The sequence below is a fragment of the Eleutherodactylus coqui genome, chromosome 3, assembly GCF_035609145.1.
Source record: "Eleutherodactylus coqui strain aEleCoq1 chromosome 3, aEleCoq1.hap1, whole genome shotgun sequence".
NCBI lineage: Eukaryota > Metazoa > Chordata > Amphibia > Anura > Eleutherodactylidae > Eleutherodactylus > Eleutherodactylus coqui.
The window spans coordinates 204,598,639-204,720,534 of NC_089839.1; the positions used below are offsets into that span (position 1 = coordinate 204,598,639).

General features: G+C 45.4%; 4 protein-coding genes across 6 annotated transcripts in view; all 4 read right to left on the bottom strand.

Moving 5' to 3' along the window:
- LOC136619675 (natural cytotoxicity triggering receptor 3-like) overlaps positions 1-4,252 on the bottom strand; it is a 4,732-nt gene extending 480 nt beyond the window's left edge. The window contains exons 1-3 of the mRNA XM_066594439.1: positions 4,189-4,252; positions 2,671-2,979; positions 1,378-1,734 (exon numbers count right to left, since the gene is read on the bottom strand). Coding sequence (XP_066450536.1) covers positions 1,378-1,734; positions 2,671-2,979; positions 4,189-4,252 — 730 coding nt within the window. The remainder of the gene's footprint in view (positions 1-1,377; positions 1,735-2,670; positions 2,980-4,188) is intronic.
- A 9,930-nt stretch (positions 4,253-14,182) lies between these two features.
- LOC136619947 (natural cytotoxicity triggering receptor 3-like) lies at positions 14,183-34,039 on the bottom strand. The gene is made up of 6 exons (XM_066594663.1): positions 33,981-34,039; positions 28,204-28,358; positions 26,936-27,292; positions 25,504-25,605; positions 18,160-18,200; positions 14,183-14,870 (listed from the first exon to the last, which is right to left on the bottom strand). Exons 2-6 carry the CDS (start codon positions 28,250-28,252, stop codon positions 14,847-14,849), a joined length of 573 nt encoding a protein of 190 aa, XP_066450760.1. The 5' UTR covers positions 28,253-28,358; positions 33,981-34,039; the 3' UTR covers positions 14,183-14,846.
- Positions 34,040-43,571: 9,532 nt separating this feature from the next.
- LOC136621367 (natural cytotoxicity triggering receptor 3-like) lies at positions 43,572-105,438 on the bottom strand. 3 transcript variants are annotated; one of them, XM_066596826.1, is made up of 7 exons: positions 105,317-105,438; positions 99,428-99,784; positions 98,517-98,633; positions 98,361-98,382; positions 98,067-98,101; positions 97,001-97,041; positions 43,572-44,292 (listed from the first exon to the last, which is right to left on the bottom strand). In XM_066596826.1, exons 1-7 carry the CDS (start codon positions 105,399-105,401, stop codon positions 44,074-44,076), a joined length of 876 nt encoding a protein of 291 aa, XP_066452923.1. In that variant the 5' UTR covers positions 105,402-105,438; the 3' UTR covers positions 43,572-44,073. The 3 variants fall into 3 exon arrangements, with proteins under 3 accessions (XP_066452923.1, XP_066452924.1, XP_066452922.1); XM_066596825.1 differs by lacking the exon at positions 43,572-44,292 and adding an exon at positions 95,431-96,791; XM_066596827.1 differs by lacking the exons at positions 97,001-97,041; positions 98,067-98,101; positions 98,361-98,382; ... (1 more) ...; positions 99,428-99,784; positions 105,317-105,438 and adding exons at positions 45,677-45,717; positions 48,955-49,074; positions 50,204-50,560; positions 53,143-53,273.
- On the bottom strand, positions 69,458-78,364 carry LOC136619948 (natural cytotoxicity triggering receptor 3-like). The gene is made up of 3 exons (XM_066594664.1): positions 78,255-78,364; positions 77,222-77,578; positions 69,458-72,251 (listed from the first exon to the last, which is right to left on the bottom strand). Exons 1-3 carry the CDS (start codon positions 78,301-78,303, stop codon positions 72,055-72,057), a joined length of 603 nt encoding a protein of 200 aa, XP_066450761.1. The 5' UTR covers positions 78,304-78,364; the 3' UTR covers positions 69,458-72,054.
- Positions 105,439-121,896: the final 16,458 nt, after the last annotated feature.

Here is a 121,896-nt window from a genome sequence, read left to right on the forward strand (position 1 = left end):
TTCTATTAGACAGTGATCCCTTATGTCAGCAGGGTGCTCTCCTGTAGAGTGTTAGCTCTTGTGGTCAGTGGGGTCTTCATGGTCGACAAGAACAAGGTCCTTTCCTCGAGTTGCTTTCTCCTGTAGAGTGTGAGCTCTTATGGTCAGTGTAAGCTCTTGTGATCAGTGGGTCCTCTCTCTATTCCATAGAGTGTGAGCGTCAGTGGTTTATATTAATGCGTAGTATATATGTGTTTGTCACCCAATCCCGGGACAGGCTGCACCGCCGCAACCCTCAATTATGCCTCTACTGACTGTTCACCAATCCTCAGGTACAACTCTGTTCATCATCTCACCTGTCACATTGAGCAGCATTACAGCATCATGTAGAGAGAGATATGAGAGAGAGAGATGAAGATATAAGAGAGATTAGATAGATTAAAGAAGAGCAATAAGAAATATGAGATAGATAGATAGATATGAGATAGATAGATAGATAGATAGATATGAGATAGATAGATAGATAGATATGAGATAGATAGATAGATATGAGATAGATAGATAGATAGATAGATAGATAGATAGATAGATAGATAGGGGATAGATAGATAGATAGATAGATAGATAGATAGATAGATAGATAGATAGATAGATATGGGATAGATAGATAGATAGATAGATAGATAGATAGATAGATAGATAGATAGATATGAGATAGATAGATAGTTAGATAGATAGATATGAGATAGATAGATAGATAGATAGATAGATAGATAGATAGATAGATAGATAGATAGATAGATAGATATGAGATAGATAGATAGATAGATAGATAGATATGGGATAGATAGATAGATAGATAGATAGATAGATAGATAGATAGATAGATATGAGATAGATAGATAGTTAGATAGATAGATATGAGATAGATAGATAGATATGAGATAGATAGATAGATAGATAGATAGATAGATAGATAGATAGATAGATAGATAGGGGATAGATAGATAGATAGATATGGGATAGATAGATAGATAGATAGATAGATAGATAGATAGATAGATAGATAGATAGATAGATAGATATGAGATAGATAGATAGTTAGATAGATAGATAGATAGATAGATAGATAGATGATAGATAGATATGCAGCGTCCGAGGAGCGGGCCAACACCGGTAACAACTTACATTTTCCCAGATATTAACTCTTTCATACCTGCAAACATCTAATACACATATCTTGATGCACTCAACAAACAAGACACTGACAAGACATTGACACGAGACAGGCATAGAACATTCTGGAGGAGCCCCACTAACTCTGTGCCACGATAGATAGATAGATAGATAGATAGATAGATAGATAGATAGATAGATAGATAGATAGATAATTCCCACCTGTCACATTGAGCAGGGTCCCAGGCCCGTGTCCAGTTATTTCTCCACCATGTACAAGAGTGACTTCACAGTAATAAGTGGCGGTGTCTGCGGGAATCACGTTGTGTATGGTGATCTGGGCCGATCTGGTGTTGATGAACTGGTCTGTATTCAGCCTTGAGATTCGGCCGGTGAAATCCTTATTACTATTAGACACCTCCAGCTCTTTCTTCACCAGATGTCTGTACCACTTGTAAGAACCTACAGTCGCCTCCTCTGCTCCAGAGATGCTGTAGGTACACGGTAAGATGGCATCACTGTTTGGGGTGGCATGTACCTCGGGGACCTGAAACACCTGGATCTCCAGGGAGAGAAATCCTGACAGACGGATGGGGAAATTTCTCATCAGGGCACTTTTCGACACCAATTTTTTAGCAGCTTAACATATAACATATGCATGTATATATCCATATATAACACATCTTATTTTCATTTATGTACAAATATATATCCACATATAAGATGTAAGGTCTCATTCACACTGGCGAGAAAATCAGGCGAGAGTGAGTGAAAACACATGATTATGAAAGCAATGAATTTCAATGGTTTCACTTTCATTTGCGATGTTTTCACTCCTGCGATGCAGCTTGAAAAAAAATCGCAGCATGTTCTTTCTTTTTGCGATATTGGCCATTGTTTCCAATGGGGTTGGCGGCAGCAGCGCGGGTCCCGTTGAAAGCGATGAGACAATATTGTGATCCCCTGTGGCAGCTGCAGCAGCGGATTCCTTCAGGCAAATTCAGAGGTTTTACTTTGTTCTTACTGGGCTAACGGCAGCACCGCTGGCCCATTGAAAGCAAAGGGAAAAGATCATGATCTTCTGCCGCTGCTGTGACAGCAACAAGGGATTCCTTTATCCCCACAGGGAGTCCCCTCATCACTGAACACTGTTACAGCAGCAGCAGGGTGTACAGTGATGAGGCGACTCCCTGCAGGGATGACGGAATCCCCTGTCATAGCAGTGTCAGAGAATCGCAATCTTCTCCCATTGCTTTCAATGGGGCCGGCACGGGGATGAAGGGATTCCCGCAGTGACGCAAGGCTGTTTTCACATGATGGGTTTCCCATGGATTGCAAGGGAGATATCTGGACTTGAATCATGGTGTGCAGGAGCCCTAACACATATACCACATATCTATATATATATAACGTGTTACTGAACATCAGCCACATATCACATTTGCTTTCAACCTGTCCATGGATGGAATTACTGCACATCACTGACACCCATGTCTAAAGCTGAACTGTCCTTACCTTGTAGAGGTCCCAAGATAAGGATGAGTGCTGCCAGTCTTATCATCATCTTACTGCACAGAACAGAGAAGGAAACGAAGGAGAAAAGTGGACGGTGGAAATGAAGGAGCAGAGTGGACAGTGGAGATGAAGGAGCAGAGTGGACGGTAGAGATGAAGGAGAAGAGTGGACGGTGGAGATGAAGGAGAAGAGTGGACGGTAGAGATGAAGGATATGAGTGGACGGTGGAGATGAAGGAGAAGAGTGGACGATGGAGATGACTCTTTTCAGCACCCTCAGATTCTGCTATAGACCATAAGGAGAAAGAAACTGGAAGAGAATGAGAACACAAAACAGAAGAGGATCTGAGTACCAAACCCACAGATCAACCTCTCCGCTGGTTTGTTATAAAAACAACTCTGCCCTCGTGTGGATGTGTTACATAACTACATGTGCAACGTCCTGCAGTGACTGAGACAGGAGGCACATGCTTAGGAGAGGGCGGGGTAGAGATGACACTTGTCATCAAATAAGAAAGTCCACACAGTTGAATTTGGAAACTTCAATCACTGGAAACGGGCAGTGATTGGAACTTTACTTGTCCACTTGAAAACAACTTTATACACCAGTGCAGGAAGAACAGTTCAACGAGGTCAGGGAGGAGGACACAGGATGACGGCAGGCCTACAGTCTGAGTTATCTGTAGGACTCCGCTCCTGAACACACACACTGGAGGAGGACACAACATTCCGCTAACACTCACTTGCAGGTGGACACTTGAACACTGCACGGCCGCTCCTTCTCTCACTCTCACTCAAGGTAGGGGTCCTGGAGTTGGAACATCAGGGTACCTCTCCTCTGTTTCCATTCTTCACCACATGAGGGTTGAAGATACCCCCATGTGGCCGGCACTCTCCCTCCACACTCTACCATTGAAGAACTGGAACTCTGAACAACTCTTGCACACACTGCACTCCTATTTATATCTTACATACCCACGTGACATGACAATTGGCTACAATTTACAGACATATTCCAGACATTCACAGACATTAACCTCTTACATGCTGCAGCTGTGCAATACACATAACTAAAGACAATACAATTTGCACAGTGCATCCACACTGAAGACATGACATGCATGACAGTTATGGGGGGGCCAGATAAATAGTCTTCGGGACAGATAAATAGTCTTCGGGCTGCTACACATGCTGTGTTTCACTCCCACTCATCATCACCATATCACCTACAGGGTGGCCATGGAAAATTAGGCCGGCACCACACACTTATGAAAGTTGTGTAACAGAAAATCTGTCTTTGATGCCCACAGCAACCAATCACAGAGCAGTTTTCATTTTACCTCAGCTGTATAAGAAATAACAACCAATCACAGCGCAGCTTTCATTTTACCTTAGCAATATAAGACTTTTTACGCATAGCAACCAATCACAGTGCAGCTTTCATTTCTTATACTGCTGAGGTAAAGAGAAAGCTGCGCTGTAATTGGTTGCTATGGGCAACAAAGATTTTTTTTCAAACCGCTTCCATAACAGTCTGGTGTCGGACTATTTTTCTCGTGGCCACCCTGTATAACAAGCTTCATGTCTCACAATATCTATATCCACATAAGCGTCCCAAAGCTATCTCTCTCAATGAAACACACAAGCCTACATGGTAAAATGTACACGGTTTCATCAGTCTTCAGGCTTATTCACACCCCCGTATATTGGCCGGCTTTTCATGCTCGTACCATATACAGTGTCCCTTTCTGCATCGGGAGGAGGGGGCCGTGAGAAGTGCACTGAGCTCCCACCCCGTCTCCACTGTTTGCAATGGGAGGGGCGGGTGGGGGAGGTGCTAAGTTTCGCTCATCCCACCCCTTCCATTGCAAATAGTGGTGAGGGGTGGAGAGGGGGCGGGAGCTTAGTGCAGTTCTTCCGGCCTGCTCCTTCCGATGCAGAAAGGGACAGCATATATCGGCTGGGTGTGAAAACCCAGCTGATATACGGACATGTGAATAAGCCCTCCTGCTGAGGTTCCACAAAGTGGTAAAACCCTCATTTAACAAATTCCAAACTTACGTCCTGTGAAATCATAATATGTCCTCGAATATAAACCAGCGAAGCGGAGCTGTGAGCTGCGCAAGCAGAGAGACTGGGGCAAAGAAGAGACCTCCATGTTGGTTTGCTCTAGGTATGCAAAATAGCTGATGCCTCCGCTCTATAACTATTAGGGTGAACACCCACTTGCGTTTTTTTAATGCTGCGATATCGCTGCATTTTTTTAACTCGATTGTCAATGGGACTTTGTAATGTTAAAAAAAAATTGCAAAGCACAAACTTGCGATGTGTTTTTAACATTAGAAAGTCCCATTGACAATTGCATTAAAAAAACGCAGCAATATCGCAGCGTTAATAAAAAGTAAATGGGTGTGAGCCCTTAGGCCACTTTCACACGGATGACAAAATCGTGTGATTTTTTTGAAATGTAAGCCCTCCCCTGAAAATAAGCCCTAGCAAATTGAAAAAAAAATAACCCCTTCCCCCCCAAAAATAAGATACTTTGCCTCTTTCGGGGCAAAAATTAATATAAGACAGTGTCTTATTTTTGGTGAAACATGGTAGTACAGTTATTGCAAGGAGGAGGGATTAAAGAGATTACCTCTAGAAGAGTTATAACAGGGAAGGAAAATTTAGGGGTCGCTGCTATAAGATTTATTTTAGGGAGGAAAGGTTAAAGAGGTTGCTACTATATAAGGCTAGGTGAACACTACTGTATTCGGGGCAGTGTTAATCCACGGACAGCACATGGCCCCATTATAACCCGATGATATTATGCACATCTCACGTATGCGCAGGAAGCTTGTGGACCGACGCATGTGCAGATCCTTTGTACCCATCTGCATGAGCCGGTCTGTGAACTTCCAGCACATGCATGAGATTTCATATTGTGTATAATAGAGATTGGCGGTTTATGGCGAAGCCTCCAGCCAGAAGAGATGGTCCGGCCCACGCCCCAAACCCTGCATGCTGTATATTAGTATGCAGCACTGGAAATTTTATAACAAGTTTTCTGCAGGTATGCTTTCTATTGGAAATGGTGTTTGCATATCTCAGTGGTGGGCATCTCTTGGCGTCCTCTGCTGTTGTTCACCATGGAACTATCTTTTTTTGCACAGTATCAGGTTTTTCTGTAAATATCATTTATCTCATCAAGTGCTGTACTCCGGCCATACACAACACCACACGATAGAAGGTCCGGATGCTGTCAGCAAGTGACAGTCGCTATGCATCCACATTTGACCTTCTGGTTTTCGTTTCTGCTTTGCAGTCCCGCTATCCGGCTGCAGCTGTGACCAGAGGGGATGTTGGTCACTGGTCATATGGGTAATGTGGCTTCCTGCGAACACGTTTCACGCTCAGACGCTGCTCAAAGTACTGCCAAAACCATCGCGAATAGATGAGCTGTGGCTGCTCACCCCCATCAACAGTATCATATCCATCGTTATTATCAGCACTGTTCTCAGGACCGCAGCTTCAGTCTGCTGAAGGCTTGTACAACATGACAGCTTCCTACAAAGACCATACCAATCCTGTCCATGTGTCGGGTATTCGAGTGCATGACTGCACTACCAGATGCAGAACAAGAGGTGTCACTGGGAAATAAAGAGCACTCTTTAATCCTGGACAATCCCCTTAAATGGGTTGTCCAGTTGTAATCTATGGATAGCCTATCCCAAGGGCAGGCCATAAATAGTAGATTAGCGGGGGTCTACCATGCACCCCTGCAGATCAGCTGTTTGCCATCCAGTGAGGTCATGCTGATTTGTGCAGGAAGCAGACAGCTCCATTCCTACTGTCATGGGCAGGTGTGTTTTTTTGGTTTTTTTTTAAGTATGAAAAGTTAACATGATTGGTGAGGGACAAGTGAGCGTGCAGATTCCTATTAGGAAGTTCCTGCCCAAAGTCCTGCTGGGCTGATGATACACTTTTAGTGACAGTTTTCATGTAGGTTTTTAAGACAAGTACAGAAGTGGAACCAACAGGAAGAAGAAATAGTAGAAGAGCAGAAGTAGCTGTAGTGAGAGGGAAAAGAAGAAGCACGACCAGCACTCTATTCAGTCTCCTCTTCACTCCTGGGGGGTGCAGTAAGCCTAAAATGAGGAGGATAGGACTTGTGACCATTGTTCTCAGCTTCGGTGGGGGTCTCAGCAGTCGGACCGCCACCAAGCAGCAACTTATTACCTATTCTGTGCATAGGTAATAGCTTGTGATTCTGGTACAACGTCTCTACAGCAAAGAAATGGAATATTCCTCAGTGGCCTAAGACAAAGCTGAAAGAGCAATAAACAAGGTGCAACTGTAGGCGGCTGGAGTAAAGTCAAAGCATCTCCATGAGTAAATTCAGCACCTGGTAACATCCATACTGTAGACTTCAGTCACTGACTGTACAATATCTGCATGCAGGTGTTATTAATAATTAGAGATGAGCGAGCGTACTCACTAAGGCAAACAACTCGAGCGAACCACTCAGGTGCCAGCGGGGGGCGGGGAGCGTCGGGGGAGAGCGGGGAGGAACGGGGGGAAATCTCTCTCTCACTCTCTCCCCCCCTGCTCACTCCCGCAACTCACCACTCTTCCCCACCGGCACCCGAATCTTTTGAGACGAGCGGGCAGGTACTCGCATGAGGCACTACTCGCTCGAGTAGTTTGCCTTAGCGAGTACGCACGCTCACCTCTATTAATAATCCTTATGTTTATGGAAGTTTGTCCAAATACTTCTGAGTCTGTGACAATGGAGGATGACATAAAAAATGTCAGAAATTCCTAACGTTTAATGCAACCCTTGTGTTCAAGCCCTTGAGTTAAAGTTGAAAGTCTCCACTTCAGTCACATCCATTGTGGTGGTGTATGGAGTCGACATTTACTGTTCAAATACTTCTGGACCCGACTATATATCTTATATAACACAAAATATATAACATATACCACATATAACAAAGTATATATATACCCATATATAACATAACATTTTTTAAATGCAGTATACACTATTGACAAAAATATTGGGATACCCACCAATCCTGCACTGTCAGGCAAAGAGGATAATTCAAATTGGATTTGTGAGCATTAGGTATCCCAGTACAGAAACCACCAGGATGCTACCAGGTGTTGAGTTGACAGACTTCTAATGGTTCCGGTGGTGGGATATCACCTGAGCAACCAATTGTAGCACTTTTAGACCTTTTAGAGTCCACTGTTGGCCATGTTATTGGGAGATGGAAGCCATCGGGTGTGTGCGGTGCAGCCACGTTTAAGGAGAACTTGTAGATTGACAGAACGTGGACCACGAAGCCATGTACCAGGTGTGAAGGCATCCCACACATCGTCTGCCCTGGTCAGGAGGTCTGACAGGTCATTGGAACATCCATTAGCACCAGAACCATTCGTAGGGAACTGCGTGCGAAGGGTTACTGTGCACGAGTGACTGCATTCAAGCCCAACATCACAGCAGTTCATACACTGAAATGCCTGCAATGGTGCTTGGAATGTTGTTCCTGGACTGTAAATGAGTGGAAGCAAGTGTTGTGGACGGCTGAATCACACTACACAATCTTCCGATCGGATGGCCGCACTTGGGTGTGGTGGTTGCCTGGAAAGCGGTTTCTAGGTGACTGCATTGTCCCAACAGTGAAGTTTAGAGGAGGCTGTGTTATGGAGTTCGGTTGTTTCTGCTGGGAAGAACTAGGGCCATTGGTTATAGTGATGTCCACCCTCAATCCCAACAGGTGCAGTACGACAATACTCTGGTACAGCTCTGTGTCTCTGCCAACATGATGAGCGCTATGTCATAAAGCACGCAGTGTTGAGTCTCAGTTTTAGGAGCAGAACATCTACAAACGTCATTGGCCAACCCAAAGTCTGGATCTCAATCCCATTGAGCATCTTTGGGATGAAATGTAGTATCTATGTACCCGCAACACGCCCATCATCCCACGCATCATTATCTGAAACTCTCTTCAAGGAGTGGAAGCAAATTGCTTTACGCAACTATCAGAATTTAGTGGACAGTGTGCATAGGAGGTTACAACAGTCACTGAAGGCAGAGGCAGCCTGTATTGAGAAAATCAAATTTCATCACACGCGTGTCCCAATACTTTTGTCAACATAGTGTATATCATGTACCACATATAACATATTCATACATAGGCAATTCAATAAAATGACAGGACATCATAATAAATCATGTTAAGGTAGATATTATCTATTACCTATAACCTACATCCAATAGTCACAAACAGTCCCTCCTTAGAAATAGGCTTTCAAATATATATATATATATATATATATATATATACCCTGCATATCTAGATTAGGCCACTTTCACACGATGCGACACTGCTCCATATTGCATGTATGTGAAACTCATGCTTTCCAATGTGTTCCTTCACATTAACGATGTTTAGTAGGCTGCTACATTGTGAGAAAAAAAATTGTGCCATGCTTCCTCTCTCAAATGAATTAAAATAGAGGCCTTATTACGAACTCTTGCAAAACAAGACTGACATTCTCTATGCAGACCAGGCAGACCTTCCAATAATAACAGACTGGAGAAGCAACTGTATTTGTTCACATAAGAGACCAACAGTAGAGCTGTATATCTACCCTCTAATTTGTGGTCTCTCTTTTTGGGAAATTCTAAATCCCGGAACGTTAACAGTCTAAAACATATTGCTCTAAATATATGTCTATAATATATGGCTCTTTAAACTCCTGACGATGCGCTGCTACCTGGCGGTGAAACGCGTTGAGAAAGAAAGAGATTAACATATAACGGGCGTACGGTTGCCTAAAATATCTGAGCGTTATTATAGAAGTAATCTTGGAGAGAAAGAAGGAGATAAACATACAAATGGGCGTACGATTGCCTAAAGATATCTGAGCTTTATTATAGAAGAAAACTTGAATGAAACACATAACATTTGATTTTTATTATAAAGAGTCTTCCTAAAAACCATAGGGAGAAATAATATATAACAAAAAGTGCTCACTATCGCGTCAAATATCGAGACGCGCTGGGACTTTTGTTTCAATTCCCAAATACCAACACTATTTGTTGCACCTTGAGTATATGAATTTGGTTTGTTTCCTTTTTTTTTTTTTTTTGCCCATTATACTAACACAAAAAGGCATTTTGTGCATATATCTCTAATCTGAATGCACAGACTATCTTTACGCATCCTCAGTATGGATACATAGGTTGCCTATATGCAATCTAATTCCGACTTTTCATATTCAGACGAAATCAAATATGATTCTTATCTTCGGTGCATAACAGTTTAAGTTATCTACAAAATTTCTATGTGGGTTTGTCTTGTCTGTTTGTTAATCCTCTCGGGATATATCACTAACGTGTGTATTCAGAGGAATTGGTGGTGTGCCCTATATGTGCCCTACGGTGATATATCAATAAAATATTATATTTTAATTTTGTCTAAACTGTGAAGGGATATAAGATAGATAGATAATTCCCACCTGTCACATTGAGCAGGGTCCCAGCCCAGTGTCCAGATATTTTGCCACCATGATGTAGAAAGTTGACTTCACAGTAATAATAGCCGATGTCTAAGAGAATCACGCTGTGTATGGTGATCTGGGCCGATCTGGTGTTGATGAAAAGGTTTGTATTCACTCTGGAGATCCGTCCGGTGAAATCCTTATTACTATCTGACACCTCTGGTCCCTCCCTTACTAGATGTCTGTACCACTTGTAGGTACCGATAATGGCCTCTACTCCAGAGATGTTGTAGGTACACAGTAAGGTGGCATCGCAGCTTGGGGTGGCATATACCTCAGGGACCTGAAACACCTGGATCTCCTGAAATAGGAACCCTCAGACAGACGGGGGAAATTTTTCATCAGGGAACATTTTGACGACAGTTTCCTGGCAGCTTATGTGCATCTATATTTATATATAACACAACATTTTCATATATATACACATGTAATATATATATATATGACACATATCCATATATATTATGTTACTCAACACAGACACATATCACATTTGCTTCCAACCTGTCCATGGATGGTATGACTACTCATCACCAACACTCCTGTACCACACATGACCAAAGCCTGGACTGTCCTTACCTTGTAGAGATCCCAATATAAGGATGAGTGCTTCCAGTCTCCTCATCATCTTAATGTATAGCATAGAGATGAAGATGGAGGAGATGAAAGAGAAGAGTGAACAATGGAGATGAAGGAGAAGAGTGGATGGTGGAGATGAAGGAGAAGAGTGGACGATGGAGATGAAGGAGAAGAGTGGACGGTGGAGATGAAGGAGAAGAGTGAACGGTGGAGATAAGGGAGAAGAGTGGAAGGTGGAGATGAAGGAGAAGAGTGGACGGTGGAAATGACTGTTTTCAGCTGCCTCAGAATATGTTATAGAGAATTAGGAAATGGAACAAAGAAACCAGAAGTGAGAAACCGCAAAACAGAAAATGATCTGAGTACCAAACCCACAGATCACCGCCCGCCCCACTGAGTCTACATCTTGGCCTTCCATGTGCTCCTTGCCACAACAAATCCAGGTGCCGGGGCTCTACCACATGTCCTACACTCTGTCACTGTCCTTATGACCTCTGCTGATGGTGTTATCATTGGCTCAATAAGACCACCATGACTCCTGGAGAGCTCGGGGCCGGGATCACAGCAGTGATAGAGCCTGGATATAATCACTGATAAATCTTATTACCCCCTGACTGGAGGTTCCACCACATGACCCTGGATCTAGAGCGCAGTTAATATCTTACGCCTCCTCCTCATGTACCATTCCCATTACGCAATGCAAGTGGGATTCAGTGGAAGGTCCAACGGTGGAGTTCTCCTGGGTATCCTGAAGGAAGGAGAGCTGGAGAGGATCTGCTACGGTGCAGGAGCCAACTGTAGGTAGGGCTGTAGGAGGAAGCCCCACCAGGTGTGCGCAGGGTGAGCTCTGCTGGATGAGGATGCACAGTACAGAGCAAATACCATGCTACCACAGGAAAGATCGGGATGTCTCTGTTCTCTACAGTGAGTGGACAGAAAATTCCCTGACCAAGGAGAGAGTATATATCTGTATACAGTGAGCTCCCCCTAGTGGGGGCTGCAGGCAGCAAAACTTTATCATGTGAATCTCTAGCCATGCTAGGGATTAGCCACTCCATTAGCCATTGGTTAGCCCCATCATCCCCTAAACATCAGGAATGAGGGAGATTTATTAGCACATGTACCTTGCTTCTCCCATACACTCATATTGATAAAATACGGAAATACCGAGGCCCCTCCCACACTGTGATGAAGGTGGCATTTTCATGAGGGGGATTATCACTTTCTGTTCACATCCCCCACTATTCCTTCATTAGACTGAATTTCACAAAGAGTTACATTTCACATTTCTATGCAGGAGGAGTCTAAGCTTCTCTATGTTTTGTCTCCTGATTCCGCCTCCAGGGACATAATCAGGTTCTGCAGCCCTTAGTCACAGTATACAGGTAAAGGCCCATTTACACCAGCAGATGATCGCTCAAAAATCGCTCAAAAGACAGTTTGAGTGACAGCTTTGAGCAATCATATTGAATAAACTATTAAGTAGCTACTCAGCTACTTAAGTAGCAATCAAGTGTGCAATTGAAGCCTTCACTGAATGCAGTTACTAGCCCTAGGTCTATTATCTGCGCTCAGATCCTTTGTTCTCCACGGGGAACAATGCTATCAGCACTACCCGTGGAGAACTGCTGCTAAGACTGAACAACAATTTATAGGTTAGACTGAATTTAAGGATCAGTGCCCCAAAAAGCGCACGATGGGTACACATTTAGACGCACCGATTATCGCTAAAACAATTGCCGATTATCGTTTTTTTAGCGATCATCGGCTGGTCTAAATGTGCCTTTAGTATACACAGCCCACTCACTGACCAATCACAGAGGAGGGATCAGTCATGTCACTGAGGTGTGTCCACTGACAATCTTACTGAACACAAATTATACTCACCCCACTGTGTAATATCAGGTGTATCTGAGCCCATGAAAATGAGATACAGACGATACACAGACCAATAGTAGTAGTCGATCAATGAGCATCTATTTCAATATTTTTCCAGCATTTTAGGAGTCCAAGCAGTTCTACCTTGTGTTTCCCCCCTCCCCCCCGATCTCCTCATAGATTGTATGCTCGTGTCCCCTCTATTTCCTCGAAAATTGTTAGCTCGTGTGTTCCCTTATTTCCTATAGATTATAAGCTCTTGTGTCCCCCTATTGCCTTGTAGATTGTAAGTTCTTGTGTCTCCCCTATTTTCTCATAGACTGTAAGCTCTTGTGTCCCCCCTATTTCCTCATAGGTTGTAAGGACTGGGGGGACTCTACTAAACCTTCAACAAGCTTCCATCCCAATAAAAACGATTTGAAACGCTTTGCTGGCTTTAAAATGTGGGTAGGCCACAGCTTTATTAAAACTTTATGAACAAACTATTTTAATCATCCAGTTTTTTCCATGCTTCTTGAAAATCTGACTTGATGAAAACTTTGAAAAATGTAGAACCAAAAAACACCAAACAAGGCGTGAGAAAGCCCCAGAATGGGCCTGCAAAGCCACCTTCCACTCCATTGCTGGCATGAAAAGTCCCAAAATTACGCCAAACCTCCAACTGTGATGACTTCCTTCCTTGACGAGACTCCTGAGCTCCAACAAAACGCCCCCCCCCCCCATCCCCTCAGCTCAGAGAGTGGGAGGGCGTCTTCTTCTCTCTTCTTTCCAGTTAAAACTGACTTCTCCACTTCCTCCTGTTTGTCCCACCTACCTATCTCTGGTCGCTTACTATTCTAACCCCCCATCCCCCAGTCCCTAGAAGCTTTGATAGCTACTTTGCTGCTTTCTACTCTTGTGCCCCCCCTATTTCTCATGGATTGTAAGCTCTTGTGTCTCTCCTATTTCCTCATAGACTGTAAACTCTTGTGACCCCCTATTTTCTTATAGATTGTAAGCCTCGTGTTGTGTAGAGTGTTAAGGCAGCAGTATGCAGTCCTAAGCTCTCACTCACAACCTGAAGGTTGTGGGTTCAGGTAGTCGGCTCAAGGTTGACTCAGCCTTCCATCCTTCTGAGGTCAGTAAATGAGTATCCAGCTTGCTGGGGGGTAATAAACAAAAAAATTAACTAAAAGCACTGCGGAATAAGTTGGTGCTATACAAATAAGAAGTCCCTTCCCCTTTTGTGTGCCCCTATTTGCTCATAGAGTGTTAGCTCTTGTGTCCCCCCCACTTCCTCATAGATTGTAAGCTCTTGTGAGCAAGGACCTCACTCCTGTCGATTAGTTTATTTCTTTGTGACGTCTGATGTCTGTTTATGTTTCCTCTGATTTGTAAAGCCCTACGGAATATGTTGGCGCTATGTAAAGATTGTTATTGTGTCCTGCGGCTGCTGTTACTGGACATCTGGTGGTAGATCACATTTATAAGCCTTCTTCCCCGGGATCCCTGCAAGTAGGAGCCGCAGACCACCTGATATGTTATGGAGGGATTATAATCTGGAATGAAGTGATAGGACAGGACGTATGTCTCCAGTTTACACCTGTATCTTAGTGGCAGCCCGCACTCCAGATGGCAGTGCCATAGTGATCGCACCCCTTATAACAGTAAGATGTTGGCACTCTTATATGTTGTAGATCTCTCTAAACTTTATTATCAGCAATCCACAGACAATGTGACGTCTCCTTCTGATGCTCCAACCTTCCTCTAACAATCGGATTGTTTAGGAGGAAGATGAGCAGTATAACTATAAGTATCACCCGCCGTGTAGAAGTCATGGCCATCACTAATGTGAAGGCTCTGTATCAGTTCACACCTCTCAGTCATATAACTCTGATCCTCCTCTGTGATTGGCGGAGTCTTTGCTATGAAATGATACTGTAGAGATCCAGTAGAGCCCCGCCTTCTTTGAAATCATCTGGTACTGTGGGGGAGGAGTTTTCTCTATGGTATGATACTGTACAGAGCCATCCCCTGATAGGTGGAGGGCCCCGCCTTCTCTGACCTCATCTGGGTCTGTGGGGGAGGAGTTTTCTCTATGGTATGACACTGTACAGAGCCATCTCCTGATATCTGGAGGGCCCCAGTCTCCCGATGGGGCTTGTGCTGGCAGGAACATGTGTTCTATTGGTGAGAAGTCTGCACATTCTGGAAAGACACAATCAGAAGAAAGAGCCATCATTAGTCTGCACCGATCACAATGTGGGGAGAACATCCCAAGACCGTTCTTGCACACGGTTATTACAAATCATCATCTCGATTTGAACCACTCAGGTCTCCCGTTTAATGACACTCAGATACAGAAAATAGATACACATGGAAACAGAAACTCAAAAAGTTTTGTTGCACAACATTAAAAAGTTTTCCCCCTCAGAGGTGTCAGTGCGCCCCCTTTGTCACTGGACACACATGGAGCCTGTAGTCAAGTTCCTGCTGTACACTTTGTAGCGGATCACCACTGACTGATGCAATGGCTTCTGGGATGCCGCAGATTATGGTAAGTGGTAAGGGGGGCATGTAGACTCTAACACCCCCCAGGGACATAAATCACAAGGTGTAAGGTCCGGGGAACGTGAAGGCCAAGCAAGATGTTCACCATCGTCACCACCGGCACGGCCGATCCATCTGTGTGGTAGTCGCCGCTCACTTCTGACTTCATTGTGACAATGGGGAGGGGGCATCCTGTTGGGATTCCTGTTCCAGATTCTTGTGGCAGACGCCATATCTGTAGGATGTTCAGGTACGAAATCCCTGGGATTCTTTCCTCATGGAGAATAAAGGGGCCAGACACTTTCCTTCAGGTTATAGCGCAAAACACATTCAACTTGGGGCAGTCGCACATACGCTACATGTAGGCAGGTGGGTTTCCCCTCCCCCTCATTCTGAAATTTCAGTTGTTGTGGTGGAAGGCGGCTTCACCACTAAAGACTCGATGAAACCATCGCTGTCCATTAGTTTGCATTCTCTTGCAGAAAGAACGTCGCCGCACTTTGTTGTCCAGTTTTAGATCTCCCACTTTTTCCCTCAAAACTGGAGTACAACTTACAAATTATGTGCCGGCTGGGAGGAGCTTCACCAAACTTTGATTGAAAATGAGGTTGCACACTAATAACAGACCGGTAGACGTGAAAATCCCCGTAGTGACAACTATGGTGGAATAAAACTTTTGGGCCTCATTTAGCAAAACTGTCTAAAAGTATCCCATAGCAACCAATCACAGCGCAGGGTTCATTTTATCTCAACAGCTGGAGAAATGAAAACTGTGCTGTGATTGTTTGCTATGGGCAAGAAGGATGTCTTACTTTTAGACAGTTTTGCTAAAGGATTCTTTTTGAGTTCCTGTTTCCATTGATATCAAATATATGTATGTGAATTTCTGAGGACTTCATGTGACACTTATATGGACGCACTCCACTGTTTCCACGCTTACTGGTGGTCAGTTGGATGATTTTCACTTATAGATGCAACCTTTTCCCTTAAAGTTGCAGTACAATCTACAAATTATGCGCCCGCTAGGTGGATCTTCACCAAACTTTGATCAATAAGGAGGTTGCACACTAATAATAGAACGGTAGATGTGAAAATTCCCCTAGTGACAACTATGATGGAATAACGTTTTTTGGGCCTCATTTAGTAAAACTGTCCAACAGTAAGTCGTTCTTGTTGCCCATAGCAACCAATCACAGCACAGCGTTCGTTTTACCTCAGTAGCTGCAGAAATGAACACTGCGCTGTGATTGGCTGCTGTGGGCAACAAGAACGTCTTACTGTCAGACAGTTTTGCTAAATGAAACATTTTTAATTTTCTGTTTCCATTGATATAAAATTTATGTATCTGGGTGTTATTAACCCCTTCCCGCTCCAGGGCGTAAGTTTACGTCCTGGCAGCGGGGTACTGCCAGCAACAGGGAGTAAACTTACGCCCCCTGGGGAAAGCGAGAGATCATAAGCGATCTCGCGCAATCCGGCAGTGGGAGCCGGCTGTCAGTGATACCCGGCCCCCTTCTGCAACAGCGGGGGTGCATCGGAGATGCGCCCCCTGCTGTTAACCTCTTCCCTGCCGTGATCTATGTAGATCGCAGTATGGGAAGTGTTCTCAGAGGGAGCGCGCTACCTCTGTGATGTTGTCGGGTAATTGCGATATAATCACAGAGAGCCCGGCTGTTTGCCATAGCAACAGGATGCCAGATACAGACGTCCTGTATTGCCATTGCCTATGATCGCTGTAATAAGTGATAAGGCATTGTAGGAGAGAAGTCCTGCAATGCCTTATCACAGCGATCATCGGTGGTATGCTGTAAGTCCCCCAGGAGGACACAAATGGTGTACAAAAAAGATCAAAATAATGTACAAAAAATAAAAATGTAGAAAAAAAAAAGTAAAAAACATCCTTATTAGGTGCTTTTTCACATATTAGCATAAAAAAATGTAAAAAAAATTAAAATCCCACATATTTGGTATCGTCGTGTCCGTAACGACACGTACAATAAGTTACACATGCTTTTTATCCTGCACGGCAAAAAGCGGGAAAAACAAACGCTAAAATACAGGCAAAACGCTAATTTGTAGCATTTTGCCTCCCAAAAAATGCAATAAAAGTGATCAAAAAAGACCATGTACCCCAAAATGGTACCGATAAAAACTACAGCTTTTCTCACAAAAAAATAAGCCCTCACAGAGCTCTGTACATAGAAAAATAAAAAAGTTACAGGCCTTTGAATGCAGCGATTTAGAAAATAAAAAAGATTTCCAAAAAAAGGTTTTTATTGCAGAAAAGTGGAAAAACCTAAAAAAAATTTAAGAATTTAGGTATCGTTGTAATTGTACCGGCCCGCAGAAAAAATATATTATGTAATTTATGCTGCATAATTATCGCTGTAAAAAAAAAATGTATGGCAGAATTGATGCGTTTTCTCTCCCTATTATCATAAAAAAATAATAAAAGTTTTACAATATAGTCAATGTACTCAAAAATGCCACCCTCAAAAGCTACAGTTCGCCATACAAAAAACAAGCCATTATACGGCCACGTCGACAGAAAAGTAAAAAAGTTATTGCTTTTGAAAAATGGAGATAAAAATCCGCCAAAAATGGTTGCGTCCTTGAGCCCAAAATAGGCCATGTCCTTAAGGGGTTAAAGGTGAGTTATGAGGGGTCACATTTGGGAAGATCATGTGTAATAACCCAGTATTTACCGCCAGATTGTGGTCATGGGTCCTCAACTATAGGGCTTCATTGACAGCATTGGTTTACAATATTGGGAAGAAAGACTTAATGGGCCCCCTAGGGCTCCTAGGCCCATGTGTGATTACCCCCCTGCACCCCCTATACGTACGCCCCAGGATCAGATATAAAATACTTTCCCTCCTGACACGATTCATAAAATATAAAAGGTAGAGAATCCAAATATATGATACATATAATAAAGACAAGTCACCTGCAGCACCTCAGGGCCCCGGGGTGCGCTCTGTCTGCTACCTGGAAATTATAAAATATAAATATAAAATATATTAGCGATAACATTATATCACGTGTCTGACTGTAATACTACCATTATATCACCTCTGATTTTAAAATGATATCATGTATCTGACTGTAATAACATTATATTATGTGTCTGACTGTAATAACATTATATCATGTGTCTGACTATAATACTACCATTATATCACCTCTGATTATAACATGATATCATGTATCTGACTGTAATAACATTATACCACATATAACTTACTCTTCCACTGTACACCTTGGGGCTGAAGAGAAGAAGCTATTAGACATTGCCATGTACTCCCAAAATTTAGCAACCCCCCCATCGTATATTATATAACGTCTGTGCTACGTGGGCTGCTCTCCCCATTTTCCTGTTCTCTGCATGCAGCATTTAACACCCCAACAATAATCACCTTGTTTGGAGATTCTATAACATCCAAACACCAAAAGGACGACAACAACGATGACCCCAAGTACAGCTCTCACGATGATAATATAGAGGGTCTCATACAGGGACAGTCACTCCTGCCCCTCAAAAATCCTATCAAAAAAGCGCTACAAAGTCGCGCGACTTTGTAGCACCACAAAATCACAATATCACTATGAGAAAACGCAGCAATATCGCACAGAACACAGTTGTGCGATTTTCTTGCAGCGATATCGCTGTCGCCCGTGTGAAATAGGTCTTATTCCTAATTCTGCGGAATCATTTTCCTGAGCATGGATATTTATATATGTAGATCATAGTCGCCGTCCTGGGATGGGCTTTCTGCTAGTATTATATTATGTCTGACTGTAATAGTATTATAACATGTATTGGACTGTAATAACATATCATGTATCTAACTGTAATACTACTATTATATCACCTCTGATTATAAAATTCTATCATGTGTCTGACTGTAATAACATTATACAACATATAACTAGAGATGAGTGAGCAACAAAATGCTCGGGTGCTCGTTACTCGAGACGAACTTTTCGCGATGCTCGAGGGTTCGTTTCGAGTAACGAACCCCATTAAAGTCAATGGGCGACCCAAGCATTTTTGTATATCGCCGATGCTCGCTAAGGTTTTCGTTTGTGAAAATCTGGGCAATTCAAGAAAGTGATGGGAACGACACAGAAACGGATAGGGCAGGCGAGAGGCTACATGTTGGGCTGCATCTCAAGTTCCCAGGTCCCACTATTAAGCCACAATAGCGGCAAAAGTGCCCCCCCCCCCCCAACAACTTTTACTTCTGAAAAGCCCTCATTAGCAATGCATACCTTAGCTAAGCACCACACTACCTCCAACAAAGCACAATCACTGCCTGCATGACACTCCGCTGCCACTTCTCCTGGGTTACATGCTGCCCCCCCCCCCACGACCCAGTGTCCACAGCGCACACCAAACTGTCCCTGCCCAGCCTTCAGCTGCCCTCATGCCACGCCACACTCATGTCTATATATAAGTGCGTCTCCCATGAGGAGGAACCGCAGGCACACACTGCAGAGGGTTGGCACGGCTAGGCAGTGACCCTCTTTAAAAGGGGCGGGGCGATAGTCCACAATGCTGTACAGAAGCAATGAGAAATCCAATCCTGTGCCACCTCCATCAGGAGCTGCACACGTGGGCATAGCAATGGGGAACCTATGTGCCACACACTATTCATTCTGTCAAGGTGTCTGCATGCCCCAGTCAGACCGCGTTTTTTTATAAACAGTCACAGGCAGGTACAACTCCGCAATGGGAATTCCGTGTGCACCCACAGCATGGGTGGCTCCCTGGAACCCACCGGCTATACATTAATATATCCCATTGCAGTGCCCATCACAGCTGAGGTAACGTCCGATTAAATGCAGGTGGGCTTCAGCGCACACTGCATGCCCCAGTCAGACCGGGCTTTTTAATTCATAGACACAGGCAGGTACAACTCCCTATTGTGAAGTCCCTGTGGACCGACAGCATGGGTGGGTGCCAGGAACCCACCGGCGGTACATAAATATATTCCATTGCATTGCCCATCACAGCTGAGGTAATGTCATGTTTAATGCAGGTGGGCTTCGGCCCACACTGCATGCCCCAGTCAGACTGGGGTTCTTTAGAAGTGGACACATGCAGTTACAACTCCCTGTGGACCCACAGCATGGGTGGCTCCCTGGAAGCCACCGGCGGTACATAAATACATCCCATTGCAGTGCCCAACACAGCTGATGTAACGTCAGCTGTAATGCAGGTGGGCTAAAAATTAATTTGATTACACTGTAGGCGAGGGCCCCCAAAAATTGGTGTACCAACAGTACTAATGTACCTGAGAAAAATTGCCCATGCCCAACCAAGAGGGCAGGTGAAACCCATTAATCGCTTTGGTTAATGTGGCTTAATTGGTAACTAGGCCTGGAGGCAGCCCAGTTAAAATAAAAATTGGTTCAGGTGAAAGTTTCAACGCTTTAATGAGCATTGAAACGTCTAAAAATTGTTTACAAAAATTATATGCCTGAGCCTTGTGGGCCTAAGAAAAATTGCCCGTTCGGCGTGATTATGTGAGGTTTCAGGAGGAGGAGCAGGAGGAGGAGGAGGAATGTTATACACAGATTGATGAAGCAAAGAGGTCCCCGTTTTTGATGGGGATAGAGAACGATGCTTCAATCCGCGGGTGCAGCCGACGTATTGCTTAGGTATCGCTGCTGTCCGCTGGTAAAGAAGAGAAGTCTGGGGAAATCCAGGCTTTGTTCATCTTGATGAGTGTAAGCCTGTCGGCACTGTCGGTTGACAGGCGGGTACGCTTATCCGTGATGATTCCCCCAGCCGCACTAAACACCCTCTCTGACAAGACGCTAGCCGCAGGACAAGCAAGTACCTCCAGGGCATACAGCGCGAGTTCAGGCCACGTGTCCAGCTTCGACACCCAGTAGTTGTAGGGGGCAGAGGCGTCACCGAGGACGGTCGTGCGATCGGCTACGTACTCCCTCACCATCCTTTTACAGTGCTCCTGCCGACTCAGCCTTGACTGGGGAGCGGTGACACAGTCTTGCTGGGGAGCCATAAAGCTGTCAAGGGCCTTAGAGAGTATTGCCCTGCCTGTGCTGTACATGCTGCCTGATCTCCGCGCCTCCCCTGCTACCTGGCCCTCGGAACTGCGCCTTCGGCCACTAGCGCTGTCGGATGGGAATTTTACCATCAGTTTGTCCGCCAGGGTCCTGTGGTATAGCATCACTCTCGAACCCCTTTCCTCTTTGGGTATGAGAGTGGAAAGGTTCTCCTTATACCGTGGGTCAAGCAGTGTGTACACCCAGTAATCCGTAGTGGCCAGAATGCGTGTAACGCGAGGGTCACGAGAAAGGCATCCTAACATGAAGTCAGCCATGTGTGCCAGGGTACCTGTACGCAACACATGGCTGTCCTCACTAGGAAGATCACTTTCAGGATCCTCCTCCTCCTCCTCCTCAGGCCATAAACGCTGAAAGGATGACAGGCAAGCAGCATGGGTACCCTCAGCAGTGGGCCAAGCTGTCTCTTCCCCCTCCTCCTCATCTTCCTCCTCCTCCTCACCGCGCTGAGATATAGACAGGAGGGTGTTCTGACTATCCAGCGACATACTGTCTTCCCCCGGCTCTGTTTCCGAGCGCAAAGCGCCTGCCTTTATGCTTTGCAGGGAACTTCTCAAGAGGCATAGCAGAGGGATGCTGACGCTAATGATTGCAGCATCGCCGCTCACCACCTGGGTAGACTCCTCAAACTTTCCAAAGACCTGGCAGATGTCTGCCAACCAGGCCCACTCTTCTGAAAAGATTTGAGGAGGCTGACTCCCACTGCGCTGCCCATGTTGAAGTTGGTATTCCACTATAGCTCTACGCTGCTCATAGAGCCTGGCCAACATGTGGAGCGTAGAGTTCCACCGTGGGGGCACGTCGCAAAGCAGTCGGTGCACTGGCAGATGAAACCGATGTTGCAGGGTGCGCAGGGTGGCAGCGTCCGTGTGGGACTTGCGGAAATGTGCGCAGAGCTGGCGCACCTTTCCGAGCAGGTCTGACAAGCGTGGGTAGCTTTTCAGAAAGCGCTGAACCACCAAATTAAAGACGTGGGCCAGGCATGGCACGTGCGTGAGGCTGCCGAGCTGCAGAGCCGCCACCAGGTTACGGCCGTTGTCACACACGACCATGCCCGGTTGGAGGCTCAGCGGCGCAAGCGAGCGGTCGGTCTGCTCTGTCAGACCCTGCAGCAGTTCGTGGGCCATGTGCCTCTTATCTCCTAAGCTGAGTAGTTTAAGCACGGCCTGCTGACGCTTGCCCACCGCTGTGCTGCCATGCCGCGCGACACCGACTGCTGGCGACGTGCTGCTGCTGACACATCTTGATTGCGAGACAGAGGTTGCGTTGGAGGAGGGTGCTTTAGTGGAGGAAGCATACACCGCCGCAGATACCAGCACCGAGCTGGGGCCCGCAATTCTGGGGGTGGGTAGGACGTGAGCTGTCCCAGGCTCTGACTCGGTCCCAGCCTCCACTAAATTCACCCAATGTGCCGTCAGGGAGATATAGTGGCCCTGCCCGCCTGTGCTTGTCCACGTGTCTGTTGTTAAGTGGACCTTGGCAGTAACCGCGTTGGTGAGGGCGCGTACAATGTTGCGGGAGACGTGGTCGTGCAGGGCTGGGACAGCACATCGGGAAATGTAGTAGCGACTGGGAACTGAGTAGCGCGGGGCCGCCGCCGCCATCATACTTTTGAAGGACTCCGTTTCCACAACCCTATACGGCAGCATCTCCAGGCTGATCAATTTGGCTATGTGCACGTTTAACGCTTGAGCGTGCGGGTGCGTGGCGGCGTACTTGCGCTTGCGCTCAAACACTTGCGCAAGCGACGGCTGGACGGTGCGCTGACAGACATTGCTGGATGGGGCCGAGGACAGCGGAGGTGAGGGTGTGGGTGCAGGCCAGGAGACGGTAGTGCCTGTGTCCTCAGAGCGGGGTTGGATCTCAGTGACAGGTTGGTGCACAGGGGGAGAGGCAGCGGTGCAAACCGGAGGCAGTGAACGGCCTTCGTCCCACCTTGTGGGGTGCTTGGCCATCATATGTCTGCGCATGCTGGTGGTGGTGAGGCTGGTGGTGGTGGCTCCCCGGCTGATCTTGGTGCGACAAAGGTTGCACACCACTGTTCGTCGGTCGTCTGCACTCTCAGTGAAAAACTGCCAGACCTTTGAGCACCTCGGCCTCTGCAGGGTGGCATGGCGCGAGGGGGCGCTTTGGGAAACAGTTGGTGGATTATTCGGTCTGGCCCTGCCTCTACCCCTGGACACCGCACTGCCTCTTGCAACCTGCCCTGCTGCTGCCCTTGCCTCCCCCTCTGAAGACCTGTCCTCAGTAGGCGTAGCAAACCAGGTGGGGTCAGTCACCTCATTGTCCTGCTGCTCTTCCTCCGAATCCTCTGTGCGCTCCTCCCTCTGACTTACTGCCCTTACTACTACCTCACTGATAGACAACTGTGTCTCAACGTCATCGTCCTCCTCACCCACTGAAAGGTCTTGAGACAGTTGCCGGAAGTCCCCAGCCTCATCCCCCGGACCCCGGGAACTTTCCAATGGTTGGGCATCAGTCACGATAAACTCCTCTGGTGGGAGAGGAACCACTGCTGCCCAATCTGAGCAGGGGCCCGAGAACAGTTCCTGGGAGTCTGCCCGCTCCTCAGAATGTCTCATTGTAATGGAGTGAGGAGGCTGGGAGGAAGGAGGAGCAGCAGCCAGAGGATTCTGAGTTGCAGCAGTGGACGGCGCAGAACTGTGGGTGGACGATAGATTGCTGGAAGCACTTTCTGCCATTCATGACAGGACCTGCTCACACTGCTCATTTTCTAATAAAGGTCTACCGCGTGGACCCATTAATTATGCGATGAATGTGGGGACGCCAGAAACGTGCCTCTCTCCTAATCCCGCAGCAGTCGGCTGCGATACACCTGGATCAGGAGCTCGGCCTGTGCCCACACCCTGACTTGGGCCTCCACGTCCTCGGCCACGTCCACGTCCTCTAGGCCTACCCCTACCCCTCAGCATGCTGTATTGCCAGTAATGCAGAAACAGAACGCTGTAATTAAATGTGCCGCTTATTGGCCTGTGGTTGGAGGCTGACTTCGCTTATGGAACGCCAGGAAATAATTTTGCGCAAGCCTGCTGTAACACTTAGCTGGCTGCGTATGAATTTGGAGAACTACTACACCCAGCACAGACCCAGAACACTGAGGACAGTCACAGGCAGCCCAAATAGATTTTTTTCCCCAAATTTTTTTGCAAAGGCCCACTGCCTATATTCAATCAATAATCAATATGTCTTCTGTCCCTGCCTAAGCACTTCTGGCCCTGGAGTATGTCACAGAACTGCAGAGTGTTGCACTGTGCACTGCAATACAGCGGTGATTTCACAGCCCAGGCAGAGCCAGGAAATAATTTTGCGCAAGCCTGCTGTAACACTTAGCTGGCTGCGTATGAATTTGGAGAACTACTACACCCAGCACAGACCCAGAACACTGAGGACAGTCACAGGCAGCCCAAATAGATTTTTTTCCCAAATTTTTTTTGCAAAGGCCCACTGCCTATATTCAATTAATATGTCTTCTGTCCCTGCCTAAGCGCTTCTGGCCCTGGAGTATTACTGCAGGGCGCAATGCTCTGCACGGCCGATATACCAAAAAAAAAAATGTGCAACACTGCAAAAAGCAGCCTCCACAGTACTGCACACGGTTAGATGTGGCCCTAAGAAGGACCGTTGGGGTTCTTGAAGCCTAGAATACTCCTAACACTCTCCCTATAGCAGCTCCAACAAGATAGCACTTTCCCTCCTCTATGTCAGAACGCATCTGTGGCGAGCCGCGGGAGGGGCCGATTTTTATACTCGGGTGACACCTGATCTCGCCAGCCACTCACTGCAGGGGGGTGGTATAGGGCTTGAACGTCGCAGGGGGAAGTTGTAATGCCTTCCCTGTCTTTCAATTGGCCAGAAAAGCGCGCTAATGTCTCAGAGATGAAAGTGAAAGTAACCCGAACATCGCGTGGTACTCGTTACGGGTAACGAGCATCTCGAACACGCTAATACTCGAACGAGTATCAAGCTCGGCCGAGTACTTTCGCTCATCTCTACATATAACCTACTCTTCCAAAGTAGTCCTTGGGGCTAAAGAGAAGAAGCTATTAGAAATTGCCATGTCCCCTACATTTTGCACCTCCTCCTCCTGTATATTATATAATGTCTGTGCTATGTCAGCTGCTCTCCCTATTACCCCGTTCTCTGTACGCAGTATTTATCACCAGACAATATTCACCTTGTTTGAAGATTCTATAACATCCAAACACCAAGAGGATGACAACAACGATGACCCCGAGTACAGCTCTCACGATGATGATATAGGGGGACTCCAGCACATCTATAGAAGAGAGAATCAGTGGTCAGCAGATGGAGCAGGACTGGACCCGCACTACACGTGTCACCTGCTGCTCCTCATCGTCTCTTATTACATCCTCCTGCAGGACTTCTCCTGTGCTGCACCGATTCTATGGAACTCACTGCCGCAGACCATCAAAAGGTCTCTATGACAACTAGCTACCCACAATGCATCACTCTGCACTGTATATCCTTACTAGCTCAGATACTGGCTAGTGACATGCAGCTTCCTACACCTGTATATTACTTCTCCCATTCTATTAGACAGTGATCTCTTATGGTCAGCAGGGTTCTCTCCTGTAGAGTGTTAGCTCTTATGGTCCGTTGGGTCCTCATGGTCGACAAAAACAAAGTCCTTTCCTCTACTTGTTTTCTCCTGTAGAGTGTGAGCTCTTATGGTCAGTGTGTAAGCTCTTGTGGTCAGTGGGTCTTCTCTCTATTCCATAGAGTGTGAGCGTCAGTGGTTTATACTAATGCGTAGTACATATGTGTTTGTCACCCAATCCTGGGACAGGCTGCACCCGCCACAACCGTCAATCATGTCTCTGCTGACCGTGCACCAATCCTCAGGTACAACTCTGTTCACAATCTCAAATGTCACGTTGAGCAGCATCACAGCACCATGTAGAGAGAGAGATATGAGAGAGAGATGAAGATATAAGAGATATAAGATAGATTAAATAAGAGAGCTATAAGAAATATGAGATAGATAGATCGATAGATAGATAGATAGATAGATAGATAGATAGATAGATAGATAGATAGATAGATAGATAGATAGATAGATAGATATAGAGATATGCAGCGTCCGAGGAGACAGCGGGGAAGAGAAAGGCCTTGTCACGGGACTCTACCATCTCCTACCCTGGGGGTCGCTCGAGATCCGACCATATTACTGCTGAGGGGAGATCACAGTGGATAGTAACCGAAGGTTTCCTTAAGTCACTCGTGACGCCACTGTTCCTTCTCCAGGACTGGATCTTGCAAATTAATAAAGTAGTCCAACATCAGAAAAGTATATTTTGGAACAGAATCGGGAACAGTCGACCTTGTTCATTTACTTAAACGTTTGCATAAAGTCATTAACAATTGCAGAACAGTTGCTGAACAGTTGTAGAAATCACAGTTCACAAGTACAACATCATCACCACTAACTCTGGGCCACGATAGATAGATAGATAGATAGATAGATAGATAGATAGATAGATAGATAGATAGATAGATAGATAGATAGATAGATAGATAGATAGATAGATAGATAGATAGATAGATAGATAGATAGATAGATAGATAGATAGATAGATAATTCCCACCTGTCACATTGAGCAGGGTCCCGGACCCATGTTCAGTTGTTTCTTCACCATGTACAAGAGTGACTTCACAGTAATAAGTGGCGGCGTCTGAGGGAATCACGTTGTGTATGGTGATCTGGGCTGATCTGGTGTTGATGAACTGGTCTGTATTCACTCTGGAGATCCGGCCGGTGAAATCCTCGCTACTATTAGACACCTCTAGTTCGGTCTTCACTAGATGCCTGTACCACTTGTAAGAACCAGCAATCACCTCCTTTGCTTCAGAGACGTTGTAGGTACACGGTAAGGTGGCATCACTGCTTGTGGTGGCATGTACCTCGGGGACCTGAAACACCTGGATCTCCAGGGAGAGGAATCCTGACAGACAGACGGGGGAATTTCTCATCAGGGCACTTCTTGACACCACGTTTTTGGCAGCTTAACATATAACATATGCATGTATATATCCATATATAACACATCTTATTTTCATATATATACAAATATATATCCACATATAAGATGTAAGGGCTCATTCACACTGGCGAGAAAATCGGACAATTTTTTTGCAATGCGAGAGTGAGTGAAAACACATGATTATGAAACCAATGAATTTCAATAGTTTCACTCTCATTTGCGATGTTTTCACTCCTCTGATGCAGCTTGAAAGAAAAATCGCAGCATGTTTTTTCTTTTTGCGATATTGCCCATTGTTCACAATGGGGCTGGCAGCAGCAGTGCCGGCCACATTGAAAGCAATGGAGTTTTACCTTGTTCTCAATGGGGCCAGCGGCAGAAGCAGCACCCCGGCTCCATTGAAAAAAACGGAGAAGATCGTGATCTTCTGCCGCTGCTATGGCATCAGCGGGGGTTCCTTCATCACCGTGGGTAGTCCCTCCCCTCATCACTGAACACTGTGACAGCAGCAGTAGGGTGTACAGTGATGAGGGGACTCCCCGCGGGGATGAAGGAATCCCCTGCCACAGCTGTCACAGCAGTGGCAGAGGATCGCGATCTTCTCCCATTGTTTTCCATGGGGCAGGCACTGTGATGAAGGGATTCCAACAGTGATGCGAGGTTGTTTTCACGTGATGGGTTTCCCATGGATTGCCAGGGTGATATTGGGATGTGAATCACGATGTGCAGGAGCCCTAACACATATACTGCAAATCCATATATAAAACGTGTTACTGAACATCAGCTACATATCACATTTGCTTCTAGCCTGTCTATGGAAGGTATTACTGCGCATCACTGACACCCATGTCTAAAGCCTGAAATGTCCTTACCTTGTAAAGGTCCAAAGATAAGGATGAGTGCTGCCAGTCTTCTCATCATCTTACTGCACAGAGCAGAGGAGGAGATGAAGGAGAAGAGTGGACGGAGGAGATGAAGGAGAAGCACGGACGGTGGAGATGACTCTGTTTATCAGCCTCAGATTCTGCTATAGACAATAAGAAGAAAGAGCAAAAAAAACTGAAAGAGACTGAGAACACAAAACAGAAGATGATCTGAGTACCAAACCCACAGATCAACCACTCCACTGGTTTGTTATGAAACAAATCTGCCCTCATGTGGATGTGTTATGTAAGAACATGTGCAATGTCCTGCAGCGACAGAGGCACGAGGCACACGCTGAGGAGATGGCGGGATAGAGATGGCACTTGTCACAGTGGCTCACCAAACTCCTCCCCAGAGGGACACACGTAACCTCAGCCAAGGCACTGCTAGGCCTCTTCCAGGCAACGCTGTGACAGCAGTTACCTGAATAAGTACTGTGGTGGATCTGAAGAGTTGTCACCGGTGACGCCACCGTTCCTTTACTCCATTGGATGTCCGACAGGCAAATAAGAAAGTCTGCACACAGTTGAATTTGGAAACTTCAATCACTGGGAACGGGCAGTGACTGGAACTTTACTTATCCACTTGAAAACAACTTCACACACCAGTGCAGGAATAACAGTTCAAAGAAGTAAGGGATGAGGATACAGGATGAAAACAGACCTACAGTCTATGTTATCTGTATGACTCCACTCCTGGACGCAGACACTGGAGGAGGACACAACACTCCGCTGACACTCACTTGCAGGTGGACACTTGAACACTGCACAGCGGCTCCTTTTCACACTCTCACTCAAGGTAGGGGTCCTGGAGTTGGAACATCAGGACACTTCTCTGCTTCCATTCTTCACCACATGAGGGTTGAAGGTACCCCCATGTGGCCGGCACTCTCCCTCCCCACTCTACTGTTGAAGTGAAATACGATATGACATCTGATGCTTACCCAGGGACGTAGGAAATGAACAAAGATCTACTTAGTGTCGACACAAATGAGTCTAGGAGACACAAAGGCTCTCAAATCCAGACTGCCTTGTGACATCACAACAGAGCCTTTTATACCCAATAGGCAGTCTTATTAGAAGCTAATACTTATTAGTTCATCTTATCTTTTATACCAGTTACATATATAGAAAGTAGTGGTAGGCAGAGCTAGGGGGGAGCATGGGGGATGCTGCATCCCAACATCCAATTTACACTCCGCTCCTTAGCTTTCCATATAGGAGACTCGTTACATACAGAGAGGAGGGGTACAAAGTTGTGAGAGTGAATTCCTGTGCAGCCTCCTAGTACAGTGTTGCACTGTTTCCTTGACTACCAGCAAAAGATTATATACATGGTAAAACAGACTGCACACACAAACATTTACATTTATACTTAAGGGACTTAATAACAATATATACTTAATATGCTTTAGCCTATGGGCGGGTAAACAATAGTTTATAAGTCCTCGTACCACATTTTCCTCCTTTTGATAGCTATCACTCGTTTATAGCCTATCATCCTAATTTAGGGGTTTAAACCCCCATACACTTCAGTATAGCCTGTGTATCCCGTGCTGCATCAGTATCTATCCATGTTTCAGAAGGAGAGAATACTGGATTATAGCATATGTTCTGTGAACCTTGTTCACACTTGTAGTAGGTAGTCTTATTATATGTGTAACCCCCTACTTGTCTCCCCTTACCCGTGTAGTAAGTATGGCACACTAATGTTCCTGTGATGTGTGTACCCATTCTAGCTAGTTGCATACATTTATCACAATTATTGGCACAATTCCAAATTTACCTGCATAGAGTAATCCCCCCAACACAGTCTTTAGTAGGTTCTTCATTCTTCTCATTGTCTTGCAGCTGTAGCTCTCCCTTCTCCTTTGTGTTTGAGGGAAAAACAATGTCTCTTGTGCAAAAACCACTGTCTCTGTGAAGAAAACAGTGTCTCTGTGAAGAAAACACTGTCTCTGTAAAGAAAACACTGTCTCTGTAAAGAAAACACTGTCTCTGTAAAGAAAACACTGTCACTGATGATTCCTGAGCTTCCAGCGGGATGGGGGGGGGGGGGGGGGGCAAGGTCCCTGTCTGGTCTAAGGCACTTCTGGAGGTTTTTTAAGGTGAACTTCAGGGGATCCGTCGGGTGTGGTAAGCAGGCACGGTCACTGTAGGCCACTTTGACTCTGGTCTGGTGGATTCAAGGTCCCATCTCAGCAACTTTAACAACAGTCAGGGTAGATGGGATAACGGTGTATTGACCCTTCCACCTTGGTTTGCGAGGCCTCTGGTGCCAATCTTTCACCCAGACTTTTTCCCCTGGAAAAAAAAAGAAGTACACAGCAGTATCCAGACATATAGGTAACTTTTGCACAGCAATATTCAAGCAAGTAGGTAACCTTTCAGACAGTGGCAGCTTGCTTAGCCTCAGCATCTACTTCTCTGTTTCCCTGTGCAACAAATGAGTCTCCCTTCTGTCTTCCTTTACAGTGAATGGCCCACGCCTCTTCTGACAGTTCCAGAATGAGAGGAGCGTACTTCACTTCTTGACCCACTGAAGGGATCAGACTCTTTTCTTTTCCCAGGGTTCCATGAACATGGAGTGTGAGGAAGGCATACTTTGATTCAGTGAAGATATTGACTTTCACCCCAGCTGCCAGCTTTAGGGCTTCTGATAAGTGCAATAAGTTCTGCCTTTTGAGCTGAAGTTCTTTTTGGGCAGAAGTTCTGCTTTTGTAGTAGTCTGTAGGGTGACCACTGCATATTCAACATAGCGTATGCCTTCATCCATGAGGCTGCTATCATCTGTGTACTATTCTATATCTGGAGCTTCAAGCGGTGTGTTCCATTGGTCAGGATAGCTGCTAAAACTTTATTTATCACCTCACAGAGTTATAGTCAGGGGTTCCAGTTCTGGTAGACAACAGGGTTGCTTGATTTAGAGTAGTACACACTTCCAACTTCTGTCTTGGGTTTTCACATAGGAAGCCTTGATACTTTATTATGCAAGCATTTGTCAGCCAGTGGTGACCTTTGGCGTCCATCAGAGTTAGGATAGAAGGTGGCACTCATACTGTAAAATCTTGACCCAGGGTTAGCTTGTCAGCCTCCGTAACCAAGGTCACTGTTGCTGCCAGTCTTCTCAGGCAGGAAGGCCATCTCATGACCACATTATCAAGTTGCTTGGAGAAATAGGCAACAGGTTGATGTCATGATCCCATCATCTGGGTGAGAACACCAATCGCCAGTCCCTTCTTCCTATGAACTTACAGAATAAATGGCCTTTCCAGATTAGGCAAGGCCGGTGCCAATGCTTTTAGGAGGGCCTGCTTGAAGTTTTCCTAGGCCCTTGTATGTTCCTGCTTCTAGCAGTAGGGGGCATCTTCACCTCCCTTTGTGACTTAATAGAGGGGTTTGGCCATTTCAGCAAAGCCAGGTATCCATATTCTGCAGAATCTGGCAGCTCCAAGGAATTCTATGACTTTTGCTTCAGGTGGTTGGTACAGCGATATTGCAGATGGCCTACTTTCTTTCAACTCCCAGTTGTACCTTTCCGCTGAGATGTGAAATCCCAAGTATTTGACAGTTGCTTAGCAGATCTGTGGCTTCTTTCTTAAGACTTTATATCTAGTTTCATAGAGATGATGAAGCACTGTCTTAGTGTTCTGCAGACACCGCTCAGAGGTAGATTCAGTTATGAGGAGGTCATCCACATACTGTAGCAATACATTGCCTGGCTGGGAAGGGAGAGAGAATTTCCTTAGGTCAGTAGCAAGAGCTTCTCTGAAGAGTGTGGGTGAGTTCTTGAACACTTTTCTCCAGTTCTTGGGTCTTCCCATTGGAAGGCAAAGACAAGATGACTATCTTCTGTCAGCCTGGCGGTGAAGAAAGCGTGTTTCAAATTCAGCACAGTAAAGTGAGTTGCTTCCCCAGGTATTAGTCCAAGCAAAGTGTACGGGTTGGGTACTGTCTAATGCAAAGTAACCACAGCTTGATTCACTGCTCTGAGATCCTGGGCTGGGTGATACTCTGTTATTCCAGGTTTCTTTACAGGCAGGAGAGGGGGGTTCCAGGGTGATTGGCATCTCCTCAGGATACTGTACTTCAGAAATTTTTCCAGATGCAGTGTAAGCCCTGGCAGGTAGCAGATGGTTGGTGGTATTACCTGATGGACACCGGTTGTGCCCCTGGCTTCAGCTGTACCACGACTGGAGGTACATTCTTATTATGTATTCAAGTGTGGAACCACTGTGTCGTCCCTCTGGGCAGGAAAACCACTCTGTGAAACTTACAGCTGACCCAAAGACTGGATACTCACTCCTCAGCGCATAGCTTGGTACGAGGTGGAAACTAGGACTGAGCTAGCCCTGCACTGGTGAGAAATATGACATTCCTGCCTAACAGAGAGCAGGGTCATCCTCCTGACAAGGACGGCCCTGAGCTGGAACCTGGGCACTGACTAACCCTGTCACGACCCTAACACCAGAACGGGTCATACCAAGGAGGAACAGAGGTCGAGGGTGAGAGTAGGTAACAGAGAACCTGGAAGGTACACAAGTTGCAAATACAGTAGCTGTAGCAGACTGGAGATCAGTAGCAACAGAGATCACTGTAGAAGCAGCAGCCAGAAGCTGTAATACAATTCTGAGCTAGTCCTGGTGGATCATCTTCTGCCTATTCTCCTAGCAGCTTCATTACTAGGTCCGTGGTGGGACTTGAGTTATCTGACTCATGAATGACAGCAAACAATCTCCATTCTTCCTCCTGAAGCACTGTGAGTAAGAGGATGTTGTAAAGGCATCTATGCTTCCGGTTTAAAGGACACTTGGGCCTGTATTTTTCTCATCATATTCTGTCCCAATTTTGGTATTGGACAGTCCGGTGGATACAGGAATTGATGAGTGATTTCTTTGTCTCCCAAAGTGCATTGCAGTGGTACAATAAAGTGATGCTTCCCGCCTTGTCCAGTAGCTCTCACAATCTGGGCTGTTCTGCATTAAAGGGGTTCTAGTTGTCAGATTATAACTATGTTCAGCTCTGGTATCAACCATAGAATCCACAAAATGACCCCATATATTTATTCTAACCATAGGTTCCTGGGGGCCCAGCAGGTAGGAACCTGGTTATTCTCATTTAGCATTATCTTCTTACAGTGAACAATAGGAGCAAAACAAGATTGAGGTTGTGGTGGCAGGCTAGAATGGCTCTGCCATGTGCTTGTCTCTGATAGCGGACATTTTGGGCCTAGCCCCTTCCTCCTTCTCTTCCTGTATGAGCAGAAAAAGTGAGGGGGCAGTCTCTACTCCAGTGACCATGCTTCCTGCACCTTCTGCATTGGTCTCAAACAAGGGGGTGGTGTTGGGGCCCACCCTTCTGTATGTATGAAGGAGGTCTGTTGTTTTGAGCATTGTATGGTGGCTGCCTGCGACACAGACGATGAGTTAACCATATATTGTTTTCAGCTTGGGAGGGGGTATACATTCTATGTGCTTCACACAATGAGTGTTGATTTTCCAGTTCAAAAGATTGGAACTGGTATAAAGGGTATATGCAGCACACCAAAACATATGCATAACACACAGAAAAGAGCTTACTCATACTGCAAATATCCGGCCATCTGCCCTGAAGTCCAGAACAAATCACTATATTCTCTACTGGCTAACACGGTACCAACCCCCCCCCCCCCCTATTTTTTTTTTCATATCACAATTACACAGAAACACCATGACTAGAGCACATACCAGAGTGTCAGGTTACAGGCTTCATCTTGTTAGAGGTACAGATATATCCAGCTCAATTATTTCACACTTGTGGCATTTATTCATAGAACTACAAGTCCCAGCCCACAATCTAACCCCTACCCCTTTCTTTGTTCTACCTCTGGCCATAGAGACTACCGTAAAAGAAGGTAGTGGTTCCTCCTCGACTCTAAAGGAGACGCTATATTTTGGGTGCGGCTTTCTCACTATTCTCAATCATCTTTATGTGACATTCCTTTGCATATCTTAATACACAATGCTTTCATATTAACAATCTGTATCCATCAATTCAATGTACTGAAGCATATGCAGACTTTTCCAAGCAGTTCTAAATCAAGGCTGCCTTCTTGTGGCCAAGTTGATAATAGCTTCGGCCATTCTTTTTCACACAAAAATTTTAACCTTTTGTTTTCCTAACTTTACAATGCAGTTTATTGAAGTTTTGTAGCATGCATTCAAGCGGTGATTGTGAGATTGCCCTCTCCATACTTGGTTGGTACTGTTTTCCCTGTGCACTGAAAACAATTGCCGAGTTTTACACATTTTTTTTTTACTTTTCTGCTGGACTGTTAACCCTGGAATGACAAAGCGTCCTTCCTCCCAAAATCCGATGAAGGTACTAAAACTTGTCTAGGACATGATCAGCATCCCCTTCTACCCCTACGGGATAGGCCGTTTACCTGCGATTGTCTCAGACTAAATCGTTAACACTATTCGACAGGGTATATCATTTTACAATCACAAAGCATATTACTTCACAACTTCAGAATATATGTTAGAACCTGGGTCTTACCTTTTCAGCTGATTTCAAAACTTCCTCATATACCATTTAGTTCCATAGTCCCTTTTAGGGTTCTTTGTCTATTGCCTTGAAAGTTCAGACAATGCAGTCTCCTTGAGCAGTCCACTGATCCTATCAGATGTCTGGCGGCAGCATGTGAGCGGTTGCGTATAGGCGGCAGCGTGTGAGTGGTTGCGCATAGGCGGCAGCGTGTAAGCGGTTGCGCATAGGTGGCAGCGTGTGAGCGGTTGCGCATACGTGGCAGCGTGTGAGAGGTTGCCCATAGGCAGCAGTGTGTGAGCGGTTGCGCATAGGCAGCGGCGTGTGAGCAGTTGTGCATAGGCAACAGCGTGTGGGAGGTTGCGCATAGGTGGCAACATGTGGGCGGAGTGTGAGCAAGTCTATCTTCACTACTTCCACAAGTAAATTGTAGATCCCCATTAGGATGAGCTCCATGCTGCCAATGTCATCCAGTGTGCTACTTGTGCAATGTATACATTCCTTGATCAGCCGATCGAAGCTGCATACTGCTGCGCAAGATGCGTGCACATTGCACATTTAGAAGCCCAAATCCTGGATCTAAATGAGCAACTGGCAACACTGAGAGCCATTGACATCATGGAAAGGAATTTTCTACTCACTGAGCAGGCGCTCGCTGGGGTAGAGGTGGGGGCGGATGGTAGTACGGAAGAGCAGGGGGAGCATGCAGCTAGCTGGGTGACAGCTAGAAGGATGCATAGAGGCAAGAGAACCAGGAAGGCTAGTCCTGAACTGGTACAACCAAACAAGGCTGCAACTTTGGCAAATGAGCGGTATGCCATTACAGAGCCAGCACCACTGCAGCATGACTTGCCCTCTGAACGCCAGGGAGATGACTGCTCCAGTGAGACGGGGACGGGAAGCGCAGGGCAGGCTAGACAGGTCATAGTGGTGGGGGACTCAATTAGAAGGGGGACAGACCGGGCTAGTCCAACGGTGTATTGTCTTCCTGGTGCTCGAGTTCGACATATCGCGGATCGGATTGACATATTACTGGGAGGGGCTGGTGAGGATCCAGCGGTCATGGTGCCCGTTGGCATCAATAAACAAATTAGAGGTTAATGGAGGGCCCTCAAAAATGATTTCAGGGACTTAGGGTCCAAGCTTAGGGCACGGACCTCGGAAATACTACCTGCACCTAAGGCCACACTAAAAAGGCAGCAGGATCTTAGGGAGGTAAATAAGTGGCTCCGAAGTTGGTGTAAGAAGGAGGGATTTGGGTTCCTGGAGAACTGGGCTGACTTTGCTGTCGGCTACAGGCTCTAGCGTAGGGACGGGCTGCATCTTAATGGGGAGGGTGCAGCTGTGCTGGGGAAGAAGATGGCTAGAAGGCTGGAGGAGTGTTTAAACTAGGGACTGGGGGGGAGGGCAAAAAGAGAAATAGTGGGGTAGTCAGTGTAGCTAGTGACCTGGGTCTAAGCAATGGGAATGGGGGTTGAGCAGGAGGAGGAGTTAGTACAGTTAGAGTTGATAGATCAGACAATAGTACAAATAGCAACAAAATGAATTTAAAGGAGATGTCTCACGCCGAAACGGGTTTTTTTTTTTTTTTAATAGCCCCCCCGTTCGGCGCGAGACAAACCCGATGCAGACGTTTAAAAACAAAAACATATAGTACTTACCCGAATCCCCGCGGTCCGGCATCTTCATACTTACCTTGTGAAGATGGCCGCCGGGATCTTCACCCTCGGTGGACCGCAGGGCTTCTGTGCGGTCCATTGCCGATTCCAGCCTCCTGATTGGCTGGAATCGGCACGTGACGGGGCGGAGCTACACGGAAGCGCTCTCCTGCACGAGCGGCCCCATTGAGAAAAGAAGAAGACCGGACTGCGCAAGCGCGTCTAAAATCGCCAGAAGAGGCGATTTTAGACGGATCCATGGAGACCAGGACGCCAGCAACGGAACAGGTAAGTGAAATAACTTCTGTATGGCTCATAATTAATGCACGATGTATATTACAAAGTGCATTAATATGGCCATCCAGAAGTATATAACCCCACTTGCTTTCATGAGACATCTCCTTTAAAGAACAAAAAAAAATGTATAAATTGTATGACCACGAATGCACGAAGTCTGATCGGTAAAGTGGGTAAGCTTGAAGCCAGAATGGGTGATGAAAACTATGATATAGTCGGAATAACGAAAACATGGCTTGATGATAAGTGCGATTGGGCAGCGAATTTACAGGGTTACAGTCTCTTCAGAAAAGACAGTGGGAACCAGAAAGGGTGAGGGGTATGTCTGTACGTTAAATTGTACTTAAAGCCGAGACTACGGGAAGATATAGGAGTAGGAGATGAACAGGTGGAATCTCTGTGGGTAGAAATACAGGGAGAAAAAAATAACTAAATCCTGATAGTGGTTTTCTATAGACCACCAAAAGCAACAGAAGAAAGTGAAACCTTACTATTAAGGCAGATAGAAGAGGTGTCAAACCGCAATGAAGTAATTATCATGGGGGACTTTAATTATCCAGATGTAATATGGGAAAACGAAACCTGCAAATCTCACAAGGGTGATAAGTTCTTGAGATAAATTAAAGATAACTACCTTACCCAACTTGTGCGGGAACCAACGAGAGGGAGGGCCATTCTGGACTTAGTACTAACTAACAAACCGGACCAAATAAAGGGGGTACAGGTTGAGGGGCACTTGGGGAACAGTGACCAAAATATAATCAACTTTCAGCTGTCATTCAATAAGAAACCTTATCAGGGAGTGACAAATAAACTAAACTTTAGTAAAGCAAAATTTGATCAGCTTAGAACTACTATCAGTAACATTAATTGGGACAACGTCCTCAAAAATATCAGTACAGAGGACAAATGGGAAACGTTTAACAGGATCCTACTGACCTCATGGGAGCAGTTCATACCCTTTAAAAATAAAAGAACTTCAAGTAAAAGGAAACCAATGTGGCTCGACAAGACAGTAAGAGAGGCAATAAACGAAAAAAAAAAAGCGTTCTAACTACTAAAGCAAGAAGGCAGCGAAGAAGCACTAAAATCGTACAGAAAAAAACAAAATATGCAAAGATAAGATCAAAATTGTTAAGGAGGAGGCAGAAAGACTGATAGCCAAAGAGAGCAAAAACAACTCAAAACTATTTTTCAACTATATTAACAGCAAAAGGATTTGCACCGAGAGCACTGGCCCTTTAACAAATAATGCAGGAGAAATCATTGAAGATGATGGAGGGAAGGCAAATCTATTAAACAGTTTCTTTCCAAGCGTATTCACAAACGAAAAGGAAATGCCACACGGGATTCAGGGGAATAAAATGAACCCATCACAAAATTTCTCATACCTAACGCAGGAGGAAGTGCAGAACCAGTTAAAGAAGATTAAAATCGATATATCGCCAGGCCCAGATGGAATACACCCAAGGGTACTAAAGGAACTAAGTGATGTGATAGCTAGGCCGCTATATCTAATGTTTGTGGATACTATCAAGACCGGGGGTTGTACTATTGGATTGGCGCATTGCCAATGTGGTTCCAATTTACAAAAAGGGGACCAAAAGTGAGCCTGGTAACTACAGGCCGGTAAGTCTCACTTCAGTAACGGGAAAAATATTTGAGGGGTTTCTGAGAGACGCCATCGAAGAGTACCTCAAGAAGAACAACAGAATAACTCCTCACCAGCATGGGTTCATGAAGGGTTGATCATGTCAGACCAATCTGATCAGCTTCTACGATGAAGTAAGCTCTGGGCTGGACCTATGAGAGTCTATTGATCTCGTATATCTGGACTTCTCTAAGGCATTCAACACTGTGTCGCATAATAGGCTAATATATAAAATTAGACAGCTTGGATTGGGTGAAAACGTGTGTATCTGGGTAAAGAATTGGCTCAATGATAGAAAGCAGAGGGTGGTAATAAATAGTTTGAACTCTGATTGGGCCACCGTCGCTAGCGGGGTGTCACAGGGTTCAGTATTAGGCCCCATTCTGTTCAATATATTTATTAACGACCTGATAGAGGGGCTGGACAGTAAAATATCATTATTTGCAGATAACACAAAATTATACAATATAATCAATGCAACGGAGGACAAGGTACAGCTACTAATGGACCTAGATAAGCTGGGGGCTTGGGCAGAAAAATGGCAAATGAAGTTCAATGCTGAAAAATGTAAGGTTATGCACATGGGCATGAGAAACGGATGTCACCAATATACACTAAATGGGGTACTGCTAGGGAAAAGTGAGATGGAAAAAGACCTGGGGGTACTAGTGGATTGTAGACTAAACTGGAGTAACCAATGCCAGTCAGCTGCTGCAAAAGCTAATAAAGTCCTGGGGTGCACTAAAAGAGGTATAGGGGTGAGGGATAAGAACATTATTCTTCCACTATATAAGGCACTTGTGAGGCCTTACATAGAATACTGCGCACAGTTTTGGTCACCGGTGCTCAGGAAAGATGTTACAGTGCTGGAGGGGGTTCAAAGAAGGAATACCCAGAGAGGCTATCAAAATTGGGATTATTTACTCTAGAAAAAAAGACAGCTAAGGAGTGATCAAATAACTATGTATAAATACATGAGGGGACAATACAAGGATCTCTCCCATGATCTGTTTATACCCAGGACTGCGACGGTAATGAGAGGGCATCCGCTACGTCTAGAGGAAAGCAGGTTTCATCACCAACACAGAAAGGAGTTCTTTACTATTAGAGCAGTTAGACTGTGGAACTCTCTGCCTGAGGATGTGGTGATGGCAAAATTCATAGAGGAGTTTAAAAGGGGACTTGATGTCTTTCTGGAGCGGAAGGATATTACAGGATATAAATCTTAGGTTAACTGTTAATCCGGGTACACAGCAGGTAGGAAATATTAGGGGTTGATCCAGGGATTAGTCTGATTGCCATTAGGGAGTCGGGAAGGAATTTTTCCCCCAAAAGGGCTAATTGGCTTCTGCTCTTGTTTTTTTTGCCTCCCTCTGGATCAACAACACAGGAGGATAAACAGGCTGGACTAGATGGACATTGTCTTCATTCGGCCTTACAAACTATGTTATTATGTTACTATAACCCATCTTGGTCAGGTCAAGGCAACTGCTTGTCTTTACTTCCAAGGAATACCAGATGCAAAAATGCAATCCAATCCAGGACGAGACACCATATGAAATATGATGCTACATCTGATGCATACCCAGGGACGTTGGAAATTAACAAAGATTTATTCAGTGTCGACACGAATGAGTCTAGGAGACACAAAGGCTCTCAAATTCAGACTGCCTTGTGACATCACAACAGAGCCTTTTATACCCAATAGGCAGTCCTATTAGAAGCTAATACTTATTGATTCATCTTATCTCTTATACCAGTTACATATACAAAAAGTAGCAGTTGGCAGAGCTAGGGGGGAGCAAGGGGGATGCTGCATCCCAACATCCAATTTACACTCCGCTCCTTAGCTTCCCATATAGGAGATTCATTATGTACAGGGAGGAGGGGTACCGAGTTGTGAAAGTGAATTTCTGTGCACGCTCCTAGTACAGTGTTGCACTGTTTCCTTGACTACCAGCAAAAGATTCCATACATGGTCAAACAGATTGCATACATAAACATTTATGTTTATACTTATGGGACTTAAGTAGCTATATTTAATTTGTTAGATACTTATAATTATGTTTAAACTTATATAGTAAAAGAACAATATATATTTTATACGCTTCAGCCTACAGGCTGGCAACAGGGAAACAATAGCTTATAAATCCTCGTACCACAGAAGAACTGGAACTCTGATGAACTCTTGCACACACTGCAATCGTATTTATACCTTTCATACCCACGTAACATAACAATTGGTTACAATTTCCAGACATATTCCAGACATTCACAGACATTAACCTCTTACATGCTGCAGCTGTGCAATACACGTAACTAAAGACAAGACAATTTGCACAGTGCATCCACACTGAAGATATGACATGTATGACACCTATGGAGGGGCCAGATATATAGACTTCGGGCCACTACACATGCTATGCTTCACACTCACTCATCATCACCCTAGCACCTACAGGGTGGGCCACTGAAAATTAGGCCGGCACCACACTGTTATGAAAATTGTGTGACAGAAAATCTGTCTTTGTTCCACATAGCAACCAATCACATCGCAGTTTTCATTTTACCTCAGCTGTATAAGAAATAACAACCAATCACAGTGCAGCTTTCATTTTATCTTAGCAATATAAGAATTTTTACTAATAGCAACTAATCACAGTGCAGCTTTCATTTCTTATACTGCTGAGGTAAAAAGAAAGCTGCGCTGTGATTGGTTGCTATGGGTAACAAAGATTTTCTTTCAGACCGCTTCCATAACAGTCTGGTGTCGGCCTATTTTTCCGTGGCCACCCTGTATAACAACCTCCATGTCTCACATCATCTATATCCACACAAGCGGCGCAAAGCTTTCTCTCTCAATAAAGCACACAAGCCTACATGGTAAAGTGTACACATTTTCATCAGTCTTCTGCGGAGGTTCCACAAAATGGGAAAACCTTCATTTAACAAATTCCAAACTTACGTCCTGTGAAATCATAATATGTCCTCGAATATAAACCAGCGAAGAGGAGCAGTGAGCTGCGCAAGCAGAGAGACTGGGGCAAAGAAGGGACCTCCATGTTGGTTTGCTCTAGGTATTCAAAATAGTTGATGCCTTTATATTTATTAGGCCGCTTTCACACGGACAACAAAATCGTGTTTTTTTCTTGCCATTGACACTGCTACAAAACGCCTGTATGTGAAGCCCATGCTTACCAATGGATTCCTTCACATTACGATGTTTTGTAGGCTGCTCCATTGGGAGAAAAAAATTGTGGCATGCTGAATATTGCTATGATTTGCGATGTTTTGTAGCCCATGTTTCCCTATGGAGCCTTCCTTTGTGTTGCATCTCACAAAATCGCGGTTTTCGTCCGGTGCGATGGAACTTTTACAGTAGGAAGTCCTACTGTTTGTCCATAAAATAAGCTAGCTGCATAGCAAAAAACAATACATTACCTAACAGGTGCTGTCCGGTCTGCCACACTTCTCCTTTAGCAATTCGGCGACACTTGTTTATAGTCTTCAGTCAGTGCTTCCTGGTCACTACAATGCTCGATGAACCAATCACAGTCATTCAATGCGATTGTGATTGGTTCATCGAGTGCTGCAGTGATTGGCTGAGCCACGACGCTTGAGAACCAATCAGAGCCAGCACTTCCTGGAGGCAGGGTTTTTCAAATCCCTTATCAGGAAACGCTGGCAGAAGACTACAGATATGTGCCAGAGCTTTAGAAGGAGGCATGCGGCAGAGTGGTTAGCGCCTCTTAGGTGATAATTTTTCTTTTCTCACATAGCCAGGGCTAATTTTCGGTGTAGGACTTACATTTGAAGCCCGCTCCAAAAAATCACTGCAAAAAAGCACCACAAAGTTGCATGACAGAACACAGCTGCGATGTCGCTGCGATTTGACGCCGCCTGCAGTACATCACCTGGTTCTGCAGGGGAAGAGCCTTAGCTATAGCCAGCTCACCTAAATTTACCTTTCCATATAAATTCTGTGCAGCCCTTAGTCACAATATACAGGTAAGTATACACAGCCCAGTCACTGACCAATCACAGAGGAGGGATAAGAGTCATGTCACTGAGGCATGTGAACTGCAATCCTACCAAACACAAATCATACTCCCCCACTGTGTAATATCAGGTGTATCTTCAGGAACAGTGGGAGGGTTACCTGTAATATCCAGAGTGCCTCATGGTCAGGGGTTACAGCAGAGGTCTGTGCCACGTGGCAGTAGAAGAGTTACTAATTCACTGTCTGCACTACAAGGTGATGCCGCCATATGGGAGAAATGATTGACACCACAGAGCTCAGAGATATCTAAGGGGAAAGTCACGCGTTGTTTTAATTTACGTCCCGTGTTACATCTGAGCCCATGAAAATGAGATACAGAAACCCCAGAAATCTACTGCTGAAATTGAGACCAATAGGGTTAGACGAGCATCCATTTCAATATTTTTCCATTTCTTTCCAGCATTTTGGTAGACAAAACAGTTCTACCTTGTGTCCCCTATTTACTCATAGATTGTAAAGTCTTGTGTCCCCTCATGTCCTCATAGATTGTAAGCTATTGTATCACCCCTTTTGCCTCATTGATTTTAAGCTCTTATGTCCCCCGATCTCCTTATAAATTGTAAGCTCATGTCTTCCTGTTTCCTCATAGATTGTAAACTCTTGTGTCCCCCCTATTTCCCCAGATTGTAAGCTCTTGTGTCCCCATACTCCTCATAGAGCATATTCTCTTGTGACCCCCTATTTCCTCACAGACTGTAAGCTCTTGTGTCCCCATTCTGTCTCATAGAGCATAAACTCTTCTCTCCCCCTAATTCCTCTTAGACTGTAAACTCTTGGGCTCCCACAATCTCCTCATAAAATGTAAGCCCTTGTGCCTCATTCTATTTCCTCATAGATTGTAAGCTTTTGTGAGCAAGGACCTCACTCCTGTTGATTAGTTTGTTCCTCTGTGACGTCTGATGTCTGTTTATATTTCCTCTGATTTGTAAAGCGCTGTGGAATGTGTAGGCACTATGTAAAGATTATTATTGTGTTCTGCGGCTGCTGTTACCGGATATCTGGTGGTAGATCACATTTATAAGCGTTCTCCCCGGGACCCCTGCAAGTAGGAGCCGCAGACCACCTGATATGTTATGGAGGGATTATAATCTGGAGTATAGTGATAGGACAGGACGTATGTCTCCAGTTCACACCTGTATCTTAGAGGCTGCCCGCACTCCAGATGGCAGTGCCATAGTGATCGCACCCCTTATAACAGTAAGATGTTGGCACTCTTATATGTTGTAGATCTCTCTAAACTTTATTATCAGCAATCCACAGACAATGTGACGTCTCCTTCTGATGCTTCAACCTTCCTCTAACAGTCGGATTGTTTAGGAAGAAGATGAGCAGTATAACTATAAGTATCACCTGCACAGTGTAGACATCATGGCCATCACTAATGTGAAGGCTCTGTATCAGTTCACACCTCTCAGCCATATAACTCTGATCCTCCTCTGTGATTGGCGGAGTCTTTGCCATGATATGACACTGTAGAGATCCAGTAGGGCCCGGCCTTCTCTGACAACATATGGTTCTGTGGGGGAGGAGTCTCCTCTATGGTATGATATTGTACAGATTAATCTCCTGATAGGTAGTGGGCCCCGCCTTCTGTGACATCATCTGGTTCTGTGGGGGAGGAGTCTCCTCTATGGTATGATATTGTACAGATTAATCTCCTGATAGGTAGCGGGCCCCGCCTTCTGTGACATCATCTGGTTCTGTGTGGGAGATGTCTCCTCTATGGTATGATACTGTACAGATTCATTTCCTGATAACTGAAGCCCACGGCCTCTCTGGGGGGCCTGTACTGGCAGAAATATGTTGTATTCTTCATTTTCCATCACGTAGTTAGAAGTCTCCACATTCTGGAAAGACACAATCAGAAGAAAGAGCTAACTTTAGTCTGCACTAGAGATGAGCGAGCACCAAAATGCTCGGGTGCTCGTTACTCGAGTCGAACTTTCAGTGATGCTCGAGAGTTCGTTTCGTTGAAGTCAATGGGTGACTCGAGCATTTTTGTATATGACCGATGCTCGCTAAGGTTTTCATTTGTGAAAATCTGCAAAACCCAAGAAAGTGATGAAAACGACACAGAAATGGATAGGGCAGGCGAGGAGCTACATTTTGGGCTGCATCTCAAGCTCCCAGGTCCCACTATTAAGCCACAATAGTGGCAAGAGTGAGACCCCCCCGCACTGTCAGCATAAAGATCGTTCTCCTCTTCCACAGCTGTAACAGCTGTGGCAGAGAAGAACGATGTTAGCCCATTAAATTCAATGGAGCCGGCAATACAGCCGGCTCCATTGAGAGCAATGGGCTGCCAGCGATCGCGGGATGAATTGTCGGGAAGGGCTTAAATATATAAGCCCTTCCCTGCAATTCATCCAGAAATGTGTAAAAAAAAAATATATATATATACTCACCTGGTCCCGGCAGACGGAGTTCAGCGCGGCCAGCTGGCAGTTCTCCTGAACTGCTCTGAACAGCTGTGAGTAGTATTCAGCTGCCGGGGATTTAAAATCCCCGCCTGCTGAATGAGCTGCCTCTGATTGGTCACAGCCTGACCAATCAGCTCTCAGCTGTCCCTGCGCTGAGCCAATCAGAGGCAGCACTCACTCACCCATTCATGAATTCATGAATAAGGTGTGAGTGAGGGCTGCCTCTGATTGGTCAGGCTGTGACCAATCAGAGGCAGCTCATTCAGCAGGCGGGGATTTTAAATCCCTGGCAGCTGAATACTACTCACAGCTGTTCAGAGCAGTTCAGGAGGACTGCAGCCGGCCGCGCTGAACTCCGTCTACCGGGACCAGGTGAGTATATATTTTTTTTAAATTTTTACACATTTCTGGATGAATTGCAGGGAAGGGCTTATATATTTAAGCCCTTCCCGACAATTCATCTCGCAATCGCCGGCAGCCCATTGCTTTCAATGGTCAGTGCTCGTTTAATCGAGACAAGTACCGCGTGGTGCTCGTCTCGAGTAACGAGCATCTCGAGCACCCTAATACTCGAACGAGCTTCAAGCTCGGATGAGTATGCTCGCTCATCTCTAGTCTGCACCAATCACAATGTGGGGAGAACACCGTAAATCTGTTCTTGTATTTACACTGAATCCCCAAATTATGAGGTCATTAAATATAAAATACTGTCCCTCCTGACAGGATGCCCAAAATGTAAAACGTAAAGAATAGCCCCCCCCCCCCCCCCCCCCCCGCCAAATATATGATGCATATAATATAGACAAGTCACCTGCAGCACTTCAGGGCCTCGGGGTGCGCTCTGTCTGCTACCTGGAAATTATAAAGTAAATATGTTGACGATAATAACATTATATTATGTATCAGACTGTAATAACATGATATATATCTGACTATAATACTACCATTATATCACCTCTGCTTATAACATTATACAGTGTTTCAGACTGTAATAACATTATATCATGTTTCTGACTATATATCACCTCTGAATATAACATTATATAATGTATCAGTCTGTAATAACATTATATCATATATCTGACTATAATACTACCATTATATCCAGGTACACCCCTTCCACGAGTCTGCAGGCTGTGGACAGAGCGATTGCACTGCTTGTAGGGTTGCTGCCCGGCTGGAGGTCCAGTACGGGGGTCACTATTACTACTGGGGCCATTAAGTGATTGACCATGTTCCTCCATTGACTAAAGGGGGCGATCGACAGGCATTACTTAAAAAAAGGAATTAAAATGCATTAGAGATGAGCGAACGTGCTCGTCCACGCCCCTTTTTCGCCCAAATACCGCGATTTTCGAGTACTTCCGTACTCGGGCGAAAAAATTTGGGGGGCGCTGTGGGTGAGTGGGGGGCTGCAGCGGGGAGTGGGGGGGGAGAGGGAGAGAGAGAGGGCTCCCGCCTGTTCCCCACTGCTACCCCCCACTCACCCACGGCGCCCCCCGCCCCCCGACGCCCCCGAGTACTTTGCACCCGAGTACTGAAGTACTCGAAAATGGCGGTACTCGATCGAGTAATTACTCAAAACGAGTACGTTCGCTCATCTCTAAAATGCATCTATACTTTGGACACATTAAGCCCGAAGGGTCTTAATACAGATTACCACTATATGCTATTTATTTAGGAGGGTTCTTCTTTGCTGTTTTCTTTAGTACAATTTATTTCTTTACTATTCATTGCAAAAAAAAAAATTCTGTTTTTATAAATAAAAAAATATTTTTTTAGATGACGCAGAGCTCCGTGTTCCGGAATGTTTCATCTTTCCCATGACTTTGCAGCAACATAATATGCTATAGTGTTACATTTTTGTCATTTTTTTCTCTTTGTTTTTTTTCACATATAATTTGGTATAGATCCATAAATAAAAAAAACATTTAAACATTTTTTTAAATGAATTTACTAATAAAATTGTCTGTTTTTCTAAACTGATTATGGTCACTCTGTGTTTTTTCCATACAGTTCGGATATTTATATATATAGATGTATTTAGGATTTTTTTGGTTAGACACTCATATATATATGTGTGTGTGTGTGTGTGTGTGTATATATATATATATATATCTATATATATATATATATATATAGATATATATACACACACACAATCATAATGATTTAGTGTATTTTTTGTGACACTTGTACACATCTATGTATTATTATTTCATATATTATATATGTTTATATATTTATATAGGATCTAGTGTATCTTTTTTGCAATACTTTTTTTTATTGTTCAATATTACATCATTTAATATAACATATTCTTTACATATTTGTTTGACTAGATGAGTGACCTTGGTGTATATCAATTGATAATGAGACATGAGCGAGATACACTTGGCATAAACATGTTACCATGGCTGCCGATGCTTCCCGGAAATTGCGCATGCGCATTGGCTTTGTGACGCCCACTTGTAGTTGTCGAGTGTAGTGCATGCGCGCTGACGCAATATACGTCATGTATGACGTAAGCATGTCGGAAGTAAGATTGAGAGATGTGCAGAGTGAAAAGCTGCTGCATAAATGGAGGCTCTGGGGATGACGTGCGAAGCATGGACTGGCTGTTCTCATTGTCACACAGCGGTATGTATTGCACTATGATGACGCTGTTTGTTGTATATATGTTGTGTCTTTTAATGGGTGATGTTGTTGGTGTATATTACCTTATGACATTAGGCTTATTGTAATTTCAGGCTTGAGAAAGACCTATACGGTCGAAATGTTGCCTGATTATTTTATGACTATGGGACAATAAAACTTTGCTATAAATTTTACCATCTATGCTGCCACAACCTGATTTATTTTTCATTGGAGTTATTAAGGGGGTCACTATTACTACTGGAGCAATGAAGGGGGTCACTATTACTACTGGAGCAATGAAGGGGGGTCACTATTACTATTGGGGCCACTATGGGGGTCACTATTGATATTGGAGCAATTAAGGGGGGTCACTATTACTATTGGGGCCACTATTACTACTGGAGCAATTAAGGGGGGGGTCACTATTACTATTGGGGCCACTATTACTACTGGAGCAATTAAGGGGGGGTCACTATTACTATTGGGGCCACTATTCGGGTCACTATTGATATTGGAGCAATTAAGGGGGGTCACTATTACTATTGGGGCCACTATGGGGGTCACTATTGATATTGGAGCAATTAAGGGGGGTCACTACTACTATTGGGGCCACTATTACTACTGGAGCAATTAAGGGGGGGTCACTATTACTATTGGGGCCACTATTGGGGTCACTATTACTAATGGAGGCACTTTTACGCTGTCACTTCAGACGAGTCTTAATAAATAAAATATGTGTCAGGTATCTTGTAGATTGACATTTTCAAAATGAGTTGGGTTTTTTTTACCAGTGGTGGTGGGGTTATTCATTTCACACTTCGCCTCAGAGAACATGACGGCTTGAGCACCCCTGATTATATAATTTCTGATTATAGCATGTGACTGTCCATAATAACATTTTTTTTCATGCCTGGCCATATTAACATTATATCATGTGTCAAAGTATAAAATACCAAACGCAAAGTGATAATAATGATGATAAACCATTACCAGTAGTGGTAAATTCAGTGTAGATGATGGGACCCCTGACATGAGAAAACAATTGCAACATTATTATCCAATATCGTATGCTGTATGTGTGTATATATATATATATATATATATATATATATATATATATATATATACACACTACTACAAACAAAATACATAATATGTACTCTTACATACACTGTAAACACACAATACAGATCTAACTTACATTATACATACCAATATCCATATGTCACATACATGGTACATACAGTAATGTACTGTACAAACAAGTACAGGTATAACTTACTCTTCCACTGTAGTCCTTGGGGCTGAAGAGAAGAAGCTATTAGACATTGCCATGTCCCGTACATTTTGCACCTCCCCCTCCTGTATATTATATAACGTCTGTGCTACGTCGGCTGCTCTCCCCATTACCCCGTTCTCTGTACGCAGCATTTATCACCCGACAATAATCACCTTGTTTGGAGATTCTATAACATCCAACCACCAAGAGGATGACAACAACAACGACCCCGGATACAGATGCCGGAATGCTGATGTAGAGGGTCTGATTTGGGGACGGCGACTCCAGCACATCTGTAGAAAAGAGAATCAGTGGTCACCAGATGGAGCAGGACTGGGCCCTCACTACACGGTCACCTGCTGCTCCTCATCGTCTCTTATTACATCCTCCTGCAGGACTTCTCCTGCTCTTCACCGATTCTATGGAACTCACTGCCGCAGACCATCAGAAGGTTTCTGTCACAACTAGCTACCCACAATGCATCACTCTGCACTGTATATCCTTACTAGCTCATATACTGGTTAGTGACATGCAGCTTACTGCACCTGTATATTATGTCACTTCTCCCATTTTATTAGACAGTGATCTCCTATGGTCAGCAGGGTGCTCTCCTGTAGATTGTTAGCTCTTGTGGTCAGTTGGGTCCTCATAGTCAACAAGAACAAGGTCCTTTCCTTTGCTTGTTTTGTCCTGTAGAGTGTGAGCTCTTATGGTCAGTGTGTAAGCTCTTGTGGTCAGTAGGTCTTCTCTCTATTCCATAGAGTGTGAGGGTCAGTGCTTTATACTAATGTGTAGAGTGTACTACACCTGCTGCTACTCGTCAGCTTTTATTACATCCTCCTGCAGGACTTCTCCTGTGCTGCACCGATTCTATGGAACTCACTGCCGCAGACCATCAGAATATCACTATCACAACTAGCTACCCAGAATCATCACTCTGCAATGTATATACTCACTGGCTCAGATACTGGCTAGTGACACACAGCTTCCTGCACCTATATATTATGTCACTTCTCTTATGGTCAATTGATCTTCTCTCTCTTCCGTAGAGTGTGAGCTCTTATGGTCAGCAGGGTCCTCTCTCCTGTAGATTGTAAGCTCTTATGATCAGCTAGGTATTCTATTTTTTTCTGTAGAGTGGGAGCTCTACAGTGTGTTTCTCTGTCTCCAGTCATCCAGGTCACATGAGGAGGTCCAGGGTCACTGGCTTATACTACTGCTCTATGTATGTACTGGCAGCAGCTATATCCTCGGCACATCTCAATTATGTCTCTGCTGACCCTCCACCAATCCTCAGGTACAACTCATGATCTCACCTGTCATTTCTAACAGAGTCCAAGCACCATGTCCAAAGATAAGATAGAAAGAAAGAAAGAAAGAAAGAAAGAAAGAAAGAAAGAAAGAAAGAAAGATAATTCCCACCTGTCACATTGAGCAGGGTCCCGGTCCCGTGTCGAGTTATTTCTCCACCATGTACAAAAGTGACTTCACAGTAATAATCGGCAGAGTCTGAGGGAATCACGTTGTGTATGGTGATCTGCGCCGATCTGGTGTTGATGAACTGGTCTGTATTCACTCTGGAGATCCGTCCGGTGAAATCTTTACTACTATTAGACACCTCCAGCTCTTTCTTCACCAGATGTCTGTACCACTTGTAAGAACCTACAGTCGCCCCCTCTGCTCCAGAGATGCTGTAGGTACACGGTAAGATGGCATCACTGCTTGGGGTGGCATGTACCTTGGGGACCTGAAACACCTGGATCTCCAGGGAGAGGAATCCTGACAGACGGAGGAGGGAAATTTCTCATCATTTGACTTTCTGACAACAGTTTTCTAGCAGCTTTTCTTCTTTTCTCCAGTTTAAAGATACAACAAATGTACGAAATGTCACTCAATGTTGATAAATTTGCTGCATCATTAAATATGTCTATAGATGTACGGTCACTTTGTACGCCCACGGCTACTGGAGCGAGATTACAACAAATGGTGTTACTTTTTAAAACAATGCAATGTCATAAATGTCTCAAAAAACCTCCCTCCACTCAAACTCTGCCCCGTTTTCTTGACACCTTAAAATAATGGACAGGGAGGGGGAACATCTGTTTCTGAAGCAAATCAATAGAAAATTTGTCTCAATTGATTTGCACCAGAAAGCACAACACATGGATACATAAATAGAATGCATTTATTATGCTATTCTACTTTCCTGTAGTCTGAACAGCAGCACATATTCATATGGGGATTTTTTCCATTACCACATGCTTTGGACAGGTGACATGAAGAGTTAAAGGGGTATTTCGAGCTATCTTCTGTATAGGCCATCAATAGGCCTGACTATAAAACAAGCAGGAAGTAGAAGAGAAGTGTGACGTTCCCAATGATTTTGATGGGTGTCAAACCGGTGCTCCCGCTTCGTGCGGTGACTGCTGATGATGCCACTCAGCCTGCTGCAGTAACAATGGGCTTAGTAATCAGTTGATGGATGGGGGTCCCAAGCGGCAGATTCAAAGACTAGAAAATGATGTAGAAAAAAAACTTGACCCACTAACACTAATTCAGGGACCATAAAACCTTCACATCTTTATCAGTGGACTATTTAAGTATGCTGTCATTTTATTTCTCTACGAATCCTGTTGTAGTATCTTAGGTCCTACAGGGCAGACCTAAGATTAATAGATCCTAGGGACCTCGCTATGAGCCCTTTTGGGGACATGGAAGGCACCCTTTAGGGAGAAACCCCCCCCCCCCCCTCCCCGGCGATAGGATTAAATAAACTCTGCCTAGCAACAGTGCCCCTAGTGATTGGCTGCCTCCAACTAATTTTTGCGTTGGTCAGCCTCTACTTATAGTAGAATATATGTGACTGGGGGAAACTGGCTATACGACTCAGTGAAAACTGTAAGAACTCCTGTGATTTAAAGAGCGAGAGTAGGAGGAGGAGGGAGCAGAGCACATGGAGTACGCAGGGGAAGGGAAGTGAGGAGTTTCATCAGAGAAGAAAGTGCTGCAGGGAGTAGAATAGAGGGCCTGGCTGAGGAAAGACGTCTAAAAAGCTTAGGGACCCTGGGGACAGCTGGACACAGGGTCCCAAAGCAGGACTGTCCTGTCTAAATCGAGACATCTTGTCACCTTATTTGAGTAGTACTCATAACTAATGGCGCATATGCCCATAGAGAGGGCTCTGGGTGCCTCCTCTGGCACGCTTGCCATAGGTTCGCTACCACTGTTACAGGGTTTGTGGAAAATTGAATTAACTCTTCATGTCACCTATCTAAAGCACGTACTAAGCAAGTAAATCCCCACATGTATATGTGCTGCTGTGATTGGATAGATAGATAGATAGATAGATAGATAGATAGATAGATAGATAGATAGATAGATAGATAGATAGATAGATAGATAGATAGATAGATAGATAGATAGATAGATAGATAGATATAGATGATATTGGGATAGATAGATAGATAGATAGATAGATAGATAGATAGATAGATAGATAGATAGATAGATAGATAGATAGATAGATAGATAGATAGATAGATCCTACATATATGTTATAAAGGGGCGCCTTGATGTATTTCTCAGAACATGTTATACGTATATAACAGAAAATGAGTATTAACTCACCTGGTGCCAGACGAGGATACCTTTCAAAAGGCACCTCGCTGACACCGAGATCCAAGTTCGCTTATAATCAAGCCTTTATTCCATCCGACCTAGATCGAAGAGCCGCAGGACCATTCCAATAAGCTACACCGGATGACCGGGGCTTAATACAAATTGCACCAAGTGGAAAAAACAACTATCCGCGCTCCAAGGAACAAGGGGCTCCAGTATATGATAATACCGTCCTTCTTTATTAATAGTACATCACCAGGTTCACGAGCAATGTGTTTCGGTAAATAAAATACCTTTTTCAAGCTCTATACATTTACAATAGACTTACAAACATAAATAAGCACTCACATAGCCACGGGATTGTCTACAGCTCGCCGCAGGACAACTCCGCCCCCTCTAATTACGGAGTTGTCCTGAGGCGAGCTGTAGACAATCCCGTGGCTATGTGAGTGCTTATTTATGTTTGTAAGTCTATTGTAAATGTATAGAACTTGAAAAAGGTATTTTATTTACCGAAACGCGTTGCTCGTGAACCTGGTGATGTACTATTAACAAAGAAGGACGGTATTATCCTATACTGGAGCCCCTTGTTCCTTGGAGCGCGGATAGTTGTTTTTTCCAATAGATCCTACATGACACTGCTGGATACAGAAGAGAGTCCCTCTGCGCTGGGTGAGTAGGTTTGGTGCCCCATACCAGGCTCCCTATGACCTCATCTGCAGACAGCTGGGCACAATGCTCACCCTCTAGAGATGCCAGGAGGAGCAGCAGCAGAACTCGGCTCATCCGTTGTATCACTGTGGTGCGCTCCTCTGTACATGCAGTCATCACTGGTGCTGCACCTTCTTGCTGGTGATAACAATAGACATAGTGAAGTGTGTGGAGGGTGCGTGATATACTCCAGACCACAGCTATTTATAGGATCCTCAAGACTTCTGCTTTATGCGCACAGCCGAAAAATCCTGCACCCCCTGCGCAGGTGGCATGTCCCCCAATGCAAGCGCTCTGCGGTACTGGTGTAGACCAGTGTTAGGCTGCTTGACAGCCAGGTGACGCCCCCAGTTCTTGATCGGCCAGATTGACAGCGGGGGACAGGACAGAGAGCATTGGGGGAGAAGGCACAGCAGTGGCGCCAAAATGATTGACAGCGGGGGACGGGACGGAGAGCAGCAGGGGAGAAGGCACAGCAGCGGCTCAGAGCTGATTGACAGCGGGGGACGGGATGGTAAGTGGACGAGCATCAGGGAAGAAGGCACAGCAGCGGAGGCGCCATGGAATTTGTCAGCGGCCCATGGACAGCGGTGATGCAGCAGGGAAGATGGCAGAGCTGCGGCCACAGTTACAGGTGCGGGACTGTAACACACCACCCGCGTCGGGATCGGGAGCGGCGCCGGGGGGGGGGGGGGGGGGGGGGCTTCACACACAGCCAGCTAATTTCCGAGCACTGTGGCCTAGGAGCGTGGAAGCAGTTTGCTAATGGATGGAGGGCTAGCGTTAGGTAATAACGTACGCCTCACTGTGAAACAACCCCTAACTCTCCATCCATTACAAAACTCCTTCCATGCTCCTAGGACCTTGCAAATTGGGAGGCTTTCAGCCAATCAGGAAGTGGGGGCATCACCTGGCTGTCAAGCAGCCTAACACTGGTGTGGACACCCACCACTTCTGGTGGCGTCAAGGTACACCAGTACCACGCTCTGCTGCTCACCATTTGCTGGGGCGGAAATGCTGCAGAAGTGCCATCACATGACCAGTGGCACTGCACTCCCTAAAGGCTGCTGGGTACTGGGTGAAGGAGTGCACTGCCAGCCAAAGCCTTCAGAGGTGAGCACTGTACCTTCTGCAATCAGCTGCGGGCATGCAGTTGATTTAGGCCTCATGTCCACGGGGAAAATCAGGCCCGCCGCGGATTCTTCATGGAGAATCCCGCAGCAGGTCCCTCCTGCCCCGCGGACATGAGGCTAAAAATAAGAGTAAACTCACCTATCCATACGCTGCAGATCTTCCCTCCGTCGCGGCCGGATCTTTTTTCTTCGGTCCGGCGGATGTGCTCGGCACGTCGGCAGCGTGCCGCGTGCATGCGCCGCACACACCCGCCGGGCTGAAGAAAGAAGATCCGGCCGCGACGGTGGGAAGATCGCAGCGTCCGGACAGGTGAGTTTTAGTTCTGGTACGGGTGTTCCGTGGATCGGGCGGCTTCCATAGGCTTCAATAGAAGCCTGCGGGAGCCGTCCCCGCGGGAGACCCGCACGAAAATGGAGCATGTCGCGTTTTTTTTCCGCACGTGGATCCGCGCCTGAAGTGAAAAATGACATCTGCAGGTATTTAACTACCTGCGGGTGTCCAATGCATCCCTATGGGGCGCGGATCCGCGTGCGGGAAAAACGCTGCGGATTTAAAATAATCTTTTCCCCGTGGACATGAGGCCTTAGAGTCAAAATCTGCATCCAATTGTGCAGATTTTGACTCTGTTTTAGATGCGGAAATACTGCAGAATGCCACATGGAAATTCCATGACATTTACAGTAGCAACTAAGTGGATGAGATTTTGAATGTCCGCTGGGGACATTCTGCAGCAAATCAGCCCCTTTTGGACCCAGCCTTAGGGCTCATGTCCACGGGCAAAAGAAGAATTAAAATCCGCAGCAGATTTTAACTCTTCTCCTGCCCGCGGATCCGCACCCCATAGGGATGCATTGACCACCCGCGGGGTAGATAAATACCCGCGGATGGTCAATAAAAGTGATTTTTAAAAAAATGGAGCATGAAAAAATCTGGACCATGCTCCATTTTCGTGCGGGTCTCCCGCGGGCTTCTATTGAAGCCTATGGAAGCCGTCCGGATCCGCGGGAGACCTAAAATAGGAATTTAAAATAATTTACTCATCCGGAGCGGGCGGGGAAGGTCTTCTCTTCCTCACGGCCGGATCTTTCTTGCTTCGGCTCGGCGGATGTGCCCGGCGCATGCGCGCGGCACGTCGGCGACGTGCCGGCGACGTGCTGCCGGCGTGACGAGTTCATCCGCCGGCCGAAAAAGAAGATCCGGCCGTGAGGAAGAGAAGACTTTCCCCGCCCGCTCCGGATGAGTAAATTCTTTTAAATTCCTATTTTCAGCGCTCATGTCAGGAGGGGCAGGAGGGACCCGCTGCAGATTCTCCATGGAGCCTGATTTTCCCCGTGGACATGAGGCCTTAGGGTACATTTACACATAGGGGAAATACCGCGGATTTTCCACAGCAGAAAATTCCACTGCAAAATTCACAGCATTTCCGCAACAGACAGAGTCACAACATCTCACCACATCATTAGACACATCTTTTGAGTGATAATCGTTGTGTCTAACTGCACTGACATCGTGCAGTTTTCGTTAGGGAATCGCTGATAATTCTCTTTCAGCATGCTGAAAGATCAGTGATCAGTTATTGGGAATTCACAGTGGGATACAGCTGAGACTATTGTTTCAGCTGTATCCCGCTCCCTGAAGACAGGCGGGGTATGAAGAACACAGCTGTCCAGCTGTGTTCTGCATACCCCGCTCGGAGCGCTCGGCTGTATAACAGCCAGGCGTTCTGAGCAGAGAACAGCTAAATGCAGAAGAAAAGCGGCCCCGTTTGTCTTCTGCATCCCCCGCTCGGCGCACTCAGCTGTATACGAGCCGGACGCTCCAAGCAGAGAACAGCTGGATGCAGAAGACAAGCGGCCCCCCTTGTCTTCTGCTTCCACCGCTCGGAGCGCAAAGTGATCGCTTAACGTTTGAGTGATCACCTTGCGCTTAAAGACACACAACGATTATGACTCAAAAGCCGCTCAAATGACATCTTTTGAGCGATAATCGTGTCTAAACCAGACTTAACAGAGGCATGACATAGTTTTTTCAGCCCGTTGCAGCTTACAGCAAAAGCATAGGGTAGGACTGACAGTCACAAACTGCCTATCTATGATGGTCCAAGAGTATGTCAGCTCCTGCGTTGGCCCGTTTGACTTCTGAGTGTCTAAGCTAGACTAGTGGCCGGAGCTTGCACAATATGCTTCAGAGGTGCTTGCCTGCCCTGCTGCCAGTGTGCTGTCAGAAGGGACGTTCAGCACAGCTGGAGTGTGATAACTGGCAGACACATCTAACTTTCCGCACACAATGTGGATCACCAGACGTTTATAAGTATGAACTAGACGTGGATTTCACCTGGCTTCTGCGACCCCCCCCCCCCCCCCTCCTGGCCCTATCCCATGGCAGATTCTACCAATTATTTAGGATATTGGTAATTTGTACTCACATATGACTGAGCATAGAGATATACCAAACCCCACACTGCGCTCTCAAGGTGCTGTTGTTGCTGGTAGTGATGGAACTGCTGCTGCTCTCCTCCTGCTTCCGCCATGTTTCCTCCTGCTTCTCCCAAAACAAACATTTTCTACAGCACAATAAACAGCTGTAGATCCACAACATTTCCTTGGAGCAGACCCGTGCTTCAGTGTTGTCTTCACCTGGCAGAATTTATGCTTGTAAAGTTTATGACATTGCTTTTAACACAAGCAGCCCACCTGAAGAGCCTCCACGAGCCTTCTTTTGTTTTCAGTGACATTCCTGTGCCATGATTGATGCCTACACCATTATACACTATTTATACCAATTTTGGGGTGGTGTACAGTGTTCCCCATAAGTGTGGCTGTTTTCCCATCCAATTTTAGGGGCTTTGGCTGAATTGGGGACCTTCTAGAGTGTAAATTAGTAAATCTGATTTTTACTGCCATTGACTTTAATGGGAGTCAGAATCGACTGTCCTGATTCACAATGATTTTCATGAAATCGTCCAGATACGACCCGAACTGGTTATTCCACCAATTGCTCATTACTAGTGAAGAGGTAACAATAAACAATGAAGTTGCAAGCAGTACTCACTTTAATCACATATGGGCTGGATCCAGAAGAAATGCAAAGCCATAAAAACAGGAAACCGGACCTCCGTTTCACAAAAGATACACACAGCAAAGCAAGACAGGTGGCAGCATATGTTGATGCAAAAAGTTCAAGCCTTTATTCCTCCATTACAGATGATTGCGACGTTTCGACCTTTATGTGGGTCTTTGTCAAGCATAATGAAGTAAAGAGGTACCAGTCACACCCATGCAGGTCCTGAGGGGGCCCAAAGTCACATATAAAGACCCCAGTATTATAAGTGATAGGTGGGACCAGGGCCCTGTAGCTTCTGCCTCTGATGCGTCAGCTCAGACTGACTACTATAGTGATTTTGTATGGTTACAGATACATGTGTGTAATCCTCATTTACTGTTGGCAGCTTGGACCTCCACAGTGTCACACATGGAGGGCACAACCAGGTTCTTCTGGAGAGCCACAGAGAGATTTTAATGCAATAGTAAAGAGGAAGAAAGGCTAAAGGATTTAAAAAAAACATGTCTGCTTTCTTCCAGAAATAGCGCCATACCCGTCTGTGTGTTGTGTCTGGTACTGCAGCTCAGCTCTGTTGAAGAACACTACCATAGCTCAACAGTGGAAAGTAATAAGTTGAAATTTTATGATAGTTCACACCCCCTTTACATTAAGCCATGCTCACTATGTCCCCTCATAGTAATAGTGCCCCTTAGTGACCCCCTAACAGCAATAGTGACCACTTCACAGTACTGATCCTGTTACAACATCTTTTTATAACATGACGGGCTTAGATAAAACTGCTTAGCACTAGTATACCTCTAAATAATGCAGACATCATATAATCGTCAAATACCAGCTTTATGCAGTGATAGTGATTACAGTGCAGCTAGCTCCAGTGATAGTGCTTACAGTGCAGTTGTAGTGGCCCAGTACAACGGGGTCCCTTCATAAATGTATGCATGCATTTGTCTATGTAATGTCAGTGTCTTCTGTGTTGCATGAATGATGTGTATTGCATAGCTGCAGCACTGAAAGCGTTAAGTGAGATGACTGGAGAATGTATCTGTTTGTTGGTCACCTGGCCATGCCTTATATATGTGTTTGCGAGGTGTGTGCAAGAAAACAGAGGAGAAGGAGTGAAGAGTCTGGTTGTCCTGTTCTGGGCTTGCAAGAGAGAGGAGAAGAGTGCTGCAAGAGGAACACACAGGCACCTTTAGCCTGTGCTGCCCAGAATGGAAGAGGCAGAAAGGAGTCTACAGCCTGCCCTGGGACTGCCGTACCCAGGAGTTATGCAAGGACTCTTTCCGTGCTAGGAGAGAGAGAGAGAGAGAGAGGAACCGCCATGCAGTGCACCCTTGGTTATCAAATGTGAGTGTTGACCAGTAGAGTATTGGAGAGAAGAGAGTGTGTTGCCGGGATCAGGACCTACAGCTAACAAGACTGTGGTTACTCCTGTCCCCCCGTGAGTCATCCCTGTCACAGCGCTTTGATGTTTTTGCACTGTTTTCCTACTGGCATGTATTCTGAAAATTGTACTCAAGTTCCTTCAAGTAAAGCGACCAATCACCCGTTCATTTTCGGAGGCTGTGTCTCAAAAGAATCCTGTGTGTGTGGATTTACTCCGACAACCAGAAATTCCCCCATGGAGGCTGCGCGAGGGTGAGTTTACTCCGCCATCCAGGAGTTCCCAGATAATCCACTATTGGGTTTCCCGTTTATTAACCTGCCCTCAGCCCTTGGTCGTGTCACAGATTACCCTCTGGGTGGGAGACGGTAGAGCCACCGTGACAAGGCCCAAACTCTACCCTGCTGTCTCCTAGACTGTGGTCCGCTCCTTGGACGCTGCACAGTTACCTCCAGTCATCACAGGTGGAATCTCCTCTGATTGGTTGTAACTGTTTTAACAACTTGTTCCAACCACAACTTGTGTGTTCACACTCCCCCTGTCTTTTTCCTATCTCCCATGAACTCTTCAGTGCACCACGCCCCTCCCATTACTAGTGCCCCCTTGGTGGCCCCACTTTTTTTTATAGTGCTTCTTCTGTATCTCCATTTGATTATAATGCCCCACTCTGTGGCCCAACCTGCTTATAATTCACCCTGTGTGTCTTAATTTTCTTAAATCATCCTCTTTGTGGCCCCACTTCCTTAAATTGTCCTTTTGTGACCCAACTATCTTATAGTCCTGCACCTATGTCAGTGTCATCCAGTATTATACTCCAGTATTCCAACCAGCAGCAGTGAAAACTCAACTCACATACTGGACGGTCACTCGTTGTGCTCTATATTGGAGAATAACATGAGCAGGGATTGGTGGGTGAGGAAGAGGGACTCAGGACATGTCCCCTGCCTCGAATGTCCTTAAAAATTAGGGACCGTTTTCACCAAAACCAGGATGGTTGGGAGACATGCCAAGTCTCTCCAACCTTTTTCTCAGTATCCCCTGGTATCAGTCAGTTAGCCTATCGCCCACTTTCGCAGACACATTGCCCATTGCTCTGCTTTAATTTGTCATGTTGCCAGGCTTTTCCGCTGTTTAGTCCCCTAGTACCCATTGCATTGGTCTGTTCCCGCTCTCCAACGCCAGTCTTAGTTGAAGGATTAGTGCCTGGTAGACATACTCCAACAAAGACTTCACCTTAAATAGTATATGCTTTCTCACGTGAGTGCATTCCGTGGTTATGCCCTTGCACTTTCACATAGCTTATGTTACATCATCGGTCAAGTTTCCAACCAATATAGCGAATGAAGCTGTGACTCCCTGGTGCCATATTGGTTAGAGCCCTGCGCTTCCTGAGAATCTATGCAATAAGGACAAGTCCCCGTCATGTAATAATACACAGGGAGAGATCGTATAAAGCGCCGAGATAGATACACTTATATTACGCCAGAAGGGATAGACGTATTAAAACTAAATAACTCCTCATGTCAAATAAAACATAGAGAACATAACGCAAACAATAGCACGCAGTCAGGCTGCAATGATGCCGCATGGGCTTCTCCGCTCTCTCACGCCATCAGCTCTGCAGCATCGAGAGCGCTCCGGGTCTGTATTAGAAAGAGGAAGCTGGACCTGTGCAGCGATAATGGCCATCCCTCCAGTCAGGTCACTGGATCCCTATTACACTTCCACTACCTCAATCACTCTCTATATGAGCAGGAGCATCAAAGTTAACTGCGGAAAGCAGAAATTAGATTCCTTGTGGTTGTTCTCCAGCACTATCAATAGTGTTCTGCCATTGTGTATGGGACAAGTGTTCATAGATGAAGAAAAGCCGTCCCCCACCATACTCCTATCATATGCAGGTTCCTCATTTCATCCATCACCCTCTCCTGTCACATCTGGTAACATTCCTCTAACTGCCAGAGGGTTCAAACCTCTGTGAATAAGACCCATGGCTGTTGGGCCATCATTAGTGCACTTCTACCTTCTTAGGGTGGTAGTTTATGGGGCCCTCAGTTGACGGTTGTACGGGAAACCATATGGTGCTGAGCACAGTAATGGATGAGGGAAGACCCCAGTATGAGACTGGCTGTCACCACATTCCACATGTGGGGGCCACAATGTCCATCAGTAGGGTCTATCTGGTGAAGAATTGGCTGATTGCTGAAAGTAAGGTCGGCTTCACACAGGTGAAAAATCACTCAAGATTTGTGCGTTGCGAGACGCACAAATATGAACCCCATTCTTTTGAATGGAGTCACACACATGAGCGATGTTTCCCTGCATAGTGGGAAATATGTTGTGGTATGTTTTATCTGACTGCGAGATCTTGCACTAGCCCTATTGAAAGCAATGGGAGAGACAGCTGTGACAGCCGAGACAGAGGATCTCTGCATCCCAGTAGGGATGTGATGCTGTTTTCCTATGAAAACGCCTCGCATCCACTGGGATTTTCCATGGATGGGAGCACGATATGGGGGCGGTATTCACGGTCCCATATCGCGCTCGCCAGTGTGAAGCTAGCCAAGGGCAGAGTATGTGCTCATTGTCTTCCATTGGAGGCTTTGTGAAATCTTTAAGGTCTGAGAATTTCCATATGAAGTCCCACACGATGGTGAGAATATCACTAGAAATAGGGGTGCATGTTTGGGCAGTCTGTAGAGGGACATGTTATGGTCTTGCAGTACTCTGATAGGCGTGCAAAGAAAGATGAAATCAGAAACCCATGCAGGGAAAGCCCAGAGATGTCCTGAAGACGTGTTCAGTGGACATGATTATACAGAAAGAACTGCCGGAGCCAAGGACGCAAGGGCTAATAGGAGAGAGGCGGGCATGACAGGGTTAACGGGGAGGGAAGGGGTTAATAGGTGAGGGGACTGCTGGGAGGAGAAAGGGGGGTGAGTGTAGGAAAGTGAAAAAGCGTGAAGGAGGGGAGGAGGAGTTACTATAACACGAGGACTGCTGGACTGTCGGCGGAGGGCAGTCATGGAGCAGGGGGCTGTGCACCTGGCAAAACCCCTGTCCGAGTGCAGCCCTGGTGCAGCGCCACACTCATCTTCCTCTTCGGAGGAAAAAAAGGGTTAGGCATAAGTGCATTCAATGTCTTGGTCTTCTCCGTCTGGTTGTTTGGTCTGCCCAGAAGAAGTCGCCACTTTGTGCGACGTTGCAGAGAACGTTACAATGGGTGGCTGGGCGTTTCAGGATGCCACTGGCCCCCGAAAAAAATGGAGGGGCCCACAACCTGCCTGAGTTTTTTGGGAATCACCATTGACACCATTGACTGCCAGAGGAGAAGTTGCGGGAGCTGCAAGAGGAGGTGGTTTTTGCATGCACTTCAAAAAAGATTACGCTATGAGGTCTGCAATCTTTATTGGGCAAGTTTAATTTTGCTTGCCGGATAATGCAGATCGGCTGGGTGTTTTGTAGGCATTTGACGTTGGCAACGGTCGCGGTGCGTGCTCCCCACCATTTTATCCAGCAAGGGGCAAGTCATAAGGATGACCTGGCGGTGTGGGACACCTTCTTAAAAAAGTACAACGGCAGATCAGTAATGTCATGGAATATAAAGTGTTAAGTTTTAGAATGCAATAAGTGTAGGTTTCTTACCTTGTATTGGACTATTGACCCTTAAATAGAAGACTAAAACCTATGCTTTGTAATGCCGGGAACTAGGATTTTAAGATAAGAAGTCAACAGACAAATTAAATACAGATAGTCCCCTACTTGCGAACATTCGACTTACGAATTTCGCAAGATACGAACAATCTGTCCTGCACAGTATGATGTAATGCTATGGCATTTCATCATACTGTGCAGGGACCGGACAGGCTTCTATCAAGCCTGATAGAAGCCTGTCCGGTCAGATCGCGGGACACTGTGCGGTTGCTAGGCAGCCGGGGGCCTTCTGAAAGGCCCTAGGGCTGTCTATGCAGAGCGCCTATCAAGCCGTGCGCTTGATGGGCACTCTGCATAGGCAGCCCTGGGGCCTTTCAGGAGGTCCCCGGCTGCCTAGCAACCGCACAGCGTCCCGCGATCTCATCGTGGGACGCTGTACGGGCCCCCTGAACGTCGCGTGCAGGCTGTTCTTACAGCGGGCACCCAGCGGCAGCAGTTCCGATGAGCCGCACCGCTCGTCAGAACTGTTAACACTTTAAATACCGCTGTCAGAGCGGTATTTAAAGTGTTAACAGTTCCGACAAGCGGCGCGGCTCATCGGAACTGCTGCCGCCGGGTGTCCGCTGTAAGAACAGCCTGCACCCGACGTTGTATGGAGCGGGATCCACCCGCGATCCCGCTCCATACTACCCTTTGTTCGGACTTGCGAACAAAATGGACTTACAAACAGGCTCCTGGAACGGAACCTGTTCGCAAGTCGGGGACTAACTGTAAGGCTAAGCTATGTTAACAGAGAAGACACACAATTATTGCAGAACTATTGTCTAATGCAACAGCAATCATCTTGAATGCATCATTATGCTTGACAAAGACCTAACACAGCTCGAAACGTAGCAGCGGTTGTTATGGAGGATTAAAAATAACTTTTTATTCGTTTTTCCAGGAGTCCTGGAGTGCTGTCTTCGCCATTACATGATCTAATGCAACAGCAATATCCTGACTTCTGTAATTCTGTGTTTGAGACGGGACTTAAGAGCTTTGAGACTATTTGGTAGATGTCAATAAGTCTTGTGATCAATAAGTATTTTCACCTTTGTAACAGTAAGCTACGTAACACTAATCTTTGTACCAAGCAACATTTGGATACGCCCATTCTTTCTGTATAAGAGTTGGCAATGTTCATAATAAAGTAGAATTCATTGGAGAAGTGTCTTGACATAACATGGAGTGATTTCATGCTATTGATAGATAATGCTAGCAAAATCTCCTCATCACGTCATCTACCAATTTGGCACCTGGCAACGAGGTCATCAGATCGGTACCGGTGTGGTCCGATAACAGTAATGATGGCTGAGGTCAGCAAGAATGCTGACTGGGAGCGGTATACAGACACGGCAGGGAGTGCCGGTTTTGGCACTTATTTTCAGGGCAGATGGTGCGTGGGGGAGTGGCCAGAGCATTGGAAGCAGGAGAGCCTAGTGTAAAACCTAGTGCTATTGGAGCTATTTCTGATAGTGGTGGCTATTATGCTATGGGGTGCTCACTTTCGGGGCCAAAAGGTGAGGTTTCATTGCAACAACATGGAGGTGGTATAGGTCACTAACAATTTGTCGGCCTCATCTCCCCCGGTTGTGAACTTGTTGCGCAATTTGGTTCTAGAGGCATTGCCCTTGAACATTTGGGTAGTAGCCGTGCACGTTCCAGGCATTGAGAATTTAATTGCGGATGCTCTCTCTCGGTTTCATAAGGAGCTATTGAGGACGTTGGCATCGGGAGTGGGGGAATAGGGGAGGAAGTGCCCGGCTCTGGAACGTGTTAAGCGAGCAGTGGGGGACCTGATTGAGCGGTCACTGGCTCGGGGAAGGGTGGCGTATTGCGCAGCTTGGCGAGAGTGGGAGGACTGGCTTAGGCAGTGTGTGTGTGGGGGGGGCGTTCGGCGAAAGATAGAGTAGGGGTGTTGTTTAGTTGGTTTCGGAAAAGTGCAGTGGAAGAGTGGTTGGTTGCGTGGGTTAACCAGTTTATGGCTGGGGTGGCTTTCGGTTGTAAGGTGTGGGACATTGCAGGCGTGACAAAAAGTTTTCTCGTGAGACAGGCGTTGAAGAGGAAAGACAGCGCAAGCGCGTCTAATCGGTGCAGGAGAAGGCTTTAGTCGGAGCCATGGAGACGGGGACGCCAACGCCGGAGGGGGTAAGTATATAACTTCTGTATGGCCAATATTTAATGCACGATGTATATTACAAAGTGCATTAATATGGCCATACAGAAGTGTCTAACCCCACTTGCTGTTGCGGGACAACCCCTTTAAGCTAAACAGGGAGGCGTCGCAGTTAGACATATAGATTTGGAGGCTGGTGCGGGGAATTACTTGAGATCAGATGGGGTGCACCTGAGCAAGACTGGGATAGATTTGTGGTTGGAGGGAGTACAGAAGGGGATTGAGCATGCACTTATGGTTTGGTGGGCTGCACAGGCTTGAGGGGGGTCAAGCCATGCTGCTTGTGGTGGGGGGGCTCCTTGGAGTCAGCAGAAATGGGTAGTGGGGGGAAGCAGAGGCTGGATAGCTACCTTCCTTCTTTAATTGTTTAATACGAGGACTGTTGCCTTAGTGCTTCGCAGGGTAGTGCCTTGCAAAGTAGGTGGAAGGGGTTAGCCAGGTTATGGCTAGCCGGCTTCGGGGTCGGGAGGCGGCGACTATAGGCTAAGTGGTGAGTGGTGGGCCCCAGAGTCTGTCAGCTTGCGGCGGAAGGCATGGGTAGGGAAATAGTGTTGCTCAAGTCGGTTATTATGGGACGGGTGACAGGTATAACTATTTCCTGTTTTGGTGGTGAAGTGGCAGTAGTTTTTATGGGCTCCAAGGATCTCTCCTCAGGTTTTTTTCTATTGGGTAAAAAATGTTATTTATGTTTAATGTTATGTTTTTGTTAATAAATATGGCTGCTGTGGCCAAATTTACTTCAAAGTATGGTGTCTGTGGTTATTCAAGGTAGAATAAGGGTGGAGGGAGAGTAGGTCCCAGTAGAGACTACTCCGTTATACCCAGGTCATGAAATAGTTACACCCTGAGAGTCGTGAAGCCATCGCCCAATATTCTAAGAAATTCTAAGAAATAAGCTGAGTTGTTGAGGTTTCCTGTGCTGCAACATAATTCTCACTTCTCTATAGCTGCCCGGATGTAGAGTATCAGGGGCCTCCGAGGGCCGTACAGGTAGAGTCATCCATATAACTGCCTCTGTGTCTGCCTCATCGTACAGTATGCTGGTGAATCACTTCTATTATTATATAATCCTTGTGTCGATCCCAGTTATTTCAGATTATACCTGTTACAATCTAAGTTATTCCCCCTCCCCATTGCAAATGAGGCTTATTTGCCAAATTTACAAACTTTCAGCTGTTTGCAAAAAAATAGACAATCTAAATCTAACAACTAATATAACAAGCGGTTTCTCCAAATGCACCGCAAAATGCCACCTTCATGACAAGCGTCTTTAGTACTTAGTGGAGCCCCTTTTGCTTTTGTGACCTCCTGCAGACGTGATGCATCACCAGACAGCAGCTTCTGGCAGCCTGAGGAATCTTACCCCGTTCTTCATGGACAATGGCCTCCAGGTCCCTAATATTCTTGGGTTTCTGTGCTGCAGCCGCCTTTCTCACATCCCACCATAGATTTTCTATGGAGTTCAAGTCAGCTGATTGTAACAGCCACTCCAAAATCTTCCAGGACTTCTGAAGTTTATAAACCGATTATTCCACTAATTGCCCATCACTACACATGACCCAGGTCAGCTATGTGATAATGGTGCTGGGTCACATAACTATTCAGGCGTGCACCAGGTAATGTGACCTGCTTATTGCAATATAGTATTGACACCGACATGAGCTAGTCTAATACACAGGTCATCTGCAATAATGATTACATCTACCAAAGTTTTGTACCACATTCCACCCTACTATCCTTACATCATGGTGAGTACCAATGAAAAGGATCTATAGATTGTAAGCTCTTGTGCCCAGGACCCTATATGCTGGTCCGTATCATGCCCAGTCAGGCAATACATAGTAACAGATTTAAAATTTTCTGCCAGAAGCGATATTCTGGGTATTTTATGTGTTGATTATTGGAAGAGAATATTCTGACATATTAATTTTGAGAGTGCGACTAGGTCAGGACAGCCTCTAGTATAAACATGGATTTTACTAGTCACTGACAGCAAGTAGAGATCCTATGAATAGAGGAAGTGGCAGAAGGTCTATTAAAATGGTTTGTGAATGTATCACATGAAACTCAATGAGGTGTGAAAAATGTGAACCTCAGGAGCAAGGACATTACTATGTGTGGGGGAGAAAAGGGTTAAAAGGGTTTTCTCGGCAAATACTATTGATGACCTATCCTCGGGGTAGATCAATAGTTGGTCAGCTAAGGGTCCACTGTCCAGGTTTTCTCAAAAAATCCTTGTACAGTCCCAGAAGATTCAGTAAAGAGAGCACATGAGGCACAGCAACAAGTGCAGACAGCTGGTTATGGGAAACTTATCTGCAGCCTTATTCCTGAATCTGACGAACGAGCAAGGTGGCAGATGCAACATTGTGGAATTCTTCCCAGATCTCCAGTGAAAAACCTGGATAAGCAATATTGGAATTTTGTTATAAACAACGGTACCTCCAGTCAACATTTCCTGAGCTAGATGTACGGAAAAAGACTGTATGGACTATCACACTGTTTGTCACCATTTCAGTGAGCCCATCTGCATTCTTTTTTGCGTGCCCAAATATGCAGGCATAAGCGATTTTCGATTGTGCAAATACGCAGCGTATTTGTGCGACCGAAATATGACTACTCCCGTGTGAACGAGCCCTAATAGTAACCTCTATAGTGGTCGCAGTAGTAATAGTGACCGCTATAGTGGTTGCAGTAGTAATAGTGACCCCTATAGTGATTGCAGTGGTAATAGTGACCCCCATAGTGGTTGTAGTAGTAATAGCGACCCCCATAGTGGCCACAGTAGTAATATTGACCTCCACAGTGACCCCAATAGTAATCGCGACCCCCACAGTGGCCCCAGTAGTAATAGCGACCCCCACAGTGGCCCCAGTAGTAATAGCGACCCCTACAGTAATAATATTAACCCCCTCAGTAGTAATAACCCCACAGTAAAATTATCCCTCTCTGCAATAATATTATCCCCTTCAGCAATAATAACCCCCCCATAGTAATATTAACCCCCGTCAGTAATATTAACCCCCCCCTACAGTCATATTAACCCCCCCCCACAGTCATATTAACACCCCCACAGTCATATTAACCCCCCCCCCACAGTCATATTAATCCCCCCCACAGTCATAGTAACCCCCCTCAGTAATATAAACCCCCCTCAGTAATAATAGTCCCCCCAACCCATATACTTACCTCCTCCTTGCTGTCAGTGCCGCTCCCCCTTTGCTCATGCTGATCCCCGGGTGCACACCAACATCAGGCATATTAACTTTTTCCACAAGACTTCTGCACTATTCAACAAGTCCAGCAACCTAATTGGTTGTTTGGTGAATCAGCCAACCCAAACAACCAATCAGGTTTCTGGAATTATTGAATAGGGCAGAAGTCTTGTGGAAAAAGTTAACATGCGCCCAGCACGCTTCCTCCATGAGTCCTCTCCTACGGAACTGAGGAGCAGGGGTCTCAGGGGAGGAGGATCCCGGCTGCACACTGATGTCAGAGTGTGCGCCGGGATCAGCGCTAACAGTGATTACCAGCAGGGAGCTGCGGCATCCCAGCTGGTAAGCGCTTCAGTGGTGAGCGGCCGTCGGCACGCCGTGGGCCACATAAAATGAGACAGCGGGCCAGATTCGGCCTGCAGGTCTTGTGTTTGACACATGTGTTATATGGTGTCTTATACTCCAGTCACCTTTAGAACTGCTTTTACATTGTGTCTTCTTTGGCAGTAACATTCACAGCTGCCCTCACAAATCTGCTGTAACATTACAGTATGTGTTAAGGCCCATTTACATGCATAGATAATCTTTCAAATGATTGAAAGTTTTAGCAACCTATTTGTATAAAGTGTTAATGGACACTAATGTCCATTAACACTTTATCATCTTCATTTGCATGTAAATGGTGCTCCAGGAGCTTTTTTGCAGAGCTCAGTGTGTGATTAGTCACACGCTGGGCTAAGCACACAGCTGCATTGTTCTTGTCAGGGCTGCCAGCAGAATACAATGTTATCTCTGTCTCACGTGGAAAACACAGCATGCGGTTTGTTGAGTTCACCTTAAAATCATTCACACAAAAAGTGCACAATGCCCGCATTTACATGTAACATTTATTGTTCATTTGCGGACGTTTGAACGAATTTTGAGCGATATTAATTGCGTGTAAATGGGTCTTTATACTCGGATCACACTTAGAACTGTTAGTGGTTGTTGGAAAGCATTTGTGATCAGACTCCAGCCTACAATCTTTTAACTGCTCTGTATGTGCAGCCTGAGCCCCACAGTGCATTGTCCTTTGGTGAGACGAGAGCAGAGGGTATATGAGCGCAGCTCTGGGTGTGTCTGGTGTTATATAAGGGAAAAAGAACGCAAGCCACAAAATGTTTGACACATTAAAAAAAAATTATATGAACACAGCAACAAGCACAGTACATACAAAATGCTGCTCCACCCTTCACAAGGGACGAGTGCCCGTCTCTCTTGAAAATGAATTGGACCCAAGTATCTGCCCCTTACACTTAAAGGGGATGTGTCATTGGAGAAAAGTTTTTTCTTAACCCCTTAGTGACTAAGCCTGTTTGCGCCTTAATGACCAGACCAAATTTTGCAAATCTGACATGTGTCACTTTAACATAGAATATTTCCATAAAGGTCTTGCATACCCTAGTGATTCTGACATTGTTTTTTCTCCACATGTTGTACTTCATTTAGGCAGAAAAAATAGACCGATAGAATTTGTGTATATTTATTAAAAGCGACAAAATTGGGAAAATTTTGAAAAAATCGTCATTTTTTCACATTTTCAACTGCAATATCTCAAATATGTGTAAACATAATATATAAATTTTTGATAAGATATATACTTCTATCTGTTCACTTTATTTTGGGCGCACATTGGAAAAACTTTTTTTTATTTTTTTAACCATTTTTAGGAGACGTATAAATTTAACATTAATTATTAACATTTTGAGGAACATTTTATTTTCCTACACCAAGCCAAGATTGTAAAGGCTCATGGGTGTCAAATGATAGATACCCCCACAAACGACCCCATTTTAAAAACTGCACCCTTAATGTATTCACTGAAGGGGGTCTGGAGTATTTTTACTCCACCATTCAGGAATTAATGCAATTTAGACGAGAAAAAAGAAAATTTCATATTTTTGCAAACATGTAATTTTAAACACAGGATTTTTTTCTATAGTGCACATGAAAATGAGGATTTGCACCCAAAAATGGATACCCCCATTTGTCCTGTGTTTAGAAAAATACCCATTGTGACCCTAATCTTCTGTCTGTGTGCACAGCGGGGCCCAAACCGAAAGGAGCAGGCGGGGGTTTTCAGAACAGACATTTTGCTTGAAGGCGTTTTAGGCCCCATTGCCCACTTGTAGAGCCCTTGAGCGGCCAAAACGATAGAGAACCCCCACAAATGACCCCATTTTGGAAACTAGACCCCTTAACGAATTAATCTAAGTGTGTATGGCATATTTTGACCTCACAGTTTTTAAATGAATATAAGCAAAGCAGAAGTAAAAAAATTACGATTTTTTTTTTTTTAGCAATTATGTCATTTTAAAAATAGGGTTTTTTTGTACAGCACACTTATGAATGAAGACTTTTACCCCAAAATGGATCCCCCTGTTTGTCCCGTGTTCAGAGACATACCCATTGTGGCCCTAATCTTCTGTCTGTATGCACAACGGAGCCCAAACCGAAAAAAGCAGCTGGTGGTTTTCAGAACAGACATTTTGCTTGAAAGTGATTTAGACCCCATTCCCTACTTGTAGAGCCCTTGAGCGGCCAAAACGATATAGAACCCCCACAAATGACCCCATTTTGAAAACTAGACCCCTTAACGCATTCATCTAGGAGTGTACTGCGTATTTTGACCCCACAGTTTTTGAATGAATCGAAGCAAAGCCCAAGAAAAAAAATACGATTTTTGTTTTTTTGGCAACGGTTTCATTTTAAAAATAGGGTTTTTTGTACAGCATACATAGGAATAAACACTTTCACCCCAAAATGGATACCCCTGTTTGTCCCGTGTTCAGAGACATACCCATTGTGGCCCTAATCTTCTGTCTGGATGCACAATGGGGCCCAAACTGAACGGCACATCAAACTTTAACTGTCTTTTAATTTTTATGTGATCGCCATTATCCATGGATAATGGTAATCACATGACCAAGGAACACTCACCGCAGCCCCCCGTGACTTCTCCAAGCTCTCGGCTACCTATAGTAGCCAGGAGCAAGGAGATTTTAAATTTCGCCTTGCCCTCCCCAGCTTCTGTGCGCGTGTCAGCCATCTTGGCGACGGGTGCATGCGCCAAAGCTGGGGAGAGGTCCACGGATAAGGATCCTGTTGGGGGACATCACCAGTGGCCTTAATTTAGTAATTTCACCTTCCCTCATGGATCGGATCTGTGACGGGAGGTGAAACTTTTTTTTATTTTTACGTGATTGCCGTTATTCATTGGATAACGTCGATCACGTGACTGGGAACCGCATACTGTGGCCCCCCATGAAATCTCCAGGCTCTTGGCTACATTTTGTAGCTAGGTGCAGGGAGATTTTAAATTACCCTGGCAATCTGCAGGTTTTGCGCCTGCGTCCGCCATTTTGGTGACGGACGCGTGCACAGAAGCTGGGGTACGGTCTGCGGATAAATCCGGGGCCCTTAGCTACCTAATTTCATCTCTCCTCATGGACATGATCCATGAGGGGAGATGAAACAAACTTTTTTTCTTTTTTTTAACTCTTTTTTAAAACTTTTTTTAAACTTCTACATGATCGCTGTTATCTATTGGAAAGCAGCAATCATGTGACTGGGAACCGCATACAGCAGCTCCCGGTGACAGCTCCCTGCTCTAGGCTACTCATACTAGCCGACCCTCTGCGCATGGGCGTGACATAACATTGATACGTCACAGTGTATATACTCTCTATAGTCGATATATGATGATGTCATAACATATGCACTAGTGATAATATGGCACAACGTCATAGTGTTCACTGTATAGATGATATAACATCATAGTGTATATGATCTATAGATGATATATCATGACTTCATAATGTATATGCCCTGTAGACTATATACCATGATGTACATCATTACTATGTGTTTGCTGTGTCAGGGTTATGAAAGCTCCCACCTCTGCCACTCTGCCCCTAGGTCATATCATCACTCAGGTCCCCAATATTGAAATCACAAGCCATTAATGCGCTGGAGGTTTGTGGCCCATATGTGCAGTACATCTGAGAGGGATAAATACTTTTTCACAGCACTGAATTAAAATGTATGAGTTGTGTTCTCCAATGGTTTATGTGATCTCAGACACTGGACTGATCCCCAGACCTGATCATCGGACAGTGATTGATTCGAACAACTCAATGGTTAATGATCCGAGTGTTCAGCATAGATCTTGTTACCTCCACCGTCAGGATGTAACTCCCATTGGAGCTGTCCACCATCCGTACTGCTGACTCCGTTATCACTAGGACAGTGACTGAGTCAGGACAGCAGGACTACCGCATGCACCGCGAGGAGAGCCGGAGTGCTGATTGAAGTGATTTAAGATAGTAGGACGAAATCTGAATGTGCAAAAGGAAGCAATGAGTCCTGTCAGGACAATCAGGAGAAATCCAGCCACCTTCACCAGGATGCAGATGCTAAAAGTCTTCTGAGAGTCATCTGAGAAAAGAAGGTCAAGACAAGGAATGAATGCAGTGATTGCACAGTATATTGGATCTGCACTGGTCATAACAGAGGTGTATTGCTCATACTGAACCCCTACTGGTCATACTGGAAGTGTATACTGATCATTACCAGAGGTGCACTGGTCATACTGAGCCTGTATTGGTTATACTAGTGTACTGAATATACTGTAAATGTACCAGTTACATGGGGGTGTACTGGTAATTTGGGGGTCCACCAGGTAATCGGGGTGCACTGGTTATATGGCGGAGAGTGGTTATACAGTGGTGCACAGTTTACAATGAGATACACTGGTTGCACAGGGGTACACTAGCTATTTCTATAGATGAAATGCCTCACACTGGGACTGAATTGGACTAATGACTTGTGGTTAGAGAATTGATCATGTATGACCCCCCAATATATCCGCCCTATAATATGCTCCTTGATGCCTCTGATCCTTCTTTTTGTTCACACATGTTCAGTCACTGGGGTCCCATGAACTTGGCTTGTATCTGTCTTTCAAGAGATCAGTTATACACAGCAGCCATAACACCAGAGTAAGGCCCCCTGCACACAGGCGGATTTTTGCTGCGGACCCCGCACCGAAGATCTGCAGCAAATACTGTCCATAGCATGCTATGGAAAAACGCATTTGCTGCACACTTGCGGAAACCAATTGCGGTTTCAGCAAGCAGAAAAAAGAATCGCAGCATGCTCTATTTTTGTGCGGATGGCTTCTATTGAAGTCAATTGAAGCCGTTCAACTCATGGCCCATCTGCAATTAACATTGGTGACAGGTTGCGGATTGCGTGTCATCGACTAGTGACTGCGCGGGGGGAAAAATTTTTTTTAAAATCTATACTGCGCAGGTCCAACAGTGAGCTGCTGGATCCATCCACAGTACAGATGAAGAGAAAAAGAAAAAGAGACAGTTATGCGCGAACGCTCCGGCTCTGCCGTGTGCAGGCGGCCTAATGAGCACAAAGGTTTGGTACCGTGTTAGCCAGTAGAGCAAAAGTGATTGTTCCCAGGAAGAGAAACCACGTAATCTTGTAGATATGATACCTTTTAATGGTTAACAAAAATACATGATGTTACAGCGAGCTCCCGAACCAACGCAGGGTTCTTCTTGAGGCTTAAATGGAATAGATCTGAAGAAGCATGAATATTTATACACACTTATAACATGCATACTTATGACAAGGCACAGATATGGATGTGATTGGTTCGCACTTAAAAGGAATTCTGCAACAGCAAACAAACTTTTTTTGACTAGGCACTGATAGCGGAGTGAAAGTTTTATGGTCCCTAAATTACTGTTGGGGGGGAAAGGTCGTCAGGCTAGAAATGCTACTAGAGGTACACAAACATTTTAAACTAAACACTGATAAGGTAGTGAAAGTTTATGGTCCCTGAATTACTGTTGATGGGGGTCTTATCTGTGCAATAAATGTCTCACACTTCCCATTCACGCATAAATCCTGGGGAATAATTTAACCTAGTATTCAGCGTGTCAAAGGTTGTTATCAATTTATATTCCCAAATTCTTCTGTGGTTTTGTGACTTGAAACCACCTTTCAATATCAAAACTCTTATATCTCCTATGTCATGTCCACGGTTAGAGAAGTGCTCAGCCACAGGTAATTCTATTTTTCTGTGTTTAATCGTGTGGCGATGAGATCTCATCCTCGCTTTCAGTTTTTGTCCTGTTTCTCCAACATAAAGACCCCCAACAGGACATTTACTGCACATGATCAGGTACAGAACATCAGACGTGGAACATGTGAATGTCCCCGGGATCTTATAGTCCTGCTGTGTGTTGGGGATCCGTATCCTGTCCGCAGTCAGTATATGTGAGCAGGTCTTGCAGTTGCTTACATTACAGGGATAAGTTCCTTTTTGTGTGTCAGAGGGTAATGCACTCCTGATTATAAAGTTCCTCAAGTTAGGAGGTTGCCTGTAACACAGAAGGGAAGGGTCTGGATGCTGCCTTATTCAGAACAAGGAAAAGAAACTCCGGAGACTTCGACTCAGAGCAGGCCTCTACCCAAACACGGATCAGGAGCACCCCGAGTCTGGCAGGATGGAACAGAACCCCCAACGGGACAGGGACAAAGGTAAAATCAGCTGTGTTATCAATCTGTCATCTCACAAAACCAGTAATGTGGAGCTCAGTGTTCTTTCCAGGGGATTTTCATTCTGTCCCACTAAAACGCTTGACAAAACAGAACTTTGTAGTTACATGGAGGAATATTTCAGAAGACTAAGACTGAAAGAATTCTTTCATTATAAAGAGGACACAGGACTTTCAAGCACACAAACACAGGAGGGACTTGGGGCCAAAAAGAAGTCTGATTGGACGCCCCCTCCTGGCCACAATCCCACTTTGGACAAATACATAGACTTCTTTAGACATAAGGTGCAATCCACTATACTGGACAAGCATGGAAGGGAAACATTTAATATCAATATGCAGGAAAGAAGAGCCATCTATGCACTTAAGAGCAACAAGGAAATCACCATTATGCCTGCAGATAAGGGTGGTGCTATAGTCCTCATGAATACATCGGACTACAAGAAAGAAGCAGACAGACAGCTGACAGACACGAGATACTACACCAAACTGAATCAAGACCCGACTCAGAAATATGTGAGGAAATTGAGAAGGGTCATCAGAAGCTTGTCTGTGGGCTCCACAAAACTTCTGGACTTGATACCGGAGAACCCCAAGGATGGAACATTCTACATGCTTCCAAAACTACACAAAGCTGGCAACCCAGGGGGGTCGCCTCTGACGCAGTGCTACAACTCACAAGATTCATTCTTACATGCAATTATTTCTCCTTTGGCAAAGAGATATTCCTGCAACTCACCGGGACTGCCATGGGCAGTAAAATGGCACCGCAATATGCCAACCTTCCTATGGCAAGACTGGAGAGTGACTTTCTGGCCTCCTGCCCCAGCAAACCATTGGCCTACTTCCGCTACATTGATGACATCATGATCATCTGGACCCACACCCAACAAGAATTAATAAAATTCCATGAAAGATTCAATGCATTCCACCTCACCATAAACCTGACATTAAACTACTCGCATACAGAAATCAACTTTTTCGATACCACCATAAAGATTTTAAACAACTCAATACAGACATCCCTATACCGAAAACCGATTGATCGGCCCACATACCTCAGGTGGGACAGTCCTAAGTACATCAAAAAGTCCATCCTAAGTACATCAAAAAGTCCATCCTAAGTACATCAAAAAGTCCATTGTCTACAGCCAGGCCATTAGGTATAACCGGATCTGCTCCAACCCAACAGACAGAGAGGAACATTTGTACCATCTTAAAAGGACATTTATAAATCTGGGCTACCATCCCACCTCAATTGATGACCAAATCACCAGAGCCACCAGGATACCCAGGAATCAACTACTCCAATACACAGAGAAGGAAGGAAACAATCATGTATGTCTAGTAGTGACCTACAATCCGCAACTAGAGGTACCAAAGAAAACCCACCATACCCTACACAAGGATGACCGTCTGAAAACCATATTCCCAGACACTCCCCTTCTGTGTTACAGGCAACCTCCTAACTTGAGGAACTTTATAATCAGGAGTGCATTGCCCTCTGACACACAGAAAGGAACTTATCCCTGTAATGTAAGCAACTGCAAGACCTGCTCACATATACTGACTGCAGACAGGATACGGATCCCCAACACACAGCAGGGCTATAAGATCTCGGGGACATTCACATGTTCCACGTCCAATGTTGTGTACCTGATCCTGTGCAGTAAATGTCCTGTTGGGGGTCTTTATGTTGAAGAAACAGGGCAAAAACTGAAAGCGAGGATGAGATCTTATCACCACACGATTGAACACAGAAAAAGAGAATTACCTGTGGCTGAGCACTTCTCTAACCATGGACATGACATAGGAGATATGAGAGTCTTGATATTGAAAGGTGGTTTCAAGTCACAAAACCACAGAAGAATTTGGGAATATAAATTGATAACAACTTTTGACACGCTGGATACTGGGTTAAATTATTCCCCAGGATTTATGCGTGAATGGGAAGTGTGAGACATTTATTGCACAGATAAGACCCCCATCAACAGTAATTCAGGGACCATAAACTTTCACTCCCTTATCAGTGTTTAGTTTAAAATGTTTGTGTACCTCTTGTAGCATTTCTAGCCTGACGACCTTGCCCCCTCCCCCCTCCCCAACAGTAATTTAGGGACCATAAAACTTTCACTCTGTTATCAGTGCCTAGTCAAAAAAAGTTTGTTTGCTGTTGCAGAATTCCTTTTTAGTTCAAACCAATCACATCCATGTCTGTGCCTTGTCATAAGTATGTATGTTATAAGTGTGTATAAATATTCATGCTTCTTCAGATCTATTCCATTTAAGCCTGAAGAAGAACCCTGCGTTGATTCGCAAGCTTGCTATTACATCATGTATTTTTGTTAACCATTAAAAGATATCATATCTACAAGATTACGTGGTTTCTCTTGCTGGGAACAATCACATCAAGCGGCCTAAAGTCTTCATTGTCCTCTGTTATCTGGTCTCCTTGTGATTACATGCCCCCAGGAACAAGAGTGCAAACAGGGGCAGATCTCTGGGGTCTGTTCTTATAGGGCATTATCTTCCTGCCTGATCAGACCATTAACAGAAGAAACAAGCCAATCACATGCTCACTACTTGCTGATATCCCCTGTGGTCAGTTGTGATCTGTGGGGGAAACCTGACAGCAAGTATTTAATTTCCTACACTGCGTCCGCAGGGGAACTGATACATTACATAGCTCTCATTGAAAACACTGGGTTCTAATGTAGGGATGTGCCAAGTCCTCCAGAATCCCCTAATTGAGTTTATGGAAACTTTATAAACAGATAACAGATCGGGAAAGGCTGATACTATGTGATGAGGATTGTCGTCAGCACTTACCTGTCACATTCAGCAGAGTCCCGTTTCCATGTCCGGATATTTCTTTTCCATGTTGAAAAGTAACTTGACAGAAATATATCCCAGCGTGCGAGGAATCCACGTTGTGTATGGTGAGATGGGCGATTCTCTTACTGATGAATTCAGATGCGTCTGTCCTGGATATCCGGCCAAAGAAATCCTTATTATTATCGGACACTTCTGTCCCGGGCTTCACTTGATGTCTGTACCACTTGTAGGAGCCAATAGTCGTATCTTCAAATCCAGAGATGTTGTATGAACACTGTAAGGTGACATCGCTGCTTGGGGTGGCATGTACCTCAGGGACCTGAAACACCTTGATCTCCAGGGACAGGAATCCTAGCAGAACAGAAAAGATACCCTGTAAGACAAGAACTTGTCATGCAAAAGAATTAGATAATTCCCACCTGTCACATTGAGCAGGGTCCCGGCCCCATGTCCAGATATTTTACCGCCATGATGTAGAAAGGTGACTTCACAATAATAATAGCCAGTGTCTAAGAGAATCACGTTGTGTATGGTGATCTGAGCCGATCTGGTGTTGATGAAAAGGTCTGTATTTGCTCTGGAGGTCCGGCCGGTGAAATCGCTATTACTATCTGACACCTCTGGCTCATACCTCACTAGATGTCTGTACCACTTATAGGTACCGATAATGGCTTCTACTCCAGAGACGTTGTAGGTACACGGTAAGGTGGCATCGCTGTTTTGGGTGGCATGTAACTCAGGGACCTGAAACACCTGGATCTCTTGGGAGAGGAATCCTGACAGACAGACGGGGGAATTTCTCATCAGGGAACATTTTGATGACAGCTTATCATATGCATCTATATCCATATATAACACAACATTTTCATATATATCCACATGTAATATATATAGCACATATCCATATATATTATGTTACTGAACACAGCAACATATCACATTTGCTTCCAACCTGTCCATGGATGGTATGATTACTCATCATTAACACCCCTGTACCACACATGACCAAAGCCTGGACAGTCCTTACCTTGTAACGATCCCAAGATAAGGATGAATGCTGCCAGTCTCCTCATCATCTTACCATAAAGAATAGAGTGGAGATAAGTGGACGGAGGAGATGAAGGAGAAGACTGGCTGGTGGAGATGAAGGAGAAGAGTGGACGGTGGAGATGAAGGCGAAGAGTAGACGGTGGAGATGACTCTTTTTTAGCTGCTATAGAGAATTAGGAAACGGAACAAAGAAACCAGAAGAGACAAACCACGAAACAGAAGATGATCTGTAAGAATGATCTGAGTACCAAACCTACAGATCACCGCCCGCCCCACTGAGTCTACATCTTAGTCGTCCAAGTGCTCCTTTCCAGGACAAATCCAGATGTCCTACACACTGTCACTGTCCTCATGACTTCTGCTGACGGTGTTATCATTGGCTCAATAAGTCCACCATGACTCCTGGAGAGCTTGGGGCCGTGATCACAGCATTGATAGAGCCTGAATATAATCACTGATAAATCTTATTACCCCCTGACTGGAAGCTCCATCACAATCCTCACATGACCCCAGCTCTAGAGCGCAGTTAATATCTTACGCCTCCTCCTCATGTACCAATTACCGTTACTCAGTGCAAGCAGATTTCAGTGGAAGGTCCAACGGTGGAGTTCTCCTGGTTGTCCTGAAGGAAGTAGAGCTGGAGAGGATCTGCTACAGTGCAGGAGCCAAGTGCAGGTAGGGCTGTAGGAGGAAGCCCCACCAGGTGTGCGCAGGATCAACTCTGCTGGATGAGGATGCACGGTACAGAGTAAATACCATCCTACCACAAAAAAGATCGGAACGTCTCTGTTCTCTACAGTGAATGGACAGAAAATTCCCTGACCAAGGAGAGAGTGTATATCTGTATACAGAGAGCTCCGCCTAGTGGGGGCTGCAGGCAGCAAAACTTTATCATGTGACTCTCTAGCCATGCCAGGGATTAGCCACACCATTCCAGATAGTCCATTAGCCCCTTCACCCCCTAAACATCAGGAATAAGGGAGATATATTAGTACATGTACCTCGTGTTATGGAAATATCATATTCCATGAGATTTCACCAGTCTGCTCCAAATTGGTTATAATGAGAAGCTTCATGCATGATAATGTATTTGAGCTGACTCATGTTATCAGTCAGTCTCTAATACCCTTCTGATTTATTCCAAGGAATACAATCGCTTTTACGGACAAACGTTACATCACAAAATAGCAGTATACGAAAAGAGTTATTGTGCTCATACAAGGTTGGTTAATACAATAATATGGTAATTCACATGTTAGTAAAGTATCAAAAGTGAAAGAATTTGCAGAAGATATAATCTTATCTGTAAGGGAGCATCTTATCCAATCAGAATACACAACTGCTCTGTGAGAATTATGTGTAGGAGGCAGATACATGATTCTAACACATTGTGATGTTGTACACAAACATGTTTAGCCGTTTAACTGCTAGCTATTTCCTATGAAGGTGGATATAACAGTACATATATGTATATATATAAATAAAGAGAGAGAGATTGTAAACTCTTGTGTTCCTCCATTTTCTTATAGATTCTTATAGATTGTAAGATCTTGTGTCACCCATATTTCTTCATAGATTGTAAGTTCATACCCCCCTATTTTCTTCCAGATTGTAAGCTCTTGTGTCCGTCTATATCCTCATAGATTTTAAACTCTTGTGTCCCCCCTATTTCCTCGTAGATTGTAAGCTTATATCCCCTCTATTTCCTCATAGAGTGTAAGCTCATGCCCCCCTATTTCCTTTCAGATTGTAAGCGCTTGTGTCCCCCCCTATTTCCTCGTAGATTGTCAACTCTTGTAACCCCCTATTTTCTTATACAGTGTAAGCTCTTGCGTCCCCCTATTTGCTCATAGAGTGTAAGCTCTTGTGTCCCCCCCACTTCCTCATAGATTGTTAGCTTTTGTGAGCAAGGACCTCCCTCTTGTTTGTTAGTTTGTTCCTCTTTGACCTCTGATGTCTGTTTATGTTTCCTCTGATTTGTAAAGCGCTACGGAATATGTTGGTGCTATGTATAGATTATTATTGTGTCCTGCGGCTGCTGTTACCGGACATCTGGCTACAGATCACATTTATAAGCGTTCTTCCCCGGGTTCCCTGCAGGTAGGAGCCGCAGACCACCTGATATATTATGGAGGGATTATAATCTGGAGTGAAGTGATAGGACAGGACGTATGTCTCCAGTTCACACCTGTATCTTAGAGGCTGCCGGCACTCCAGATGGCAGTGCCATAGTGATCGCACTCCTTATAACAGTAAGATGTTGGCACTCTTATATGTTGTAGAGCTCTCTAAACTTTATTATCAGCAATCCACAGACAATGTGACGTCTCCTTCTGATGCTCCGATCTTCCTCTAAAGGCTCTCACCCACAGGCGTTTTATTCTCTCTTGCGCTACGAGAGCAAGTGTAAACACTCGCCTGGCAGCGAAAGAAAGATGCTGGGATATCGTCAGTGTTTACATTTGGGCCAGTGGCAGCAGCGCTAGCCCCATTGAAAACATAGGGAGAATATCACGGACTTCTGCCGCAGCTGTGACAGCTGTGGCAGGAGTTTCCTTCATCCCCGCGGACGTCCACCATGCTATCCCATTGCTTTCAATGGGATTGGCGCTGCTGTTGGCCCCATTGAAAGCAGTGGTTTGTGGCAACCCCCGCAGCATGATTTTCGGCGAAGGGCTTGAAATATAAGCCCTTCCCTGAAAATCATCATTAGGCCGCCTGCAGACAGCAGGGTCGGATCCGGCTGCGAGAATGCTCGCAGTGGGACCCGACTCGGGTGTCTGCAGAGAGCAGCGTGACACTCACCTACTCCCGCGGCCCCGGCTCTTTCATGTGCCGGCTGCCGGGCAGCTAGCGCATGCGCAGAGTGGAGACGGCGGCCGGTGAGTGACGTTTCTGTGCAGGGCAGAAATAGAAACAGATATAGAGCATGCCGCGATTTGTTTGCCGTGCGAGATTTCACGCGGCCAAATCACGGCCGTCTGCATAGGATTGCGTTTGTTAACGCAATCCTATGGCAGCTTCCAGGGGCGGAAATTCCGCGGGAAATCCCGCTGCGGAATTTCCACCCATCTGCAGGCGGCCTTACTGGTTAAAAAAACAAATAAAAAAGGTACTTACCTCTCAGACAAAAATCCCCGCCTCCTGAAAGGGCTGTGCTGATTGGCTGAGCGCTCAGCCAATTACAGCTAGTGCGGGGATGAAGGAAACTCCTGTCACAGCTGTGACAGCTGCGGCAGAAGTCCGTGATATTCTCCCTATGTTTACACTGGGGCTAGCGCTGCTGCCGCTGGCCCCATTGAAAACACTGGCGATATCTTGGCATCTTTCTTACATTTGCTCTCGCAGCATAAGAGAGAATAAAACGCCAGTGAGTGTGAGCCCTAACAGTCATACAACTTTGATTCTCCTCTCTGATTGGGCAAAGTTTTTGCTATGACATGACACTGTAGATATCCAGTAGAGCCCCGCCTTCTCTGACATCATCTGGTTCTGTGGGGAAGGCGTTTTCTCTATGGTATGACAGTGTACAGAGCCATCTCCTGATATCTGGAGGGCCCCAGTCTCCCGATGGGGCTTGTGCTGGCAGGAACATGTGTTCTGTTGGTGAGAAGTCTGCACATTCTGGAAAGACACGATCAGAAGAAAGAGCCATCATTAGTCTGCACCGATCACAATGTGGGGAGAACATCCCAAGACCGTTCTTGCACACGGTTATTACAAATCATTATCTCGATTTGAACCACTCAGAACTCCCGTTTAATGACAGTCATATACAGAAAATAGATATACATGGAAACAGAAACTCCAAAAGTTTTGTTGCGCAACATCAAAAATGTTTCCCCCTCAGAGGTGTCAGTGCGGCCCCCTTTGTCACTGGACACACATGGGGCCTGTAGTCAAGTTCCTGCCGTACACCTTGTAGCGGATCACCACTGACTGATGCAATGGCTCCTGGGATGCCGCGGATCATGGTGGATGGTAAGGGGGGCATGTAGACTCTAACACCCCTCAGAGACACAAATCACAAGGTGTAAGGTCCGGGGAATGTGGGGGCCAAGGAAAAAGTTCACTATCATCACCACCGCCACGGCTGATCCATCTGTGTGGTAGTCGCTGGTCACTTCTGACTTCATTGTGACAATGGGGAGGGGGTATCCTGTTGGGATTTCCTGTTCTGGCTGCGGCAGACGCCATATCTGTAGGACGTCCGGGATTGTTTCCTCATAGAAAAGACAGGGGCCGTGCACTCTCCTACAGGTTTACAGGTTATAGTGCAAAATACATTCACCTTGAGGGAGTCGCACATACGCTCCATACAGAGGTGTAACTTTAAGCTGCTGGATCCCAGTGCAAAGTCTGGAGCTGGGCCCCCAACTACAAAGCTTTATTGATAGTATTGGTTTACAATATGGGGAGGAGAGATTTTATGGGCCCCCTAGGGCTCTTGGGCCCAGGTGCGACCGCACCCTTTGCACCCCCTATAGTTACACCCATGGCTCCATATAGTCAGGTGGGTTTCCCCTCCCCCACACTCTGACATTACGTTTGTTGACAGAAAGGTGGAAGACGGCTTTATCACTAAAAACTCCATGAAACCGTCGCTTTCCATTAAATTGCACACTCCCGCAGAATGAATGTCGCCGCGCTTTGTCCTGTTTCAGGGCCGGTAAGTATTGCAATCAATAGGAATAACATTGCAAAATCTTCAACACGGTCGGCTGCGGAATGTCCAATTCTCTGCCTGCTGTCACGGTGGATTTCTGAGGACACGCTCTGGTGTTTCCACGCTTACTGGTGGTCGGACAGATGATTTTCACTTATAGATGCAACCTTTTCCCTTAAAGTTGCAGTACAAATTGTGCGCTCACTAGGTGGATCTTCACCAAAGTTTATTCAAAACGAGGCTGCACGTTAATAATAGAGGGGTAGACGTGAAAATCCTCCTAATGACAACTATCATGGAATAAAACTTTTTGGGCCTCATTTACTAAAGCTGTTCAACAGTAAGACGGTCCATGTCACCCACAGCAACCAATCACAGCACAGCATTCATTTTACCTCAGCAGCTGCAGAAATGAATGCTGCGCTGTGATTGGCTGCTGTGGGCAACAAGAACGTCTTACTGTCAGACAGTTTTGCTAAATGAAACATTTTGAGTTTCTGTTTCCATTGATATAAAATGTATGTATCTAAATGTCATTAAAGTTGAGTTATGAGGGTTCACATCGGGAAGATCATGTGTAATAACCCGGTATTTACCCCCAGATTGTGAAGGTCATGGGTCCTCAATAGAGATGAGCGAACACGTTCGGCTCCGCCCCTTTTTCGCCCGAACACCGAACTTTGCGAACACTTCAGTGTTCGGGCGAAAAAGTTCGGGGGCCGCCGTGGCAGCGCGGGGGGGTGCGGCGGGGAGTGGGGGGGAGAGGGAGAGAGAGAGGGCTCCCCCCTGTTCCCCGCTACTGCCGCCCACGCCGCCGCGCATCTCCCCGCCCCCCGGCGGCACCCGGACACTTACGCGCGAACACTGCAGTGTTCGGCAAAGCCGGTGTCCGGGTGCGGATGTGTCCGTAACGGACACGTTCGCTCATCCCTAGTCCTCAACTATAAGGCTTCATTGATAGCATTGGTTTGCAATATGGGGAAGAGAGACTTTATGGGCCCCTAGGGCCCCTGGGCCCGAAGCGATCACATCCTCTGCACCCCCTATACTTACTCCCCAGGATCAGATATAAAATACTTTCCCTCCAGAAACGATTCATAAAATATAAAAGGTAGAGAACCCAAATATATATACTTATTATATAGAAAGTCACCTGTAGCACCTCAGGGCCCCGGGGTGCGCTCCGTCTGCTACCTGGAAATTATAAAGTAAAATATGTTAGCGATAATAACATTATATCATGTGTCTGACTGTAATAACATTATATCATGTGTCTGACTATAATACTACCATTATATTACCTCTGATTATAATATTATATAATGTATCTGACTGTAATAACATTATATCATGTATCTGACTGTAATAACATTATACCACATATAACTTACTCTTCCACTGTAGACCTTGGGGCTGAAGAGCAGAAGCTATTGGCCATTGCCATGTACCCCCAAAATTTAGCAACCCCCCCCCAATCGTATATTATATAACGTCTGTGCTCCATCGGCTGCTCTCCCTATTACCCCGTTCTCTGTACGCAGCATTTATTATCCCTACAATAATCACCTTGTTTGGAGATTCTATAACATCCAAACACCAAGAGGATGACAACAACGAGTACAGCTTTCACGATGATGATGATATAGGGGGTCTCATATGGGGACGGTGACTGCAGCACATCTATAGAAGAGAGAATCAGTGGTCACCAGATGGAGCAGGACTGGACCCTCACTACACGGGTCACCTGCTGCTCCTCATCGTCTCTTATTATATCCTCCTGCAGGACTTCTCCTGCTCTGCACCGATTCTATGGAACTCACTGCCGCTGACCATCGGAAGGTCTCTATCACAAGTAGCTACCCGCAATGCATCACTCTACACTGTATATCCTTACTAGCTCAGATACTGGCTAGTGGCATGCAGCTTCCTGCACCTGTATATTATGTCACTTCTCCCATTCTATTAGACAGTGATCTCTTATAGTGAGCAGGGTCCTCTCCTGTAGAGTGTTAGCTCTTGTGGTCACTGGGGTCTTCATGGTCGACAAGAACAAGGTCCTTTCCTCTACTTGTTTTCTCCTGTAGAGTGTGAGCTCTTATGGTCAGTGTGTAAGCTCTAGTGGTCAGTGGGTCTTCTCTTTATTCCATAGAGTGTGAGAGTTAGTGCTTTATACTAATGCGTAGTATATATGTGTTTAGTCTCCTTCTCACTATGCTCCACTCTATTGGTCTAAAGGATACTGCTCTCTCCTGGTTCTCCTCCTACCTCTCTGACCGCTCTTTCAGTGTTTCCTTTGCTGGTTCTATCTCTGCTCCACTTCCTCCCGCTGTCGGGGTACCCCAGGGCTCGGTCCTTGGTCCCCTTCTTTTCTCTATCTATACTGCCCCAATTGGACAAACCATCCACAGATTCGGCCTCCAATACCATCTTTATGCTGACGACACCCAACTATACACCTCCTCTCGTGAGATCTCTGGACCATTCCTCCAAAATATCACCGACTGTCTGTCCGCTGTCTCTAACACTATGTCCTCCCTTTTTATCAAACTAAACCTCTCTAAAAATGACCTCCTTGTCTTTCCACCTTCTAACCGACCTCCCCTCAACATCTCCATTCCAGTGTCTGGCACCATCATAACCCCCCGACGGCATGCCCGATGCCTTGGGGTCACACTGGACTCTGACCTCTCCTTTGCCCCCCATATCCAATCTCTGGCCCAAACATGCCACATGCACCTCAGAAATATTGCTAAAATACGTCCGTTCCTTACCACGGACACGCTAAAGACGCTCGTGGTTGCGCTCATCCACTCCCGGCTTGACTACTGCAACTCGCTACTCATTGGCCTCCCCCGCACTAGACTCGCTCCGCTCCAATCCATACTAAATGCAGCAGCTAGACTCATTTTTCTATCCAGTCGTTATTCAGACGCCCCTGCATTATGCCAGTCACTGCATTGGCTGCCCATCCACTGCAGAACTAAATTTAAACTCCTCTACCTCACTCACAAAGCTCTGCATGGCGCTGCGCCACCATACATCGCCTCCCTACTGTCAGTACACCACCCTGCCCGCTCACTCCGATCGGCTAACACCCTCAGACTAAACACCCCTGTAATACGAACCTCTCATGCTCGCCTATAGGACTTCACTAGAGCAGCACCCATCCTCTGGAATGCTCTACCCCAAGGCATCCGGACAATTCCCGATGCACGAAATTTCAGACGTGCCTTAAAAACGCACCTCTTCAGGGAAGCATACCAAATCTCCTGACCTAGTCCCTCGCCCCTCCCTATGGTGCTCCACCCCGTTTGCCTTCTGATAAATGATCTGTACATAAAATTTCCTATTGCCTGTGTTCCCCACCCCCTGCACCTCCTGTACCACCCTCAACCCATTTGTGTCTAACCCAAACAAAGATCTGGTACCGTGTTAGCCAGTAGCGCAAAATGTGATTGTTCTCAGTAAGAGAAACGACGTAGTCTTGTATCATATCTACAAGACTACGTCGTTTCTCTTACTGAGAACTGTCTAACCCAATGTACCTTATATTGTAATTGTTGTATTGTTTTGCATTTATCCATGCCTGAAAGCGCTGCGGAATAAGTTGGCGCTATACAAATAAAGATTATTATATATTATGTTTGTCACCCAATCCCGGGACAGGCTGCAACCCTCAATTATGCCTCTACTGACTGTGCACCTATCCTCAGGTACAACTCTGTTCATCATCTCACCTGTCACATTGAGCAGCATCACAGCGCCATGTACAGAGAGAGATATGAGAGAGAGATGAAGATATAAGAGAGATTAGATAGATTAAATAAGAGCAATAAGAAATATGAGATAGATAGATAATTCCCACCTGTCACATTGAGCAGGGTCCCGGTCCGTGTCCAGTTATTTCTCCACCATGTATAAGAGTGACTTCACAATAATAATTGCCAGTGTCTGAGGGAATCACGTTGTGTATGGTGATCTGGGCTGATCTGGTGTTGATGAACTGGTCTGTATTCACTCTGGAGATCCGGCCAGTGAAATCCTTATTACTATTAGGCACCTCCAGTTCGGTCTTCACTAGGTGTCTGTACCACTTGTAAAAACCAACAGTCGCCTCCTCTACTCCAGAGACGTTGTAGGTACACGGTAAGGTGACATCGCTGCTTGGGGTGGCATGTACCTCGGGGACCTGAAACACCTGGATCTCCAGTGAGAGGAATCCTGACAGACAGACGAGGGAATTTCTCATCAGGGAACATTCTGATGCCAGTTTTTTGGCAGCTTAACATATAACATATGCATGTATATATCCATATACATCGCATCATATTTTCATATATGTACAAATATATATCGACATATAACATGTAAGGGCTCATTTACACTGGCGAGAAAATCGGAGCGATGTTCTTGCGCTGCGAGAGTGAGTGAAAACGCATGATTATGAAACCAATGAATTTTAATGGTTTCGTTCTCATTTGCGATGTTTTCACTTCTGTGATGTTGCGTGGAAAAAAATTGCAGCGTGTTCTTTCTTTTTGCGATATCGCCTATTGTTTCCAATGGAACAAGCAGCAGCGCCGGCCCCATTGAAAGCAATGGGAGAACATTGCCATCCCCTGCTGCAGCTGTCACAGCTGCAGCAGGGGATTCCTTCAGTGAAATCTAGGGCTCTTACCCTGTTCTCAATGGGCCTAGCGGCAGCACCGCCGGACCTTTGAAAACAAAGGGAGAAGATTGTGATCTTCTACCGCCGCTGTGACAGCAGTGGGAAATTTCTTCATCCCTGCGGTGAGTCCCCTCTAATCACTGAACACTGTGACAGGAGCTGTGGAAGGGTGACCAGTGATGAGGGGACTCTCAGCGGGGACTGTGACAGCAGAGACAGAGGATTGGGATCTTCTCCCATTGTTCTCAATTGAAAGCAATGGGATGAAGGAATTTCTGCAGTGATGCGAGGCTGTTTTTACATGATGGGTTTCCCATGGATTGCAAGGGCTATATCGGGCTGTGAATTATGGACCAATATCGCCCTCACCAGTGTGCAGAGGCCCAAACACATATAACACAAACCCATATATATAATGAGTTACTGAACATGAGCCACATATCTATTGTTTGCTACTCATCACTGACACCCATGTCCAAAGCCTGGAATGTCCTTACCTTGTAGAGGTCCCAAGATAAGGGTGACTGTTGCCAGTCTTCTCATCATTTTACTGCACAGAACAGAGGAGGAGATGAAGGAGAAGAGTGGACGGTGGAGATGAAGGAGAAGAGTGGATGGTGGAGATAAAGGATACGAGTGAATGGTGGAGATGAAGGAGACGAGTGGATAATGGAGATGAAGGAGAAGAGTGGACGGTGGAGAAGAAGGAGCAGAGTGGATGGTAGAGATGAAGGAGCAGAGTGGACGGTGGAGATGAAGGAGACGAGTGGATGGTGGAGATGAAGGAGACGAGTGGATGGTGGAGAAGAAGGAGCAGAGTGGATGGTGGAGATGAGGGAGCAGAGTGGACAGTGGAGATGAAGGAGCAGAGTGGACGGTGGAGAGCAAGGAGCAGAGTGGATGGTGGAGATTAAGGAGATGAGTGGACGGTGGAGATGAAGGAGATGAGTGGACGGTGGAGATGACTCTTTTCAGCTTTCTCACATTCTGCTATAGAGAATAAGGAAACAGAACAGAGAAACCAGAAGAAACTGAGAGCACAAAACAGAAGATGATCTGAGTACCAAACCCTCAGATCAACCACCACGTTGATTTGTTGTGAAAACAACTCTGCCCTCATGTGGATGTAATACATAACTAGATGCTGTGCTTTACACTCACTCATCATCACCATAGCGCCTACAGGGTGGGCCACTGAAAATTATAGGCCATTACTACACTGTTATGAAAATTCTGTAACAGAAATTTGTCTTTGTTGCCCACAGCAACCAATCACAGCGCAGCTTTCATTTTACCTCAGCAGTATAAGAAATAACAACCAATCACAGAGCAGTTTTCATTTTACCTCAGCAGTATAAGAATTTTTACAAATAGCAACTAATCACAGCGCAGCTTTCATTTCTTATACTGCTGAGGTAAAAAGAAATCTACGCTGTAATTGGTTGCTATGGGCAACAAAGATTTTCTTCCAGACCGCTTCCATAACAGTCTGGTGTCGGCCTATTTTTCCGTGGCCACCCTGTATAACAACCTCCATGTCTCACATCATCTATATCCACATAAGCGATGCAAAGCTATCTCTCTTGATGAAATACACAAGCCTACATGGTAAAATGTACACGTTTTCATCAGTCTTCTGCTGAGGTTCCACAAAATGGTAAAACCTTCATTTAACAAATTCCAAACTTAAGTCTTGTGAAATCATAATATGTCCTCGAATATAAACTAGCGAAGAGGAGCAGTGAGCTGCGCAAGCAGAGAGACTGGGACACAGAAGGGACCTCCATGTTGGTTTGCTCTAGGTATTTAAAAAGCTGATGCCTTTATATCTACTAGGACAAAATCATGCCATTTCTTGCGATGTGACATTGCTACAAAACACATGTATGTGAAGCCCATGCTCCCCAATGGGTTCTTTCACATTGTGTAGGCTGCTACATTGTGAGAAAAAAATTGTGGCATACTGAATATTGCCGCGTTTAGCAATGTACGTTTTGTAGCCCATGTTTCCCTATGGAGCCTTCCTTTGCATTGCATCGTATGAAATCGCAGTTTTCGTGTGTTGCGATGCAACTTTTACAGTGGGAAGTCCTATTGTTTGTCCATAAAATAAGCCCTGGCTACATGAAAAAAACAAAACACAATACATTACCTAACAGGCGCTGCCCGCTCTGCCGCACGTGTACGGTGAAGATGAAGGAGAAATGTGGACGGTGGAGATAAAGCAGATCAGTGAGTGGAGTGTAGAAGAGAATGAAGAGAAGAGTCAATGTTGAAGATAAAGTAAATGGCGGAGATGCAGGAGAAAAGTGGACGGTGAAGATGAAGGAGAAGAGTGGACAGTGGAAAAAAGGACGGTGGAGATAAAGCAGATCAGTGAGTGAACAGTGTGGATGAAGAAGAGTCAATGTTGGAGATAAAGTGAATGGTGGAGATGCAGGAGAAGAGTAGACGGTGGAGATGACTCTTTTCAGCTTCCTCAGATCCTGCTATAGAGAATAAGGAAACAGAATAGAGAGACAAGAAGAGACAAACCACGAAGCAGAAGATGATCTGAGAGAATGATTTGAGCACCAAACCTACAGATCACCCCCACCCTAGTGAGTCTACATCTTGGCCTTCCATGTTCTCTTTGCCAGAACAAATCCAGATGTTGCAGGGTCTACCACATGTCTTCCATTTTGTCACTATCCTCATGGCCTCTCCTGGCAGTGTAATCACTGGCTCAAAATGTTTACCATAACTACTGGAGAATTCGGGGTCAGGATCACAGTAGTCATAGAGTCTGGATATAATCACTGATAATTACTCCCTGACTGGAGGCTCCATCACAAATCCTCACATGACCCCGGTTCTAGAGCGCATTTAGTATCTTACGTCTCCTCATGTACCATTTCTGTTTCCCGATCAGTGACTCTAAGCTCCCACAATCACTGCTCCCCAATAATTAATGGAGAAAATATGCTGTAACACAGATAAGTAGAACAGAAGGTTACCCGCTGCAAGCGGGAGTCAGTGGAAGGTGCAACGATGGAGTTCTCCTGGGTGGCCTGAAGTAAGGAGAGCTAGAGATCTCAGGATAAGGACGAGTGCTGCCAGTCTCCTCATCATCTTACCGTAAAGAATAGAGTGGAGATGAGTGGATGGAGATGAAGGAAAAGAGTGGATGGTGGAAATGAAGGAGAAGACTGGAAAATGAAGATAAAGGAGAAGAGTGGACGGTGGAGATGAAGGAGAAGAGTGGACAGTGGAGATAACCCTTTTTAGCTGGCTCAGAATACACTATAGAGAATTAGGAAATGGAACAAAGAAACCAGAAGAGACAAACCACAAAACAGAAGATGATCTGAGAAAATGATCTGAGTACCAAACCTACAGATCACAGCCCGCCCCACTGAGTCTATATCTTAGCCTTGCATGTGCTCCTTGCCAGAACAAATCCAGATGTCCTACACTGTCCTCATGACCTCTGCTTACAGTGTTAATGTTGGCTCAATTAGTCCACCATGACTCCTGGAGAGCTCGGCCCAGGATCACAGCAATGATGCAGCCTGGATTTAATCAGTGATAAATCTTATTACCCCTTGACTGGAGGCTCCACCACAATCCTCACCCTGAGGCTAGAGCGCAGTTAATATCTTACGCCTCCTTCTCATGTACCAATTACCGTTATTCAGTACAAGCGGGATTCAGTGGAAGGTCCAACGGTGGAGTTCTCCTGGGTGTCCTGAAGGAAGGAGAGCTGGAGAGGATCTGCTACAGTGCAGAAGCCAAGTGTAGGTAGGGCTGTAGGAGGAAGCCCCATCAGGTGTGTGCAGGGTCAGCTCTATTGGATGAGAATGCACAGTACAGAGCACATACCATCCTACTGCAGGAAAGATCAGGACGTCTCTGCTCTCTACAGTGAGTGAACAGAATATCTTCCAACCTAGGAGAGAGTATATATCTGTATACAGTGAGATTCCCCCAGTGGGACTCAAGGTATATGCTGAGATTTTTAATAGGTCCAACTAAACCTCCAGTGACTTCATCTTCTTCTGCGGGTAAGAAGTTTAAGATTCTCAAAGGCGTGACTCCTGATAGGTATGACTCTGCCTCTAGTGACATCATCTGGTTCTGCAGGGAGGAGTTTAAGTGTCTCTATCCAATCCAATATCTGCCAAGACACCCGGGTCTGTATGAAGTAACAAAGATTTATTATAATGTCGACAGGCCCAGAGGGATGTGTGTATATTCAATCCAAATCTCTGTGTTTATATCACATACATAGGTTTATACATTGAGTAGGCAGGCTTATTAAAAGCTAACACTTATTGGTTCATCTTATCTTTAACATAGAACAAAGAAAGCAGGAAGTATATTTTACCTTCACTTACAGAGGAAGAGGGGGGCTAAAGTGTTAGTGGGGGATTTGCAGATAGATTTCTTCTGGTATCCAATTACACAGCATTCCTCAGCTACAATATGGGAGACTAAAGCCCCATTTACACGGGACAACTGTTGGTCAAACAATGCCTGACACTCGTCCCCGCATGTACTTGCTCCCATCCTATTGCACAGGAGCGAGTATCATTGGCTCGCAGCGGGGTGCCTGGAGGAGATTTCACTCCTCACTCTTCCCCACCCCTCTCTATTCACTTAACACAGCGACCGTTCAGTACTGAATGGCTGCGGTTTACACTGAACGCTCATCGTTCAGGATCATTGTTTAGGCTGCATAAAATTATGCACAATGATCGTTCAGTGTAAATAGCAGCAGTTCAGTACTTGTGTTAAAGGGAATGGAGAGGGGCGGGGGAGAGTGGGGAGAGAAATCTCCTTTAGTTGTCCCGCCCCCCCTGCTGGTTGCCTTGTCAGAGAGCCAGCGATACTCACTCCTGTGTGACAGGACGGGAGCGAGTACACACAGGGATGAGTGTCAAGCATCGTTTGCACAACACCCCAGAGGGGCTTGTCATGGCGGCACTTACCAGGCTCCTTTTTCCTGAGTGATTACACGCAGCCAAGGCCAGAGCAGGATTGCAGGCCACCTTCGACACCCCTAGGATAGGGAATAATAAACAGGCTCATGGGGGTAGTAGTTGTCACGGTGACGCCACCGTTCCCACACACTGGTATGCTATACAGCGGAGAATAAAGACAGACACTGGTGTATAGTACCTCGGGTCCCCAGGAATGGTTAGGGCCCAGTATAACTTTACTTGAAGTAACTTTAGTAAAACAATTATTCACAGTAATTCAGGTACAATTCTTAACAGTGCAGGCAGAACAGAGATAAGAGGTCAGGGAGGATACACAGGATGAAACCGGTCCTACAGTCCACGTTATCTGTATGGTACCGCTCCTGGACTGGGAGCAATCTGGAGGAAAAAAGGGGGTAGGGGTCACTCTACAGACACTCTGGCAGCAATTATTTACTTTAAAGGGGTTGTCCCGCGGCAGCAAGTGGGTCTATACACTTCTGTATGGCCATATTAATGCACTTTGTATTGTACATTGTGCATTAATTATGAGCCATACAGAACTTATAAGAAGTTTTTCACTTACCTGCTCCGTTGCTAGCGTCCTCGTTTCCATGGAGCCGCCTAATTTTCAGCGTCTAATGGCCAAATTAGACGCGCTTGCGCAGTCCGGGTCTTCTTCTTTTCTCAATGGGGCGCTCGTGCAGGATGCCGGCTCCGTGTAGCTCCGCCCCGTCACGTGCCGATTCCAGCCAATCAGGAGGCTGGAATCGGCAATGGACCGCACAGAAGCCCTGCGGTCCACCGAGGGAGAAGATCCCGGCGGCCATCTTCAACCGGTAAGTAAGAAGTCACCGGAGCGCGGGGATTCAGGTAAGCGCTGTGCGGTTTTTTTTTTAAGTCCCTGCATCGGGGTTGTCTCGCGCCGGGGGGGGGGGGGTTGAAAAAAAAAAACCCGTTTCGGCGCGGGACAACCCCTTTAAGGATTAGCAACAACACCCCGCACTGGAGACGTGTGGGTGTGACTTAGTAGCGTGCTTCTATACGGTGATCCTGGCTTTGGGTGGCCGCATAGGAAAAACCTGTGGGTCTGAATTTGTACCTCTGCACTGGGTCTCTCTATACAGAATTACTTAGGAATGATCTCTCTCTTATGTTTTGGAGCTCACTTCACTCACATCCAGACTTCAGTCACTACGGGATATCTCTCCTTCTCCTCCATCTTCACCACAAGGAAGCTGAAGGTTCTTCCATGTGGTTCTGTGTTAGAACTCTCTCAGTAGACAAGATGGTAGCTCTTTTCCTGCTCTCAAACACTCCTATTTATACTCTCACTTATACCACACGACAGGAAAGACTGATACATTTACATGCAGTCAATGATTTTATTACTGTTAACCTCTCAAGTGCAGCAGCTGTGCGACACACATACTGAAATCAACAAGACAAGCTTTACACAGTGCATCCACATAATACAAACGTGTATGACATTTATGGAGGGGACCAGGATGATGTGCTGTGCCACTACATTTGCCCAACATTCGTCCCGTGTAAATGGAGCTTATCACTTAGAAGAGGATTAGGTACATAGCTCAACAGACTGTATCTACTTTTGTTAGAGAAAAAAACATCTTTTAGTCATCTATGTTTATACCAAGGGAAGTTAATAAAAGTAAAGTTAGTATACAGTAGCTACATTTTATTTGGTAGATACATATGTAATAAACAGAACAATATATAATATGCTTCAGCCTTTGGGCTGATAACACAGAAACAATAGGTCATAAGTCCTCATATCACAGTGTGAATGCTGGTAGATCTGACTCCGCCTCCAGTACCATCACCTGGTTCTGCAAGGGAGGAGCCTTAGCTATAGCCAGCTCACCTATGTTTACATTTCCATCTAAATTCTGTGCAGCCCTTAGTCACAGTATGCAGGTAAGTATCCACAGTCCAGTCACTGACCAATCACAGAAGAGGGATCAGAGTCATGTCACTGAGGTGTGTGAACTGCAATCCTACCAAACACAAATCATACTCCCCCACTGTGTAATATCAGGTGCATCTGCAGCAACAGTGGGAGGTTTACCTGTAATATCCAGAGTGCCTCATGGTCAGGGGTTACAGCAGAGGTCTGTGCCCCGTGGCAGTAGAGGAGTTACTAATTCACATTCTGTACTACAGTACAAGGGTATGCCGCCATTTATATAGGAGAAATGATTGACACCGCAGAGCTAAGAGATATCTAAAAGGCAAGTCACGCGTTGTTTTAATTTACGGCCTGCAAATGAGCATCCGATTCAATAGTTTTCCATTTCTTCCAGGATTTTGGTAGACCAAACAGTTATACCTTGTGTCCTCTGGAATTCCTCATACATTGTAAGCTCTTCAGTCACTACGATCTCCTCATAGGTTGTAAGCTCTTCAGTCACTACGATCTCCTCATAGATTGTAAGCTCTTATATCACTCCTATTGCCTCATAGATTGTAAGCTCTTGTGTCCCCTCTATTTCCTCAGATTGTAAGCTCTTGTGTCCCCCTACTCCTCATAGAGCATATTCTCTTGCAACCCACTATTTCCTCACAGACTGTAAGCTCTTGTGTCCCTATACTTTCTTATAGAGCATAAACTCTTGTGTCTCCCAACAGATTGTAAGGTGTGGTGCTCCCTCTGTTTCCCCCCTAATTCCTCTTAGGCCGCCTGCAGACGAGCGGAAATCCCGCCGCGGGATTTCCCGCGGGATTTCCGCCGCTGAAAGTCTGCATAGGAGTGCATTACAATACGCACTCCTATGCAGACGGCCGCGGTTTGGCCGCGCGAAATCTCGCGCAGCAAACAAACCGCGGCATGTTCTAATTTCCTGCGGGGCACGCACTCACCTGGCCGCCGGCTCCGGTCTGCGCATGCGCCGGCTGCGCGGCAGCCGGCACATCAAAGAGCCGGGGCCGCCAGGCGCGGGTGAGTACGCGCTCGTCCCTGCAGGCTCTGGGGTCGGATCGCGCGGCGAGATTTCTCGCTGCCGGATCCGACCCGCTCGTCTGCAGGCGGCCTTAGACTGTAAACTCTTCTGTCCCCCTCTTTCCTTGTAACCTGTAAACTCTTGTGTCCCCCCTATTTCCTTATAGACTGTAAGCTCTTGTCACCCCTCTTTTCTCATAGTTTGTAAGTTATTGTGTGACCCCTATTTCCTCATAGAGTGTAAAATCTTGCGTCACCCTGATCAACTCATAGATTGTAAACTCTTGTATCCTTCGGATCTCCTCATAAAGTGTCAGCTTTTGTGCCCCTCCCCCTACTTCCACATTGATTGTAAGCTCTTGTGAGCAAGGACATTACTCCTGTTGATTAGTTTGTTCCTCTGTGACCTCTGATGTCTATGTTTCCTCTGATTTGTAAAGCGCTACAGAATATGTTGGTGCTATGTAAAGATTATTATTGTGTCCTGCAGCTGCTGTTACTGGACATCTGGTGGTAGATCACATTTATAAGCGTTGTCCCCGGGGCCCCTGCAGGTAGGAGCCACAGACCACCTGATATATTATGGAGGGATTATAATCTGGAGTGTAGTGATAGGACAGGACGTATGTTTCCAGTTCACACCTGTATCTTAGAGGCTGCCCGTACTCCAGATGGCACTGCCATAGTGATCGCACCCCTTATAACAGTAAGATGTTGGCACTCTTATATGTTGTAGATCTCTCTAAACTTTATTATCAGCAATCCACAGACAATGTGGCGTCTCCTTCTGATGCTCCGATCTTCCTCTAACAGTCGGATTGTTTAGGAAGAAGATGAGCAGTATAACTATAAGTATCACCCGCACAGTGTAGACATCATGGCCATCACTAATGCGAAGGCTCTGTATCAGTTCACACCTCTCAGTCATATAACTCTGATCCTCCTCTGTGATTGGCGGAGTCTTTGGTATTATACTGTAGAGATCCAGTAGAGCCCCGCCTTTTCTGACATGATCTGGTTCTGTGGGGGAGGAGTCTCCTCTATGGTATGATATTGTATAGATTCATCTCCTGATAGATGGAGGGCCCCGCCTTCTGTGACATCATCTGGTTCTGCGGGGGAGATGTCTCCTCTATGGTATGATACTGTATAAATTCATCTTCTGATAACTGAAGCCCACAGCCTCTCTGGGGGGCCTGTACTGGCAGAAATATGTTGTATTCTTCATTTTCCATCACGTAGTTTGAAGTCTCCACATTCTGGAATGACACGATCAGAAGAAAGAGCTAACTTTAGTCTGCACCAATCACAATGTGGGGAGAACCGTTCTTGTATTTACACTGAACCCCTAAATTATAAACGTCATCAAATATAAAATACTGTCCCTCCTGACAGGATGCCCAAAATATAAAAGATAAAGAACATGCCCCCCGCCAAATATATGATGCATATAATATAGACAAGTCACCTGCAGCACCTCAGGGCCCCGGGGTGCGCTCTGTCTGCTACCTGGAAATTATAAAGTAAATATGTTAGCGATAATAACAATATATCCTGTGTTTGACTGTAAGAACATTATATGATGTGTCTGACTATAATACGACTATTTTATCACCTTTGCTTATAACTAGGGATGAGCGAGTATACTCGCTAAGGCACTACTCACTCAATTATGTGCTTTAGCCGAGTATCTCCCTGCTCGTCCCTGAAGATTCGGGGGCCACCGCAGCTGACAGGTGAGTTGCGGCGGGGAGCAGGGGAGAGCGGGCGGGAGAGAGGGAGAGAGAGATCTCCCCTCCGTTCCTCCCTGCTCTCCCCCGCAGCTCCCTGCCTCGCGGCGGCACCCGAATCTTTCGGGACGAGCGGGGAGATACTCGGCTAAGGCACAATACTCGAGCGAGTAGTGCCTTAGCGAGTATACTCGCTCATCCCTACTTATAACATTACATCATGTATCAGACTGTAGTAACATTATATCATATATCTGACTATAATACTATTATTATATCCAGGTACGCCCCTTCCCTGAGGCTGCAGGCTGTGGACAGAGTGATTGCACTGCTTGTAGGGTTGCTGCCTGGCTGGAGGTCCAGTACTGGGGTCACTATTACTACTGGAGCCATTAAGGGGATCACTATTACTACTGAGGGCGCTATTACTACTGAGGCTCTTAAAGGGTCATTATTACTATTGGGCCCACTAAAGGGGTCAATATTACTACTGGAGGCACTTTTACACTCCTACTTCAGACAACTCTTAATGATTCAAATATGTGTCAGGTGTCTTGTAGAGCGACATTTTCAAAATCAGTTGTTTTGTTTTGCCGCTGGTGGTGGTGGGTTATGCATTTCACACTTCGCCTCAGACAACATAACTGCTTGAGGCACCCCTGATTATATTATCTCTGATTATAATAATAAAGCATGTGACTGTCCATAATAACATATTTTTCATGTCTGGCCATAATAACATTATATCATATGTCTAAATGTAAAATACCACACAAAGTTATAATAATGATGAGAAACTATTACCAATAGTGGTGAATTCAGTGTAGATGATGGGACCCCTGACACGAGAAAACAATCGCAATGTTATTATCAAATATCATATGCTATATTTATATATATATATATATATATATATATATATATATATATACACAATACTAAAAATTACATACATAATATACAGATAAATAACATACACCACAAACACAATACAGATCTAACTTCCATTTTACATAGATTATACATACCAATATCCATATGTCACATACATGGTACATACACAAATGTGCTGTACATAAAAGTACAGGTAAAACTTACTCTTCCACTGTAGACCTTGGGGCTGAAGAGAAGAAGCTGTTAGGCCATTGTTATGTCCCCTACATTTTGCCCCCCTCCCCCATATATTATATAATGTCTGCTCTCCCCATTACCCCGTTCTCTGTACGCAGCATTTATCATGCTGACAGTAATCACCTTGTTTGGAGATTCTATAACATCCTAACATCAATAGGCCGACAATGATGACCCCGGATACAGATGCCAGAATGCTGATGTAGAGGGTCTTATTTTGGGACGGTAACTCCAGCACATCTATAGAAGAGAGAATCAGTGGTCACCAGATGGAGCAGGACTGGACCCTCACTACACAGGTCACCTGCTGCTCCTCATCATCTCTTATTACATCCTCCTGCAGGACCTCTCCTGTGCTGTACCAATTCTATGGAACTCACTGCTGCTGACCATTGGAAGGTCTCTGTCACAACTAGCTACCCACAATGCATCACTATGCACTGTATATACTTACTGGCTCAGATACTGGTTAGTGGCATGCAGCTTCCTGCACCTGCATATAATCTCACTTCTCCCATTCTATTAGACAGTGATCTCTTATGATCAGCAGGGTCCTCTCTCTCCTGTAGAGTGTAAACTCTTATGGTCAGCAAGGTCCTGCAGAGTGTAAGTTCCTATGGTCAATGAATCTTCTCTCTCTTCCATAGAGTGAGAGCTCCTATGGTTAGCAGGGACCTCTCTCCTGTAGATTGTAAGCTCTTATGGTCAGCAGAGTCTTCTGTTTCTCATGTAGAGTGTGAGCTCTTGTGATCAGCTAGGTATTCTCTATTTTTACTATACAGTTTGAGAGTTCTTATACTCAGTGTGTTTCTCTGTCCCCAGTCACCCAGGTCACATGAGGAAGTCCAGGGTCACTATTTTATACTACTGCTCTATGTATGTACTGGCTGCAGCTGTATCCTCTGCACATCTCAATTACTGTATGTCCCTGCTGAACCTGCGCCAATCCTCAGGTAGAACTGAGGATCTCACCTGTCATTTCTAACAGGATTCAAGCACCATGCCCATTGATATGATAGATAGATAATTCCCACCTGTCACATTGAGCAGGGTCCCGGTCCCGTGTCCAGTTATTTCTCCACCATGTACAAGAGTGACTTCACAGTAATAAGTAGCAGTGTCTGAGGGAATCACGTTGTGTATGGTGATCTGGGCCGATCTGTTGTTGATGAACTGATCTGTATTCAGTCTGGAGATCCGGCCGGTGAAATCTTTACTACTATTAGACACCTCCAGCTCTTTCTTCACCAGATGCCTGTACCACTTGTAAGAACCTACAGTCACCTCCTCTGCTCCAGAAATGCTGTAGGTACACGGTAAGATGGCATCACTGTTTGGGGTGGCATGTACCTCGGGGACCTGAAACACCTGGATCTCCAGGGAGAGGAATCCTGACAGACAGACGAGGGAATTTCTCATCATTTGACTTTCTGACAACAGTTTTCTAGCAGCTTTTCTTCCTTTCTCCAGTTTAAAGATACAACAAATGTATGAAATGTTGATAAATTTGCTGCATCATTAAATATGTCTATAGATGTACGGTCACTTTGTACGCCCACGGCTACTGAAGCAAGATTACAACAAATTGTGTTACTTTGTAAAACAACGCAATGTCATAAATGTCTCTAAAAACCTCCCGGCACTCAAACTCTGCCCCGTTTTCTTGACTCCTTAAAATAATGAAGAGAGGGGGAACATCTGCTGTTTTTGAAGCAAATCAATAGAAAATGTGTCTAAATTGATTTGCACCAGAAAGTGCAACTTATACTGGATTTCATAATAGATAGATAGATAGATAGATAGATAGATAGATAGATAGATAGATAGATAGATAGATAGATAGATAGATAGATAGATAGGAGATAGATAGATAGATAGATAGATAGATAGATAGATAGATAGATAGATAGATAGATAGATAGATAGATAGATAGATAGGAGATAGATAGATAGATAGATAGATAGATAGATAGATAGATAGGAGATAGATAGATAGATGCTACATGCTGGATACAGATAGAATGCATTTATTATGCTATTCTACTTTCCTGTAGTCTGAACAGCAGCACATATTCATACGGGGATATTTCCATTACCACATGCTTTGGACAGGTGACATGAAGAGTTAAAGGGGTATTTCGAGCTATCTTCTGTATAGGCCATTATTAGGCCTGACTATAAAACAAGTAGGAAGTAGAAGTGTGTCGTTCCTAATAATTTTGATGGGTGTCAAAGCCCCCACTTCGTGCGGTGACTGCTGATGATGCCACTCAGCCTGCTGCAGTAACAATGGGCTTAGTAATCAGTTGATGGATGGGGGTCCCAAGCGGCAGATTTAAAGACTACAAAAGATGTAGAAAAAAACTTGACCCACTAACACTAATTCAGGGACCATAAAACCTTCACATCTTTATCAGTGGACTATTTCAGTATTCTTTAATTTCATTTCTCTACGAATCCTGTTTTAGTATCTTTTTAAGTGCAAACTAATCACATCCATGTCTGTGCCTTGTCATAAGTATGTGTGTATATATATATATACACACATATCTATTCCATTATGCCTGAGCAAGGACCCTGAGAGGTTCGAAAGCTTGCAATAACATCACATAATTTTGTTAGCCATTAAAAGGTATCGTATCTACAAGATTACTTGGTTTCTCTTACTGAGAACGATCACATTTTGCTCTACTGGCTAACACGGTACTAAACTTTTTCATTATAATAAAAATCATGTAATTAAAAAAAATGCCTCACTGCCTCTCTGTCCTTCCTGGTCACCGGCTATAGAAGGCCACTGCTGAGGCAAGTGATTGATTGCAGCAGCAACCAGGAAGGACTAGGGGGTTGTGCAGCAATTTTAAGTTGTGGGAAAACACCTTTAATATCAAAGTCACCACATTAGCAATACAAAAGATATAGCAATGGCTATAACACGCTTAGAACACCCAGACAGCAAAGTGCAATAACGTGCTGCAACAAGCCATCCTATCTGACGCTATTAACCTCTTAATGACATGACACTGCCCGTTTTTTAATTCTTGGTTTTCCTCCCCACTTTAAAAACAATCCTAGCTCCTGTTTTTCGTCTCTGTAGCTGTCTGAGGGCCTGTTTTTTGCTGGATAAGTTTTCAGTGGTACTTTTTAATGTACTATAAAATGAACTGAAAAACTTTTACAAATGTCTAAGGGCTTCTTCAGGCGGCCGTGTTTTCAGATCGTTTGGCGGGAGTGAAGCGCAAAACATGACAAAATGAAGCCATTGATTTCACTGGTTTTGTTTTCACTAGCCTGATTCTTGTGCAATATTACTGCATGCAAGAAAGGATAGGCCTCACCCCATCTTTCTCGCACATAGTTTTTTTACGTGTAGGACCAATCTTTCTGCTTTTTTTTTACTCGCGAAATAGCGCGACGTTTGAACGTAAAAAAAATATATGTTTTTGAAAAGTTCATGTGCAAATAAACTCTGTAGCGTAGAAAGTATTTGCGAATGAAGAAGCCCACAGTGGAATGAAATGACAAAAAAAATTAATGCCTATCGTGTCTATTATGGCCGGGTGTCAGCTGTCATAGACAGTTTATTCCAGCTTTGCATGGCTTCCAATCCTCCTCTATACAAACCCAGGACTTATGTGTACATCCTGAGGCATTAAAGGGGTTGTCCCGCGAAAGCAAGTGGGGGTATACACTTCTGTATGGCCATATTAATGCACTTTGTAATGTACATTGTGCATTAATTATGAGCCATACAGAAGTTATTCACTTACCTGTTCCGTTGCTAGCATCCTCGTCTCCATGGTGCCGTCTAATTTCAGCGTCTAATCGCCCGATTAGATGCGCTTGCGAAGTCCGGTCTTCTCCCTTCTCTCGTGCCGGAGAGCTGCTCCTCGTAGCTCCGCCCCGTCACGTGTGCCGATTCCAGCCAATCAGGAGGCTGGAATCGGCAATGGAACGCACAGAGCCCACGGTGCACCATGGGAGAAGACCTGCGGTCCACCGTGGGTGAAGATCACGGCGGCCATCTTCGCAAGGTAAGTAAGAAGTCACCGGAGCGCGGGGGATTCGGGTAAGTACTATCTGTTTTTTGTTTTTTTTAATCCCTGCATCGGGTTTGTCTCGCGCCGAACGGGGGGGCTATTGAAAAAAAAAAAAAACGTTTTGGCGCGGGACAACCCCTTTAAGGGTTTAAAAACTATTGTTATCTTAACACAACAAAAGCCATTGTAGGGTATAAGCAAATGGGTGGTTTTTTAGTTCTGAAAAAATCTGACTCATTTTTTGAATTTTTAAGTGATATTTTTGCTTTTTGCAGCATTATTTTTATCAGCTTTGCATCCAAATTTTGTGCACGTAAAAAAAAAAATGGCATGATGGATGAAATTATGTAGTTAAATATTCTGTACACTTTCTCATTGTTACCATGGTTACATGCAATAAAAACGGATCTCAATTGCATGAAATGCCCCACTAAATACTGTAAGACGCCTCCACTGTTTTCAATGGAGCTTCTCAGGCGAGCATTCGAATGCAGCGTTTCGAATGCCACGATTTTCAAACACTGTCTGCTCTATTTTAGCGCGTTTCAGCCCTTTTTAACACAGCCATTGTAGTGATGGGGTGTGTTGAAAACGCTGTCAAATGTGTTTGAACATGCTTTTTGAAACTGGGTTTTTTAAAACGCTGTGTTTTTAAAACGTGGCATATTAAAAGATGCCTTTCTGATAGTGGCCTTAGGCAGGGAATCTTTGAAGGAGTTAAAATTTAACTCTTCACAGCTCTGTACCTGTATCTGTGAGTGTGTACAAGTGCTGCACAAGAGTTTAAGGAAATTTTCACATGAAACAGAATTACGCCTAAGGACACAGCTAAATCCGCATCTGCAGAATTCCTCACCAAATAGTAGTAATATTGACCCCCATAGTGGCCATAGTAGTAACAGTGTCCCTATATTGGCCTCCATAGCAATACTGTCCCCTATATTGGCCTCTGTAGTAATAGTATCCCCTATATCAGCCCCAGTAGTAATAGTGACCACTATATTGGCCTCAGTAGTAATAGTGTCCCCGAAATTGGCCTCAGTAGTAATACTATTACTACTGGGGCTGATATAGGGGACACTATTACTAATAGTGCCCCCCATTAGTAATAGTGGCCCCTGAGACTGATATACTTACCTCCTCCTTGCCTTCAAAGCACCACTGCTCCTCTACTCGACACTGCCTCAGGCGGAAGTGTGTGTGCCCGGACACTTCCTCCCTTCTTCTCTCCTCCTGTGGAATCAAGGAGGTGAGGTCAGGGGAGGAGGAACCAGGGTGCACACACTGCCGTTGTAGTGACCCAGAGGGTCCTACAGGGCAGTCCTCAGATTAATAGATCCTAGGGACCTCGCTATGAGCCTATTTGGGGACATGGAAGGCACCCTTTAGGGGGAAAACCCAATATCCATCCAGTGATAGGATTAAATAAAATCTGCCTAGCAACAGTGCCCCTGGTGATTTTTGGGTTGGTCAGCCTCTCCTTATGGTAGAATTTATGTGACTGGTGGAAACTGTCCATACGACTCAATGAAAACTGGAAGAACTCCTGTGATTGAAAGAGAGAGAGAGAGTAGGAGGAGGAGGGAGCCGAGTGCATGCAGTACGCAGGAGAAGAGAAATAAGGAGTTTGTGGAAGAAGTCACCAGAGAAGAAAGTGCTGCAGGGAGTAGAAGACAAGGCCTGGCTGAGGAAAGAGCGGGAGAGGAGTCTATTTCAAACCTGCCAGGAGACAACTGAGTCAGGGAAGACCCTCATGTAAGCCGGAAAGATACTGGACATCGCACCTGTGAGTTTAAGAAGTCCCTGCACAGTAAGGAGTAGTTTCCTCTCAAGAGAGCCTGCATTATACTTCCCATCTAGCACAGAAGTTCAGCACTCAAAGTTAGCCCATTCGTAACAGTACAAGTTTCAGCTGGGAGAATAACGTCAGAGTCCAGTAAGTGTCCCACTCAGTCTTTCAACCTTATTATGCAGTGATTGCTGAGAAGTTAATGCTTATCTTCCATTGTCATGTGTGAATATATTGTGGATCACACTGGTTGCTTTACCAAGCAATGTGTGAATTGTACTCATCTTGCAAATCTAAGTAAACTGTTACTTTACCACCATCCAACTTGTCTCTTTATTCCACTTAGGGAATACATTACATTAAGGCACTAGCATCACGATAAACCAACAACAATTCATTTAGCTAGAAACCCCTTTACAATTCCACCTGCAGCTCAAGTTACCCTCGTAGGCTGAGTAGCCACCACCGTGACCAAGCAGGAGTTGCTGCTACCCACACGAGCTACTCCCCTTTAACTCCTGTTTGCTGCGCCGTCAGTTTGTGCACCTATAACAGTGCCACTGTACTGCCACTGAAAGCCGCAGCACCCCTGCTGGTAATCACTTTAATGCTGACCTGGTGTCCAAAAAGCTTAGGGACCCTGGGGACAGATGGACACAGAGTCCAAAAGCAGGACTGTCCTGCCTAAATCGAGACGTCTGGTCACCTTATTCGAGCAGTACTGGTAACGAATGGCGCATGTACCCATAGAGAGGGCTCTGGGTGCCCCCTCTGGCACATGTGCCATAGGTTTACCACCACTGTTACAAGGTTTGTGCAAAATTGAATTAACTCTTCACATCACCTGTCTAAAGCACGTACTAAGCAAATAAATCCCCACATGTATATGTGCTGCTGTGATTGGATAGATAGATAGATAGATAGATAGATAGATAGATAGATAGATAGATAGATAGATAGATAGATAGATAGATAGATCCTACATGACACTGCTCGATACAGTATGGAGACCCTCTGCGCTAGGTGAGTAGGTCTGGTGCCCCATACCAGGCTCCCTATGACCTCATCTGCAGACAGCTGGGCACAATGCTCACCCTCTAGAGATGCCAGGAGGAGCAGCAGCAGCACTCGGTTCATCCTTTGTATCACTGTGGTGCGCTCCTCTGTACATGCAGTCATCACTGGTGCTGCACCTTCTTGCTGGTGATAACAATAGACATAGTGAAGTGTGTGGAGGGTGCGTGTTATACTCCAGACCACAGCTATTTATAGGATCCTCAAGACTTCTGCTTTATGCGCACAGCCGAAAAATCCTGCACCCCCTGCGCAGGTGGCATGCCCCCCCCCCCACTGCAAGCACTCTGCTGCTCACCATTTGCCGGGGCGGAAATGCTGCGAAAGTGCCATCACCTGACCGGTGGCACTGTACTCCCTAGAGGCCGCTGGGTACTGGGTGAAGATGTGCACTGCCAGCCAAAGACTTCGGAGGTGAGCACTGTACCTACTGAAATCAGCTGTGAGCATGCAGCTGATTCTGCATCCAATTGTAGTGTCCCAGAACAGACCCCTCCTTATTGTCATACATGTTATGTCTTATGTGGATGCACTGTGCAAAGCTGTCCTGTCTGATTTTCTGTATGTGTGTTGCACAGCTGCAGTGTTTAAAGGGTTACTAACAAGCAAAAGACTGTAACGTACCAGAGACTGCAAAGTATTATATCATTATGCAACGTTCAAGAATATGCGCAGGTGGAAGTTCCAGAAGTGTAAAGTTTAAAAAGTTATATAGTATTGTGCTCACTGTTAAAGTTAATAATTTTCTTAAAGGCATTTTCTCAAAGTTACTATTCCTTAAAGGGGTTGTCCCGCGGCAGCAAGTGGGTCTATACACTTCTGTATGGCCATATTAATGCACTTTGTAATGTACATTGTGCATTAATTATGAGCCATACAGAAGTTATAAAAAGTTTTATACTTACCTGCTCCGTTGCTGGCGTCCTCGTTCCCATGGAGCCGACTAATTTTCGCCCTCCGATGGCCAAATTAGCCGCGCTTGCGCAGTCCGGGTCTTCTGCAGTCTTCTATGGGGCCGCTCGTGTAGAATGCCGGCTCCGTGTAGCTCCGCCCCGTCACGTGCCGATACCAGCCAATCAGGAGGCTGGAATCGGCAATGGACCGCACAGAAGCCCTGCGGTCCACGGAGACAGAGGATCCCGGCGGCCATCTTCAGCAGGTAAGTATGAAGACGCCGGACCGCCGGGATTCAGGTAAGCGCTGTGCGGGTTGTTTTTTTAACCCTTGCATCGGGGTTGTCTCGCGCCGAACGGGGGGGGGGTTAAAAAAAAAAAAACCCGTTTCGGCGCGGGACAACCCCTTTAAGTCCATGTATATATTATAAATATTGCATAGCCATATATAAGTAATGTTTATATAGAATAGCAAGTGTTAATGATAATTTTGTGCCAAATAATTTAGTACAAATAGGTAGTATAATAATTTAATACAATGTAAAGTAATGATAATCTTAAGTAATATGAATAATATGATGCAAAGTAGTTAACTATATATTAATGTGATGCAAATTCTAGTAATGTGATAAAAAAAATTGGTAATATAAATAGTTAGTTAGTTAGATATAGGATAGTATACACATTTAAATATAAGTCCCTGTATGCAAGATATATGTGTATAAATGGTATGGCTGTAAATGTGTGTGACTGGAGGTCTTTTGTGTACCCCTTAGATCATTCATCTGTGACTGCAGCCCGTCATTAGTCTGTCTCAGGGGATGGGGCCTTCCTACTACTTTTTCGATCACAGGCAGCGTTATAGACTGAAGCTACTGACTGACCTGATGATTTTTTTTCTCTTTTTCCAGGTACATCCTGTGTTCTTTCTCTGCCAGTCACCTCTTCTAATTTTTGCATAGGTCCCACAGTGTGTTTCATTCTCTTAAAGAGACAGTGATGGTCATTCCACTAATCTCATTTTTCACTAGTCTTTGGAGTGAAGAGTCATGTATTAATAGCAATGCCTGAGGTTTTGGATTACGTCCACCCTGGTAGATTTTTCAAAAGTACTTGCAAGTCCCAATTTCCTTACACGCTGTCATAAACCCAAAGTCGTACACAAAAATGACACTTCGTTTAGTCAGTAGTACACTGGGGGTGGGTTAAGCCTTAGAAATAGGTAACCAGAGGCTGGTAATTGTGTTTACAGGTTTCGCCTTGCACAATCCTCGACTGCACAGAACCTTTCTAGTGTTAGTGAAGTAATGCACATAAGATGGCACGTCTCCGGATGTATACACTCTGTTTTAGAGGCGCCGGGGTTGGCTTATTTTTAACTAGGGGTAAACTGTAATGTCCCAGAACATCATTCTGGACCCCTCCAAATTGTCACACATGTTTGTCTTATGTAGATGCACTGTGCAAAGCTGTCCTGTGACAAGAAGTTTATACAGTTATGTAACAGTGCAGAAGTCTACTGAACCTCTAAAGATGATATTGAGATCTATTGATGATTCCTATGCGGCCGTCTGAAGTATAGATCACCGTATGGTGGTACACCCATAACTGACACCCATGCATGCTGAAGTCTATGAGAGTGGGGTGATCATTATAGCCATTCTGTGGCCATTGGCTTTCATGTCAAGTAATTGCTGAATATGTTTTCCTGCACTGTAACCTCTGCATACTGAAGTCTACTGTATTTTCAAGCAAAGTCACTAGTGCTAGGCACTTGTCCAGTGTCATTTAATGTGCCGAGTGTGAATGTGGGTGTATGGAACGGTGGCATCCCGAACTGACAACTACGACCTCCATCACTGCCTGCCATTACAGGTACCCAGAGAAGTGTGTATACAGTTTATCCCTCAGACCCGTGTACAAATTCTGGCGTCTTCAACAGGATATTTATTTATATATAATTTTTTTCTGCAAGTTGCAGAACTTGGCCTCGCGGTCACGCTCAATACAGAATGGTGCAGATTTTGACTCTGTTTTAGATGCGGAAATACTGCAGAATGCCGCACGGAAATTCCATGACATTTACAGTAGCAGCTAAGTGGATGAGATTTTGAATGTCTGCTGGGGACATTCTGCAGCAAATCAGCTCCTTGTGGACCCAGCCACTGTAAAATTTGCAGCATTTCCGCAACAGACAGAGTCAAAATACGCACCATCTCACCACTGATGCGGAAGTGGCCAGTGGCGCTGCGCTCACTAGAGGCCACCAGGTTCCCAGAATATTAAAGGTAAATTCATATGCTGTGATAAGCTATGCCCTCACCCATGTCCCCTGACCACACCCCATTTTTGGTAGGGTTGCCCCGTGGTAAATTTTTTTTGCCAAGGGTGCCCTAAGGCTGAAAATGTTGGGAAACACTGGTCTAGGGGAATGCAGCCACACGGCTGAAGAGCTGTTGATGGTTCTGCATGCCCAGACTGACACGTTGCTGACCCAGCTCTGGGACTCATGGAGGATGAGCAGGAAGCCGCCGCAGCAGCACTGCCACTGGTAAGAGGGGAAGTCTAACAGGGTATTAGTGTATCTTGATGTCACCAGGAATTCCTGATTGACAGGGGAAGTGACGCCCCCCTCATGCTGATTGGCTAAGCAGGGTTTAGCTTTTTAGGTCTTGCAAGGCCACTAAAGAGGTACTCACAAGGTATACAGCGGCCGCGCACCCCCTGGAGTCTTCCCCAACTACTGCTTCCGCGGTGGGCCAGAAGGTGAATCGCCAGTCACTGTTCAAGCGGTTAGCGCCGTGGCAAGGAGAAAGGGAACTGACAGCTGTTTGCCGGCAGCGGCCATGAAGGAACAATGATGCAGGCGGCTTAAGGCTTAGCTAAGCCTGCATCCTGGAGGAGTGATGCAGCCGCCACAAATGGCGGGGGCCAGGACTGAGACAGCATTGCCGACGGCGTGGGTGAGGGAGGCGGCGGGCGGCACAGAGAGGTGAGCGGCCGGCCGCGAACAGGTCAGCGGGCGCCTGCATACCACGCTCAGCACTAAGGCCGTCCGAAACTGAACAGACAGGCTGCATCGTCTGCATCCATTTGTCCTCGCGATGTGCTCTTACGCTGACGATTACTATAGCTGTTAACCTTACATTATGACATGTTCATGCTCCCTTGTTACGGCAGTAACCTGGCAGCATTTACTGCTAATAATGGAAGGCTTACAGCTATAGTAAGCCTCAGGCTAAGATTGTAGCATGGGGACAAATGTATGCACACAGCCCTCCTAGGACCTTAGTTCTTTCACCCTATTGGGAGCTGGGGGTGTGACAGGGGCGTTCCTCCTGTCAACCCCCTAGCTTCCGGTGGTGTCAAGGTACACTAATACCGTCTAAGGGCGCCCACCCACTGGCGATTTTTTTTCCCTGCGAAATTCGCAGCATTTTTTTCTCTGCAAGGGTCTATGGGACTTGTAATGTTAAAATCGCGATCGCGCAAAATCGCGATTTCGCGGTAAATTGCGATTTTGCGCGATCGCGATTTTAACATTACAAGTCCCATAGACCCCTGCAGAGAAAAAAATGCTGCGAATTTCGCAGGGAAAAAAATCGCCAGTGGGTGGGCGCCCTAACAGAGGCGTGACATAGTTTTTTCAGCCCGTTGCAGCCTGCAGCAAAAGCATAGGGTAGGACTGACAGTCACAAACTGCCTATCTATAATGGTCCAAGAGTATGTTAGCTCCTGCGTTGGCCCCTTTGACTTCTGAGTGTCTAAGCTAGACTAGTGGCCAGAGCTTGCCCAACATGCTTTAGAGGTGCTTGCCTGCCCCGCTGCCAGTGGGCTATGATAAAGGGTGTTCAGCACAGCTGGAGTGTGATAACTGACAGACACAAAACTAACTGTCCATACACAATGTGGATCATCTGATATTTATAAGAATGAACCAGGTGTAGATTTCACCTGGCTTCTGCAACCTTTTTCCCCCCGGGCCCCACCCCATGGCAGATTCTACCAATTTAGGACATTGGCAATTTTTACTCACATTTGACTGAGCATAGAGATATACCAAATCCCACACTCTGCTCTCAAGGTGCTGTTGCTGCTGGTAGTGATGGAACTGCTGCTGCTCTCCTCCTGCTTCCGCCATGTTTCCTCCTGCTTTTCACAAAACAAACATTTTCTAAAGCACAATAAACAGCTATAGATCTCCAGCTGTTCCTTGGAGGAGATCCGTGCTTGGCTGTTCTCTTCACCTGGTAAAATTTGTTCAATTGCAAACTTTATGACATTGCTTTTTAAACAAATTTTAGATCTCCAGGTGTTCCTTGGAGCAGACCAGTGTTTGGGCATTGTCTTCACCTGGCAGAATTTACCCTTGTAAAATTTATGACATTGCTTTTAACACAAGCAGCCCACCTGGAGAGCCTCCATGAGCCTTCTTTTGTTTTCAGTGACATTCCTGTGCCATGATTGACGCCTACACCATTGTACACTAGTTATACCAATTTGAGGGGGCTTTGGCTGCATTGGGGACCTTCTAGAGTGTAAATTAGTAAATCTGATTTTTACTGCCATTGACTTTAACCCCTTCCCTCCCAATGATGTAAGGGTACGTCATGGGAGCGGGGTACTTCCCACAAAATGATGTACCCTTACATCATAGGGATATCCGGCAGCGGGAGCCGGGTGTCACTGATAGCCGGCCTACCGCTGCAACAGCGAGGTGGCATCGGAGATGCGCCCCACCCCGCTGTTAACCCCTTCCCTGCCACGCTCTAAGTAGATCGCAGCAGGGAAAGAATTCACAGAGGGAGCTCGCTCCCTCTGTGACTTCAGCCAGCTCTCGCAATGTCATCACAGAGAGCCCGGTTGGTTGCCATGGCAACAGGATGCCAGATACCGGCGTCCTGTATTGCCATTGCCTATGATCGCTGTAATAAGCGATAAGGCGCTGCAGGAGAGAAGTCCTGCAAAGCCTTATTGTAGCGATCATCGGTGGTATGATGTAAGTCTCTCAGAGGGACACAGATGGTGTAAAAAAAATATCAAAATAATGTACAAAAATTAAAAATGTAAAAAAAATGCTTTTACTCATATTAGCATTAAATTTTTTTTAAAAACCCCAAAGAAATGCATATTTGGTATAGTCGTGTCCGTAAAGACCCATACAATAAATCGAACATGCTTTTTATCCTGCACGGCAAAAGGCGTTAAAAAAAAGCTAAAAAACTGAGGCAAAATGCTAATTTTTAGCATTTTGTCTCCCAAAAAAACGCAACAAAAGTGATAAAAAAATTATGTACCCTACAACGGTCCCAATAAAAACTACAGCTTGTCTCACAAAAAATAAGCCCTCACAGAGCTCAAGCCATGGAAAAATGAAAAAGTTATAGGACTTTGAATGCAGCAATGTAGAAAAAAAAAGATTTCCAAAAAAAGGGTTTTTATTACAGAAAAGTGGAAAAACCTAAAAAAAATGGAAGAATTTTGGTATCGTAACCGTACCGACCGACACTACAATGTAGTGTGTTATTTATGCTGCATAATTAACACTTTAAAAAATAAATAAATAAAAAATGTATGGCAGAATTGATGCGTTTTCTCTCCCTACAATCATAAAAAAATAATAAAGGTTTTACAATATAGTCTATGTACCCAAAAATGGCACCAATAAAAACTGCAGTTCGCCACGCAAAAAACAAGCCCTCATACGGAAAAATAAAAAAGTTATAGCTTTTGAAAAATGGAGATGAAAATCTACCAAAAATTGTTTGGTCCTCAATGCCAAAATAGGCCATGTCCATAACTGGTTAATGGGAGTCAGAATCGACTGTCACGATTCACAATGATTTTCATGAAATTGTCCAGATACGACCGGAACCGGTTTTTCCACCAATTGCTCATCACTAGTGAAGAGGTACCAATAAACAATGAAGTTGCAAGCAGCACTCAATTTAATCCCATATGGGCTGGATCCAGAAGAAATGCAAAGCCATAAAAACAGGAACCCGGACCTCCGTTCCACGAAAGATACACACAGCAAAGCAAGACAGGTGGCAGCATATGTTGATGCAAAAAAGTATGTGGGTCTTTGTCAAGCATAATGAAGTGAAGAGGTACCAGTCACACCCATGCAGGTCCTGAGGGGGCCCAAAGTCACATATAAAGACCCCAGTATTATAAGTGATAGGTGGGACCAGCGCCCTGTAGCTTCTGCCTCTCATGCGTCAGCTCAGACTGACTACTATAGTGATTTTGTATGGTTACAGATACATGTGTGTAATCCTCATTTGCTGTTGTCGGCTTGGACCTCCACAGTGTCACACATGGAGGGCACAAACAGGTTCTTCTGGAGAGCCACAGAGAAATTTAAAGGCAACAGTAAAGAGGTAGAAAGGCTAAAGGATTAAAAACAAACGTCTGCTTTCTTCCAGAAATAGCGCCATACCCGTCCATGTGTTGTGTCTGGTACTGCAGCTCAGCTCTGTGAAGGGCACTCCCATAGCTCAACAGTGGGAAGTAATAAATAGAAATTTTATGATAGTTCACACCTTCTTTATATTAAGACATGCCCTCTATGTCCCCTCATAGTAGTAGTGCCCATTAGTGACCCCCTCACAGCAATGGTGACCCCTTCACAGTACCGATCCTGTTCCAACATCTTTTATAACATGACGGGCTTTGATAAAACTGCTTAGCACTAGTATACCTCTAAATATTGCAGACATCATATAATCGTCAAATACAAGCTTTACACAGTGATAGTGATTACAGTGCAGCTAGCTCCAGTGATAGTGCATACAGTGCAGTTACCTCAGATTGCACCAGTGATCACAGGTGCAATCTTCTCTGATTGGTGATGGCTGTTTTGACAACTTGTTCCAACCACAACTTGTGTGTTCACACTCCCCCTGTTCTTTTTGCTATCTCCCATGAACTTTTCAGTGTCCCCACCCCCTCTCAGTTCTAGTGCCCCTCTGGTGGCCCCACTTTTTTATAGTGCCTCTTCTGTGGCTCCATTTGATTATAATGCTCCATTCTGTGGCCCAACTTGCTTATAATTCACCCTGTGTGTTTCAATTTGCTTAAATTACCCTCTTTGTGGCCCCACTTCCTTAAGTTGCCCTTTTGTGACCCCACTATCTTATAGTCCTGCACCTATGTCAGTGTCATCCAGTATTCCAACCAGCAGCAGTAAAAACTCAACTCGCATAGCAGACGGTCACTCATTGTGCTCAATATCAGAGAATAACATGAGGAGGGATCAGTGGGCGAGGAAGAGGGACTCAGGACATGTCACCTGCCTCCCAGAATGGCCTTAAAAATTTGGGACCATTTCACCAAACCAGGATGGTTGGGAGACATGCCAAGTTTCTCCAACTATTTTCTCAGTACCCCCTGGTATCAGTCAGTTAGCCTATCGCCCCCTTTCACAGACACATTGCCCATTGCTCTGCTTTTATCTGTTACGTTGCTCAGCCTTTTCCGCTGTTTAGTCCCCTAGTGTTTACTGCATTGGTCTGATCGCTCTATCCAACGCCAGTCTTAGTTGAAGGATTAGTGCCTGGTAGACACACCTTAGTATATGCTTTCTCACGTGAGTGCATGGCGTGGTTATGCCCTTGCACTTTCATATAGCTTATGTTACATCGTTGGTCAAGTTTCCAACCAATATGGCGAATGAAGCTGTGACTCCCTGGTGCCATATTGGTTGGAGCCCAGCGCTTCCTGAGAATCTATGCAATAAGTCCCCGTCATGTAATAATACACAGGGAGAGATCGTATAAAGCGCCGAGAAAGATACACTTATATTACACCAGAAGGGATAGACGTATTAAAACTTAATAACTCCTCATGTCAAATGAAACATAGAGAACATAACGCAAACAATAGCACGCAGTCAGGCTGCCATAATGCCGCATGGGCTTCTCCGCTCTCTCACGCCATCAGCTGTGCAGCATCGAGAGCGCTCCCGGTCAGTATTAGAAAGAGGAAGCTGGACTTGTGCAGCGATAATGGCCGTCCCTCCAGTCAGGTCACTGGATCCCTATTACACTTCCACTACCTCAATCACTCTCTATATGAGCAGAAGCATGAGAGCTAACTGGGGAAAGCAGAAATGAGATTCCTTGTGGTTATTCTCCAGCACTATCAATAGTGTTCTGCAAATTGTGTATGGGACATGTGTTCATAGATAAAAAAAAAGCCGTCCTCCACCATACTCCTATCATATGCAGGTTCCTCATTTCATCCATCACCCTCTCCTGTCACATCTGGTAACATCCTCCAACTGCCAGGGGGGTTCAGACCTCTATGAATAAGACCCACGGCTAGTGGGCCATCATTAGTGCACTTCTACCTTCTTAGGGTGGTAGTTTATGGGGCCCTCAGTTGAAGGTTGCACAGGAAGCCATATGGTGCTGAGCACAGTAATGGATGAGGGAAGACCCCAGTATGAGATTGACCATCAGTAGAGTCTATCTGGAAAAGAATCAGTGAATTGCTGAAAGTAAGGTCGGCTTCACACAGGCGAGAAATCGCGCAAGATTTGTGCGTTGCGAGACGCACAAATATGAACCCCATTATTTTGAATGGAGTCACAAACATGAGCGATGTTTCCCTGCATGGCGGGAAACATATCGTGGTATATTTATCTGGCTGCGTGATCTCACCTCGTAGCCCCATTGTCTTCATCGGGAACCAGCGGCAGCAGCACCAGCCCCATTGAAAGCAATGGGAGAGACTCCGCGATCCTCTGCCACAGCTGTGACAGTCGCGCCGAAGGATCTCTGCATCCCAGTAGGGATGTGATGCTGTTTTCACATAAAAACACCTCGCATCCCCTGGGATTGTCCATGAATGGGAGCGCGATATGGGAGTAGTATTCACAGTCCCATATCGCGCTCGCCAATGTGAACCTAGCCTAAGGGCAAGAGTATGTGCTCATTGTTTTCCGTTGGAGGCTTTGTGCAATCTTTGAGGTCTGAGAATTTCCCACACGACGGCGAGAATATCACTAGAGATAGGGGTGTATGTTTGGGCAGTCTGTAGAGGGACATGTTATGGTCTTGCAGTTCTCTGCTTGGTGTGCGAAGAAAGATGAAATTAGAAACCCATGCGGGGAAAACCCAGAGATGTCTGAAGACAGATCGCCCCTCGGCTGCGGACTCAATGATACAGAATAAAAAATAATTACACCCTGAGAGTTGTGAAGCCATCGCTAAGAAATAAGCTGAATTGTTGAGGTTTCCTGTGCTACAACATAATTCTCACTTCTCTATAGCTGCCCGGATGTCCGAGGGCCAGACAGGTCAACCATATAACTGCCTCTGTGTCTGCCTCATCAGTACAGTATGCTGGTGCATCACTTCTATTATTATATAGTCCTTGAGGCGATCCCAGTTATTTCAGATTATACCGTTACAATCTAAATCATTTCCCCTCCCCATTGCAAATGAGGCTTATTTGTCAAATTTACAGACTTTCAGATGTTTGCAAAAAAATAGAACAATCTAAATTTAACAACTAATATAACAAGCTGTTTCTCCAAATGCACCACAAAATGCCACTTTTACAGACTGTTGCAGTCTCAGAATTCTTCCACTTTCATGACAAGTGTCTTTAGTGCTTAGTGGAGCCCCTTTTGCTGTTATGACCTCCTGCAGATGTGATGCATCACCAGACAGCAGCTTCTGGCAGCCTGAAGAATCTTAACCCGTTCTTCATGGACAATGGCCTCCAGGTCCCTAATATTCTTGGGTTTCTGTGCTGCAGCCGCCTTTCTCACATCCCACCATAGATTTTCTATGGAGTTCAAGTCAGCTGATTGTAACAGCCACTCCAGAGACTTCCAGGACTTCTTCTGGGCAGACCAAACAACCAGAGGGAGAAGACCAAGACATTGAATGCACTGATGCCCAACCATTTTTTTCCTCCGAAGAGGAAGATGAGTGTGGATCAGTGCTTGCGGTCAGCCCTCCACATGTAATGTATACTAAAAGGGATGTGGAAACGGAGGTGCCAGCTCCGAGTGCTCACTGTGACAGAGTGCACTTAGCAGGAGGACAACAAAGAGGAAGTGGAGGTGAAAGAGGATGAGGTCTTGACCCAACATGGACAGAGAAGGAGAGTCATGATAGCACCTCACAGGGGAGTAAGAGAAGGACGTCATCGTGGGGCAGCACCCTGCCAAGACAGGTGGTAGGGTGTCGCAGACAGACATAAATGCCTTACTGCTACTTGAAGCCGAAAGTGGTGGTACACGTTTCATGGTATCGTCAAGAGTTGTGAGACATTCATCCTTGTCTGTCCCTGTCTCACCCCACCCCCTCTTCTTCCATCTCTTCCTCTTCATACCATCTTTCAACACCCTCCACATCGGCACAGATACCCATGTGTGATAAAATCAGACCTCCATACAGCAGTGGTAAATGCCAATATAAATGCTCATATGTCTAGGTGAGCACAGCCACGCGACCACAGTTCTGGTGATGGCCCTGCAGGCCCAGACTGACACGTGGTTGACTGTGCACAATCTGAAGCTAGGCAAGGTCAAGTGTGACAATGAAGCCAACCTGATGGCACCCTCAGCAATAACACACGTACTTTGTCTGGTCCATGTGAGGAACCTGGTAGTGCAACACTTCCTAAACATTTACGCAGGTTTACATTAAGTGTAGAAAAAGGCCAGGAAACTGTGCTCACACTTTCAGCGTTGACACCTAGCCGCCTCTCATCTTTTGGAGGTGCAGCAACACTTCGGGCTGTAGTGGCCCAGTACATGCTTTCCTGGCCCCCTCCATAATGTCAAACATGTATGCCTTATGTGGATGCTCTGTGCAAAACTGTCTTGTCATTCTGTTATGTGTATTGCACAGCTGCAGCCAGTGAGAGGTTAAGGCCCCATGTCCACGGGGAAAAGAACAATTAAAATCCGCAGCGGATCACCCGCACGCGGATCCTCGACCCATTGGAATGCATTGACCACCCGCAGGTAGATAAATACCCGCAGATGGTCAATAAAAGTGAATTTAAAAAATTCAGGAGCATAAAAAAAAAATGGACATGTTCCACTTAGGTGCGGGTCTCCCGCGGGGACGGCTCCTGCAGGCTTCTATTGAAGCCTATGGAAGCCGTCCAGATCCGCAGGAGATCCGCGCCTGAATTAAACTCACCTCCTCCGGGCGATGCAGATCTTCCTTCCTTCGCGGCAGGATCTTCTTTCTGCGGCCCGGCGGATGTGCCCGGCGCATGCGCGCGGCACACAGCCAGCGTGCCGAGCACATCCGCCGGGCCGAAGAAAGTAGATCCGGCCGCGAAGAAGGGAAGACACGCACGGCCCGCAGCAGGTGAGTTTATTCTTATTTTACTGCCTCATGTCCGCGGGGCAGGAGGGACCTGCTCCAGATTCTCCATGGAGAATCCGTAGCGGGCCTGATTTTCCCCGTGAACATGAGGCCTAAGTGTTTGCAAAGCCTGGAGACTGTCTGTAAATGTATCAATTTATGTCCTGTCACGTGGTATGAGAGAAGTTTTAAAAGTTAGTGTTTGAGAGTGGGAAAGGAGTTCATGTCTTCTGGAGTTGTAGTCAAGAGGTCCAGCTACATGGGGGTACCTTTAGCCCTCATGTAGTGAAGCATGGAAGAGAAGAAGAGGTTTTTCTAGCTTAGATGTGCATGTGAGGAGGAAGGAGTGAGCCCCACCTAAACAGAGCGAGATCAACCATGAGTTAGTGCTTGTCAAGACCCAGTGCAGAGGTACTGTCTACGTGATAATTTTCTACGTGGCCGTCCGGATCTAGTGGCTCACTGCATAGAAGTACACTCATTTTGTCTTTCACACCCAGCCGTCCTGAAGTCTGGATCACCGGGTGGAGTTACACCTAAGTCTATTGTTCACGCACAGGTGTTCTGAAGTCTGGATCATCGTGTGGAGGTATTACTGCTCAAGTCTATTAATTTTCTGCACTGTCATTACTCTAAATTGTGCCTTACATTGTTGAATTTTTCCAAGTAAAGTTTATTCCAGCCCCTGATCATTCCCAGGGACCTGAGGTACTTCATATTTGTCTGTTGCTCATTTTATTCTCCGCCGGAGTTCCTTCTGGTGTGTACCGGAACGGTGACGTCACCTGGTACAAACTCTTTCCCTCTTCTACCATCTATTGGACATCCCTATCCTAGGGGTCTCTGGAAGAGGCCCAGCGCTGCCCTGGTCTTGGCTGTGTACATCCCTCTGGGAGGGAGCGTGGTAAGTTCAGCAGTGACAGGCCAGCATCTTGCACTCTTAGCTCCTCAGCGTATGCCATGTGTCCAGAGTCACCCTACGGGGCGCTGCATGGGCTACCACACAACCAACCAATCTGTAACATGCATACATGGTAGAATTCCACTATGCAAAAGTTGCAGAGGCTAAGCCAGCAGCAGAGAGCGAGTACCAGATGGTGTATGTTATAAGCAGGCGCTGTATGGAGGTTGGTTATTTGACTCCAGTGGAGTGGCTACAGATCAAAGATGTGTGCCATTTTAGCCTGCTTTGAGGAAGTGTTGTCTACCTGCTGAAAGCGACGCTACAGGGCCTCACATGAGGAGGACAGGATACCAATCTCCTGTCTGGCCAGTTCACCATTACTCAATCGCACAGGCAGGGTGGCTTTGGGCAAGAAAGGGGGCATCTTCTCCAACACTTTTCTCCACCCATAGGAGAATTATAGAGGAGAGAGAAAAGGAGGGCGATAATATAGGTGAGTGCCAATGAAAAGGATCTATAAATTGTAAGCTCTTGTGCCCAGGGCCCTCTATACTGGGTTGAATCATGCCCAGTCAGGCAATACATAGTAACGAATTTGAAATTTTCTGCAGGGGAAGGGTAAACAATGTTCCTTCCATCTATCACTTTCCCCAGCTATTCTAGGTGGATAGCAGTGTAGAGAGACTTCAAAATGCAGCACTATCAGGACAGACTGTTAACCCCTTAAGGACCATGCTGTTTTGTACCTTACAGACCAGATACTTTTTAGGGATTTTACCCATGTGGTGGTTTTACTGCCCTATTTTTTTTCCTTTAGCTATCAAAATTATTTTTGCTGCGTTTTTTTCTGTGACATATAGGACATTTTTTAAAATATCTTTTTCATTTACTTTTTTTCCTGTTTTTTAGTTTTATTGGGGGTAAAAAAAAGCTAAAAAACATGATTTTTTAACATTTCTACTTATTTTTTTAATTAGTATATTTATTCTAAAATAAAGTATGGGAATGGGTTCCTCATTCTGTTTCGGATGTTTTGATATACAGTATGTATGGTTTCGGATTACAGGGCACTTACAGCGACGGTTTCGGTTGGTGTTGTTTTGGGGTTATTTTCTTTTTTATGTATACCGTATATACTCAAGTATTAGCTGACCCGAGTATAAGCCTAGTCAATAAGTTTTATCAGAAAAATACGGTAAAGCTTATTGACTCGAGTATAAGCCTAGCTATACTCGAGTATATACTAGGTAAAGAAAAAATGCAATACTCACCTCCCAGCCGGCGTCTGTGTCCTCGGCGGAATGGTCTCCCCGGCGCGATAGTCTTCCCGGTGGAGCGGCAAGCTGCTTGAGAATTCTCCCCTGTCATCTCCCTGCTCGGTTTTGAATTCCCCGCCATCAGCGCTGTGTAAGTAAGCGCTGTGATTGGATCGAGTGCCAGCCAATCACATCCGGCACTCGATAAACCTATCACAGCCATTCAGTGATGTCATCCACTGAATGGCAGTGAATGACCGAGCTCTGGTTGTGAATGGCTGGTCCTCAATCCAATCACAGCGCTGACGGTGGGGGAATTCAAAGCTGAGCATGGAGATGACAGCAGTGAGAATCCTCAAGCAGCTTGCCGCTCCACCGGGAAGACTATCGCGCCGGTGACACAGACGCAGGCTGAGAGGTGAGAATTGCGGGTTTTTTGTTGTTTTTTTTACCTCACTCGAGTATAAGCCGATGGGGGCTTTTTCAGCATTAAAAATGTGCTGAAAAACTAGGCTTATACTTGAGTATATATGGTATATTGTTGTTTTAGGGCTTATTTACATGAGCATATATCGGCCGGCATTTTCATGGCCAGCCAATATACGCTTCCATCTAAGCAGTTCCCCCTTTCCCTCCCACTCACCGCCTCTCTGCCTCTCTCCTCCACTCCGGTGTTTGCAATGGGAGGGGGCACGGTGGGGGCAAAGCTAAGCCCCACTCTGTCCCTCCCACTCACATTGCTGGCTACAGACAAGGGGCGGGGAGGGTGTGGGGCAGAAAAGGGTTAAAAGGCTTTTCTGGGCAAATACTATAGATTACCTATCCTCAGGGTGGGTCAATAGTTGGTCAGCTGAGGTCCACTGCTAAGGATTTCTAAAAATGGGTTGGTGGGAGTTATAGACTTTAGCCACTAGCCTCCTGCTCTGGTTCACTACATTAAAATAACTGGAAACGTTGCCAGCAATACCAAACTTGGCCACTGCAGTAGGAGCAGAGCTATCTCCTTCCTGCAGAAATCAGCTCACTGCACAAGCACATTGGCCTAATAAGAAGATGATCAGCAGGTATTCCATGCAGCAGACCCCACCAATCTACTAATGGCAACTTACTCTGATGATAGGCCATCAGTAGTTTACAACCCCTTTAGACCTCATGGGCACTGGTGTATCTTGACGTCACCAGGAATTCCTGGTGGAGACAAGATGTAGTGGGCGGCCACGCCCCCAGTACATTATTGGCTGCAGAGGAGGTTGGGCTGCAGGTCCTGGCAGCCCACTAAGCTAATGCAGCAGCTCCCAGTCTTTTCATCCACGTCTCCCCCAGCAGCAGCTCCCTGACTATGGATGGACGTCCCCCCCCCCCCCCCAGCAGCAGTTGCACATTGGGCCACCGGAAAGGACCCACAGATCTATTTCTTGCCATGCATTGCCCCCGATGCAGGTGCGCATTGGCACTTCTGAAAGTGCCTTACCCGCCGACAGAATCCACCTCTGTGTGAAAGCACGGACGGGCCGCAGATAGGACGGCTTCAATTGACTGCAATGGAAGCCTTCTGTGCGGGAACCGCAGCAAAATGGAGCATTCTGTGATTTCTTATCCGTGAGCAGAAACCACAATGAAGGATCTTTTGACCATAGCACGCTTCGGAGGCTTATTGCTGCGGAATATGGAGCGGAACGTTCACTCCAGATTCCGGAGCAAAACTCCGCCCGCGGACATTGGGCCTTAATTATAGCTCTGAGGAGGAATAAAGGGTTGATATTTCAAACTATTTATATACTTTAAACTATTTTGGATTAATGTTATTTATTGACGCAGCCTGAAGTGTTCTGCAGCAGCTCTTCTTGTACGCCATTTTAGATGTTGAAAAACAAATTTTAATAAAGATTGTCAGTTTTGCTAATCTTGTCAAGCAGCAAACATCTCACTCTTTGGTTTCTGCACATGGTGTTACATGGTGTGCAGCAGGGTTTACTATGAATGGTTATTAAGTGGTACCAGTCTATATTTCTGCGTGTTATATATGTAAATGAGAGAAATCCACATGTGGGTCCTAGTGACTGCAACTCCACAATGTGACACAAGGGGGTGGCAGAGTCCTACTAGACAATATGTATGGTAGGAAGAAAAAGTAAGTGAATCCTTGAAAAGACCGGGATATCTGGATTGATTATTAATAGCACACAGAGAGTTGTCCTATGCATCTTC

Excerpts from the sequence above, each read along its gene's own strand:
- LOC136619948 (XM_066594664.1), bottom strand. The coding sequence starts at position 78,303 with ATGATGAGGAGACTGGCAGCATTCATCCTTATCTTGGGATCGTTACAA. Across the intron at positions 77,579-78,254 it reads TATCTTGGGATCGTTACAAG|GATTCCTGTCCCTGGAGATC; the intron begins GTAAGGACTGTC and ends CTGTTCTGCTAG. Across the intron at positions 72,252-77,221 it reads GACTCTGCTGAATGTGACAG|ATGACTCTCAGAAGACTTTT; the intron begins GTAAGTGCTGAC and ends TTCTTTTCTCAG.
- LOC136621367 (XM_066596826.1), bottom strand. The coding sequence starts at position 105,401 with ATGACTGCATGTACAGAGGAGCGCACCACAGTGATACAAAGGATGAAC. Across the intron at positions 99,785-105,316 it reads CCTCCTGGCATCTCTAGAGG|GATTCCTCTCCCTGGAGATC; the intron begins GTGAGCATTGTG and ends TCTGTCTGTCAG. Across the intron at positions 98,634-99,427 it reads GACCCTGCTCAATGTGACAG|ATGTGCTGGAGTTACCGTCC; the intron begins GTGGGAATTATC and ends TCTCTTCTATAG.
- LOC136619947 (XM_066594663.1), bottom strand. The coding sequence starts at position 28,252 with ATGATGAGAAGACTGGCAGCACTCATCCTTATCTTTGGACCTTTACAA. Across the intron at positions 25,606-26,935 it reads GACCCTGCTCAATGTGACAG|ATGTGCTGGAGTCCCCCTAT; the intron begins GTGGGAATTATC and ends TCTCTTCTATAG. Across the intron at positions 18,201-25,503 it reads TTATAGAATCTTCAAACAAG|GTAGCAGACAGAGCGCACCC; the intron begins GTGAATATTGTC and ends TATAATTTCCAG.